Here is a 142,480-nt window from a genome sequence, read left to right on the forward strand (position 1 = left end):
CCCAGAGCAATCCCCTTTCATAAATGTATAGAGACTTGAAGGCATTTTAGGCTGTGTTAACAGAACCCTGAGGGTGTAGTCTTTCTTGATAGACCTGGGTGAATGTTCTCTGATGTCTTTTGTGTCAGCACAGAGATGGATCCTTAAACTTGTTCTTAGAGCTGTTGGAACACAGGTAAGTCAAAGGTGCTTAACACCGCCAGGAAAAGGAGGGGAGTTTCAGCACATACTGGTAAATGAAGAAGTAGATGAACCGAGAAAATCTGATTTCAGGTCACGAGCGTGTGTATGGCAGAGCCAGGAAAAGAAACTTGGTCCCCAGAGGCAGCCCTCCCCAGTCTAGCAGAACACCCTGTGATTTCTTACTCCTGCGTGTAGCTGAGTCCCCTGACTGTGTGCCCAGACTCCAGCAGGCACAGGTATGCAGCCAGGCAAGCCAGACCGAGACAGAGAATTTTGGCGTGATCAGTGGTGGTGCTTGTCTGGGAGACCTGAGCTGCACCCAGATAGCTGCAGACAGATGTTCTTCGGAGCAGAGGCCGAGCACTGGCGTGGCACTGCTCTTCCTGCCGCAGTTCTGCAGGGCTGGAAGCCCCGAGGCAGTGGCTCGCCCCAGGGACAGACCTAGCACTCAGCGACAGCACCCGCAAGTTCCAAGGGATTCATCACTGAAGCACTTTTACCAGGTGCAGAGTGTGTTGCTTGTCTCGTCTCACTGGCAGATATATAAACAGTTAATTCTTTAAAGTAATGGGAAGCCTGAGCGAGAAAGCTGGCAGCACAGAGCTGCTTTGGTCTCTTCTGCACCAGCGATCAGGGTGCATCCCCGAAAGCTGATAACAGGCTTCAAGTCTGAGAGGGGCATTTGGCTGTTGATGAGCAAAGGCTGCTAAGTTATCTCGCATGCAGAGAAGGGCACATTTGTGTGTGCTGGATTCATTCTCAACAGCACTATTGTCTGCAGCCCCTAAGCCCAGGCTGCCGTAGCTAATTAGCATATAGAAATCAGCATTCTTGCTCTACACCTAATGTTACCCTGGGAGGAGTGACACGCTGCCAGCAGCTTCCCAGTGCTGTGCCTACCCCCAACAGGGAACGAGGTCTTTTCTCTCTGAGTTTGTGCGGGGCTTCTTGGATTTAAATACCCGATATAACACAGGAGCTCTTTTTGCACGCTAGAAGCAGGTGGATTAGGGCAAGCTGTTGGTGCATCAGTGACAAGGGATCACAAAGTAGCAAGCAATACAAATGGGGGACCTCGAGCCCTTATTTTCCCTTCTTCGGTCCACTACTGTTGACACCCCAGCTGTTATCAGACATCAGAAGGACTGCTATAGCCTGCCCAAATATGTTTCTCATATCCTAACTGCATTCTGCTTATTTCGCTGCTGCTGGGGATGCAGAGATCCCAAGAGAGTTGATAAAGCATCCTGTATGGCTTCCTGCTGGATCTAGAAGCTGACAAGGTCACAAGAAAAGCACATCTATGTGTTTCCACAGGATTTCTACTTCCTAGAAAGACTGAAAACAGGGAATGCAGGAAGAAAAGGGCTTTTTTCTTCTAAAAAGAGAAGATCTTAAACCTCCACAAACCACTAAGAAACCTGCAGCTCCGTTTAAGCATTAGGCTGGTATTTTATCTAATTCTGACCCTCTCCATTAACAGAAGATTTCTGAAGTTCCCTTTACCAACAACCTCTTCCCACAAGGACCCCAAAAGATCCTGAAAGACAAGACAGGTCCCAGAGGTCCTATGCTGCAACCCCTCTACTTAAAAAGTCAGAGCAGCTGCAAGACATTTTAATTGCAAAATCAGGTGATACTGATTTTCTTAGAAACTCAAACAACAGGGTTCCTATGGGTTTACAAATGTTTTGATCATTATCATCTAAGTTCCAGACAACTCTAGGCTGAATCTTTAGTTTTCTGTCCAAAGCAGAATATTTTTTTGATATATTCTCAAAGCAGCCTATCTCTGCACTGAAAAGCGATGGAAATCAGCCACCTTATCTGTAGTTGTGCCTGTAAGGCTTCTGTGTCAACAGATGTAGCATATCCATAAGCCCTTTCCCAGGAGTACCTTCTTTGCTGTTCACAAGCTCTCAGAGCATCTTTCTTTTACCAGACTACCAATATGGTTCAAAGTAATACACGACTGCTTCTGTCCTACAGAAAAAAATAGCAAGATGTTATGAACAATCAACAAAGAGGTGTTTTGACCCATCTAGTTTGGACTAGCAAATAAAAGGTCATAGGACAATTAAGGGTATATTCCTGACACACAAAACCACCAAACTCCCTAATAGCATGTCAGCTGATATGGTAAGGAGAAACCTGTAGTTCTGGCTGACATCCACAGCCTGACTGCTTATTAGGAAGCCGTAAAGAAAAAATAATGGAAAGTGCCTTCAATGTTAAAGACCTCTGATACACATTGCACATCTAAATCTGCCTCTGAGTAATAACGAAAATAGAGCTTCCAAAGAGAAAGAGTTGAATCAGTGGATTAAAAACCAGAGATTTAATGAAACCTGACACAATGTGGAAATTGAAAACAATTGTTGGATTATAAAGACACAGTGCATGAGTTACTAGGAAAGATACTACCGGAAAATGGTAATAAATGGTAGGGACATAAATCCTTTGGTGAATTACTAAAGCATTTTGAAAGAAAATACTAAAAGAAACACTATTCCCTTGAAGTCCAGGAAAGGACTGTCTCAATTACTCTTTTGATTCCAGTTTTCCATTGCCAATGCCTTAGCAATAGTATAAAATACATAAGCAGTCCCACCCAGAGATGTGAACTAAGACAGGATGCCAGCCAAGATGGGGGTGTTACTGCTCCCTCCCACTGTGCTGGTGTGGGCCAGGGGCTGCGCTGGCACCGGCTGGAGCATCCCTGCCAGGCTGCGCGTCACTGCAGCTGCCTGGAGGTCCCCCCCAGGGGCTAGGCTTGGGGCAAGTGTGGCAATAACCGAACAGCTTTAGGGCCAGTTTGGCCCTTGCGGTTCTGAAGTAACAAAACCAACAAAACAAACTATTCAGAGCACAGGACATGTGAACTGTTTTCTATTTGCTTTCTTGTTCTGTTACCAAGCGGACATGCGCAGCTCCAACCAGTGCATCCATCCCCAGAGTGCTGCAGGTCTGCGTGCTGGCTGCCCAGCAGAGCCTGGGGTCATGCAGAGGGGCCAGCAGCAGCCCTGAGGCTGGGCAAAGGGGAGCGTCCCCCAGGCTGGCTGCGCCAACATCCTCCCCGTCCCCGCTGGACGAACAGCCTTCCGTGCAAAGGCTGCCCAAGACTGATGGCTCTGCAGTCCCTCACTCCAGCAGGTTTCAGTTACAACAGCCACCCTCCCTCTTTCCTCCCTTACCAGCGTTTCTGAGCACTCGCTGGTACAGAGCCAGGCAGTGACTGTGCGGAGCAGCCTGCTCCCCGGGTCCTGGCAGCGGAGCTCCGAAGGGTGCCTCTTCCTCCCTGGCAGCCCCCGCTTGCAGGTTGGCTGCTGCATGTGTGGGACCCCCAGACCAGCACCGCATGGGTGCTCAGAGGTGGATCACAGCTCGGGAGAAACTGCTCTGTTTCGTAAAAATCATTCCTCATCAGTGGCCTTCTAAAGCAATCAGCATGTCAGTGAGTGAAAAAACAAGAACCTTAATACAGCAGAGTGACAACACAATGTATAATGTGTTTCTGAGGCTCAAAACGTTCCTCTGTTTCTTGGTATAATGCAGGACAGTTCCAGACTCCAGGTGCCTAGTGCACAGGCCAAAATGGTATATTCGCTTTCAGGAATCAACCTGAGTTTTGCCATTAATTTCAGTCAGGCCTAAGTATGAACCCATGTGTCTAGGCTGTGATGTCGCCTACTGCAGCCAATTCTGCAGCAAAGAAATGGCAGAGGCTTGTCCAGGGATAAGCTGCCATCGTTCAAATGAGACTCTGCTTTAGAAGCCAAATATCATTGAGTTAATAGGTCAATATCTGCCATTATCTGACAAGAATGTGTAAAATACAGCTTTAAAAATTGTTTAGGACTGTAACACACTGGAAATATTTTTCTCCTGTGAGATTTCACTGTTTCCATAGGCTTTGGAAAAAGTGATATTGTAAAGATAATGATTCAACAATTGGGGCTTGTTAAAAGAAAATGCCTCTCCCGTTTTCCATAGGGTTACCTGTTTTTAACAGTTCAGGATGCTTGCTGAAAGAAATCATAAATGTAACAGGTTCTTGGACATCGAGGTTAAGTGCAGTTAATGAATAATCACATTCCATGCTAGTACTGGATTTTATCTGCAGGGCCTCAGTTGCTTGATTATTTCTTGTATGGTAACATTCTTCCGGCTCATGTTTAGGATGTGAGTTCAAATGTCAGAGCAGCTCTCGAGCTGCCACACACACTGGGATTCGTTCCCTGTCTGTGCACCCAGTGCAACAGCCAATTCATCGTACAGGATTTAAGGCTGGCCACAGAAGCAATGCAAGTGGTTTCTCTAGTGGGAAAGGCAGAGGAAAAAAAGGCAATTCTCGGTTAGCCTGGATGGGACGTTAAGGTTTGCTTCAATGAGCCCGAGTTACTCTGTTTGGAAGCTCTCCAAGATCTCTTCTAACTGAGAAGTCCATCATCAAGAGACTCAGAGCAAGCCCGCCATGATCTTCGTCAGGACTCCAAGCTTTCCTCAAGGGCAAGTTTACAGTCTCTGTAATGAGCTCAGATCTTTACTTCTGATGGAAAATGCTGACTTAAATGAAAGGAAAACAGTGTGAAGTAAAGGTTCCTTGAGCTGTCTAAACCCTGCCTTGGTGCTCTTGCTGCCTGGGTGGTGAGGTGCTCCTCAGGCTTGACTGCAGCCTGACTCTGCCACCCAGCCAGCCCAGCAAGAGGCAGCCTTTGTGTGCAAACGACAGGCAGCCACCGGAGCCCAGCGCTGCACGATGCTGCAGGGAGATGGGGCAGGGGTTAGAGGGGCTTCTGAGCCCTGCCACAAGGGCTGAGAAAATGTCTGTGTGCAGGCAGCACTTGGTCATCTGCTCTGCAACAGTCCTTCCAGCAACGTTGTTGATGAGTGATAATTAATCAGTATATAGGAGAACAGCAAGAACCGTAATGAAACTCAATTATGATTCCAAGCTGGGTTTAAAATGTTAATTAATGGGCACCTTCCAAGGCAGGATAATGTTACAATGACAATTTCCTGTCAGCAATCCCATATTTACTAATTAATCTGTTATTTAGTGTAATAGCATTGACCATAATGAACTTAAATTATTGAAAAGAAATATATAAAGCCTTTGTTAATCATTAATAGCATCTTCCTCATCTATTATTTTAATAAAGTCCCATGGCCTGTAAGATTAACAATCAGAGGATCCATGGGAAAAGGAAATAGAATGGATGATCAAATAGAAAGAAACCAAAAGCATCTGAAGAGTTCATTTCTTCTGTTTCAATTTGCTTTCAAGCTCATGAACTGCAGTAAAGGCGTAAAGTCTTCCCAGATTTGACCACCAAGTTAGGGTACTGTGGCATTAGAAGGAGAGGCTACAACAGGATTGCTGAGGTGCAGCACACCTCACAGCTATTTGAATGTAAAATGTCACTTTGCTTTCTGATAGTGACATGAAGCTCACACCAGAGACTCTTCAAATGGACTGTCTGAAATGGAAATCTGGCACAGCTCACTGCATGGGATGTCTGAAACGGACTGAGCGAAATGAAGGTTCTGTGTGGTCAAGCAGAGATTTTGAACCAGGCAGAGTCCAGTGCAACTGCTCACTTCAGGTTATGAGCTGTAATTCTAAGGTGAGCTTGCTAAGAAAGATGTCATTATTTGAAAGGGTTGCATGGCACTTCCTCCTAGTCTTGCTCAGCTATGCTGGAATAAGTTTTGGTATCTTATAAACAATGTATTGCCACTCAAAAACCTGTGGTGTTCCCAAAAGTCTGCTCCTTCCTACATGCCCAGGATGGTCCTAGAGGCTTGGGGCGGGGGGGGTGGCACCACCAGAGCTCTTACCAGTTGTTTTGACTGGCTCTGGGTAGACCAAGCAGCTTTCTAGTTTCCTGTACGGTGCTGGCTGTCAAATGCTGTTGCAACTGCAGCCACAGGGATCTAGAAACGAATGTCTGACAAAGGTACTGATAATTACAAATATAGCCAAATGTAAACCATCCCTCTGACATCATCCACATCGCTCTTTATTACAGATCTTATGTTTAGGCATGCCATTCCTTCAGTATGAGAACGCATTTGCCTTCAGTATATTTTGTAATGTTTATATCCACTTCCAGACTATTTAGACTTCCACCCTTCCAGCAATGAAGTGAGATTATTTGCTCCAAAACCATCAGCCTCACATCTTTTGGTCTGATTTGACCTATTAAGCTCCAAATTCTGATATTTAATGATGCATTTTTTAGTAGTGGCAGTATGAGCAGATGCTCGTACACCTCTGGATACATGCATCAATGTAAGTTTACTTTTATTAGTCCAATTATTACAATACCTGGACAAATCAGTCTTGTGATGTAGGGTATCAGTTTTTAAATTTTTGCATGGCAAAGTACATATATTTTATAAAAGCACATTATTGTTATTTCTTTGGAACTGTGTGGTCTCCAGACAAAAGTAACAGTGCCTTGATCCTTCCCATTTGGTGTGCCTAACATTTATGATTGTTGCTCTACCTCTGTTAGGCACTCTGCCCTTTTTTGGAGTGCTAGTGCACTTCTGAATGAAACTTTTTCAATTTTTAAATCTGCAAGTCTCCAGGTTCCCTCAAGCTAAGACATCTGCAAAACCATCATGTTTTCAACAGCCACTGGCCCCCTGCCTTCCAAAGTAGCATTTTGATTCCTCCATGCTTTGCCACTTTGCAAGGGTTTGTGTCAGGAAGCTTCACATTTCAGCTCTACCCTTTGCTGACTGGCTGAGTGATCTGATTTGCTTTGGATAGGGCATTGTTGTGTACAAATTGGCCACATACTGCTGTCTAACAGACAGACATACAGTGTTCTTACAAAGGGTAAATAGACTGGAAAAGTTGAATTCCCATAGTATTGAAAAGAATCAACACAGAGACAGGAAAACAAACAGTCTAGCACAGAACACAGACATGCTCCATGCTCAGCTGCTTGCTGGCTCACAAGTGAGAAATAGATAATTACCAACCATCTTTGCCTCTATAAAATACTGCTACGAGTAACAGGAGAAAATAATCTCTGACAATCCATTCCCCTGTTAGTGTGTCTTCTCCTTTAGGAGCGAACTTCTCTCCCGCTCATATCCTCTGACTTCAAGACCCATATGCATCTTCACCCACGACTTCTCCAGTACTGAAATCTATACAGATCTGAAGTGTCAATGTGGCAGCTCTGAGCAGAGACGCAGAAGAGGGAGTGAATTTTGCTGTTGGTGTGATTAGGATGGCAGGGTCCTGTCAGACAGTCTCATCCACTGAGCAAAGACCACCCAGGAATTAGTCAGCTATAGGTAGCTTTGCCAATCTAAAGTCTCCTCCTCCATCTCAAAATATTTCACACTGTTCTACCAAACTTATTTGCTGAACCCTTGCAGGCAAATTCCTTTGTCCCCAGCAATTCATCTCTGCTCTAGTAGCTGAACCACTTAATGGTGATCATCGCTTCTTCCCAGGTCCAGCTATGAGATGAGATGATATGAAATGAGATGAGATGAGATAGGATGAGACAGGATGAGACGGCTGACCACAGGCCAGCTCTGTGCAGAATATCACTGTGCTGGATGACATCCCCTGCAGCTCTTTTGCATGCTGTTGTTGTCTAGGAAGTTAGCTGCTTTTCACAGGGAAAGTTCACAGCTTGCTGTATGCAGCCAGATTTCTCTGAGCAGTGTCATAGTCTTGTGACATTTGCTGCTCAGCAATGATTGAAAGTGATGAAAACCGACCAGGTATACACAGAGGCAAGCATGTCTATAACTACATGCAGCTCAAAAGCTGTGTGTCAAATATGTCCAACTTCCATGCCTCAAGGTGTGCACAAGAGGCAGGAGACTTTCCTAACATCTCTCCTTCTACGTGGTAACTGATTAAGAGCTTTGACCATTAACGAAGGCAAAATAGCTAACTATGAAGACCAACACCCCTCCAGTGTGGCAGGAAGCAAGCACGAAGACCGAAGAACCCAGTCTCATGGAATGGCGTATCAGGGAGCTCGCAGTTTTGCTTTACTCTGACACAGCAAGACCATACTGCCAGGCAGTGTTCCCTGAGTTTCTGCACAGTTAAATCTGCTTCCCCTGTCACAAGATCTCCTGAGCAAATCTGACTGAGGTGGTACTCTTAATTTGAGTACCAAACTGTGAATATGCAAAGTTCCCTTTTTCCCTTACATATTAAGACATGCTAAATGAATCATAAATGCAAACCTTAACAGTTTACCAAACAATACAAGTGCAGCTATTAATTTTTAGTTATTCTTTCAGGTTTCTACCCCTTTTATGCTTTTGTTGTCATAAGAATTATATGAAGAAATCAGATAGTTGTGCTTGTAGTTTTTGGAAGGACTTCGACTGAGTGTCAATCTGACAATTTTGTGATGTGCCTGCACCAGAAATTAGCACATAAACATGCAATCTGTTGTATTTCAAAGAGGAAAAAAGAAAAGTATTAGATATTTGATACATATATGGAAAAATGTCAGTACATGTTCATAAGCTGCATTTGGAACTGAACCAAGCAATTAATACTGGGAAATTTCTGTCAGCTCTTAGATTTGCTGGCTGCTAGCAATGTTTATTTAATATCTATTGGAAAAATGTTGTCCTATTTTGAGGTGACTTTGCATGATCTATACTGTTTAGTAAATATTTGCCTTAAACACATATAACGAGTCTTTTCCAAGATGATCAATCTGTGTTTGGACTTGCTGATGGAGGCAAACTTGAAAGTGATCCCAGCACAGATCACAAGTATAAGAAGAACCTCAGAGCCCCCAACAGAAGAGACCCCAAGGAGACAAGAGCCAATCATACACCAATCTGGGCAGAGAAGACACCCACACTATAGCACTGCTGGGCTCTTTGGGCACGCTGTCCTGCTCTCGCCACACGCACACGCAAGCAGCGCCAGAGCCTAGGGCAGGCTGCGTGGAAAGAGCAGCTCCCTGTGGGGACACTTGGCAAGATTTAACTCTGCCTGAGGTCCTGATCTTCTTCTAACTTAATTCAAACCGTCAGGGCACCGAACAACTATCAAGCCATTCTCATATCCCTCCAAGAAAACATGTCTCCATTGTTCCATATTTACAGGCAGGAATGAAATGTCATTCCCAAACTGGAAATACTTTTTACTTTTGTCCAGACTTTTTGGATCACATCCAAGCAAAACATTAATGGCATGTGTACCCGTAGTGCACAAATAACCACATCCTCTCTCATGGAGTTTCCATCTCCATCCAAAGACAAACAGACCCAAGTCACACTCCAGAGAGTGGCACTGATGCAAACCCTTGTACTCAGCATGCATGCTCAGTCTTCCTCAGACAAGCAGAAAACATCCAAGGCATAACATTTCCTCCCTGTCAGTCTCCCAGCTTATATTTCATTGGCATTTCTCAACACACTCCAAGCAAATTATTCAACAAGCTGGATACCTGTGGAGAGAGGGTGTATGAAACACCTCTCTAGCCAGTGGACCATCAATAACATCCCATGTGGATCGATGAATATTTTCCATTAGTGTCAGTCAGCCTGTGATGAGGAATGGAAGGGCAGCAAGGACATTGAAATTATTTTCTCAAGCAGTATGTGACATAAAAAGTTGCTAAATGGCTGTCTCTTGTTCAGCTCACTCACCATGGCACAGGAATGCAAAGACAGTATCGCATGACAAGGGCTGGTCTCTGCCAACTTCAGCAGCAGCTATTGAGCTAATCCTATACCATCTCAGTCCATAGGTTGTTCATTCTTCAATAAATAGTTTATTCATGCTCACTGAGTTCAGCATCTTCTTTACAATAGTACTGGGAGTGAATCTCCTGACAGCCCTACTGTGACACAGCCTGCACTGAGCATCCCAAGGAGCCTGTTCCAGCCCTTTCCCACAATTTCCTGGAGATAAACTCAGTGCAGCTCCGTTATCAAAAGCTCAGGGACAGTTAAATTACTGGCAGTAATTTCAGATGGAGCATGAGAGTGTAGATGGGTACAAAGGTGGGCACAGCCCTTATGCTGTCTAGGAAAGGGTCTAATCACAGAATGAAACATTTGGGTGTCATCACTGAGCCTGTGAGCCTTGGAAAGCCAAATGTTCCTACTCCGTCTTTAACTGCAGGTGCTGCTATGTGTTATCAGTGATGAAAGGACTTTCTAGCAGCCCACAAATCCATTACCAGAATGTCAGAGTTTCAGCCTTCTCAGAGAGAAGCCTGTGGCAGACTTCTTAATAACTGAGACCTTGCAACTCTGACGTCTGCTGCTTCAGCTTTGATTTGGGTTACTGGAATGCTATCACATCCCAGAAAGTCAAGAAGTGAACAGACTAAAAAATGTTCACAGAACAATGAAATATTCTTAGGAAAAGAAATTTGTTAAATCATAGAATGGTTTGGGTTGGAAGAGACCTTAAAGACCATTTAGTACCAACCTCCCTGCCATGGGCAGGGACACCTTCCACTAGACCAGGTTGCTCAAAGCCCCATCCAGCCTGGCCTTGAACACTTCCAGGGAGGGGGCATCCACAGCTTCTCTGGGCAACCTGTGCCAGGGCCTCACCACCCTCGCAGGGAAGAATTTCCTCCTTATATGTAATCTAAATCTATCCTCTTTCAGTTTAAAGCCATTAACCCTTGTCCTATCCCTACATGCCCATGTAAAAAGTCCCTCTCCAGCTCTCTTGCAGGCCCTTTTAGGTACTGGCAGGCTGCTCTAAGGTCTCCCTGGAGCGTTCCCTTCTCCAGGCTCAACAGCCCCAGCTCTCCCAGCCTTTTGTCACAGGAGAGGTTGGAACCGGCCCTCTGATCATTGTTGTGGCCTCCCCTTGACTTGCTCCAACAGGTCCATGTCCTTCTTATGTTGGGGGCCTCAGAGCTGGATGCTGGACTCCGGGAGGAGGTCTCACTAGAGTGGAGCAGAGGGGCAAAATCCTTTCCCTCGACCTGCTGTCCATGCTGCTGGGATGCTGCCTGGGGTATGGTTGGCCTTCTGGGCTGTGAGCACCCATTGCTGGATCGTGTTGAGCTTCTTGTCAACCAGCACTCTCAAGTCCTTTCCTCAGGGCTGCTCTCAATCCATCCTCTGCCCAGTCTGAATTTGTGCTTGGGATTGCCCCTACCATGTGCAGGACCTTGCACTTGGCCTTGTTGAACTTCATGGGGTTCACACGGGCCCACCTCTCAGGATCTGGCATCATTAACCCAGTACGTATTCCTCTGCGTCACTAGTCAGTGTTAACTATAAGGGTAGTAGAAAGAGTAGCACTGGAGCAGTTGAGGGAGGAGCTGCTGGAACAAGGAGTGAGCGGAGGGCTGCAGAAATTGCATGAACTGGAAAACACCTAGAGCTTTCTGCTGTTAAATAGGCTGCTTCCTCCTGGATGTATCCAAATCACTGAATTTATCCACAGGTGTCAGTGGCCCCTGCTGCTGACCATTGCAAAACCATTAATTTATCCTTATAAACAACACTAAAGGTCAGGAAGTAGCATTTTCCATGCCTTAAAAGTGGGAATGGAAGTATGGAAGGATGCATTCAGGGACAGAAAAAGAATTGGTGAAAGAATTAGTAACAAAGCTCTGATCTTTTTTTTTTTTTACACAGTTGAAGAAAAGTGCTCCCTCCCCTGCAAGGGTAAAGTTGGTTTCAGCATGAAATAAATTCTCAGGAACTTGCCTGAGGCCTTTGCAAAGTACCCAGAGATAACAGTTGAAGAGTAGTATAACAACCTGAACAGCATCCCAGGGAATTATGCTGTTCACAGGACCAATCTCATTTTACTCACTGCTTGTATGACCCACCTGAGTACACCTGGTACATTCAGCAGTACCATGTAAGCCTTCAGTCTGCATGTAGCAGCATATTTGAAATCCTTAGAATCAGTAGGGCTAGTGCCTTTTCTTGTACCTGTTCTGCTCACCAGCAGCACAGATGTTTCGCAACTGTGTAGACACACCTGCATGTCTGCCCCCAGTAAGTAGAGATTGCACTCTCAGAGGGTTGCCTGTGATTCCTTAAACCAAGAGATCTTGTACTGGATATGGCCATCAGGAAGAACATACTGATTGTTTTCATACAGTAGCTTGGAAGTCAGCTAAATCAAAGAAAATTCTGACATAGATTAGCTGATCCCTGAAATAATTACTGAGTATACTGGATAGAGCAGTGTTTACCTACATATTAATGTATCTACCCACATAGTTGCCTGTGAGATTATCAGACACTCATGCTGCCCTCTGCTTCCTCTAGGTTTGTACCTGATAGTTAATGTTTGCTTATTATGCAGCCTCTCCAGCTGGCCTTTTACCTTTCCACCCAGCCTAATCTAGGACTTAATTCTGGGGTTACGGTCTCTAATTAGCCAGCAGTAATTTGACATTTACATTAAAAATGCCAAATTCTCTTACAGAAAGAAAACTTTTCTATTCCATTCTACTGGCAGGAAAGCTCTGCAGGAAAAGATGGGCAGTTTTCACTGCCTTTATCCCTGATAGCCAACACTTTCTACTTGTGAAAATGACAAGTATGGAGACACAAAGCCAGCTGCCATCCACGGGAATGGTGGGGCTGTTGCCTTAGCTTTACTGCAGTAAGATGATCCTGCAAACTTTGACAACAGTCATGGTTTCCAGCAGCTGTCATGATTTCAGTGGTCCTGCTGTGCTGCCTTTTTGCCCCTGAGTTATTCATCTCCCCTGAATATGTTGGCAGAATGAGACCCCTTCCCTTGGAAGCCTTTGTCACTTTAGTAATAAATAAGCAAAGCTTATCAATAAAGGACTTTCTACTGATTATTTTTTCCAAAATTAGCCGGACAATGATCAGTCAGTCCTCTTAAGATGGGAAAGATAGATTGTGTTGAATGGGCTTGTATCCTTCTATCCTAATGTGTGTGTGTGTGATTATTTTTCCCCCACTGCAGAGGTATTTTTGCTTTGGAGCTAGAACCGCAAGAGTCTATTATACCTGAGCAACAGGGGGAGCTGGAGAGAAGAATTTAGCTAGTCAATAGGTTAAACCAACTTGTGGAAACATAGGTGCCACTCTGGTTGGGCGAGTGTAGGGAACAAAGGGCAGTTTCATATTTAGTTTTGTTAGTTGCCCTGAAAAATCCCAACTGAGCATGTAAAAAACAAACTTCCTGTACATGTAGATTTCTGAATGGCTTGTGTTTTCCTCCTCCTACCTAACCAAAGTCCAATCCCTCTAAGAGAAAACACCAAACCTACTGGTCCCAGGGACTTCTTCCATTCAGAAGGCCACCTGACAACTTGGATCCAGTCAAATCTCACCTGCTGAGTGGGAACACACCACTGAGCAGAAGACTCTTTCTTTTAACTTCAGTTCACATTCCTCTCACATCACACATTTGCAGTACAGATGCTGCTTCTCTCCCACTTTGGGATCCCATCTATCAGGTGCTACTGCATGACAGATCCGCACGCTGCTGCCAGCCTCTGCTGGTGCCCAGCTTCCCACAGCAGCCCCCCACACCCTGCTTCAATCCCATCCCTCGGGCTCTGCACAGACCATTGCTTTTTTGACTGTTTTTTGAAACATACATCACTGAAAGGCTGGACTCTCAGACAACTCTACTAGTCTGCACCTACCCTTCAGATGACCTATCCCTACATTAGCAATGTTCTCCATTTATTACTGAAGCAGATATTAAGAAACAGGACTGGTTTCACCTATTTTGTGCTCAGAGGAAGATGAGGGTTAGAACACCAGGAGATGCCACGGGGAGAAAGGCAGCCTGTCAACAGTCATATACAGAGGCAGGCTGGTGTAACGCTGCGGCAAAGCAACTGGAAGTAAGACTGGAGCAGTGTCAGCACTGCAGGGTGGGGCTGCAAGTCGTGCATGTGTATGGATGGGAAGAGATGAATCTGAGACTCTAGCACTGTTCTCAGCTCTGAGCAGTACTATTAATCTTTTACAGTCATGGCAAATAGATATTGTGAGAAGGAAATGCCTATTTGAAAGCGTGGATCTGAGACCAGGAAAAGCACAGAGAAGATAGTGGGGTTCCTGGCAATAGTACTGCTTTGTTTTTCAGTGAACAGTGCCTGCCTCTGTCACCAAGTTCTTTCTTCTGTTTTATCAACGCACTACTCCAATAAACTGCTCAAAACCCCCACATCTAAGAAATGACAGAGAACCATTGATCTGAGGTGAAAAATCGAACTGCAAGTGAAGCACTTGTCTTCTCCATGTCTTTACTCTGACCTCAGCTGATTTCTAGAACTGTCACTTAATTAATCATCTTATTTCATTTAGTCAATCAACCCACTGTAATTAATTGAAATGTATGTATGCAAAATGGCAAATGCTTCTCTGAAGAAAGGCCTTAAGGGAATGTGCTGTCAGCAGCAGTGCTCTGGAAAGGTTGTTCCATTTATATAAATGAAGAAATACAAATGCTGATGACTTCATGTCCTGAATATTAATATAGGTAATTAAAAATGCTTATTCTGACAGGTAACAGCATGCCAGGCACTGACCTGGGGAGGATCCATAAACAGAACCTCCTCCTCCCCAAGTCTCCTGCTATTGCCTGTACTGCATGAATATATTCTTGGCCCTTGATTTATCTCCACAGAAATGTGGGAAGTAGAGGCACAAAGACAGTCCAATAGGAAAGATAATGATGTGCAAGACCGATGAAATTTCCTCCTTGTTTTTGAGCCAGCTCATTAATATCTAGATAGTGGAAGAAGCTTGGCATATTGCTTTGAAATTGTAACAGACTGAAGAGTGGCTCCTGCTCCCTCGTAGTCACGGTCTTGCATGGATGTGTTACGATGATTACCAGTAAACTACAGCTGTCTCCAGCCCTCTTTGCAATGCGCCTCTGGGACTCTTTCCAAGTGAAGTCTTGCCCAAGTGAAAGCAGCAGGACTGGGCTTGAAGCATGCTGCTCAGAACAGTCCCCCTGACCTCTGCCATGATGCTGCCGCAGCACCCTGCAGCAGTGCTGCCTGGAGGAGAGGGGGAACGGCACGGCCTCAGGGTAATTGCTAGTTTGGCACGGGGCTGTACGGACCCAGGGCTCTGTCTGTGCTGCAGGCTGTGGAACCAGGCTGTGTTGCTGCAGTTACCTTTTCCTTCATGCCCACTTGGGCACCTCCACACCATGCTGTGGTTTGCAAGAGATGTCCCCAGCACCTCATCAAGAACCTCTACCTCCACTCCAGCAATGCCTTTGTCCCAGTTGCTCCCAGCAGTCAACTCTTAGGTCCAACTACTCTGTACATTGTTATTTTAGAGTTACGAGCTTTTTGATGAGTTTTGGATGTTTCAGGGAAAGGAAAACCTTTGTAAACAGTTGGCAAGACTGTCCCTCAGGAAAACCATCTCTCATTTCACTCAGGAACACACTTCCCTCCTGTCACAAGCCTATTGAAGAGTTTCTGCTTGGAGTGAAGGCCAAGAAGTACGTCCAGGACATGCTGCTGCAAGAGAAAGCTCTAACTGGTGGCTATATTTTTCCAGCCTTCTACCTCCATTTACAGGATCAGCTAGAGACAGTTCATGTAGAGGTGTTGGCTTCCACAGATTTTACCTGATGGAGGTATGAGAAAATTACCCTCTGTATGGGTACTCACAGCACTGTGGCTTTCTTAGCCTTGGCTTTTTAAAGGTGTTTTTGTTAAATCTCCACAATTATGGAGGATTACAAAGAAACAGGCTGTAGGTTAGATATAAGTATGTCTTTACTTGTTTACCCGTGTACGCTTTCCCCACATCTAGCCAGATTCTCAGCTGCTTGGTTGTCATTTACAACAGCAGAAAGCATTGTACTTGTTACAGGACTGTGCAGGGGAAACTGCAACCACTGTAGTCTGGTTGCCAGAGTCAAATTAAGATTAAGAAGGGGTCAGTGGTTTTTAGAAAACTGCATGGTGATCAGCAAATTAATGAGCTGCTACCGTAGAACAGAGTTTGCTGGGCAGGGCTCTGCCAGTAGTTCTTTGATTAGTATTGCCAGCACATACTTGTACAGATGCATGTCTGGTTGCTTGGCAAAGGGTAGAGACAACTCAGCCTTCTTTCTCCCTCCTCTGCAACTCTCAAGAGGAGTATTAAGTGGAGGACACACCACATAAACCTCTCTACAATTCACCCACCATTCGAAAAATAAAATTAATAAATTAAAAAATAAAATTAGTATTTCTGTGCTCAGCAGTTCTCAAGGAATGGGTACAGAATTCTATACGACAGACTGAGCAGTCTAAAGTCTGCATCCTTTATAGAGACTTAGCACTGAGTTTTTTTCCTGGGACAAGGGAATATAGGTTTCCTTCACCTGCTGATCTAGAGGAAAAGCCTGGTGAGCAAAAAGGGCATCCTAATAGGCTATAGGATCGGATGCACTAGACATAAGAACTTAGTTCCCCAGACCAGCAGTAAGAAGGCAGGACAGACCTGAGGCTTTGAATATGGGGACAAGAACGCCATCAGCCTCTGGAGTTCCCTGTATGTCAAAGTCCTCCAACCCAAGTAAAGGCTCTAGTTCCCTGCCATGACAAATAATCAGTCTTCAGGTGAGAAATGGGTTATGGAAAATTCTTTGAAGATTTCCCTCACACACACTCAGTTCTAGCCACAGTGACAATCTATCAGCACTTGGTTGATGGTGAGGCTTTGGGCACCAACTCCTCTTCCTCTAAAGTATAAGCTTTTGATCTATGTTTGTCTAATCCTGAACATGTTTGAGGCATTTCTCTCACCAGTACTGATGATTTTCCCCAAGAAAAAGAAATAGAACCTCAGTGACTCAAAATGTCCTCCAAGCCAGGAATGAGAAATGTGCAAGAGTGCAATCAGAAGGGAAAGCCTCCACACACCTCCTAAGAAAGTTTCTGGAGAAGTTTGAATGAATAGGAGGAAATGAACAAAGGAATTAAGAGCTCGTGGGAAATGGCTGACCCAGGATCCCTGCAGGAGTAGTACAAATAGCTGCCCTGATTCACTGCGTTCACATCAGATGAGTCTGCACTTTAGTCAAATCTTGCCTAGTAAATGCTTGAAAAGTATCTCAGCAGCACCTGCGCCAGCTTTGGGAGGAGGCTCAATCTTAACTCCAGGGTTTCTTCCTGTTCTGCACCTCTCTACCAAATGGACTCCCACAGCCTGGCTTGGCTGGAAGAGCTAAGCCAGACCCTAATACAGCTAACGATGTTGGCAGCCCTGCACTACGCAAACGAGCTAGCTCCAAGTAGAAAGCGTACAGTACAGTGTTGTGCACTAACACCAGCTTGAGCTGAAATGGTGCTTTTATCCAGCTTACAAACTGCATTTCAGCAGGATTCATTCGCGCAACACAGCCACGTGCTGATAGCTTTTCTGTCTTTGGCTCAGCATTCAACTCACAAGGGTTTTCTGCTTAGTAAAACCTAGCACAGTGTGACACATCCAACCTTCCAGCCTAACACAGACCCACTACAGCATAGCCATGACTCAAAAACTTCATCCACTATAAGTTCAATACCACCCCTCCAGATCTTTGACTGGCTGCTAGAACAGAGCCCACAGATAAGCCAGCCACAGCCTCCATCCAAATCCAGCTAGGGCAATTCTCTGTCTTTACGACAGGGCACTGGTGTTGTGAACCTCTGTTTGTAGACGTGTCTTCATCAGCTGGCTTGGAAACACCGGGCACATACATGCAAACACAGGTGATTACATGCACACATCTGCAAGATGCAGGCATGGAAACTCTTTGGTAATGATGCAGTATTAGTATTTCTGGACATTTTGGTTCACAGGGAAGAGAATTTAGAGGTTGCTTGGGAGACACCCCAACAGACACAGTCTCAGATTTCATTAGCTGATAAAGCCATAGCATCCAAGAATCTGTTTGCTCCACCGATTGCGACTGGACAGAAACAGAAAGGACTGTAATGAGCATGATTGTACTGGCTACATGCCCATCCTTGTCTGATGGAAATACGAACCCTTGCACGGCAGGCACAAAGAGCCAGGGCAGCTAGTACTCCAGAGTGCCAGAAGAATCAGCTGTGCACCTGAACAATTATTTTGACAAACAGTAGCACTGTTCAGCAGATACAGGGAATCCAGATCTCATATTGTAGGGTATCATCCCCGCATGGAACTGGAAGAAAAGAACTGTTTCACTGTACAGCTTGGTCCAACAGAGCACTGGTTCTCTTTTGTGCTTTTCATCCAGGAATTGGGTACTGATGAAGGAAGGAGGAAAAAAAAAAAAAAAAACAACCACAAACCAAAAACCAAAAGTCAGACCAAAGGTTGCTTTTCACAGAAAGAACTTCTGAAATCTTTGTACAACTAAGTACTAAATTTCAAAGCCTGCAATAACCAGACTTTCAGCCCATAAAAAAAAAAATAAAAATAAGAAATCCCAGCAACAGCTTCTCCTGTGACCTATTGACTTCCACCAACAACTTCAGTACTGGAATTGCTCCTCTGCAGGCAGGCTGCATGTCACCTTAACATCAAAAGTCCTTGCCAAGCCATATGCTTATCTTGAGTTGCATTCAATCTCCTACCTCTCTGAGGGTTAAGTGCTACAGTTATTTAGCAGGCATGGCAGCAAACAACGTAGAAGGGAGAGCCTGGCTACTGATTTGACCAGGTACATGAAGGTACAATTGCTTTGTATCCTGCTTCAGGGGAAAAGACTGCGTTCTGCTAAAAATCTGAACTTTACAGTAGATGAGCCTGTGATTTTTTTTTTTTTATATTAGATGCTGCAGCAGCAGCAACACTCAACACATTAATAAGTCACAGCCTGCAGAATCTGCCCTCCCTCATGTGCCTGTGAAGATACGTATCTGTTGCCTGCCAAATTACTATCATTCCAGTATTTTCACCGTTAAAGGCTCAGAGTCTGATGAGCTGTGAATGTCTTTGCTCCACAGCAGATCAAGAAACTGCTTTGCAGAAGTGCTCTTCACATCAAAGAAACAAGCAAACAAGAACTGATGCTTTTAAAGATTAAGCTAAGGCTTATAAGCTGCTGGTAGGCACATAATAAACAGCACATCCTTTCAAATAGAGATGAATCTGCATAGATAAAAGAATTCAGAGTCTAACGTATGTATGACTTGAGAGCAACTGTACCACCTTCCTCTAACATCCTGGTAACATGCTGGTTTTAGGCTAAAACTACATGTCTCAGATCCTGGCCCCTTCACAGACTGCAAGGAATAAAAATTCATCGTCAGCCCTTGTCTCGCTGCTACCTGGCAGTTAGCTGCAACCGAAGATGGACTGTCTCCACGCCTTGGGCAAAAGGCAAAGCAAGAGACAGTCTGTTATTCCTACTCAGGACAGGATGAAGAGATTAGTTCACACACAAATGCTTGGAAGGACTGTCAGCACCAACTGACACTTTCCTTGAGTAACTCCTAAACTCAGACCATTGCTTCCGGGAGAGGTGGCTGAGTGTTGATCAGCCTTCTTTATGTGTTGGCTGTTCTACCTATTGCAGTGGGCCTAGAATCAGCTGGGCAGCACAAGCAACAATCCACACAGTTTCTCTCTGCTCCAGCAGCTTTACAGGATACAGTCACACTGTAATCAGATTTCTTGACCTTTAGAAAATGTACTGCTGTGCTTCACAGGTGAATGGCTCGTTAAAGCAAAGACCTGATGTGCAGGCATTCTTATATACACGGCACCTAATGAACCCACCTCTGAACTGCAGAACAGTCTCCAACTGCCTCCACCACCCCAGAAGAACAGAGCCTTTACCCCCGGCCTCCACACCTTCTGGTCTTACCCTGCAGGTAGCCCCTGCACAGATTCTGCCACTTTTCTGAAAGTGCTGCATTGATTCCATAAGCACAAGTCTTGAAATCCTTTCCAAAAAGCCCTTCTCACCTATTTTCCAGGAAGGTGTCTGTTCAAGAAAAGCTATTACCTCTACTCCAAACAATTAACATTATTCAAATTCATCTTCTTCAGCAGACTCCACTTTGATCCAAGATTAACGTAAATCTTCAGCAAAGAAAGGCATGTAGTGCAACTTGCAGGAAAGAATCCCTGCACAAAACCTGGAGAGTCTGAACAGTCCTTTTGCAGACTCAGGATCACAGTCAAGATTCTAAAGGAGAGCCAGCAAACACCCAGAACAACGTAGGGAGAGGAGGACAAAGCCCTTACCTTCACTGCTTAGCCTCAGCTTGCATCATCCATCCTGTGAATCAGGTGAATTCATGGGCAATTTTCTACCAAGAAGGATCATCATAGATTATGCACAAGGTTTTTACTCGTAATATCAGCAAAATAAAACTGACACCAGACCCAAGACAAAAACAATCCAGCAAATCATCAAGAATAATTATAGGAACATACTGAATATTTCTTTGATTTACCATTAACTCTAGTAATGAGTCAGACAAGTGTTCTAATTGCATCCATGAATAAGCTGCTCTTATAAATGGCTTCAGATCTGCAAGGAAATAACTCTTTGTGTATGGATCCAAATGCAGAGAGAGGATTTTAGAGAGTAAACTACTTCAGCAATAAGCTATACACGTAGTCATTGCTGCTCGTCAGCAATATTAGTAGGTCAGGTACCAAAATATGTACAACTTCACAGAAGTCAAAAGGAACACTATCTCAAATTCAAGGCATCCATAGAAAAGCCTATGTAAGGCAGCAGAATAAAGTTATTGCAAAAGACAGTTTTGTTGAACAAATCCCTACCCCCCCAAGCCACAATCAAGCCCTTGTCAGTCTCCTTTCACAGGGATGGAGCAGTTGGTCTGGCAAACAGGCACTGTCTAGGGCTGAGATGCCTCCAGCCTGTACACAGAAACGCTCCTGATCTAGTTAGGATCAGAAACAGCTCATGAAGCAGGGGCAGAAATTATCTAGCCTCAAGAAGAAGGGGAACAGGAGAGAAGAATCAACCATAGCTGTAAAGTGTTTTGAGATCCACCATTTAATGTGATTGCTGTATGACTGCCCCTTATAATCTAGGTAGTGCCAGCACAACATGCTTGCCAGAGCCCACGATCCTTTAGTCAGGTTCACCAGTCCCAGTGCAGAAAAGGCTCAGGCACTCTCTATAAATCAGTGAAGTCTCGTGAATCTTTGCTCTGCTGTGGGGCTGTGTAGAGAAAGACCTTAGCGAGACAACGTTGCAGCCCTACTGGAATCCAGCTTTCCCTTCCAGAAGCCCTGTGCCACACTAACATACTCCCCAAATTCTGCCATCAGTCCCATAAGTAGGGAGATACTGCTCCTCTGAGGGAAGGAGGTATGGAAGCTGGCATTCCAATAAATTAAAGATGCACTTTTGCAGTAAAGTCCCTTTCCAAACAATAGCGACAATGTGGCAAGGCAGGGACTGCAGGCAAAACAACTCATCTCTAAACCCCCAAGCAGGAAAGAACGATGGAGATCTCTGTACAGCTCAATCAGAACAGAGCCTGATGTGGGAATCCCAGCTGCTGTCTTCTCCTTCCTTTGCCTCCTACATATGTTAAATGGATTTGCTACTTTAATATTCCTCTAGAGCAAGCCTCAAAGCAGCTCATTTACAATGCATAATGACAAGGCTCTGCTGGTAGATGCATTTAAAATCTCTACATTATAGCACGGAAAGCAAGCCCCTCTTCACCTCCTTGTTGAGCAAAAGCTGCCATCCATACCCTATCAGGAATGCAAAGGGCATTCCCCAGCAAACAGCCACCACCAACACCAATTACCCTTTGTACTGATGAGTCTACACATCCGGATGCAGTCAGAGGTGGAAAAAGCAGTGTGCTGGCACCATCTTGCATGTTCAGGTTGTTGTAAAAAAATGACATAATTTGGCAGCTGTGTTAAAGGGGATTTTCAATTGTACCCCACCCCCTATTGCTTTAGCCTTCTCCAGGCTAAACAAACCCAGCTGGAATTTCTAGCATGCTAACTCTTCCAGCAAAGTCAGCCTGCAACGTGCATGCCATGCAGGTGTTTCCACTATCATCAGCAGCAGCTGTGATGGCCCTAGACTCTTCCATGTTCAAGAGTTCTGAGCAGGGAACATGCTTCAGTCTCACTCCCTTGTGGAGGAAGTGTCTGGTATAGCAAGGAGAAGAGCATCAGAGGCACTGCACAAACGTTTTAGATACAGATGTGCTGCACCATGTTCCAGGATAAGTCTGCTGTTTTGTTCTCTTAAGGACCAGAAACTCCCTTTAAGAAGCAGTAGAATCCTACATTGAAATTCAATATTGTCAAACACAAAGGGCTTTTAACTACAGAGTAATATTTTTACTTTGATGCTTAATTACCCCCTACAGTCCACAAACCTCTCCCCATTGCTTCAGTCTGCAGCCTCCACAATAGCTATGAAGCAAACAACAATTACACATTTATTCTAACCACATTAATGTAACCTGAGGGGGCTCTGGCAATGCATGACTCCATGCTGCCTAGCAGCAAAATGTAAAGGACAGCCTGAAATGGTAACAGGCTGCTACTCTCCGCTGGCCTCCACACCAGCATGGCTGATAAGGATGCAACACAAAGCTATAGCTCATTAACATACATGAATTTTAACCAGTAATCTGTTCCCATATATTAGAAAATAAGCCCTGAACAGCTTCTCTCCTCCCATGGCTCGTTAACAGTTTCTCTGGTAAGATAAGGCAGCCTCACAGAAATACTTCACCTCCTTTGTGCTGGTGAAAAGGCAAGAACAGAGCCCCAGAACAGCTCTGCAGTTCTGCCTGATCTCAGACACTATAGTAGACAAGATCCAGGCTAAATGTTTTTGATGAGCCTGCCTGTTGCTACAGCTAGGATTCCTATTCTATATAGCTGAAGGCTCAGTGAAGTAAAAAACAGAAGCCATGCATAGCATAGCCAGGCATCAGGGAAAATGTATTACCCAGAATCAGATGCGAAGGATTCTCAACATCTTCAGCAGAAAAAGCAATGGGCTGCAACAATGCTAGTGCAGTTGCTGCAAGAGCAAGCCAGCCTGCTACTGCCCCAGTGCGAGGTTAGCTTGCATTAGCACAGGATGTACTTCATTCCCCAAAAGTAGTAAATCCCTCTCCTTTGCATTAGGAATCAGGTAGCATTTAACAGCCTAGAGAAAAGGGGAAGTAGTAAATTGCTCCACACCCACACCCCCTCCCACCCCACCTGGTAGTTTCAAAAACTTCCATACAGTAAAGCATTACTCTGATGCACAGGCTCCTACTAATTCAGAGAAAGCATGGTCTGAACATAGGATCAAGAAAGTACTGACCAGAAAGACTGGGTCAAAGCTCTGTGTCCAATAGATGGCTCCAGCAGCTGGGACCACGGGACGGGGTACGTACACTGAACAACAGAGCTCAGGTTTCTTGGAAGTTGACTGACACAGCTGCATCGAGAAAAGCTCCTGTTCAGTTACAACAGTGACACAGATTTAATTACAAATACAGTACTTGCCTGATGGCAAAGCCTCAGGCAAACCTACAGCAAGCACCAGCTTTTTGTTTTCCACAGATCTAGTCTAGTCACCTCTAAGGAAGAAGGGCAATGTCACAGGTGTCATTCCTACAGACAATTATCTAGCTGGACCTAGTGCTAATGTCTTACCTGCTAGAAAGGACAACGTTTCTGTCCAGATCTGAGGGACAATTTCACAGTGGCAGATGCAAAACAGTCTTGCTTGGCCTTTTACTTGCATCTAACAGGCAACATTTAGCCACCCCCCCCTCAGCTATCTTTTGAAAGGTAGATTATAAACAAAACCCAAAACACACACCCCAGTGTGGACTCTAGAGGTAACAGGGGCACCAGTCTGGAGGTGAGGCTGTGCTGAACAGCCTCAATAGTTACGAAATATTGTCACATAGAATAAAACAGTAATGTATATCAACTGAGCAAAAGTTTCCAGTGCTTACGCTACCACTAGCAATGCCTAGTTAGACTACAGTTGCCTCCGCTTGGCAACTGCAAGACATTGGTAACACATCTGCTTCTCAGGTTGATGGAAATTACAGTTCTGAGTCCAGCTCTGAAATGCTAAGTTACATTTTTGACCTGCTCCACTAAGTCTCCACTCCTTTCCACCATTCCAGGAAGGCTGGACTTCAGATATTTTTTTCATATATGCCTCAAGGCAGAGATTGAGTGGCTGATTCACACAAGAGTTATACAATTAAGTAAAATACTTGCCAAAATAATTTTATTTCCTTTGAGCATTCCAGTATTTATAAACATACTCTGTATAACTTTCCAAGACACCTAGCAGCATTTGAGCACTACACAATTCTCTGAACTTTGCTACAATTTTTTTTAACAACTTTATGAAAACAGGTTCTTTCTGCTCTGAAGGTACAAAATTATTTATGAAGTTGAATTACTTGGCAACAGAAAGAAGTGACATATTTTCTCCCATAAAAAGCAATTTATTTTCTCTGCAGTCTTATTTTGCAGGCAGGGACTATTAGAAACAGATTCTTACAGGGCTTATTATAGGTCACTGGGATACTAAAGTGCATCTGTTTATTGTCTCTTCATACGTTTCTCAGAAATACACAACACTGGTACAGGCTTGCGGTTTTAAGGATTAGTTTACATTGAGAATCAAGTGTTGGCCTTTCAGGGGCTGTACTTCTGGATGATTTTCCTGGTTAGGACAAGTTGACACCTCTATACACAACAGGAAAGCTATTCGTATAGTTTTTAACACAACTGTAATCCATGGCCTAAGATTAACCAGGCTGATGCATTAGTAATCATGAAATAATATTCCATTGTACTGGCATATATCCTTATTCAGGGTATGTATTTATGCAAAATGAAAATATGGAGGTTATTTGGGAGTGCAAGTACATTTTAATTCAAGCCCCAAACCCAGTATTACTCTTGTGACTGTCTCCAAAATATCTTCAAGTATATAAACAGGAACCGGCTGAATGGCAAATAACACATCACCATTTCTCTGAGGAGGCAGTGTTCTAAATTTTCTAACTTTAAAAATTGGTTTTACGTTAATTTTAAAGGACTATTTTGAAATTAGAAACGTTAATCTTTAAAAAACAGTAGTTCCATCTTTATATGGCAATGTTGTTTAAGTAACTATTGTTATTAAAAATGTAGTTATTTTACTCTGAACAAGAACATTACATGCATGTCATCTCCATACAACTGACTTACAAATTCTCTGTCCTTAAAATAGTTACTAAAGCATCAGCACTGATGAGAATCTCTGAGCAATGGAAAATGAACTGCAGATCACCCTTAGGACACAAGGTAAGCACTGAACTCCTGGCATTCATAGCAAGCAACACTGTCTAATACCCATTCTCGAGTCACCATGGCAACATTGTTCTTTTGCTGGATTGCTGTAAGACAAAAACACAAATGATAAAACTATTATCAATGAGTCAAAGCAAGCTTAAGGTGAGCTTACTGATGTCTTTCAGATTAAGCTATTTGCTTTATCTTTGACATTTTAAAAGGCCTTGATAAAAACCAAGAGTCCAAAAACAGTGATGTGGTACTACCACTCCTTGTAACAACGCAGGTAATCTTGCTGCTCCAAAAAGAATAGCTGTTTGGCAAATGGTCAGGCAGGAAGTTTTGACCACCACAGAATAAACACTAAAAGCAAAGAGTGCAGTCCTTGTTATCTTTTAATTTAGTACCTCAGTGACAGAGCCTCAGATCCTGTCTGCTCGGGCATACTGAGTATGTGACAAGCAATGAGTCTCATTAAGAGAAAAGCAACAGAAAATCACCGAAGTGCTCCCAGACTGTTCTTCACTGTTTCAGGATCTCTTTCTTTATTTTCCCATTTTCCCAGTGCCATGGAAACAGCTGTTTTTACACCTCCCTCCTGCTCCACTTCTGTTCAACTCCACTGTAGCCTAACTAGCTCCCCTTGATCCTGTAACTCCCACTATCTCATTTAAAAGTAAGTTAGCCTGGAACACTTGCACTTTCAAAGTATCACAGTTTCTCTGGAGCATTTTGATAAAAAAAAAAGAAAAAAGTCAAAGCCACATCAGTTAATGCTTTGTAGCCAGATATTCTTTCCACACCAAGGGAATCTTGTCCCATCTGAGGTTTTCTCCTAGATCTTACTAGTCCAAGAGCATGGTTCACCTCCTTTTATAAACTATCTCCAATCAGAACAGTTCCTGTAAACTTGATGATGTGCAGGACAACTAAGCCAATAATAGGATTTTCCTGCCAGACTAACTTTTAAGATTCTATTGCTGATTCTTGTGACAATATACCTTGTCCTTTCAGATTTTTCTTCCAAGATATACCTCCATCTCCAGATTCAGTAAGATTTTACTTTGACTCCTCAAAAAAACTCTGATATTTAACTATTAAAAGGACTGAGGTGATAAAGACACTCAGTGTGTACCATAAAACTATCCATGACAGTGTGTCGTCTTACCTCTATAATCCATGTCTTCCATCCATGCATCTGGCTGCACAACCACAACAGCAGTAGAATTCTAGGATTTCAAGATAAGAAAATAAAAATGCTACTGTTCTCTGTCTGTCATTAAATCACTCTCACACCTGTCTGCAGAGAGCAGTAACTGGGCTGACTCTGCTTCAGTGCATCACTTCAGAGACGATTTTAAGAAATGGTAGTAGAGGGAGAAAGACATTAGTTCCTAAGATTTTTCTGTGATTTCTCTTCAGGAACATTGTGACTAAGTTAAGGTGCTAAAGGTTTTTTGCACTGGAAAGTGAGGCTCAGCGCTGATTTCAAGATTAGCTATCTGGCCTACATAGAGTACTCTGATCAGTTTTCCACTAGAAGTTAGCCTGTCTTTTAATACAGAGCAGCCAGAGCCTACAACACAAGAATTATTGCCATGCAATTTGGCATCGTTACTGCACAGATCATTCTCTCTAACACACCTGTATGCATCAGTCTTTGATAAGCCCATGAAGGCCATGTAATCTTTCAACACATTGTAACTATAGACTGTTCACTATGTTAAGTGTAACACTCATTAACACTTACTGTTTTGTGTGTGAACTGATCAAGTTGCTTCACTACAGAGGCACCACAAAGCTCCACCATCCATTCTAGATGTTCTGAAGAAATCAGATAAACAGTCTATTACCCCAATGTTTCATATGTTGAAACTGACACTATTCTCTGAGCCCTCACATGTTTGTTCCAAGATATAAACTATCATCATTTGAAAGAAATGTAAGCCTTAGTAGAGAATAAGTTCTTTCACTTTCTAGACTGCTGAGGAACATCAACTCACCCTCTAGTCAGGACTAAACAAAACAAAAAAAACCCCTGAAAAAGCAAAACACTACATGTCCAAAATTTAAAGATTAAGTCACTAACAATTTACTTCCTCTTATCATAAGAATGTAAGACATGAAATTAAAATTAAAGATCAGGAGTCAGAACTGTGATTATCTCTCATTAACAAACATAGCCAAAGTATTTAATTTGCACCAATTTGTTGAATTAATAGTGAAGAAGATGAACAAGTCTGTCAAGTATAAGAACCATAATTGATGATCACTGCAGCAGGTGAAAGCACTGCATCCTCTGTAGTAATTATTGTAAATGTCAAGAGATGCGGGGATATTTCACCCAGTGAAAAATAAAGTTATATTGGACAAATTAGAAAGTACCTGCTGAATAAGCCACAAAAATGGGAAGGTACAAATATTTTCAGCAGAAAAATTTTAGCTTATGTTTTCAAAACATCTACCAATACTTTATTCAATTTTAAACTAAAAAAAAAAGCTACCCTGCACAGCTTTTCCTTTGTATATAAACTCCTGGCTTTGTTGTGTGTTTCACTTTTAACATCTACTGCTCAAGAGAGAAGATTACACTGAGGATGTGTCAATGGTTAGAAAAAGAGTACTTAGGAACTGTTTACTAAGAAGAAAAAAAATGCTCAAATACAAGAGTTCAATACCATCTCAAGCAATTACCAGACAGCATGATATTAATGCTTTTCCTTCATTGCTAAAGAAGCAGAGACAAACTAGATAAAAGGCCTGTTTTGAAACACAGCAAAGTTGCCAGAGCAGTCCTCTGAGGACATCCAAATAGCAGAGAACACCATTTTCATTCTATCTGGAGACAAAACTGGATAAAGTTCTTCACACTATACCTCATATAGGTATTTTGAAAGTTTGAGTAGAAGAGGTACGGGAGTATCCAAGAAGAGGTCAAATGTAAAGCTCTGGTCAATGTACACAATCCCCCTCCAAATACTTTTTTATGCTAAGAGTTCATTTAATTCCACTAAAATGACACACCTGTAGTCATATCAGTGAAAGGTCCATAACAACAGATTTCAAAGTCTTTAAAGATCTGAAAAACAAGGAACATGTTAACAGAGTACATACAGTACCCTTAAAGGACAATACTTAATATGCAGATTTTATTGCACTTCTAGGACTGGTTATCAAGCTATTGCTGTTTCACAAAGTATATCTGAAGCTCTTTGTAATCTACAAAACAAAAGAACATCATCAAAAATCCCCAATCCTGTGCTATCCTATACTAATCTTATAAAAAGACATCATTCACTGTATGCATAGTGAGTCACTTCAGCATATCCACACTGCTGCTGACAGAGCTCACCTTTCATGTATAACAGTGCTTAATTTGTACAACTCTGTATGCATGGAACAGCAGAGAAATTGGAAGAAGTTCCAAATATTCAGCTAGCATAGCCACATGTCTGAAATGGTCACAGCAGGACAGGATTTTCCTCACTGATGTGCTCGTACCTTTTCAGTAAGAGACTTTCTAGCCCTCTTAGGACCTTGGTGGTTTCTCCCATTGATTACATCTCCTCTAACTTCAAAGTTCTCCTGGAACATAACGCAAACAAGCAGTCAGAAGTTAGTGACTGAGAACACTTTCCTGGTCAGAGTTCTGGATCAGAACAGGAAGAAGCTGTCAGATTTCAGAACTGGAAACCTTAGTTAACTGTGTGCAGAAAATTAATTAAAAGACTTTTCAAGAAAAATGATGGATAGCAGTAATGAAACTCCTGCAGCATCAGACAATTTTTAAAAAATTATAGTCAAACTGTACAGTAGTCTAGCAAACTGTATAAAAGGCGCACATTCCAACACTGTAACTAACTTATCAGTAAAGTCTCATTTGATACAAATGAATTATCAGCATATAGCCCCTAGATCTTCAACATCTATTTTATTTCAAGGCATTCACTTAGTATATAGATTAATAACCAATACAGTGCTGCATGTGGTAATTTCAGGCCTACATCTGAGTCAAACCCCCATTTCTCTAATACTTCCTTGAAACTTCTCCAAAACTCCCATGCAGTCTAACCTGCTACAAGAATATGAAGAACAGCTACATATTTTCAGTTTACTTGGAAAAAAAAAAAAAATTTGTTTTCATTATAACTGGAGCTTTTCTCCTTGCTTAAAGCAATGTGAGAGCATATTATGTTAACAGCTGTTCCACATTCTATCATTCCCAGTCAATACTGTAGCAACTTCCCCCTTTCACTCCAAGTACAGGAGGGCCTTTAATACCCCTTCCTAGGACCTTTTCGGGGCTATGATTTTTCTTCTTCACCCTTGGCTTAACAAAAGGGCCTATGGATTTCATACCAGAAAGTGGGCATTTCTGCTCATTAGATATACGAAATCCACACTATGTCACTAATATGACATTCTTCAAAAATCTGTACTAAAGAATGAAAATCCAAATACTACCCAGGAACACAAAAATCCTCCCAAATCAAGGTCATATCAAATAAGCCATTTTTACTAGGCAGGTAGAAGGCAGTAAATGCTGGAACAAGTATTCAGTAGTTTGCTATTCTAAACTTTAAAAACAAGACTACGTATATAGCTATGTTCCAACGTCCTTTCTTTAAGCAAACAATAGATCTTTTCCTCTATGCTGTAATCCATCAATATCAATATGAACAGTTGCAAAAATATGCCTATAACCCGTTCCAAAAAATAACAGGGTACCATTATGTCTTCAATAGCAATGAATACACATAGCTTAAGTGTGGCTTTTGGTCCTAGCATTTGGTAAAACTAGAATCTCAGTTTTCAGTGCCAAATTTCCATATATTAAATGTTTAGACAATATCTGAGGCTACTAATAGCATTTCTTACACATCTGACATTTCACTCTTAAGATAAAAGACCTACCTCATCCAGTATCCTTTCTTCTTTTAAAGACTGAATTACCCCTAAATAAGAAGATCAGAACAGGACAAGTCATTTTATCCAGCAAAATTGTTCTTCCACTGCCAATAATCTGAATTCATTGCTACGTTAAATTGAAGGTATTTGTACTAAGGGAAGCTGAATACAGTATGATACCTGAAAACTTAAAGACTTCTTTTTTACCTTTTATAAATAATATTTAAAAAGATCTAAATGAAGAGCGAGGAAAGGCTTTTGTCAGGGTGGGGAGCAACCCAATGTGGTTATTTGAAAGCAGGGAAAGTATTCAGGAGTGAAAGAAGCTTGATGTTGCTGTTTTGTTTCGAGTTTGGTTTTTTTTATTTTAAAGTATTTAGAAGAAACTCTTTAAAACATCAGATGCCAAGACATGAAGAGATTTTTTTTTTTTTACTGGAACAAGTGAAGAGTACATTTATTGTAGAAAGGCAGAGACCATTCAGCTGCAAAACAAGTTATACTTACACTGATAACTAACTACCCATTTTTTTCCTGCGATACCCAGAAAGTACTTCAGTGTCCGTTCACACACCAGCTCCTTATCTGCAGAGCAAACAATAAGGTCTCTTTCAGTTTTGCAATTAGTGAAAACACCAGTTCAGGTTATTTGTACTTAAATGTAAAAAGTTTTTTGCCAAGTGCAGCAGCAAAATATCAAGACTGCCTACCGAAAGGTTCAAAAATTCTTGTGTCCTGATTCTGCTAAACTGAAGGAAACAAGCAGAAACTAATCACATGTACAATTTCTGAACTCTTTTTCAGTTCTTCAGTAAAGATAAGAGGCAAGAAAAAGCATGAATACTAGTCAAGACAGAGGACACTAACAGTAGGATTCAGTGCCTAATGTTGGCATTAACTTCTAGATGACTCACCATTTAAGATCATCAGGTACAACTTCAGAAGGCAGCTTATCCTATCTGTGTTTGTATCAAGACAGAACAATCTACCTCTCTAAAACTATATGGTTATCGTGTCTATGATACACTTCCTGAAGAGACAGCCAAAAATTGAGTCCATAGATTTGGAGTTATACGATTTTCTGGCTCTGTTTCTATGTTAGTTTTCAAAAGCAAAAAAGGCTTATATGACAGATTGTATTCAAACACGAGCCAGCTAGAAGTGCTTCTACGAGGCAACATGCAGGCATAGTATATAGCACATCCACATCCAGATTTGGTTCAAACTGTTTTGCTTTTTAAGAAAATGTTGGTTAAAGTCAGGTGCTAGGTTCTGTAGAGAGCTTAAATATAAGCTCTGCCTACACACAGCAACATAGTAACTCAATTCTACTGATGAAAACTATGCTTTTCTGAAGTCAATATAATGCTATCTGTTTCAGAATACAATACATTTGTCAAATTTGGAACTGTAGTATAGTACTGTTTCTATAGAGTTCCTTCAAGCTTTTAATAATGGGATTCTTGAGCTCTACCAAAGAACAAAAACTAATTTAAGCACCTTAATTAAGCATGCAAATAGTTACGATGAAATGGTACTGCTGCTTTGTTCCTGTGGAAGTACACCTTCACTGTCAACTACCATCAGCTATATGCACAGTTAAGTCCCACTTCTAGTTTCCTATTAAAGATATGTTTATTTTAAAAATTTAGAATGAAACAGCATTTATATTCCCTGCAAGGAATTAGGAAACCAAGATAGCATCTTATTTCCAGAATGTTTGTCTCCCACTTCTTTAAGAACTATCTTGCTTTCTTTTTGGTTGGTTCTGAACTACTTCACGTTAATATGCTGTAAACACCTGAAAACTGTGACCAAACCACTGGAGAAAAAAAGTAATATTAACTTCAAATCACACAAGGAAACAAAACACACCCTCACTCTGATTCTGTGAAATAGAATAAGAAAGATTCCCAATTTAAACAAAAAAATTATGACAGAGAAGAAAACAATTCATACCTTCTCCTCAAAGTTACTTGTATTTATTGCTGACCTGTCTTGCTTGCTGGTTAGCCTAGAGTGAAAATTCTATATGGTGTGTAAATATAGGATTTGTTCATATAGCTTCTCAACAAACCTGTTTTCATTATGACATGGGTTGTTCCTTCAGTAATGTGATTAGATAAAGTGCTCTGAGTTTTTCTTGCAAACTTCTGGACCACCAGCTGAAAGGTAGTTAAGAAAATTAATAGCTAACACAGACTTAAAAAACCCCAACAACTCCAATTTATAGAGTATAATATAGTAAGATGGCTACTTTAAAGTAATGGTTTTATTTGTGTTGGCACATAGCATGTAAATTTCCCTAAAAGTCAGTAATTTTGGCATCATAGGCTAAAGTAAAGAGCAGCTCTCTGTCAGTAGTTTACAAACCAAAAACCATATCCTCCTGGAAACGGACCATGGAAACAGGTTTATTAGCAATTCAGAATTGATTCATTACAGAAGACTTCACTATGGATCAGAATTTGTGTAAAGAAGCAGCACCTGAGAATATTATGGGAACCAACCAACCAGCCCCCTTCCCTCCAAGCCCCAAGTCTTTCTAGAAGTAAAGTCTTCATGCTTTGCAAGAATAGGTTTTTCCCCTAGACAGCAGGCAGTCATTTAAAGAGTTCAAACTTCACTAAGCTTAATAGTGCCATTTACAGGCAGCATTTTTCATATTTTTGGGAGTGAAAGTTTGACTTGAGTTGCTATAGTGCTGATCTGCAATTCCTATAAGATTAGTTTACGTTATACTTGGATTCTATGTTGATAACAATAGTGGTAATCAGGAACGATTAATTAATAAGTGATCTCTAGAACTTCTGAAATATACTTACATGTTCACTTTGATTCAGACCTGATGCCACAATTGACAGTTCTTTCCTGTTAGTCACAACTGGACTTGTAGCATTTTCTTTCCCAGCTGCATTGTGCAGAACAGGTATTGGAAAACACAGACTTCTCTTCGATTTACATTCTCGAGCACAGCTTTTATTAGCATTCTGAGCTACAACAGAACTATTTGTTGCTTCTGCAGTGTGAGAGTTAAGAAGCCTTACAGAGGAGGAAGAGCTATTTGGACTTGTGGTCACATTTCCAGAGAGATTTGATAAGACAGATGCACTATTTAGCGTGGTCCCAGACTTCTGCTCATCTGCATTTTCTGAAGGAAAAGAGAAATTAATCATTGAAACAATTTCATCCTCCTTGTAGTCATGGTGGAAGGCTGTTGCTCTACCTTTTAAGCTTAAATGCTGCAGTCGCTTCCTCTCTTAACTTGCTTATTAATTTACCTTTGTCTCTATCATTACTTTTTCCTGATCAATAGCTGAGACATCTGAATACCTGTGAAACTTTTAGTAGCATATCTGTCAAGAAGTACCAATTTATATATGAGACAGATAATAACTCCCATTACTATCAAAACATTGTCCAACGCCATCTTTGACAGACAGCTATACAGATGGGCTACCAAACAAAAATCAACCAAACAAGTAGTAACATCTTTTAAAACTTACTAGGAATATATAAATTAAAATACTTGCTTTATAAGAAAGAGTTGTATCCTGCCAGTATGTAAAAACACAAAAAAAAAGCAGAAAGCAAGATGTGTTGGATCCCTCTTAAATGTTACCTGCTTCAAGCTGACGCTGACTACATTCTTGCACTGCTTCCTGCACAGGTTTTGTCTTTTCAGAAGGACCTTTGTTCTTCAGAACAGTGTCACACTGCAGGCCTTTCTCCAAATCTGTTCTCATTAACAAATGAGATTTAGAAGATGGAAGCAACAGTTCTGGAGACCTTGAGAAAGGGAAATTTGGTTTAAGTATCAGAACCATATAGTAACAGCTAAGCTACTGTAATTGCTCAAAAGCTGAGATGTATAAAAAAAAAATCTCAAAATAAATATAAGATCAGAAATAAAAGTAAAAAACCCAGAACAGAACAAACCAAAGCCATTTACCTTTCTATTTCTTTGATTTTACTGTTGAAAGAACCACTTGGCATAACATGCAAGTCATTGGCTGAAAATCTCTTTGAACTGCTGCATTTATGATTTTCAAAATTTCCTTCTGAGGCTGATTCTGCCCCTTTAAAAAAGAAATAATTCTTAAACAAGCAAAATAAAAGCAACCGTTCTTAATTGTTTCTTCAGGCAAGAAGTCAAGCATTCTCTCAAAATCTCAATCCAGATACACTTTAGAGAGGGAAGTGTCCTGAAACAGAAATCTACACTAAATACTAAGCACAGCTAACAACTACATTTTATTTCACATATTAAATCATCTACAAAACTAAGGTGTCAGCTATGCATCAGGTGGAAAAAGCAAGATATGAAATAGGCTGAAGGCAAATTTACATTATTTAGTGCAATCTGTTTATGAATTCCCTCAACATATTACCATATCTCTGTTCACAAGCAGTAGAGAGGCATTTATTTGATAGCTAAAGACACCTATAATTTTTACCAAACCACCAATAACTCTAATCCATTTAGGTTTTTGTGAATCAGAAATCCATATTCTGGCATAACAATGTAAACATGCACTGTATTAATGAAATTATTTTAAGTAGTTTTCACATCCAAAGCAAACTAACCATTGGTAGGCCGACTCAATCTTCAAGCAGTCTATGGATTTGGCCTACTGGGCTTAGAAATGTCAAATTTTGAGGTCTTCACTATGAAATAATATTCTCAAACCATAGTAAGGCTGAATGCCATGCCATTCAACGAGCTTTGTTAACTAAGCATGGATCATAACCAATCTCTTAATGTTAAATATACAGTCAATGTTTTAACGGCTCAAGATGTCCAAGAGATGAGATAGAGTGAAGGCTGAAAACACAGCACAGTTGTTAAATTGGTAACACAAAATCAGAAGAGGATTACAGCAAATTTCTTCCACAATAAATGACCCTACTTTCCTTTCAGGAGTCCAACTAACCAAGCAGCAGCCACAGTAGGCAGGATGCTGTTACCTCAGATTTTTGAATGAGCTGAACAAACCACTGTGTATCTTTAAAGGCTCAGCCTCTTCACTTTTTCTGTCTTGCTCCCTTTTCTCCTTGGAGGAGCTTCCTGATGCAGACTACACTCTGACAACAACTTACTAACACTCAAGCAGAAGATCCGTTGGTATAGCTGCACCATATTGGCTGACAATTTCATATTTTTTTTATTTTCAAGATAAAGCTTAATCTAAAGGTCTCACACCTCACACTACACAATGCCATCATATAGGAGATTAAAAGCAATCTACAAATTGTTTTATGGTATTTGACTAGCACCCACAGCAGTAATGAAAGCCTTTGAATTTAGATAGAAAAGGCCCCACAGTGAAAACCATACACAATAAAGGAATAATAAGACACGAAGTAACTTTGAATTCCAGGATGTTAAGTTATTCTAGCACTCAAGTATTTGTAGCACTCAAGTTATAACTAAAACATGTATGTCTCGATGAACAGCTGAATTTAGGTAAAATTCTGTTAACATTATCAATTTTAAATTAACACTATAATTTGCAGTAGAGGGAAAAACAAACTTGTAATAGTCACACAACTGCTTGAAAGAAAGCTGGGAAAGGTTTTCATTGCTATTTACCTCTTTCTTTTCTCATTTGTTCCATTCCAAGTGTTCCTTCACTTCTCGAATGTAGCAGTTCCCTTTGGATAGGTAAAAATTCACAGTCCTGACCTTCATGCTGCTTTAGCACTGCTTCAAGTACAGCCATTTCTTGCTGAAGTTTTTTTAGGTTATTTTGCATAGCATTCTTCTGCTGCAAAGGATACACAGTTCTGCCAACATTAGCAAACTCAGTTTTAAACCGTAAGATTAATTTCTTTAACAAACATTTGAAAATTAGAAACAGCAAAGTTATTCTGAATGTTTTTACCATGTATTCAAAAGGTGACTGTGGTGCATCTACTGTAATAAACATGCACACAAGCTACATCAATAGGAAAAAAAACCCACAGCCAAAAAACCCAAACAGCAGCACAGTCATTTCGCTGTTCAAATTACTTCAGTTTAGATGGCTCACCATCGTTTAACCAGTCAATGGAAAACAAAAACAAACAAAAAAACTTCTGCAGATTCCTTTCATAGTAATTTTGCCCCAACTGCATTAGTCTGCATTAGCCACTCAATTTAAAATTTAAGAATGAACATCAAGTATTGATCCTCTGCACTTTCCACCACTACTGAAAGCCCAAAAGACTGTTTAAAAGGAATAAAATATTTAATTCTACTCTTCCTTACTTTCTCTCTCAAAAATTACAATACCCTCTATTAAAAATATGCCATATACACCTCCTTATAAGAAGAGCTCAGGGCTTCAAAGGATCCTTTTAAAAACCTGAAATCTTCACCATACAGAATAAAACAATTTCCATGGGACTGGACACTACGTTTATAGCTCTAGCACTGGCACCATGTGGAACTTCCTTGTTACTGAATCAGTTAAAAAAACTCAACCAAACAGAAAACCCCCACCACACAACAAACTAAAAAACTCCCCAGCAATCCATACTGCCACTATTCCATTCAACCCAGGCATATCCTAGAATCTCTATCAACGAAGCTACATCAGGGAGCAATGTCCTGCCAGTTGACCACATTTTGCACTGATACAGAAACACACATAAATCACAAAAATGAAATTCAATCTTCTTTGATGTAGATTAAAACCCATAGGGTTGTCATGCTGAAGAGGGAGATACAGCATAAGACCCACGTTGAAGTTAGAGGGGAAAAAACCCCAAACAAACCCACCACACAAAAAACCCACCAAACAAAACAAATCAAACCCCAAAACCAACACACGCAACTAAAACTCCCAAACCTTCAGCCAACAACACTCCCCACCAGTCACCCAATACATAAAGCCAGATCATTAAGCAGCAGCCAGGAAATTAATAGTAGAGAAAACATACTGTGCTAGACACACTTTTCATTGGACACTGCCTGTTGGGTCTTCTATCTATAATATTCTAATATGGAATTATTTGATTTAATCTTTACCCTTAGAAGGCAAGTCTCCATGCTTCTAAGTATCATAATGTAGCAAATCCAGTCCTCATCAGCAATCATTATAAATTCCTGTCAAAAAAGCTTTTACATACAGAATCACAGAATGTTCAGGGTTGGAAGGGACCTCTGTGGGTCATCTAGTCCAACCCTCCTGCCGAAGCAGGGTCACCTACAGCAGGCTGTACAGGACCTTGTCCAGGCAGGTCTGGAATATCTCCAGAGAAGGAGACTCCACAACCTCCCTGGGCAGCCTGTTCCAGGGCTCTGTGACCCTCAGAGTGAACAAGTTCTTCCTCATGTTCAGACGGAACTTCCTCTGCTTCAATTTGTGCCCATTGCCCCTTGTCCTGTCACTGGGCACCACTGAAAAGAGTTTGGCCCCATCTTCCTGACACCCACCCTTAAGATACTTAGAAGCATTTATAAGATCCCCTCTTGGCCTCCTCTTCTTCAGGCTAAACAAGCCCAGCTCCCTCAGCCTCTCCTCACAGGAGAGATGCTCCAGCCCCCTCATCATCCTCGTAGCCCTCCGCTGGACTCTCTCCAGTAGCTCCTCATCTTTCTTGAACTGGGGAGCCCAGAACTGGACAGAGTACTCCAGATGGGGCCTCACTAGGGCAATGTAGAGGGGAAGGAGAACCTCCCTCGACCTACTGGTCACACTCCTCCTAATGCACCCCAGGATCCCACTGGCCTTCTTGGCAGCCAGGGCACACTGCTGGCTCATGGTCAATCCGTTGTCCACCAGCACTCCCAGGTCCCTCTCCACAGAGCTGCACTCCAGCAGGTCCACCCCAAGCCTGTACTGATGCATGGGGTTATTCCTGCCCAGGTGCAGGACCCTGCACTTGCCCTTGTTGAACCTCATCAGGTTCTTCTCTGCCCAAGTTTCCAGCCTATCCAGGTCACGCTGAATGGCAGCACAGCCTTCTGGTGTATCTACCACACCTCCCAGTTTTGTGTCATCAGCAAACTTGCTGAGGGTACATTCTAACTCTTCATCCAGGTCACTCATGAAGAAGTTAAACAAGACTGGGCCCAGTACTGACCCCTGGGGCACACCACTGGTTACCGGCCTCCAACTAGACTCTGCTGCTGATGACAACCCTCTGAGTTCTGCCATTCAGCCAGTTCTCAATCCATCTCACTGACCACTCATCCAGCCCACACTTCCTGAGCTTCCCTAGGAGGATGTTATTGGAGACAGTGTTGAAAGCCTTGCTGAAGTCTAGGTAGACAACAAATACAGAAAGCTGAGGTTTCCAGCACTGGTCAAGTGTGGAAATTCATTAGCATCTCCCACAATCAAGCACTGTAATCACAGAATGCTTTGGGTTGGAAGGGACCTTTAGAAGTCATCTAGCCCAATCCCCCTGCAGTGAGCAGGGACATCTTTAAATAGATCAGGCTGCTCAGAGCCCGTCCAACCTGGCCTTGAATGTTTCTAGGGATGGGGCCTCCACTGCCTCTCTGGGCAACCCGTTCCAGTGTTTCACCACCATCACTAACAAATTTCTTCCTTATATCCAGTTTAAATCTACCCTCCCTTAGTTTAAAACCATTACTCCTACTGTTAATCAATACCACATAACAAGTTATGGACATCAGAAGGCCATTAGAATGTAATGTTATCATGGAAGGCAAAATTGGACAAATAATGGCACAGAAGCCGTTCTACAATTCTTCATTAATTATGCTCTTGGAAGTAACTTCGTGACACAAAGAATGATGATGAAAGCAGTTTCCGACTACACTGACTTCACAGCTTTCACATACTTGCTTATACCCTAGAATGCAAACCACTTTTAGAATTTAGTGCATAAACTCACTTACCTGCGTAGTAAGGATTTCACCCTGAGAGAATGGTTCACACGAATCTTCTACATTACTTGTTTCGCTGTCATATCCAGATGCTTCACCTTGAAGAAGGTGGAAGAAAATCCAAGTTAGTTAAAGAAAAAAACCCAAACATTATCCATAATCTCTTACCACACAAACCTTTTAGCCAACTGTTAACTATAATGATAAAGTAACAAGTACTGAAGTTAGAAGCACAGATCTACTTTAAGTAAACATTTTGAAGAATACTGTGTCACACATGGCAAAATAAATAGAACTCAAAATGTTTCAATAGCGATGAAAGAGTTCTAAACATTTACGAAAGCCATAAAAAGGTCAAAATAAGCACAACAGAATTCTACGGCCAATTTAAACAAACATTTCATGTGGTGAAACAGCTTAGGTAGGCGTTATGAAATTTTGCTGATAGATCCAAGTATCACATTGCAGTAAGAAAACTAGCATTTCACCCAAAAATTAATTCCCATCAGACGAACTTAGTCTGGCATCTAGTGCCCAGTCTATTCATTTTTGCACTGAACAAGGAATACTGGAAGAACTTAATTTTCAGGAAATAAACCACTGAGGATTTTTTGTTTCATTGGGGCTGTCACGTTCCTTTAAAAGAGCAAGCACCACATAGAGAACAACGTTCTCATGCAGACACCAAAACCCTACATGCAATGACATTACAAACACAGCTGCAGAGATAAAAATCTTGGTTTGTACCTAGGTTTGCTTCCATGTTTGGGTCTTCTTGGCATTCACCTTTGAAGTCAGTTCTGCTTCTCTTCAGCCCTCCATCAAAACTTTGAAGAGTTTCTTTACTCTCATTCACATCGCTCACTTGTTTGGATGTATGAACTTGCATTAAAGGTTTCTTCAGCTCTTGTGGTCTATCAACTGATTCTTCAGACACATTGGACTGGGAAGAAAATAAGTTGATGGAGCATTCCGACTCCTGGCTTGGTGAACCACACCCATTACTCATGGCAGCTTCAGGGATTTGCTGTACATTACTGTCATCATGACTTCCACTGTGAGGCAATGTGATGGGACTTACTGAAGACTCTACCACAGCTGTCACTTGTTTATTGATCTGCAAAGGTGTGCTTACTGATTTGCCAAATATTAATGTCTGCAAACATGGCAAATCTTCATCCTCACTAGGTTCTTCATCTGAAGATTGCAGTTTCCGTGCTTTTCTTCGAGATCTTGGCTTAGAAATAACATTTCTGTTGTGCAATTCTTTTGCCAGGGCATTGTCACTTCTTTTTACAAACACAGCAGATCTCTCTTTCCTATCAGTTTCAGAAAAGCTGGTGTTCTCTTCAATATCAGAGCAGAGTAAGCCATCAGGAGTTTCAGACAAACCTGTAAAATCACGATTCCCTTTACAAGGTTCTTCAAGACCCTCTGTAACTAAACACTGGGGCACCCCTGTGCTAGCAGTTTGGGTTGCTTGTTCTTCATTCCCCTTTAATTGTTTTCTTTCTCTTTCGCTACATTTTTTTTCAGTGACTTCACAGCTGAATTCAGCAGGCCTTTGCTGACAAGTTGCAGGACAAATCATTGATCTGGACTGAAAATGTAGTATTGGTCCTTTGCCATCAACAACTTTGGCCTTTCCTCCTTGATTGCTTTCTGAACTGAAGCGTATTTCATCAACTGTGTTTAAATCGGTTCTTTGGAAGATGTGGTCTTCTGTATTACTCTGATCACTTTGGCTTCTATTACTTTTGATTGGATTCCGTCTCAACTCCCTTTCTATCTCTACGTCAGATGACACTGTCTTTTCATTTCCCTGCTCTCCTTTTTGCGATCTGTTCTTGTCTTCAGTCCCAGCAGTACCCATTCTTCTCAGTGTCAGATTCCCTTGATTTGCAACCTGTGAAACATCTTCTTGATGTTCCCCTGTGTGCATACATTCAGTGTTGCCAACAAAGCAAGTCACAGCACTAACACAAGCAGATTCACAGGTCTTAAGCTTCTCTTTCTCCCAAACCCTACTGGAGCTTTCAGCAGTTGTTTTCTCTTCTTGCAATGTTTCTGTTTTTAAGTATTTGCTATGCTTATTTTCTACCTGATCAGCACATAGCTTCTTTAAAGTTTCAGAAGCAGCATCTTCTGCACGTGCCTTCATGGGAGCAGAATAAAGGGTAAATGACAGTCGTTTTGAATGCCTAAATATATTTCGCAGATACTGTGTGTCTAACTCACTATCTTCAGATTCCTTGGTCAATTCCACAACACTTTTAGCCATTGGCAACTTTTCAGTTCTGAAGTCCCCTGGAACATTTAGTGTATCATATCCTCTATCATGGGAAAGAGTAGTACATGACTGAGTCATCTCTTTAGTCAGCTGGCAAGCAGTTTGCACAGCAGTCATTGAAGGAGAGTGTAGGAGGTAAGGGCTACCTAGTATTTCCTGAGAACCTGCATCAGGTACAGAGGAGCTACAATTTGAATGCTGATATGAAGATGGAGGATTGAAAAGACTTTTTTTGGTTTCTACAGTGTCAGATGAATTCTTCAGACTAATCTGTATTTCATTTGCGTCCAGATCACCACCCTTCAGATCAGTGAGTGGCTTGTGACTCAACATACCCCAGGGCTCACAAAGGTCTTTGCACTCAGAAGTTTGAACTAACACACTCCTTTGGACTCCAAAGAAAGACCCTCCACAATCACTGTCACCCTTTCTTGCTCCCTTTATTACTTTTCCTGTTTGTTTTGTCCTATCTTCAGAAAGTAACTGAAGTCTCCTGCTGCGCCTGACTTGTCTTTGCTCAGAATCAACTTTCCTTGGTTCTTCACTGCTTGGATAGCTATCAATCTGTGGCTCAGCTGGATCAGGGGAAACAGAGGTTCTATCCACTAACTGTAGAGAACACATGGTTCTAGTAGAACGCCTGCATCTTTTCGCTGCAAAACTTCTTTTTTTAGTGCTTTTCTGATCACAGTTACTCAGTTCTATCTCCCCATCACAGTCCTTGCCAGTCACCTTTTCAGCAGCTTTTTTACACGTGGATCCTCCTCCTTCCTCAAGTTCTACTAGTGTATTATCCTCTCTGTTCTCAGAGGGGTGACTCTTATTAACAACAGAACTTTCATCACATCTTTCCTTCTCAGCATCTCTAAAGCACCAATTAACACTTTGAGGGTACCCATCTGCATCTTCTGTATCTTTTTTCTTGATGAAATCCTCAGGTTGCAGGACATAGGCAGTCTTCCTTTTTCGTTTTAGTCTGTCCTTGTTGGAATTACTCAACAAATTCTCATTAGCAGACACATCTTCCTTTTTTGTAGCAGGTAAAATCTCTCTCAAGATAACAGGGGGATTTGACTTCCTCTCTCTTTTGTATGTTTTCCCAAATATTTTGTCTTTGATGGTATCTGCTGTTTGTTTTGACCATCTCTTGTTTCCTTGAACCAATGCAATTTCCATTGAATCTACCATAGGGTCAGTGTTTTCTGAAATACAGGAATCTTTGTCTGATAAATACTTATCTCCTTCACTCAAAACATCAGGTGCTCCAACAGAATCATCCTGGGAACAACTGGAAGACAGAATCTCATTGCTTTTTGAAAACCATTCATTGACTTTCTGAACACTTCGCTTCAGTCTCTTCCTAGAAACTTGATTCAGGGTATCACAGTTAAGTGTCTCTGGCTGAAGTATTTTCTCCAGAGGAAGTACTTTTTCTTGGAAAGAATCACTCTGAGATTCATACATTTCCATAGCTTCCACACTTTGTACAACAATATCTATATCCCTGCTTTTATCCAACCTGCTCTCTGAACCATCTTTTAAGTCAAATTTTTTGCTTTTACTATTGCACCAAGCTTGTTCTGCATTCATTTCTTCTGTGTTCTTAAAGAAAGATGTGTCCTCATTCCTTAAGGGGCTGGCATTACCTAGTCTGTCACACTGCTCTGTGAGTAGGTCTACAGTAAGAACATTTAAAGGAGAATTCTGGTATTCAGCCATATTCACTTGCCCAGGTTTGGCACATGAGGTGATGCTCCGAGTGCTTTTCTTGCTCAAGTCTTCCTTCGAGAAATCACTTTCACCTGAAGATTTATAGGTATTATAAATTATTAAGCGCTATTTTACATGCACAAGAACAATGCAAGCTTAATGGCTACTTTGCTTTAAAATTTCCCCCCCAAAACAGAGTATTACACTGCACAAATCTCCCTCTAGATAAAGGAAAAATATCAAATTACATGAGATATGTTCATCCAACTTCTTACATGAATTACCAGACAGTGCTCTCAACTTGTATTATAAGGGATAATACGGCTTGTGTAGAATAGAGTAAGTTTTGCACTTTTATCAAGTTACTTTTTTCTCTTCTGTTCCTGGGCACAGGATATCCACGTTTTAAGTATTTAGTCTACAGCTATAGGCTTGTGTGGTACTGTCACTATCTGTAGGCATCAACAAAACTACAACATACAAGACTGCAAATATATACATTTAATCACATGAAACCAAAATGTTAACTTGTAGTCTTTCTTTTAAACTTCCTCATTTTTGTCACCAAAAATAACAAACACACCTACAACACTTGGTAAAATTATTTCTTTAGCACCCAGCTTGTCAGGATGTGTATTGCAAGAATATTCATTCCCCTTCTCAGCACTCTTAAGTTCTTCTAGCTTTTCTTGAGATGAAATCTGAAGAACTTCTTTGTCTTCTAACCTGTTGGGAAGGGAAATCTACCCTTATTACAGAGAAAACCACAACAGACATAATAAAAGCTTATACTTAATTTTCCCTTTTTGCTCTGTGAAATAGTCTTTGGAGAAGTCAGGCTTCATGACTGACACCACAACTAGATCCCTTCAGTCTTTCAGGCTGTTTCTTTAAGAATATCCCCTCCCACATTCCTGAAAGCATAGTACCTGCTTTTCTCTTGAAGATCTAATGTCTGTGTAAGCAACAAAACATTTATAAAACAGCTTTGAAGTATATTAAATGACAAACTGATGGGAGTCAGCTACCCATTCTACCCTGATGCCCTCGAAGTTGAAAACTACGTGTTAGCTTGAAGAATTCTCAGTCCTAGGCTAAGAAACTAGAACATAGGTATCAGAATACTGAACTACTGTCTTTAAGGAGTTCTTATTTTCTAATCACCTTTACTTACCCAGTATTGCTTGCCTGTTTAAAAACCTCTTCAGATGAATCAGAGCCTAAAAACAAATCAGCTGTTACTCTAATTGAAATGATTCAGAGAAAGATGACTTGCCATATTCAGTGTTTATTATCACAGAAGCACACATGCTTAGTTCTTTCTAGAGGCAGATGCTTTCAACTGTTATCAGATGAAATCAAGTTCAATTGTGCAATATTTTACCTAATTATAATGATTTCTATGTATTAATATCTACATGGCTCCTGCATAAAACTCTGTTTAAATATAGTGACTGGTAGCAGAGCACTACTAAGAGTTACTTAGCTAAGAGTTTCCAGTTTCTAAGTTTATACGTGAAACAGCTGCTAGTATTTAGAATTTTGAATTGGAAGTCAAAGCAATATATTAGAATATCTGTCTTGGATCCTTTGATTGATCTTGGCAGAAGCAGTAAGGAAAAAAAGAGAGGCAGTGAACATTATCTGTTAAAAGGAGCAATTCTTTCCTTGAAGGAACCAGAAAGAAGTAAACTATGCACAGCATCTATCTTATTTCTCACAGCAGTCAGCACCAGATAAAAAGGAAATTCTCAAAAGCTAGGATACACAGAAATAAAATATTCTTTTCTCGGTTGGATTTCATTCTCATCTCTAGTGATTAACTAGAGCCACAAGCAACTGGTGACAAGGTTTAATATTCTCTAGAATACAGTAGTTATCATTAGTTGTACAACTATAACTTTTTTCAAACCTGAAAGCATCTTCTCTTCTTTGGATCTTGTACACCGAGCCTTAAAGGTTTACTACAGCAGTGTTATTTCCTACAGTATAAAAAATTATGTAAAAACCCCTTTGATTTCTAGTTGTCTCTCACTTGTTCCTTTATTCTCATTTTGGGTGTTAAGGAGAAATTAGTATTTATAAAGACTTTGAACTTCATAAATTTTCATTACTTCCCAAGCATCATACATAAGCTCAACTAGGGCGGATCTAAAACAAACCTTACCGAACTCTATATAAATCCCTTTTTCCAAGTCACACTTCTGGGTTTTGTTTCTTAGGGGACACCTTTTGACGCTGGTATCTGTAAGCTGTGTATCCACACTAGCTTCCTGCTGACAGGAGCACAGAAAAGAATATAGTTACTTATAACAGTAGGCTATTTCTAAAAAAATAAGTAGTAATTATTTATACTACAGCAGGTGATACATATGAACTAAGTATTTAAATTGGCAGCCTCTATACAAAAATCCAATACACGTAATTTGTTCTACTGCTATCAGTAATGGGATGTGTTAATAAAAACAATTATCATGCATCTAACAGCTCAAATCAGGAACAGTTTTATCTTTCTTAACATTCTATACAGAATTGAACAGATGAGACAAGAAACAACGCACCATGAACAAACTCATACACATAACAATCACCCTAAGTTGGGTAATGTCTTAAGAATTTAAGACATATTCGTGGTCTTACCACTGAAAAAAGCAAAAAGCCTACCAATAGTTAGACAGCCTCATTAAATAAGTAGTACAAAACAGCTTTCAACCCTAGTTTCAGTAAAGAAAATATTGCCTTAATATATTCTGTTAAGTTCAGGTCACGTTATGCAAACAACTTCTCAGAATAGATTCAGAAGACAAAAATATTTAGATGTCCTTGTCTGGAATAATATTCAAGTCAAACAGTGATCTGAAAGCAAACCAAAATCTCCTATTTCATTCATTTATATATATGCACATATACACATTCCAAATAAAACACTAAACAGTCCACAAAAATAAATGTGAAAAAAAATACCAAGGTGTAGTTTTCTTGTCCATTTTCTTTAGCACTTTTTCTCCTGTTTCTGAAACCCTTACTTTGGATGACAGAACTTTCTTTGCACAGGAACTCAGCAGCAGCAGCTTCTGCAGATGTTTTAGGAAAGCGATGACTGTTTAAAACTGAAAAATGTCAACAGGAAAAAAAAAGCAAAAATATTTTCTTACATTGAGCATGACAACAGGTATTATATATTAATAAAATAGCCTTGCATAGACCCTGTGCAACTAGCACATATACAGCTAAAATACAATTACCAAGGAAAGAAATCTGATTGAATTATTAGTCTGATTGTTCTTTATGAGTACTCTTCAAGTATTAAGTAAAATCTTAATCTTACCAACTAATTTTCACAACCAGTTTCATTTATATTGGATAATCTAACAAGAACAGGATCAAATACTAGTGATTTTGGAATGACTGAACAAGTTGAAAAGACTTTGAAAACAAAGCCTAGTTTTTACAGCACAATATACTAAGATTAAAAAAAACCAAACAACAAAACCCACAAACCACCATCTGTCCCCAACAACAATATTTTGTCTCCCGAAATATCAGCAAGCATGTGTCTGACTTGTCAATACCCTTTACAAGGCTAAGTGCTAGAAAGGATAAATTTGGATTCCAAAAGGATATATCTGAATGGGACAAGTTAACACACACTGTTATAGCACTTGCTAATTCAGGCTCTAAGACTGCCTAAGAAGCTAAAGCTGCAAGGCTGGGCATAATCAGGAGCAGGACTCTGCCACACAGTTATAGATTAAAGACTATTTGATATACCACAGCCACACTTCAGGATCTGAAAGTACGATTGGTTGGTGTTATCAAATGCACAGTAGAAACACTTAAGACTGTTCAAGAGGTTATTGTAGGAAAACCCTGGAAACGTAAGAGAACTTCTACTTCCACTTCCAAGAAAAAAAACTTTTGATAATTCTTGCCATAGAGAGTACTGCACAGTAAATGAGGTACCCTTCAGTTAATTGTAATACAAATGTCAAAATCTTACTAAAAGAAACAGAGGTTATACATTTGCAACACTTACATTTTAGTCCAGTGTCAAGCTCAAACGCATGGATAATTTCCAACAATCCTTCAACTAGTTGCTTAAATCTGGAATTTTCTTTCAGACTTCTGAAATAACATCACCACATGAGTTGTTTTAAGACAAACATATAGGTAAGCTATTAATAATTTCTGTAGAATTTAGGCTGAATAGAAAAAGGAGTAAAACTGCGAAGTGGAAGATGAGACAATAAGAAACTGTTGCCAAGGAATAACAACATAATGCCCCCAAGCAGCCATTACTACAGAAATTAAAGCTATCATAAAGTGAAAAGTTCACATTTTTCTTCACGTAGGTTTAACACAGAGAAACTAGTCATAATGACTGAACAATAATACAGTATATACTTGACAGCATAAACATTGGCTAAGAAAAGTGTCTTCACCTGCGATCACTTGAAAAAAAAAATCATACTGAAGCAAGGCACTAAAGAATTACTCCTTTAGAAATTGTCTGTTTACTTAATAACCAGGTTTTCTTGTTTATTTCAATCTTCTGCTAAGACATTTTTAAAGCAATTAACTTTTCCTTAGAGGTCAATCTTCTCATCCTCAAGCCCACTTGCAGAGATGCATTACCTCTTGGTAACTTCAGTCTTACACAGAGGACACTGTATCACACCTTTTTTCTTTTTGCTGAGGAGTTTGAACATGCAGAACCTAGGAAAAAAGAATAATCATGATGGTAACAAAAGTGAGGATTTTATTTTCTTTAAAATTGAGCTCAGATGTGTAACACTGTAGCAATCTTTCATTATCAAGTTGAATGCCTGTATTCTTGTTCTGGTGTTACAATGAATTAATGAATCCCCTTTGACACATCTGTGAAACTGCAGTTATTTCTTACTCAGAAGTTATTTTTCCCCTAAAATAGCTACACATTAAGTTATCAAAACACAGTATACACCTTTAGCACTAAGGAAAATACGTATACATGGAGAATAAAAACAAATTGACTAAGCATTGCAATTACAAGTTTTCAAACCTACCTGCAGAATACGTGATCACATTTTGTTGAAACTGGCTCTTCTACCACATCCAAGCTACAAAAATAAAAATGAAGGAAAACAACAACACAGAAGTTACATGTGAAATAGGATCAACACAATAGATTCAGAAATAGAGTCACTTTCCTGAACTTAAAAAAAAATATCTTGGTGGGGAAGAGAAGTAGGACACATTTGACAATTTTTCATTTGAGAACCTAGTACAGTAACAAATACTGTCATTATGTGATATATACATACCTAACAACTCTTCACAATCTTTGCCTCTGGAAAAAAAGACAGCATTTTCTGGAAATGCCAGTTCAGCAGGGTGGGCAACTGAGTGTTAGAACACCAATGTCTTCTGTTTCATTGCTGACCTCCCATGACAATAGTAAAGAACAGCGTAGTGCTGCTGGGTTCAGGAGCCCTCTGGACTCTCTCTGTGTTTGTATGAACCAAATGCACAGATGTGCCAACACAAATAAATATTTAAGTCATTCCTCCTCCCCCTGGTTTTTTATGCTAAACCTATTCTTGTCTAACACAGTGTAACAATTAACATTTAACTTGATAACAGGGCTTTCAGAAAAGCTCTAACGAATTCACTCGTTCAACTCACCTTAAAATATAATCTACCTCAAACACATAATAAAACCAAACAAACAATCATGTAAAAAAAATACTGCTCTAATTTAGGCATACACTGTGTTACAAACCCTGGTTACATAAGAAAGGGTTCATGAATGTCTTACACTGTATGTACATAAGGAAGCCGTTCTGCGATTGTGTTCTGTCTACAACCTAGTACTATGTAAAAAAGTTTATATAATGATACCAATCAAACTACCACAACAACGTAACTTGGACAAAAACAGCCAAAATAAATACAACACTATTATTGCAGAACAGTCTAACTTGTGCCTATAGCAAAATACACATTAAGAGCCAAAAGCAGCCTCAGCATTACCTCTACACACATTAATTTGCCATAATAGAAAAGAAAGATAATACCTTTACGCCTTAATGTCACATATGGAAATAAAGTGAGACAGCCCAACCTCACCATATTCACATCCTTCTGCCCAGTTAATAATTACTAATAAAAATGCTAGGTGCATTAAAATCCTGGTTTTGAACAGCCATTCACAATGTGTCTTGTTATTTAAGCTGAACAGTACATAGTTCCATGATCTTTGTTGCACATATACAAAAAAGTGATATTGGAAATCTCCATTCGATGTTGAAGTCAGCTTCCTCCCATCAATCAACAGTATCAGACTGTGTAAAATCACTTTGTGAGATATTTCATTATTCCGTCAAATTCCACATGCAATAAAGAACAGCAGATGTAGAAAATATTTTCTATTCTAGCTGTTGTAACACTGTTAAGTCAATGAATAACCAAGCTAACCATCCAATGGCAACACCTCAGCAAAAAGCATGCTGCCTCTTCAGCAATTTTTGGATGCAAGTCTTTTTCTGCATAGCGCTACAGACATTCTACGCTTTCTGCTCTGTGCCTTTGTAAGAGATGTTATTACAACACAGAAATTATTTTGGTTTTCCAATGGCAGTAAAGTAGAATATTTCCAAATGGATTTAAGATGTAAGAATTTAAAAAGACTTGCCACCATAGACAAAATAAACTTCAGCAGTTTGGTTTAATGGAAGCAAGAGTCTTTCAAAAGCTTATCAGACACTCTAGATATCCAGGCTTTAACTAGAATTTATGCTATTTCAACATTTGTTTGCATTAAAGAACTACAGACCTCACTTACCTTTTAGAGACAAAGGACAAAGATCCAGACTGCTTTACAAGCAATGCTCTAATCCAATCAGTTACATTTTTTTTTACTAACTGGATAGAGGACTGACACAGCTAGGTTGCAATAGAAAACCAAATTTTGCTAGAACAGAGGAGCAAAATACAGGTTCTGTCTTGCACTTTCTCACTTGAGCCTTACAAAAACATCAGTATACTTAGCCTTAAAATACAATTATTTTTGATTTCTCATACCCATAGAACTGACAAAGCATTTGAAAAGAAAGGAAAACAGAGAGAGGGGAAAAACAAAAGACTCATTAACTGTACTACGACAGAGTTCACATTATTCTCCTGGCATACCATATTGGGCACTCCAAGTTCTTCTGCATAGCTGAAAGCACATTTTGTACATCTCCAATAGCAATCACTGAGAAGTCCATCCTTCACATCCAAAAATACTCTACAAAAAAAACCCACAGTAATCAGCTTTGTTTCTGACGTGTTGCATCACGTGACAATGTTTTCTCCTGTATGGCTTTTCTATAACACGTTGAACAGTATCAAATACTTAGCTGCTATTTCTTGAGAGAGGCTTTACAGCATTTGTGGTATTATTACTCTAAATTTTTAAAGATAAAAACTGTCAAATCTCTCGTAGTCAAAGTGGGGAACTGAAAGGTTTTACAGAAGCAGCATTCAGCAGAAGCTCAGCAAGGGCACGCACAAGCATAACAGCCATAGAAAGGAGATTTCTGGGTGGAAAAGAACGTAAAGGAGACCACTGGCGTGCTTACGCACACCTAGGAACCGCCTACACCAACCAGACCCTACAACAAGCCTCATAAATCCTGAAAACAAAGAGAAACCACTTGGCCTTGGCGCGGCGGCAGCTCGGGCGCAGAGATGGGCCCTGCAGCGAGAAGCCCTATCAGCAGGCCGAGGCGAAGCGGCTCAGCACCCAACTCGTCGGGCTCCGGCTGTCCAGCCCCAACAGTCCCGCCGCCGCAGGGAGAGCCGGTCGCCGCCGGTGCGGCTCACCGGGACGCTGCCGAGGCCAAGGGAAGCACAAGTAGCGGCCGCCCTGCCCAGAGCCGCTCACCCGTCCTCAGGAGCCGCCCTGCAGCATCGCATTTCGCGCGCTTTCCACCACCCCGGAACTCAGCGCACCTGAGCAACCAATCCTACGCCGAAGCCACAGCACGTGGGCCGAGAGGCGTCCTCTTATTAGCTCCTTTCTGTTGCGTGGCTCTCCCGCTCCTGCCACAGCGGGGCAGTACAGGGAGGGGCGCCCCTGATTGGCTCTGGAGCTGTCGCGTAACCCCACGGCACGCATTTTATCGGAGTGCGCAGGTGCTGGCGTGGGGCATTGTGGGAGCTATGGCACTGCCTCGGAAGTGCTCGTCTGATGGCGCCCCGCCTCCCTTCCGCTTGAGCGCTCCCTGACTCTGTTTATTGTTGTGGTTCCACCGTGTCTGGCCCCGCCCTCGCCGGCCAACCAGGCCAGTGAGGAGAATGAATGGCAGCTAGGATCACCAATGGCACCGCGCGGACGGCGCGGGGCTGGCCGCGTTCTGTCCGCCATGTTAGGGTTGTCGGCCGCCTGACAGAGCTTGGCTTTACCCCCTCAGGAGCGCGGCATGGAGCCGCAGGTGAACTTGCGCGTCACTTGCCGTGGCGAGACTCAGAGTTTCCTGGTGTCAGACTCGGCGCACACGACGTGGGCGGATGTGGAGGCCATGGTGAGCGCTGCCCGTCCCGTCCCGCCTCGCCGTGGGAGGCAGAGCAGAGGGCCCGCCGCGGGGCAGCGCTGCCGCAGCCGCCCTGCCGCAGCCGTGGGGAGCCGGCTCGGTGAGGCGCTGGGAGTGTAAGCGCCTTTCCGAGGGCCCAGCATCTTCTCGCTTGGCTTCCTAAGCCGTGTCCCCCATTTCACAGGCAGTTAGAAGTCGTGTTTTATTCTGCTGCAGTCTCCATTTTATCTTTAACAGTAACTTTTACTCCTGTTACGTATGTAGAGTGGCGTGAAAAGCCCCTTTTGGATGAAGCCTCTTACGGGTCACTTGTTTTTCTGTGTGAACAGATGGCCTTAGCTGTGTGCTTTGCTCTTTTCCACAGTTATGGATACTTGGTTTTGGCACTGTACCCTTATAAAGAGCAGTCTGTGCCTCTTTATCTGCCATTCTTTTACTCATTCAAGTAGATACGGTCAAGTAACACTCTTCTGTTATTTACAGAACATTTCCCGAAAGATTTATCTTTGCTGTCTGGGACACTGATTCACAAACATGGCTTTTTTTATTTCTTGCTTCCTGCTGCCTTGTGTGTGCTAGTTTGAATATAACTGTTTTTGTTAGTGGGCCATGAATGCGTAGACAGTTGCTTATGAAGGTCTGTATATCATGAACTTAGTGTATTAAGTAGTTTTGCTTTGGATGTTTATTTCCAGTGCTATTTAGTGAAAATTCCTGTACTGGCTGAGATTGAAATTGTGTGGGAAGTATTCCCTTGGTTATGATGAAGCTGCAGTAATTTATCTTTTTTGTTGTTGTTCTTCTGTAGCAACTGTTCTTGTTTTTTAGCTTACTCTGAGTTGCATCTCAAAAGATCTTGCCAGTATTTTGTTTCTCTCTTTCAGTTCTTTTTTTAGTTAACATATTTCAGCGTACCTTGTAGGAGGTTCTTGCATTGTGAATGACTCAAATTTAGAGTTTGAACTGCATAACCTTCACTCACTGTATTTCAGTCTTCTAGAAGAGGCACTAGCTCATGCCTAAAATACTTGGTGTCAAGTAGAGCTTGCAGGAATGTCTGAACTAGGCAGAAACATGCTTGCATCAAAGCTGGAAGCAGATTGCTGTGTAAGCCTGGTGTTGCCCTTAATCTTAGGTATTCTGCGAGTGACGATGTGTTTGTTCAAGGTGTGGTGTTCTATTACAGTAATGTTTCCATAACGAAGGCAGTACCACTGGGTGTCTTTGCGCTGTGTTGTGTGAGTTACTGTTTCAAGGTAGTATCAGTTAAACTATGTCTGTCCTATGTTTTAATGTGTTATTAAACATCTGGTGTGTATAAGGAATAACGCGATCTCTGGTTCTAGCTTGAGTTTTAGGGGAACAATGTGTGGTACTAGACAATGTAGATACAGACCACAGTTTCTTCTTGACAAGCTGAGCTGATTCTCTTGCTGCACTCCCAAAATTAATTTGGGATATACCACTGGAAGAACCTGCCTATAGCACATTCATTGCAGAATGTATGTGGCTATGTCATTGTGCTCTTGTGGTGCTCTGTAATTCCCCACCATCTGCTGTCTTCTAAGGCTGCTGATATTCTTCTGTTAAGTACAGGCTAGCAAAATGTGTGCCAGATACAGCAGTTTTTCAGAGAGTTTCTGTCAAGAAAAATACAGCTTGTGTAGGTAAATGATATAAAAATGCACATGAGCCTCAAAGACAGTTATTCAACATAGGGGAACAACTGCCTTCATTTATGGTTCATTTGATACTGTTTGTTCTGACCTATTAGTGCAAAATACAAAATAGCTACTCCGCTTTATCCTCCTAATTCTGATTTTTAGAATGGATTTGTATGTTCAGATGTACAGTGCATCAGCCAGTGAGTAGTGAATGAGATACTTTGCTCTTTTTAGTACTTGAATTAATCCTGGTTTCTCAAAACACAAGTAGGTTTGTGAAAGAAAGGCTGCTCACCTGTGTGAGCAGTCTTCCTGGTGTTTTTCAATGTAAAAGTTAGCATAGTATTCAGTGATTGCTGGCTCTAGCCTCTGTATATTGTGGTGTTTACCATGACTGAGTTCGTTAACCCTGAGCCAATCCTCTTATAATGGAATGGTTGTTATTTACTTTGGGGTAAACATTAGCTAGACAAGGTGAAACATGAAAAGAAATTAATTTTTTCTTTTCATTATAGAAAGTCAGTAAAGGTTGAAGACAAGGCACTGGGGAGGGTTGTTCAACTCTAGAAGAATGGATTTGGCAAAACAGTGTTTATTTCAACTGAGAAACTGAAGGGAGGGGCAGAAGGACTAAAATATTTTTCACTATTAATAATTGTGATTAACTGAAAACATATCTAGTCCTTTCTTATTGCGATTTTGTGTTCTGTTTTCCTTTCAGGTTAACGTTTCATTTGACCTGGACAACATTCAGATCAAATACATTGATGAGGATAATGATGAGGTAAAATACTCACCACCCTCCCAAAAGGTCTGCCAGAATATGATTTGTGAACCTTTCTGCCTCTCGGTAATTTGTAGTGGTCCTTCAGGAGTGTCTGTTATGTGGATCTGAGGGGACATTGTTGCCCCTTTGATAAGAAAATAGCTATTATTCTTGTGGTTTCACTCTTAATGTAGCATACTTATTTTTAAATATTTTTTAGAAGCTGCTGCTTTTCATTTTCCTGCCCAATAGAAATAGCCAGTGGTTCCGTGTGCTCTGAGGGAGGGATGCTTCTGTTGAGGGGCTTTTTTATTTTTCATTTTATTAGAATAAGGTAGTTGTAACTATTTGTGTTTGCAGCCATGGTAAAGCCCTGTCTCTTCAATCTACATTCCTTCCTCTGAAAAATGTAGGTCCCCTGTTATTAGCATATGTTTACTTCAGTGATACAGTGTACTCAAATCCTCTGCTTGCTTTATGCAAATGCTATAATCTCCAAGCAGATTAGTGACTCAGAAAGCAAGTTGGTTACTTCTAGTTGTCCTGGTTGAGTAACTTTCTGCTTGGCATAACCTCACCCTCTCATATTCTTTCTGTTTATCTAGAGATTTAGAGTAGAATCTAGCTTTCAAACAGAACATAACTTGTGCAAGCTCTGTGTTCCACTACTTGTTTTGTAACTCTACTAAATTGCAGAGATGGGAATCTTTGGTGTTTTTTTTTTCTCCCACCCTAAATAGAAATGTCAAGATGCTTCTAGCAGTATTTCAGGGAAAGATTCTGCCCTTATTTGCCAGCCTGTATCTATATAAATATATAGATACATCTGTTAAAGAATTTTTTCAAATACTAATACAGTATTGTTCAAAATCATTCAGTGCTATAGTGATTAAATAGCTTCTTGTATTAGCATCTTCTATGTGCAAAATTGATAAATGAGCACCTGTGGAAGATAGGCTTGGCTTGTATCTAAGTCAAAAGAACAGTTAAGTGTTTCATGTTGGGCATTAAAAGCAACTGGGTCCAAACTTTGTGTACTTGTATAGCACACCCAGTGGTGCTGGCACCAGCTTAATTAGATGAGACCACACTTGTTCTGGATGCTAATAGGTGCCAGAGGTCTTGCTTGTTCTGCAAATCTAGTAAAGAACATGGTCTGCTCCAGAACACCATAACACTGATTAATGATTAAACATGGCAGCAATAACAAATATCTGAAGGAGGAGTGGTATTTTAGAAGCTCTGAATACAAGTACATTTAATCTGAAAGCATGTTAATTTTAAGAGAATCACAGAAATTGATCAGTGGCTATTACTCACTGTTATTTCTCTTTGCAGGTCTCTGTGAATAGCAAAGGTGAGCTGCTACTCTGCTGAAGTGAAATCAGTAAACAGACCCCAGTTCACGTTTTTGGGGAAGCAATTGAGAATGCTTGCTTTTTGAGTTTTGGATTTTATGTGTGGCATCAAATTCTTCCCAAAGGAAGGCATTTTTGATCTATAGAAATAAATCAAAAATGAGTAAATTAATAGAATGTTAAGTCCATTAACTTAATGGACTTAAGCTGTGAGAACATGTTTGTTGCCATATATACAACTTCTTCCTTCAGTAGTGCTATTTTAAAGGAATTTACAAGAGTTGTGGGAGACACTCCTTGATGTAATGGTCCCTAAATTCTATGTACCAAACTTACATCTGTTGTCTGAGACAGAGAAAATTCACATTTCTTTCCTTTTTTCTTTAGAGGAATATGAAGAAGCTCTGAAGGTAAATGCTCTCTTTGACTTTTTTTCAATATAGTCATCCTTCTCCAATAGTAATGGGTGTAGCTGAGAAAAAAAAAACAGCATTACCTGGCCCATAGAAATCAGAATAGCTCAGTTTTCCAGCTATGGTCACTGATTTAATTGGTATCAATGCTTATTTACTTTATAAGCTGTTAATTTAGGCAAAATAAGAATTGCATTCCTTTAAATTTCAGTTGTACAATACTAATGCTTTCAGAACTTTTTGTTCATGGCCTGAATTTCAGATCTGATAATAATTTGAAAATAATCATAAATGAAAATTTACTGTAAGTTCCTGGACAGAATCTCTATTGTTTTCTGGCTCATATGAACAGCTTTATTGTAGATCGAAAGATTCCTGCAGACCATCTGCATAATTAACCTTTTGCTTATAATAAACTTTTCAATAAGCATATTGGTAACCTTGAAGAAAACCAGAATAGACTATCAGCTGACTGTACCTTGGCATTTCACTCAGTTTTTCGTTTTGTGTGTGTTAGTCTTTCCTCAACCTCTCCATTGTAGTGTAGTGCTGTATTTTTATGGGATTTTGTATGTTGGTTGTAAGTGGAGTAAACATGATGTGTGTATGTACTGTCTGTTTAGATTGCAGTTAAACAAGGAAATCAACTTCAGATGAATGTGTATGAAGAAAACTCTTCTCTGAAAGAAACTTCATATTGTTCTTTGCAACTACATGAAAAAACTGTGACAGAAAAGTTGGCACCTCTTACAGATGAGAAGAAACCTCTTTCACACTATTCCGTGCTAGCTCAGGGGTTAGAGGAAGACTTAAAAAATGAAAAGGAGCTGACAGTTCAGGTAGGATGCACAGCTGGATTATATATTCGTAAAAACAAAGAATTCGTAAGTGTAATTCACTTTATAGACTGATCATCATCTTTACCCATACATAAAAACACTAAGTTCAGAAGTTGGTCTTCATTTTCTACTACCTGCACATTGAAGCTTGCAGATCTGTTTGAATGTCTTCAAGAGGGTATTTTGATGCTGCATTTAGAAATACAGATTCTTGCATGTTAACCATTGTTAAGTATTATGATGAACAAAGCAAGTGGTCTCCTGAAGCCCTGGTTGCCATCTAGTAACTTCTGGTTGGCTTGATTTCTTTGGCTTTGATGTGCAATTACACTCAAATGATAATAAGGCAGGAATCTTTCAGGAAAATGTTAATGGCTTCCTTGTATTGCTTTTCTGCTGTTTTCTGGAGAACTTAAAATTTATTTTTGTAAAGACATTTCATGAGATAGCTATTTGAAAGTGCTTAACTTGCTGTATTGAGGTTTTTTTTGCAGCTTTGCATACTTACGGTTTGTGACTTGTGGTGTAGTTTTTTTTGTTTGTTTTTCTTGCTTTTTGCCCCCCCCCAGCAAAAGTTAAATCACCCTGGAACAGGAGGAACAAATGAAAATCCGCCAGAATGGTTTACTAGCTATCTGGAAACAGTAAGTGTGTTTTCTTCTGAATTTTAGTATTCTTAAAGGAATACTCAAGAGGCTATTGGTGGAAAAGATACCTGTGGTGCCTAACTCTATGCATGTGATCACACTCTCAGAAGTTGCGACCAGGATCTTAAAGGGCATTTGGCATATAATCACTCTACTTTTGTGGTGATAAATGGAAACTAGATGTTTAAATATAACTGTACAGTGTAGGTGTTACCTTAAAGAAAGTTTGATACATGCCACTTCTTGTCAAAAGTAGATTGTTTGGTTTATGCAGTTGGTTGGTTTGAGTGTAGTTTTAATTAGCTCCCATGCTAGAATCCTTGTTGCACTCCAGGTAGTCATAGGAACTTCAGGGCACTATGATCAGACAGAGCATGAAACACAGTGTTGCTGTTGGCAAATCTTGTTTGACAAGTTCAGTAGTGCAGTAGGGTTTTCTGAGATTTGAAGTATAGAATTTAGTGACCTTGCTTTTCTTGATTGTTCAGTTGAAAATACTTTCAGAAGGCCATTGAGTATAACCTCTAGATTAATCAGGTGTAGGTGTTAACTTGTTTTGAAGAGCTGTTAAACTGCTGAGAAGCAGTTAAATATGAATGCTAAGAATTAATTAGCTAGTGAGTTCTTGAAACTAAAAGGTACAGTAGTATAATAGTATATGCATTTATCTTTAAGCCTTTTTTTTCCCCTAGCATCTCCCTTCCTTTGCCACCTCTTTATACAAACTAAGGATAGGGGAACATAGTGGTTATATTTAAAACGTCACTGGTGGACAAAATCAGGACTTAATGATAGAGACTCCAGAGGGATTTGTTAAGAATTGTGTTAATTGTCTCAGAGATTAGTTTCCTTCTCTTTGTGCAAGGTTATGGAAGAATCTTAATATTGTAAACACGAATATAGGATTTTTGATTTGCTCTGCTAAAACCTCTGGGCTGATATTTTCTAAAATACAAATCCTCTTTGAAGAATGTGGTACTTGTTTGAGTTCGTCTTGAATATGCTGGAGGGCTGGGAAGTGCATTCTGAGCTGCTTTATGATTTATGGATTGGGAGTCTTGGCACAATGTAATCCAACTTTTGAAGCTGCATGGGTGGGTCTCATCCATGACTACTTTAATTTTTTTTTTCCAGTTCAGGGAACAAGTAGTTAAGGAAACTGTTGAGAAACTGGAACAGAAGCTATACGAGAAGCTTGTTCATCACAATCAGCCTCCAGATTTTTCTGAGAGCTCTCTTGCAGCAGCACCTCCAACTTCAGAAGGCCAGTTAGGGAATGGCAACCAGTATGACTGGCTGATCTCCTGCTGCAACTGCCAGGCCCGAATTGTTGGAGTTCGCTACCAGTGCAGGTAGAATATGATGAGAGATGGGAATATGGGAAACCTAACATTTAAAGCATATGAATGAGTCTGAAAAACTGTCTTGATGTTGTAGACTTAGAGATTTCTAATCTGCAGCATGCTGTACACTTCAGAACCTCTAGTATGTGTCTCACAAACAGCTTATGTTCTCTGCTGTGGTGACTGGTGCTTATCTGCATAAGAGCAAGATTAATACTAATCTGAGGAAATGTGATTGTTAAAGTGAGAGAACTTTATAACACTTTGCTGTATTTTCAAACACTCTTTACCTTGTTTGCATATAGCATGCAGTAATTGTAAAGGAAAATGTTTCACTCAGTTCATTAAACGAAACAAAACCCCCAAACTTTTAACCACCAGTCTGTAATAGTCCTTTATTTAGTTCTCACAGTCAATGAGACTAAGGCAGGTCATGTTTTTTTTAGTGATCTCACTGTTGTCAGTTTAATAATATGAAATAGGTTTTGGTGAGTGTTAGAAGTGAAGTGTTTATTTGAATGAGGCAATTGCTGTAAAGGTAAGTATTTTAGGACTAGGCAGCAGCAGTGAATGGAATGCCAACAGGAGTTTTTCTTTGGCTGTTTGTTGCTGACAGGAGTTGACAGTTTGTTTTTTACCAGTCATGTTTGTGCATGAGCAGTCTGCTTTGTATCCCTGAATACTTCAGTTGACTCATCCTCTGTATTTCCATAACTATGATGCTGTTTCCGGCATTGGATTTCAGTATAATGTTTTATCCTTTATAGCAAGAATTGTTAGTCACTTGTGCTGAAGGAAGCATCAGGTTTTTTCAATGTGTGCTCAAGAAGGAAGTTAGAACTGTCTTGCAGTTTTGGCAAGAAGAGAGATACTGATCTAGATATTCCAGATGGCTCCAAATACTGATTTATAAGTAAGAGAACCAGTTTTTGTTTTACTCAAGCACTACTTGAATGGTAGGATGATACAGAGTTTGTTTTCCTGCAGAAATGTAAGGATTAATTGTCATTGTCTTTTTCTAGTGCGTTAATTCTTTGTCTGTCTCTTGGTAACCTGCCTTCTCTGCTTTGCAGCCTTTGTCCAGCCTACAATATCTGTGAACAGTGTGAAGCAGGAACATTTGCACATGACCCTAATCATGTCTTGTTAAAGCTGCGAAGACCTGTACTATGTATTGCTGAGAATTACAGCCTTGCAGAGTTTTCACCTCGCCTGCCTGCTACTCTAGAGCAAGTTAGGTAAATGGTGGCACCTGTCAATACCTGACAAGATTATCGTGATAGCAAAGTGGAAACGCCCATATTGGGGTTGATGTTTGGCTTTATTTTAGACTTAGAGACAGCAAGGAATGGAAATGGTACTCAAACTTCATTGCTAGTAGCTAACAATAGCTATGTACTTACAAATGGCCTAAGTCACAAATCTTAGAGCATTTTTAATGACAATGTAAAAAAGACAGAATTTTGTGTCATAGGTGGTTAGCAAACTTTGATAGCTTACTTTTTCTTTCAGCATATTCTGATCTGCCTTTAAGTTTGCTTTTTCACTGAGGCCATTTAAAGTATCTTCACAAGCAACCATGAAGATGTTCTTTTAAAATCATCTGGTATCCAGTCTAGAGTGTGAGAAATTTCCTGAAGTGTTCCCTTTTAGACTTAAGACTTGTGTTGGCTAAAGCTAAATTCTAGTCAATTTAATGTGTTGTAACAAGGTGACTTATTCTCTCTTCAGGCTCCAGAAACAGATGGACAAAAGATTTCTGAAAGCAGAAAAGCAAAGATTACGAGCAGAGAAGAAACAGCGAAAGGCAGAGGTCCGAGAGCTCAAAAAGCAGCTAAAATTACACAGGAAAATTCATCTGTGGAACTCTGTCCATGTATTGGAAACGAGTGGCTCAACTACTATGAAATCTGAGAGTCTCCAACCTAATACCTTCCTGTAAGAGATGTTGTTAGATGAGCATTTGTTAGTTTTGCTGTCTGTCCATTTGTGATGAAACCAAGTTAGAGTAACAGGAGGAAGGCTATGAAGTCGCTTATTTAAAGCATCATTTGTCATTGGACCCTGTGACAATTTTGTCTAAATGGAATTTGCAAGGTGGAGTGGTTTTTATTGTTTTTAGTTGGGAGGAGAGTAGGAGAAGAAAAAAAGCAACTAGTGGTTATTACTGAAAACTCACAGATTTATATAGATTTAGGAGGAAGGGGAATGCCTAGGATTACATATATACTCACGCCAGCACATACAGTGTAAAGTAACATTACTGCCAGTTTTCAAAATGCCTGTGTTTTCCTGCTAGATTAAGTGTCTGCATAAAGTCACGTGCATTCTGTGTGCTTATGGTCAGTGCTCTTTTTTTCTTTTTCCTTTTTTTATGTGATCTTAGGCTGAGGCTCACTATTCAGCAGCCTTTGCAGGCAACCACTTTGCATTTTCCATTCCCTTTAGTTTTACGAATGTACAGGTGTAAAACTTGTGTAGTTCTAGTTTCTTTAATTCATCCCTTCCAGTTAGGGCATTTATAAGTCAAATTAAGATTAACAAGTCACATTTGTGAGGAGCTTGAAATAGCTATCTTTGCTTGCTTTTTGATGAACAGGCACATAACAGGAACAAAACCAATGCTAACTTAGGTCCAGATTCTTTTTTTAGATCTTTTAAAGTTGACATGCGAGCTGCTTCACCAGTCGCCTCTCAGTGTGCCCAAATTAACAGTAAAGCTTTGGATTAAATCTATTCTTGAACCCCTTTCATGAAAAATATGATATTTTGCTGAAAAGTCTTGTTTGTGAGGCCAGGTAAAAGACACTAGTGCTTAGACTGTAGCACAATCTTTTTGATTCAACATCATAAAGATAATGACTTCGTTCTCGAAGAGAATAGCATAGCCTGAGGTGCTGTCAGACTAAATCAAATCAGGTGAAGTACTGTGAACTTTTCTCTGTTAAACCTCAGTTCTGTAATTATTATAGTATTCTTCCAAATAAGCAAATATTGGTGTGTTTCTTTTTTTCTTTAGCAAACTGCTATGTGGTGTTTAGACTTAAGATGAAAACAGTAACTAAAATGTTAGAATTTTGAAACATTTCTAGAGAAAAACTAAATGGCTCCTCCATTTTCAGCCAGTGGAATGGCTGCCGAATGACTTCCTCAGTTTTGGTGTTTTTCTGGTATATTTTTGTTTGTTTCTCCCCACCCCCCCTCCCACCCCCCCCCCCCAATCCTAGGAGTCCTAGTCAGCCCTTCCAAGCAGTTGTCCCAACACGAAGTGCAGTATTTGTGGATGAGAATTTGCCAGATGGGACTCACCTGCAACCAGGAACAAAGTTTGTCAAACACTGGCAAATGAAAAATACTGGCAATGTGGAATGGAGCTCAGACACAAAGGTATCTTGCTTTTGCTATTACTTTTGCACACTAAGATGATTCTGGAAGATTATATTCTCTGTCAGAACCTGTTTAAAGATTCATTTGGCCTGTTAATTCACAGGCTGGGAATTCTGGGGCGATAAGCTTTCTAGGGACTCTTTACAACTGCACACTATAGGAGGAAAGCCATCAAGATTAACATCACTGGACATGTCTTCCAGTGCTTTTATAATATTACAGTTAAACTTTGTTTAAAACGAGTGTGTTGCTTTTCTGACTTCAGAAAGCCTTTCTTCTGAGAGTGACTGAGTTCATGTTGAGAGATGAGATATCTTACTTTGTGGTCATAGCGACTAAATATGAGAATGTTTACTAACAGCCTCTCTTCTGCATGCCTGGTATCTACAAGGGCTTTCAGCAGAGTAACTTTTAATTCGTGTTCGTCACTGCCCACAGTTTGCAGAGAAGCTTGTGAAGTTAACTTTTGCTTTTTCTGTTGTATATTTCAGCTGAAACTGATGTGGGGAAACTTGACCTTGGCATCTTCTGAAAAGAAAGATGTGTTAGTGCCATCCCTTCCACCGGGACAAGTAGGAACTGTTTCAGTTGAGTTTGTAGCTCCTAATATAGAAGGAACTTATACCTCTCACTGGAGACTGTCACACAGAGGGGAACAGTTTGGGCCCAGGATCTGGTGCAGTATTGTTGTGGATCCCTCCGCAGCTACTGACTATCTAGAAAGCAGTTGGAAGGATGCTAAGAAGGATAAAGCTTCCAGCACCAAACAGGCAAGTAACTCATAAGGAATTTGGGGCAGTTCTGAATTGCCTAGTAGAAGGAGCGATGAGGATTGTGTGGTGCAATGGTGTAGTATCCCTAGCTATTGATTTCCAAGGGAGTCTTTGTTGTTTGCTTCTAACTTTTAATAGAAAAGAAACACAACTTTTACTGCATTTGTAAGTTCTGAAATGGTCGTTCTTTTCGACAGTCATGGGATTAGTTACTGTTCTGTTACAGCTGTTTGTCTAGTTCTTTGATTGAACTGAAACACTGCAGGATTTCTGTTTATGTTAGATCTTGTCCTTCTGGCTCTAAGATGAGTTGAATTAAAACTCTTTTCAAGTTACTTGCCATGGAATCATAGAACAGTTTGAGTTGGAAGGGACCTTATAGATAATCTAGTACCACCCCCCTGCCATGAGCATGAACACCTTCCACTAGACCAGGTTGCTCAAAGCCCTGTCTAACCTGGACTTGAACACTTCCAGGCAGGGAGCATCCACAACTTCTCTGGGTAACCTTTTCCAGTGCCTCACCACCTTCACAGTGAAGAATTTGTTATATCTCATCTAAATCTACCCTCTTTCAATCTAAAGTAATTACCCCTTGTCCTGTCATGGCATCCCCTTGTAAAAAGTCCCTCTCCAGCTTTCTTGCAGGCCTCCTTCAGGTACTGGAAGACAGTTAAAAGGTCTTCCTGGAGCCTTCTCTTCTCCAGGCTGAACAACCCCAGCTCTCTTAGCCTTTCCTCATAGGAGAGGCGTTCCATCCCTCTGATCATTTTTGTGGCCCTCGTTTGGACCTGCTCCAACAGGTCCATGCCTTTCCTGTGCTGAGGGCTCCAGGTGCAGTCTCGCCAGAGCAGCGTAAAGGGGCAGAATCACCTCCCTTGCTATGCTGGACAGGCTTCTTTTGACGCAGCCGAGGGTACAGTTGGCTTTCTGGGCTGCAAGTGCACACTGCCGGGTCATATTGAGCTTCTTATCAACCAGCACCCCCAAGTCCTTTCCTCAGAGCTGCTCTCAATTCCCTCTCCACCCAGCCTGTATTTGTGCTTGGGATTGACCTGACCCATGCGCAGGACTTTGCACTTGGCCTTGGTGAACTTCATGAGGTTTGCACAGGCCCACCTCTCAAGCCTGGCAAGGTCCCTCTGGGTGGCATCCCTCCAGAGTGTGGACTGCACCACACAGCCTGTGTCACTGGCAAACTGTCTGGAGTGTGCTCTCAGTCCCACTTTCCGTGTTGCCGGCGCTGGTCTGTGCTTGGACATCAAGCTGTTGACCACAACTCTTTGAGTGTGACCATCCAGCCAATTCCTTATCTACCGAGTGGTCCATCCATCAAATCCATCTCTCTCCAATTTAGAGACAAGGTGTCATGTGGGACAATGTGAAATGCTTTGCTTAAGTCTGGGTAGGTGACATCCGTTGCTCTTCCCTGATGCATCAATGCAGTAACCCCATTGTAGAAGGCCACCAATTTGTCAGGCATGATTTGCCCTTAGGGAAGCTGCTATGTTCTTATAAACAATACTCCAGCTTTACATTTCATGTAATTGTTTTATTTGCTGCCTGCCTACGGGGATTCTGGGACATTATTGTTTTGCTTTTCCAGGATGCTTCCTTAAAGACAGAAGCAGGTGCTCAGCTGATGAGTGAAATCATGGAGCAGGCTGAAATACCTCTCCCAAGTAATCCTTTAAAGATGAAAAATCTGCCAAGTGAGAGAGAATTTTATATCCCATCTGTTGATCTCCTCACTGCACAGGTAAAGTGCTAAAATTCGTGTAGAAATAAAACAAACCACCTTGGGTTTGATATGTAGGTACATAGACATCCATAGGAATAAAAAGCTTCTGAGTTCAAATATAGCCACTGTATTTTCAGAAAGAATATATTGCGTTTTATATTGCAGAACTATTTTCTTGAATTAGTATTGGGGACTGTCACTATACGAAAAAAGCGTGCAGGACAGACTAAGATTCTCAATAAAGAGTCACAGGGTTGGGCCTTTCTTTGGCCCCTAGCAAGGGAGCACTTAGCTTTGCCTCTTGCTGCCCTAATTTGTGTACCATATTCTGTGATGTGGATGTATGTTATGAGAAAACTGCCCTCTGTCTGAGATTGTGTCGAGTAGCTTAACGAAGTGGAGTAGACCTCCTTGTAAACTAATGGGATCTGGTGCTGGGAAGTACAGCATAAGATTCCATTTCAGGGTTTGAAAACTGTGGTGATTCTTTCTGTAGGATTTGCTGTCCTTTGAGCTGTTGGACATTAATATTGTGCGGGAATTGGAGCGAGTGCCACACAATACTCCTGTTGGTAAGATTCTTCTCATGTTCTGTCTCTAGCATTCTGGGTTAACTGTTTACCCAGTGAGAAGCTGAATTTGTGCAAAAGGCTTATTTGCTCTTCAGGCTAGAGTGTCTTCCAGACTCTCATGTCTTTTCATTTTAATTCTTGCTGCAGTCTTAGAGGAGATACTTGATGGTGCTTTGTATCCTTTGTATTTTTCAGTCTTGGCTTCTTTTCAGCTCCACATCCCCAAGACATAAGATTCCAGACACTGAAGAAAGCTGCCATTTTCTTTGCTCAACCTGTGCCCGTGTAATGCAAAGCTAGATGTTTATTTCACTAAATTATCTTGTACGATAACTGAGTTTCTTCAGTCTTGGAAGAATATCCCTTAAAAAAAGGGTAACTTAAAAGGTTGCCTCCTGGAGGAAGGAAGGTTCTTACTCCCTTAGTGCCAATTATATTTGCTACCTTTGTTTTTCAGTCATGACTCCATGCATATCCCCTTTGCCACATGATATCCCCTTCCTGGAGAAACCTGGCTTAGGTCAAATAGAGGAGGAGAATGAGGGGAGTGGATTTAAACCAGTGCCTGGTAAGCAGTAGTCGTGGGCAGCTTGGGGGTGAGTAGAGGAGGATGTTGTCACTGCTGTGCGGTCAGCAGTCTTGATGTCTTAAGAAGTATTCCAACTCCTGTCTTTCCCTTCTGTGGGAAAACAAAGTTGTTTGGCTCTCTGATGGTAGAGGATGGAGTGTAATACGTGTACAATTCAGAAGCAGAAATACTACTCTTGATTTGTCTGACTACCAGAATTGTTGGGAGAACTAGTAATTTGCCCTTTATAGTCTAGATTATGCTCAGACGCTCTAGGTGTGCCCCCATACTTCTCAGTCACTTGCACATTCATCTTGAACTGAATTCCAAAATATTTCAGTTTTTAAAAAGAATAAATACATAAAGTCAGTATTAGCCTTGACTAGCCTAAAAAATTCTTCTTATACTTGCATTTCCTTGTGGTGGTGTTAAAATAATCTGTTATGTTTCCCTTTCAAAGGAATGACGGAAGCCTGCTTTCCTGCAGACACTTGCATAGCGAAAGTGAAAGCTGAACATACATTGAACCAGGATGAAGGGGAAGAAGATATGAGTGGGACTCAGTTTGTCTGTGAAACTGTAATTCGCTCTCTAACCCTGGATGCTGCACCTGACCATAAGCCCCCACAAAAGAAGAAAATCCTCCAGAGTGAGTACTGTCTTTAGCTGGCTTCTGTGGCTTTCCTTTTTTGCAGTCAGACATTGGCCACAAATTGCCCTGCACTGCAGGGGTGATAACACTTGAATTGTTTTTCCTGATTGTTTTATTAGACTCCTTACAAACATTGCATGACACCTTCAGTTGCGATGTGATAAATGAAGAATCTCCTAGAATAAATACTAATTCCACTTCCAAAAAGGAAGCAAAGATTCATCAGTCAAAGGCAATGACAGAAAACGACTGTGGTAAGTAAAATAGGTTTGAATTTAAGATAAAGCTGTAATAAGGGCTACAAAAATAATCAGGTGTAAAAAGATCTGACATGTTCTAGGAAATTGATCCTCATAGATTAAGAGAATCATTATTACATCAGAAAATTTGTGTCAGTACTCTGAACAAGCAGCTAGTTTAACAGCTGCTTGGGAAGAAAAAAGGTGAAATTTAGACATAAAGGTTCTGAATGGGTATTCGGATAAGTGTTCATATGTTAAGTATGGCTGGTCCTTCCCTGTTTTGTATGCGTAGCTTGAAGTCAGTACTTTGAACTTTCTGATGCATGTAATTTCAGTGCTGAAAACTACTGTTTAATTTGGTGTAGCTCTTGTTTCTGGTTTTATTATAAGTGTTAATATTAGCAGCATATCTGCATAGATTTAACAGTAAGATCTATTACTCTTTCACACTCCACACCCTTCCCACAACAGACAAAGCAAATTATACCATTAATATCAGCAGCAAAGGTTTCCAGTTGTTTCTGAATACTTGCCTTGTATATCTGGGACAATTCTGTCTTTGCTGTTATTAACAATTGTCCATTTTGTATGGATACTTCCCTCTTTTTTTCATGTTAGGGGACCTTCCACTGTCTGATGAGAGGGCAAGCCCCTGTAGTGATGCCGGTAATTCTGATGAAGAGGAAGACGATGATAAAGATGATGTTCAAAGTCAAGGCTCCTCTGCTTCATCAGAGGATTATATCATTATTCTCCCTGAATGCTTTGACACCAGTCGTCCTTTAGGGGAGTCGATGTATAGTTCGGCTCTTTCTCAGCCCAGTTTGGAAAAGACAGGAGAACCTGAAACAGAAGCAGAGAATGCAGGAGGGGGAAGCCAGCCACAGATCCACAGCATCAGTGATATTTTGACTACTTCACAAACACTGGCTGTAGTACCACTAACCCCAGAGATTGCAGACACCTTACCCCAGACACAAAGGTATGCTTCTTGGACAAGAACAGAATGGTTATGTTAGTGTTGCTGTAGATTCTGCAGGGTATTGTGCCTAAGTTCAATGTCCAAACAGAAATTGTTGCAGCTAAAGTTCTGTCACATACTGGAGTGAATGTCCTAAATCCTGCAACTTTTTATAAAGCCTGTACTCACTGATTAGGTGAGTGCAAGAGAGGGAAAGAAAGGAACATGTGAAGCTTTTTCTTTTGTCTGTTGATCTTGGCTTACATACTTGTGTACATATAGAATGAAAGTAGTAAAAGTAATTTCTGTGCCTTACGTTCTCAGGGATCTTGCATCTCTTCAGAATCCTATCTCCCAAGAACCAAACGTACTGGCTTCAGAGAGTATCTCTGCCACTCCTCATAATCAAATAAGAGAAGGTATTGACAATACTTAATGAAGGGTGTGTCTGTTGTTGTTACTTCCTATTTCTTATGCCTAGCATTGGATTTGATGTCTTGTTGCTCTTGAGGAGAGCAGAATTCTACCAAGTAATGATTGCTTTTTCTCTTGGTGTTGAAATTTTACTATATAGAATATTTTATTAAAGAAATAACTGGCTTTGTGGATCAGCTAAGGGCATCTATTCATTAGAAATAGTAGGAGGGTACTCAGAAATATTTGTAGACGTCTGGAAAATTACCTAGCTCTGGAATTCACGAGCTATGTATTTAAGCTGTTGTTACGGTCATTGGGAGCTCACACCGCAGTTCATGTCGTGTTAAAGTAAACACCCACTGACTAATCAGCCAAATGACTCCTGAAATTCTTCTGATTGTTTTGACTGCAGTGAGAATCCTATATATGTAGCTTGTGTCTGGATAACTAAAGTGGAAGGTATGAGTTTTGGACTGAATCTCACTCCTTTTAATTTATGTATGTGTTGCATTTCTTCAGCTTCTCATTGACTGGGTATGTTGATATGATAATTTTTTCTTCCTGTTTCAGAAGCCAGAGGTGAAGATAGTCATGGACCAGGATCTTCTGGATTTCTAACTAGCAAACAAAAGTGCTCGGAATACCCAAGGTAATGAAGCTGTGACTTCACAAATACTGTTTTAAACTAGGAACTGCTAAATTAGGCACCTAGGAAAAAGGACTGGCTTATAGATATCATGTAGTCAGTATTCTGGTAGAAAGGCCTCCCTTCTGAAAGGAAACGTACACTGAACTGTATAATGCTCTGTTTTCATAAGATCTCAGTTTCTACTTAAACATGAATATGAAGGATGCAGAATTGGCAAGCAGAAGTGTTTGAAGAGCTCAAGCTGAATCCTTCTAAAATTCTGTGTTTTTTTCCTGGAAAATCTCAGGATTCTTGAAGTAAGGATTTTGTAAGTTAGCTACAGAGCTAAGCATCTTAAGATACTGAGGCTGGAGGAATAAGACAAAACATTGAGCGGAGTATTGAGTGACTTAAGAATTGATGGGAAACAAACGGAAGTTGCTCTGGCCTGAATGGATGTGTCACAGTGCACAGCTTTAATGTATAGATGTACTTTTCTGGGTGAAAATATGTAATTCTTTACAAATGGCCATGTTATAGAAAGCAAGCTACTCTAGCGTAAAACCACAATTTAATAGAAGGTATCAAGAGAGAAGAAATGAGCTTCCTGGATAGCTCAGTTCCCGAACAGCAATAATTCCTTTGCATCTTAGGTTGTTCTCTCCAACAAGAACTAGATCTCAGTTGGCACATCAACAGGGAGAAACTTGCATTTCGCTTGAAGCAAACATTTGGCTCTACTGACCCTAAAGTAATACCTGACTTCTCTGCAGATACCCTCAAGGAAGCAGCATTGCAGGAGAACTAGTTAAAGGGGCTTTGTCAGTTGCTGCTTCTGCCTACAAAGCATTATTTGCCGGACCACCCATTGTAGAACAGGTAAATGTCTTTCCTGTGTGCTATGTGAGTTTCATAGGATGCCAACCTTAAAATTATAGGTCTATGTTTTACAGTGTATCTGTACTCTATATAGGACTTCATGCAACAGTAAATGTTAAGCTTGATGGCATCCCTTAAAAGTATGCTGCTCTGCCAAGAGATAGGGAAATCCTTACCATGGGGATAGAAGCATGTCTCTTGTAGCATCATGTAAGAGTAGTAATTCACCTTTGTAAGTGAACAGTGAAAGTGAGCGTAAACAGCTTAATTGTGGACAAAAGGGCTTCTGTGCCTTAATTATATTCCACTATAGCGCAGGACCACTGCTTCAAATGGCAAAAATAAATTATCTTTTTATAGCTTATCTTACTACCTTTTGTTTTCAGCAGCCTGCAGCTACAGAAGAGCACACTGCCACTCTTCTATCCAGTCTGTGTGAGATGGGATTCTGTGACAGGCAGTTAAACCTGCGACTGCTGAAGAAACACAACAATAATATGGTTCAAGTGGTAACTGAATTGCTTCAGATCAGTAATAGCGACTGGTACAGCAGTAGTTGCTGAACCTTCCTGGTGGAGGGAAGGAGTTGTCTTCATTGAGTAAACTGTTATTAAACACTGCAACAGCAGCAGGCTGCTCCTCAGCTGCTTTCTGTTTGGAGGTATGGCTAAAACTTTGGCTTTTCTTTGAGTTTTGACTTTTTTTTTCTCATGGAAATGTCAAACAGTACTTGTCCCAGCATCTTATGAATTAGAAACGAGAATTTCAGCTGTTATTTGGACCTCATAGTTAAATGAGTAGTCTTGAAGTCTGTAATTTCATACTGAATCCTTTTATCAGGGAGTCCTGTGTAATTACTGTAAACTTCCACCCAAATGAGAACTTCCCCTTTTATTGTGTGCAAGATTTGTTTTTTAAGGCAGCTGGAAACTTGTTTTGTTGACTTTTAACAAGCTTTGTAATAGGAGTCAATGTCAAATGCTGCTGCAAAATGTAGTCTTGCCTAATTTACAGGATATGCCCACAACTAGCAAGTTGTTTCTTCTTGGTATGGTTTAGTAATTTATTTGTCCAATGCGTGGTAGGAATGTTACAGACTTAAACTTTACAAAGGATTCTTAGAAGGAAAAGGCTGCTCACACACGAAAGCTGTCTTGAACCATCAAACAGCTCCACAGAAGTGTAACCACTGTTAAACTGACGATTACCAGGAAAGTCATTGTTTCTTGAAGCAGAAGGAAGCAGGAGAGTGAGTTTACGAGCAGCAATCGAAGCATCTCTAGTAATGATAGTGCAAAACATACCTCAAACAGGAAGATATAGCCTACATAAAATATTTTGTTAAAAATGGAGTGTAAGGGTAGGAAAGGCCTTTCTAAAAATCTTTACAGGCTTTCTGTAAAAATGTTAGAAACTGGCCCACTGTCGGTTTTCAGTATAGTGCAAACCTCTTACTCTGTTAATACCACATAGAAGAATTGAAGACTGTGTAGAAGCCTAGACCTGAATTGGAGTACAAATTCTGGTAATATTTAGGAGTGCGAAGAGTGATTGAGGTAGGAATTGTGTGACTTACGCTACAGTTTGAAAAATGCATTAATTTAAGCAGTTGTAAGTGTACAGTCTTCTGTGATGGTTTAGCTGCTTCCGTGTTTCCATAGACGCATCTGTAGGATTCATTTTTTTTCTCACGAGATTTTTCTTTAGATGCCCATATTTAATTTGGAAGTCTAAGAATTCCCTTCTAAATGTGCTGAGAGAGATTTTTGATTCTGAAGAATCACAAGAAACAAGCAACATCCACTGCTATGCAGTGGTGTATCCATATATAGCTTTTCAGAGTCCAGTCCCGTGAAGGTGACAGCAGTGTTGGCTATGTTCTTACTTTCACGCAAACTTTTTTCCTTGCTGCAGCAAGAGACCATTAATCCTAAAATATTTTACTACTGCTGCTTCAAACTGAGGTGTTCCTGTTTTGTCACAATGTAGCTGAACCAGTATCAGTATTGTGATGATCAGTAGTAATTTTTCTAAAAGATAAAATATCCTTAGAGATAACATACCATTAAAATAATTGAAGAAAAAAATGTACCATACCATCTTTGTTTTAAACCTATTTTTATAGATTGTGGAAGGTACACTCTTAAATGTTTATTTTGAAATACAGTAGAAATATTTTGCAGTGTTTCCCATCTCTGTACACCAGTACAACTGTCTGCTGTGGACCAGATAAAGATCTTTCTGTAACTTGAAACTGCTTTTTTCCCCACCTTGACTGCGTTGAGTACCTTTTGGCTTATGCCTGCTCTAGAACGAGGAGGGGGAAAGGACATGGGTGAAGTGCAGTAGCTGGTGAAGTTTCTTAGAGTGGTGTGGTTGTCTGCTTTAATCTGGAACCCCCCAGCAGGACCCATGTTCTTTCTGTGTGTACCTGTTAACGTGTTCTGTAAATTAACAAAACACTACAATGTTTGAGGAGAGACACGTCCTTGCAGACTGAAAGGCAAAGTGTGAAATGCTGTCTTTCTTAGGTTACTGTTCACTAGGATTTAGATAATGTAGGCTCAGGCTTAAAATGTATTTCTGTTGGCTTTGTATATTTTGTTAACGGATGCATGGTATAATTTATAATATATTCCCTAGTGCAGATACAACCTCTGTATTTCATTTAGCGTGAGCACTTCAGCGTCAGCTGGGGCGAGGGGAAGGACCACCTTCTCCTCCTCCTCACAATAAAGCTCTTCATCCCTCCGCCTCTCCTCGGCCTCTTGACGGGCGGGGGCGGTTCTGCCCCCCGGCGCTTTCGGTTCCGCTTGGCGGGGCTCGGCCGCTGCCCGCGGGGGCGGCCGGGGGCGCGAGGGGCAGGGCCCGGCCGGAACACGCCGCGGGCGGCGGGGCCGAGCCGGCTGCGGGAGCCGGTGGTGTCCCTGGCGAGCGCGGCGCTTGCGGCAGCGGGGCCCCGGTCCTCGGAGCTGGCGCTGGCCGCTGCCTCTGCGCTGTGCTCCCCTCGGAGCTCTTCCAGAGCTCCTGCGGTGCTGCCCCTCACTGTGTCTCCCACTGAAACCGTAACTCGTCGGCTTCCTCTGAAGCAGGGATGGAGAAGCTCCGTGTCCCATTCTGAAATCCTCCCTGCTTTGGTCACACCTCTGCGGTGGCTCTTCTGTGTGCCGCGGTGTTCATTCTGCTATCCTGCTGCTGAGCTTCCAGCTGTGCTTCCGTGCTGCCGTTACTCACTTGCACCGTTACCGTCTGTTCCCCGACAAAGGGCCCTGCGCACCCAGAGACGGCCGGGCCCACTGACTCGCCCTTGCTGCAGCCCCTGGGCCGCCCCGGTAATGGCGCAGCTGGTTCGTCAGTGGGCATCAAGGGGGAGGGGAGGCTTTAAAGAAAGACGCGGAGCTGAGACCAGGGAGTAGCCGTTCCCTGACGGCACCCGGGGCCGAGTCGGACAGCGCCGGGCCGGGCCGGGCCATCCGGACGCGGGAACGCCTCCAGCGCTGCCGCGCGCGTCCCGTGGCGGACGGAGCCGAGCGGCGCGGGCCCGCGGGCCTCCTCGTCCGCCACAAATCACAGAGCTGGTGTCGCAGACTGGCGCCAGCGCTGAGTCCTTCTGGTACCCTCCGTCCTCTCTATGATCCGTTCCAGCGCGACCCGTGCGCGGCCACGTCACCGCGTCCGTCATCTCCCGGATACGGAAGTGGTGTCAGTTGTGCGCGTGCGTGGTTGGGGTGGAAATCATGGCGGACCTGGCGGCTCTGGAGGAGCTCGCGAAGCTCGAGTACTTGTCGCTGGTCTCCAAGGTCTGCACCGAGCTGGACAACCACCTGGGCATCAACGACAAAGACCTGGGTGAGTGTGGCGGGCCCCAGCCCGGGAGCTGGGCAGGCGCCCGCGGGCCGCGCGGCCTGTGGGGATCTCCGGGGCGCGGCAGCCGGGGTCCTTCGCGTTGCGGGCCTGGCGGCAGCTGTGGGAAAGACTGTTGGAGCTGTTCCTGTTGGCCAGGACCAGTTTTACGAAGGGGCTTTTCGAATTCAGAAAAGAAAAATCCTTTTTTTTTTTTCCAATTTTTTTTCTTCAAAAACCTTGTGAGCGTGAGAAAATGCTTCGATCTGGGCCCCTACAGAAGGACTGGGAGAGGGAGCCGCTGCTGTTGCGAGCAGCGTTGCAGCTTTTGCGTAGGTGGATAGACCTAGCAGGTCACTGCATTGCCGGGGCAACAGCTTTTATCCAAATAGGGAGTATTTATACTGCCTTTTTATTATGTGTTCTAATTTACTTTCTGCTTTTTCTTCGCAGCCGAATTTGTGATAAGTCTTGCTGAGAAAAATACTACATTTGACACGTTTAAAGCAGTTCTTCTAAAGAATGGTGCTGAGTTCACTGTAAGTCATATCTGAACGTTATTTACATGTTTGTCTTGTCCTGGTATATTTTACAGAGCTTTTTGTTTTAAAGAGAGAGATGCGATGAGTGACTATGTTTTTTCTTCAGTTGGAAAACTGTGCATTAATTAGCTTCTGAGTGTTCCTGTCTAATCAAGCTAAGCCTCCCTCTCGCTCCTGGTTTTTTTTTTTTTTTAAACTTTTGTAGCCTTTGCAAAGCATGCTTCCGAGGACTTGAACTGCTCGTTGTCTTGTTGAGCATATAAAATATGGAAGAAACAACTTTTCATGAAAGCAAATGTTGTAAGTCTTTTTACGATATTTAGATGCTGGGTTCATGAGTTCCTCAGAAATAACTGTGGTTGGATTAAATAGGTGACTAAAAATGACAAACAGAAAAGTCATTTAAATAGAATTATCATAATTATTTTCGTATTCAACTTATTCTATCTTTTAGAATGTACATGAAGTCCAGCGATAGTTTCTAAAAAGGAACCTGTATCTTCAGAATCGAGTGGTTTTAATAAACCCTCACTTGTGCCTTCTAATAATGAAAAACAGCATCGCAGTCATTTCTTAAAGTATTTTCTTAAACTTTTCAGGATTCCCTTATTAGTAATTTGCTACGTCTCATACAGACAATGCGGCCTCCACCAAAACCATCTACGAGCAAAGGTATGCATAATATTATCCCTTTTATTAGTTCAGTGTAATAAGAAACACAGAACTCTTAGTCTTTTGTAGTTTTAGGTCGCCTTCAGTGAGATTGATGTAGTTTTGTTTTAGTCTTGTAAGGCAAGACTTTGTATCTTACTGTTGCAGTGGGAGTCTCACTGTTGTTAGTGGTAGATTTGCAAAGCTGTTTAAACATTAATAACAGACTGAATACATTACATAGAGTATTTTTATATTTCACAGATTCACAAATAATCAGAATTTTATTTGTAGGAAGATAAGATTGTAATCTTTGAATTGAATCTGTAAAATCTGTATCAGCCTTTGCATTCAGATGAAATTTAAACTTCATATTCAATTACAGAAAAATCTAGAGTGACTCGGTCTAGCTCTTCTAAGCTTTGTGTGTGTTTTGTTTTGTGTTTTGTTTTAAATCTCAAAATCAGAGACAGTTGTCAAACCCAAATCGGAGAAGGAAAAGTTGAAGGAATTGTTTCCAGCCCTTTGCAGGCCAGACAATCCCAACATCAGGGTAAAGTCATAATTTCAGATTTTTTTTGTGAGTGTGTGAAAACATATTTTTTTTAAATTATGTGTGTGTGTGTGTTTTTCTCTTTAGTTTCATTTTTTTTGTGTGATGATATGAGTGTCTTCTGCTAATGCATGGATAAACGTGGATTATGAAAAATGAAATACAAAAGAGGCAGAAGGCTGGTATTATTACGTGTAGTTATCAGGAACAGTGGTTACAGCAATTGCCACGTTGATACTGTGGAAGATGAGGCTATTGTGACATGAAACTTGTAGCCTGGCCTTTCTTATGTAATGTTTAAAGTAGTGGTGGATTACAAACTAGATAAAAATTTCAAATGTTCAGGTGCTACGAGGGACATGTATTTTATATTTCTGTAGTAATTTGAGGTGTTGCGATGAAGCTGTCTTTTGTATAAAGCAAGATTTATCTCAGTGTTGTGGCAGAATAGGGGAATAGCTTTATTGCTTTTTTTTCTTATGTATTCTGTCTGATCTGTTTTTATTTTACATTACTTGTAAATAGATATGCATGTGGCTATCCTTTCTGTAGATTAATTCTCTGTGACAGACGTTTTATCAGCCTTGTTACAGAATGGTTCCCTGTTCCTGCAGAATATGCTGGATGAAGATGATGTGAAAGTGGCAGCTGATGCACTTAAAGAACTTGAAGCTCTCATGCCTAGTGCAGACAGACAAGGCAAGCAAAGGAACGGTGACCACCGGTAAGTTTCTAGTACGTCTTTGCAGGCTGGGTATTGACCGTTGGTATTGCCTGCTTGCTCTGTTCTGGTGTGGAATTTCACTGCAAGTATGTAATGTTTGTTTGTTTGTTAGGGCAAAGAGAAAGAGGAAGAGCCGAAGTCGTAGCAGGGACAGGAAACGAAGGCACCGATCTCGCTCTAGGTCTCGCTCTAGGACTCGCGATAAGAACAGGGGAAAATCCAGATACCGGTCACGGAGCAGAAGTCAGAGTCCCAGTAGGGACCGTAAAGATCGGGAGAAACATGTGGAGAGGAGCAGCGAGAAATGGAGAGACAAGCACGTAGACCGTCCACCATCTGAGGAGCCTTCCATTGGAGACATTTACAATGGCAAAGTCACAAGTATAATGCAGTTTGGGTGCTTTGTGCAGCTGGAAGGACTAAGGTACCTTCTGATGTTCACAGTCAATCTGGTACTATTCCATCTGAGTTCTCTTTTCTGCTAGTGTCCTAAAGAGGTTATGAGGTTACAGTAAGGTATGCTGGGTTTTGAAGCCAAAATGAAAGTCTGTTTCAGAAGTATAAATATGACAGGAGAGAATGTTCTCCTTATAAAAAACAGTTTATGAATGTACGTAAACAACCAGTTGGCAACAAAATCTGTTAATCCAGACTCTGAATGATGCGAAGGACTGTTGGAGTAATAATGTACAATATCTCATGCCCCTCTGTTTCATTGACAGGAAGCGTTGGGAGGGCTTGGTCCACATCTCAGAGCTTCGAAGAGAAGGACGGGTTGCCAATGTTGCCGATGTTGTGAGCAAAGGGCAAAGAGTAAAAGTCAAAGTGTTGTCATTTACTGGATCCAAAACAAGCCTGAGCATGAAGGTATCCAAGACATTCTATAATGCTTATAATGGAGTTTTGTTGCACAGAATTTTTAAAGATTATGTCTCTTTTTGCTTTTTCTTTTTTGCTCTTTTTGATGAAAACTAATATGTAATCCATCAAGAGGGTGTTAAAAAAGTTGAGTTACTGTTCTGTATTTAAGTGACCTATTACTTTTTACTCATTTTCTATAGGTTCTTGTTTTTGGTGTAATGTTCCTAACAATTTTTTTGACTTCACATATTAGCTAAGAGACAAGGCAAACCACAAGCTGTTGCTATGTTTGTCTTCCTTTTTCAGTGTGAGAGAAGCATTTAATTTTAAATGAAATCACTGTTATTACCAAGGCAGAGCAGAGTGTTCCAGGCCTTGCAGTGTAGTTACCTCACAATATCAGTTGGAAAAAAAAAAAGCATGCAAAATAGCATTTTCTGTGTATGGGCTGTTGTTGGCAGTAGTCTCTCTGAGAATTGTACTCTGCTTTTTCTCTTGTTTTCGAGGAAGCATGAGTGTTGATAGATAAGGAGGAGTACAATATAGCTAGAAATTAATCAATCTAATGTAGGATGTTGATCAAGACACTGGGGAAGACTTGAACCCAAACCGGAGGAGAAACCTGGTTGGAGAAACCAATGAAGAAACCTCCATGAGAAACCCTGACAGACCCAGTCACCTGTCCCTGGTGAATGCCCCGGAGGTGGAGGATGATAGCCTTGAACGGAAACGCCTCACCCGTATTTCAGACCCAGAGAAATGGGAAATAAAGCAGGTGTGTTTTGTGTTCAGAGAAATAGAGTGTCAGTCAGTAAAATTGCTAGGGAATTTCATGAACTAGAATACAGCACCAATGTTGGTTGGTTGTTTGTGTAACCTATTCCTTGCCTCTAAATTGCTGCTTTCTTGTGATTTTTGGGACTTCTAGCTTAGTTCTAACTAAGAAGTTAGCCCTGCTTTGGGCAGGAGGTTGGACCAGGTAACCTCCAGAGATCGCTCTGACTTGGGGGATCATGGTCTTTATCCAGTGACACTTAGGTGGTATTTGATTATCAGTGCAGTCCCGCCATGCGTAAGCCAGCTGTCTCACGTTGATGGTATTTAGAATAACGAAAGGACTGTTTGCTCAGAAACTGGATGACTTGGGAAGATGTGCCAGACTGTAGGACCGTTTGTTTGTTCTGAAATCATAACATTCCTTTGTTCCTGTTTTACAAGTCTGGCAGTAGCATTAGAACTGACATCTTGTAGGTGTGAGTGAGTTGTGTTTGTTCATGGGGACAAATGTATTTCTTCTGTTCCCAGATGATTGCAGCTAATGTGCTTTCCAAGGAAGAGTTTCCTGACTTTGATGAGGAGACTGGAATTCTTCCTAAAGTTGATGATGAAGAAGGTAATATTTCCATATAGTCTTGTTGTTGTTGTAAATTCCTTGTGTTTCTGGACGTGTTTTGATTCAGAAAGAGATGGTGATATAAGTGAATGTGAAGCATCTCACAATTTGCTGTCATCTTAAACATTTGGAACTAGGGTTGCTCTAGCCTGATTATTAGCAATATTTGGATATGTCCTGTCTGTGCATTCTTTTTATTTTGAAGTTTTCACTTTTCAAACTAATTACATCTTAATCAAGAGTACACGGGAAGCATCATTTGAAGAGGTATTCTTACGTAGCTGAAAGAAAAACTTTTCTGTAAAAATTGTCATTTGTGGATTTTAGATGAGGACCTGGAGATTGAGTTAGTTGAAGAAGAGCCACCGTTCCTTCGAGGTCATACTAAACAGAGCATGGATATGAGTCCCATCAAAATAGTAAAGGTAAGAGATTTCTAGGACTAAACCCAATATACTTGATTTAATTGAATAAATATTTGGGAATTTAACAACCAGTTTTCTACCTGGGCATTACTGAGAGCCCTGAAAAACATTACCACTGAACTGAAGATGCTTTCTTTACTTATAAAGCTAGATTCTTACTTCACTGTTGACAGTGAAGTGGAATAATAGAACAGAAATGCACATTAGCCTGAAGCAGCAACCACTTCATGTAAGTGTGTTAGAACATACCTTTTCTGTTCTGCTTTTTCTTACCTATTGACAGTAGAACATGGTAGAGAAATACTTATTTTTCATCGATTGTGCCCATAATCCGTCTGACTGGACAGTGTAGGGATGCTCTGTATTAGTCATGACATGGAGGTTCATGAGGCTGAACTAATGGAAATATTCTGGAAGTCAAATAGATAAAAAATTAACATCTTTTAAAGCATTTTCAAAAGAGGCTTCTAAAGGACAATGATGACAGAGAAATAATTGAAGGATTGGGAGTGCTTGAAATCCAGCTTTTTTCTTGCCTTCTAGAATCCAGATGGTTCCTTGTCCCAGGCTGCAATGATGCAGAGTGCTTTAGCGAAAGAAAGACGAGAACTTAAACAAGCCCAGAGAGAAGCAGAAATGGATTCTATCCCCATGGGACTCAACACGCACTGGGTGGATCCTCTCCCTGATGGTATGTCTGAACATATCTAAGTGTGAACTGTGCCTTTTTTGTGGTAGTTGCGCAACCTAGGAGAAATGTCTTGATACTGTGTTTGTCTGCCTTAGTTTAAAAGCGAGGCAAAGAAGTAATGCTTTTCCACTGAAGTGGAAGTAGAAATGTCAAGGGAAATGTAGAAGTATATCCTGCTGTCTGTCAAGGATGCATTACTAAAAGGTGTGATGAATGGTGAAGCAATTTTTTACATGGAAATTAATGTAATAGTGGGGGTATACATGTAGGACCTTAAAAGATACTTAAACCCACAAGTATAGAAGATGTAGATGATGGAACGGTAGGAGCAGGATCATCAAAGTATGTGCTGTGTGAACCTGAGTGTAATGGTAAAATTGTTTATTTTCTAGTGGATGGAAGACAAATAGCTGCAAACATGCGAGGTATTGGGATGATGCCCAATGATATCCCAGAGTGGAAGAAACATGCATTTGGTGGCAACAAAGCTTCTTATGGTAAGAAGACCCAGCTTTCCATCATTGAGCAGAGAGAGAGCCTCCCAATCTTCAGACTGAAGGAGCAGCTGATACAAGTAAGACTCTTGAAATGGCATTCTCAATTTAATTTAAAATAAATGTTCTTGGTTTAGGTTGTTGACAGGTGAATAGCCAGTTCATAGTTTTAGGTGCAGAGCTGTAGTTCAGAATAATTGTTTTAAAGGATTTTATATATCTGTATATATTAATAAAGCTCTAGATATTTATTGGTGTAAGTCGAAACTAGGATCATGTTGGCAAGGGACGAGTCAGCTGAACAGTTAAGCAGTTTGCTGACATGATCAGTAAGAACACTTGTATGACTTTTGGGCTGGGTCAGCTGGAGCAAGACCAGTAGGCGCTCAGTCTAGTCCTAGATATACTGTGTTGATTTTTTGTTTTGTTTGTGCTTTGTTTCTAAATTTTGACAGCTGTCTCTATTACGACCTTTTCTAGGCTGTGCATGACAACCAGATTCTAATTGTTATTGGAGAGACAGGATCTGGGAAAACAACACAGATTACCCAATACCTGGCTGAGGCGGGGTATACGTCAAGAGGAAAGATTGGATGTACTCAGCCTCGCAGAGTGGCTGCAATGTCTGTTGCGAAGAGGGTGTCAGAGGAATTTGGCTGCTGCTTGGGACAAGAGGTGAATTTCTATGCTGAAGAACATGCCAAAATAAGCATGAGGAAAAGTAGGAAATACCAAAATTGGAGCTAGTTAGCTTGTGTGTCAGTGTGTCTGTTCTCTTGCAGGCTGTAAAATGAGCTTGCAGAATAATCAAGCTGGTAATTAATGGTGGTGTTAACTTAATTGCGTAGCTTCAGTTTCTGTGCAACTCTTCTTTCTAGGTTGGCTACACCATTCGATTTGAAGACTGCACTAGCCCTGAAACTGTTATCAAATACATGACAGATGGGATGTTACTGAGGGAGTGCTTGATAGATCCTGATCTGACCCAGTATGCCATTATCATGCTGGATGAAGCCCATGAGAGGACCATACATACAGATGTGCTCTTTGGACTCCTGAAGAAGGTAATGTAGAATTTGATTTTCATTGCTTCAGTGTCCTCTGTATGCTATGGATGAGTAGGAGCGCACAGGGAAAGGAAAGGTCACGCAGATCAAGTTTATTCCTGTGCTCTGAGAGTCTTTTCTGAAGCAAAGCAAATGCTCCTAGGAGTTTGTAGTCCAAATTTTAATAAGACGAGCCTCTGTGTGAAGAAAAAGCGAGCAAAATTCAGCAGAAACCATGGGAATTGGCAGTCCGGGATGCTCATAATGGTGGATGAGCAGAGGAGTCTTCTTGCTTTGCTCTTTCTTCTCTGAAAGCACAAAGGCTTTCTGTGGTAGGTGCTGCTAAGAAAGGTTTGAAATGTGACCTTAGCAATTGTTTAAAATTTCGGATACTGGAATGAGCTGCCTCTCTAGTCGGACATCAAAACACGTGATGTTAATGGTCATACTTCTCTGACTTAAGTGTCATATGCTAATAGTCCCAAAGGCAATAAATGACTTGAACTTTCTGTCCTGCTACAGACAGTGCAGAAACGTCAGGATATGAAGTTGATAGTGACATCAGCAACGCTGGATGCCGTGAAATTCTCTCAGTATTTCTATGAAGCTCCAATCTTCACAATTCCTGGCAGAACATACCCAGTAGAAATTCTGTACACAAAAGAGCCAGAGACGGATTATTTGGATGCCAGTCTGATTACAGTAATGCAGATCCACTTAACAGAGCCACCAGGTGAGTGGAGAGTAGTCTAGGGTGATTCAAGGACTCTAATACCTATGGGCAAGATCTTTCTATAAGTCATGGATTGTGTATTAGTAATGAGCGGTCTCAGCACTACCTTGTGTTGTTCGCAAATACAGTAAATAAAATGCTGAAAAAGTTGGGTGAAAGACTGAAGTATGTTGCTGCTGGCTAAGAGTTTGTTGCCCAGGGGCTAGCAAAAGTTGGGGATTCTCTGCTTTAAATGGAAAAATTGGGGGACAGAAATGTGGTAATGTAGGAGTTGCACTTATCAGAATTGATTCTATGGATGTTTTAATTTAATTCCTGTGTAGGTGACATATTGGTGTTTCTGACTGGTCAGGAAGAGATTGACACAGCCTGTGAAATCCTCTATGAGAGGATGAAATCTCTAGGACCTGATGTTCCTGAGTTAATTATCCTACCAGTATATTCGGCTTTACCCAGTGAAATGCAAACCAGGATCTTTGACCCAGCTCCACCAGGAAGCAGAAAGGTAATTTCGGCTAAGTATGACTTCATCTTCTGTTGATACATGTTAATGATGAGGTGTATTACACTGCCAATCATATGTATTTTTGTTGTCTTGTTTTTTGTTTTTTTGTTTCTTTTTAGCACTTCCGATTCTGTTAGTTATAACTTCAGACAAAGTGATACAGTTTTGGAGAAAAGGTGGCTTGTATGTAGCTTAGAGCATGTTTTTGGTTAGGTACATGTATGTAAGTGTTATCTAAGACTTTCAAAATATATATCAAAATATCTGTGTGGATTGTTCTTGGTGTATTTTTTAATGCTGCCGTTAAAGGATATTAAAGGATATTAACTCTAGTGAAATTTAAATGCAGTTCCTGTTGGGTGGTTGCAAATTTTCTACCAAACAGCTAATGAATATCAGAGATATATTCTCTGGAAAATTCTTCTTGAAATACAGACTGTGTTTGAGTGATAGGCAAAAATTCTCCCTGAAGTCAGTGCAGTCTGCTTACAAACTTACAATGATCTTCTACTTGCTTATAATTATGGATTTTATCATGCTCTTTTCCCACATTGCCCAAATCTAAAACAAATGTAGGTACTTAAAACCTGTCCATCTTATATAATACTTCTTTCTGTTCCTCTGTGAACATGTTTCTCCTTTCGATGTTAAATAATAGTAGCTGCATTTAGAACAAGCTGCTTGCATCACGTAGAATGGATTGAGCACCATGGTTGACTTGGCAACCAGAGACAGAATTGGTACTGAATCAAACTGTTGTTCACAGGTTGTCATCGCCACTAACATAGCTGAGACATCTCTGACGATTGATGGAATATATTATGTAGTCGATCCTGGCTTTGTGAAGCAGAAAGTTTATAACTCCAAGACTGGAATTGACCAGCTGGTTGTTACACCGATTTCACAGGTAGGCATTCTGTGTTTGGCTAACCTCTTTCTCGCCCCCCGACCACCAACTTTCCCCCGTTAATATGTATCTTGATGATGTGGCATCTGAGCACATGGAAGCAAAGTGAGGCAATTAATAAATAATGAATAAAATAATCATTTTATCTTACCTGTTTGCACCTATTCATTGAGATACCTTGTTACCTTTAGGCTCAAGCAAAGCAGCGGGCGGGAAGGGCTGGGAGAACAGGACCTGGAAAATGCTATAGGTTATATACAGAGCGTGCTTATCGAGATGAAATGCTAACCACCAATGTACCTGAAATCCAGAGAACAAATTTGGCCAGTACAGTACTTTCCCTGAAGGTGAGTATTTCACCAACTTGTAGCAAGCTAACATGATCATAAGCATTTCAGTAAATGAGCCTTTATGAGCCTCGTGAAGTATTTCTGTAATTTCAGATCCTTCTAGTGAACAGAGGTATTTTGGAAGGGAAACTGTGTCAAATGCAATTCTCAGGCATTGAGCTTGCTTCTGCATTTTTCTGTTGAGGGTTATAATGTTGAATAGCCACTTAAATTACATCTCGGCTGCACAGAAAAGTTAGTTGCAGGAGGTTTGAGAAACAGGAGTCTTACGGGCAGTACACATTTTTGATGTAAGGTACATTTATGTTCTTAATAGATGAGACACGCTGTTTTAAAGTGGATTTTGATCTCCAAATATATGCATCTTCTAAGTGTTCACCATCCCTCTGGGAGTCCACAAGCTGGATCTAACCAAGTACATAGCAGCTGGGGAAGCTGCTGCCTTTCCCTGTTTCTGGGAACAGGGGGAAGGCTGGAGACATTGTTAATGTCCATTGGAGCTGTCAAGCCATACTGGTTTACGAGGCAAGAAGTTCTCAAAACCAGCATTTAGCCTATGTGTCTGCTCAGTTGAATCATCTTGGTTGAGAGATGTGTGGAACGGTACCAAAGAAACAGACCAGAAAAGTGATTGATGGGTGAAACCCATGGGCCAGTGCGGATTGTATCAAGTGTAGAAATATAGCCATGTGTTTGTGACTGTGGTTACAGTCAGGTTAAGGACATGAGGCTAGCGTTGCTTGAAGTTCTGCAGTGCCTCGTTTGATGGCTATAGATCTCTGGCTGGAGTTGGGTGTCTTCCTTCTCGGTGTTTTAACTTGGGTTTTCTCCACTCCCTCTGTTCAGGCTATGGGCATCAATGATTTGCTCTCCTTTGACTTTATGGATGCTCCCCCAATGGAAACTCTCATAACTGCCATGGAGCAGCTGTACACCCTGGGAGCTCTGGATGATGAGGGACTGCTTACTCGACTTGGGCGCAGGGTAGGTGAAATAAAATACTGCTTAGCACTGGCTGGGTTGGAGATATTTAGGGGGTGGCATCAGAATAGTTGTGTAAAGACTTGCCTAGCACTGTTTGTTTCCTTTTCCTATTACTCTTTTGTAAGTATTGGAATATTCTTGTGATAGTGAATATAGACAAATAATTTGTTTCGTGCTGAGTAAAGTTATTCTGGGTAAAGCACGCTGCTTTGGAAAGGAAGCACAGAAGAAAGGGCATTGCGCTCTCTTGCGCTGAGAGAACTCAAGATTTTTCCAAGATGTTGCAGGGTATCCTGAAACATATTTCTTGCAGATGGCAGAATTTCCCTTGGAGCCTATGTTGTGTAAGATGTTGATCATGTCTGTACATCTGGGATGCAGTGAGGAAATGCTGACGATAGTCTCCATGCTGTCTGTACAGAATGTGTTCTACAGGCCAAAGGTAAGGAATGCAACCAAGAAGCAGCAGTGTTACAGTTTGGGTGGTTTTTGTGTGCGTGCCTCAGGTGTTGGAAGTGAGCATACTTGCCAAAATAAACTTGTAGCTGGGTTAGACTCTGCTTGTACGTTACATTTCTGATGTACCTTTTGATTAAACACCCTGTAGCTGTGAATTTTGGTAGTTTCTTTGGAGATGGGAAGATGGAAGTTAGAAGTCTCACATTCTCTTTTGCGTTTCCCAGTCAATGCATAGAATCCTAAACCAAGTCAGTCCCAGCTCTGGAGTTCAGAATGGCTTTGGCATTTTCAAACTATCCTGCGCTGATTTCTTTTAAGTCAGCAAGTAGGAGACTGTACTGTGGTAAGATTCCTCAAGAGCAACAAACTCCTCTGGAGTCTGTTATTTCTTCATTATGATGGCCTGCTGCAGTTTAGTCTCTTAACTTCGATTTTGATCTATATAGCCACGGTGTTTGATTAATGTTTTATCTGCAGATTGGAGAAGTTAGGAGAGGTGGGTAGGTCAGCAGGGTCAAAGATACTGGTTCAGCACCTTTGTTGATGAGTAATTGAGGTTACTTCTGGAGCAGCAAAAAACTAGCTAGTTCAGTGCATGTGTATACTTCCTACAGTATAAATGAGCCATTTACTTTGAAGTGTCCTTTCAAAAATAGAGAATGAAATTGAATAAAAAGCATCAGTTAAGAAAAAGAGTTCTTAATCTTTTCTGGTCAGATCCTTGTCACCCATGGGAGAGTCTTTCAGAGTCTACATTAGGTCTCTCTTTGGTAAGAACAGTTCTTGGTATAATTTTGGCTTAGTGAGAGCAGTCCCAGTGACCTTTAGATTCTCATCACTTGGTCCTTAGTCACTCACTGCTCAAAATTCTGTACTCTTTTCTCAGGTATATCTTATCTGTTTTGTGGTAGGCTTAGAAAGTCATGGTATGAGTGACGAGGAGCCTGTGTCCTCCTTCATGTTGTACAAGGGCTGTCTCTACAATGTAGATACCTGATTGATACGTATTTTATGTGTTAGGATAAACAAGCACTTGCTGATCAAAAGAAGGCCAAGTTCCATCAGACAGAAGGTGACCACCTCACCCTGCTGGCTGTGTACAATTCCTGGAAGAATAATAAGTTTTCAAATCCGTGGTGCTACGAAAATTTTATCCAGGCCCGATCCTTACGCAGGGCACAGGACATCCGCAAGCAGATGTTGGGAATTATGGACAGGTGAGCGTATTGAGAAGGACAGGTAGTGACTTTGCTTTCTTAGTGTTCTCTGCTGTAGTAGCTGAACAAAATTTGCTAATCTGATGTTGATAGCTGCATCCTAATCTGGAGAACTCTAATTTTTTTTTTCTCTAACTTGTCTGGCAGGCATAAGCTGGATGTGGTATCCTGTGGGAAGGCAACAGTTCGTGTCCAGAAGGCCATCTGTAGTGGCTTCTTCCGAAATGCAGCAAAGAAGGATCCTCAGGAAGGTTATCGGACACTCATTGATCAACAAGTAGTCTACATCCACCCATCCAGTGCTCTCTTCAACAGGCAGCCAGAATGGTAAGGAAGGCAATATCATGTACTTTTCTATTTGAGTTCAGACTTCATTACCAAAAAAGTTGTGGTGTACACTATTTGTGGAGTACACATCAAAGTATAGGCTGCTGATTTCTCAGCAACGAGTAAAGTTTTAAGTCTGCTTTTTAGCTCTTTCTGCTGGTAAAATTAGTGCCTGTGCAGAGATGAGACTTATTTTTTTGAGCCAAGGCCAGGCCCGAAGCCTGCAGTTCTGTGTTTCTGTATTGTGGAAGCGAGTTTGAGACACTGAATGTTGCGTGGGGGGAGGGAGGAAGAGAAGGAGGGAGTGGGGAGAGCGAGAATTGTTTTAGATGGAATGGAGTAGTTCTGTGCTGAAGAGTAGTTGTGAAGTAGGAGAGGAAAAAGAAGATAGCTCTTCTGGATGGTTCTTTTGGAGCCTGCATTGGAGTTTATAAGGAGTCTTATGCTGAAGGAGGGTGAAAGGGAGATAAAGGGGCAAGTTTAGATACTGAAGCACAGGAAGTTCCGTCTGAACATGAGGAAGAATTTCTTCCCTCTGAGGGTGACGGAGCACTGGAACAGGCTGCCCAGGGAGGCTGTGGAGTCTCCTTCTCTGGAGATATTCAAGACCCGCCTGGACAAGGTCCTATACAGCCTACTGTAGGTGACCCTGCTTCGGCAGGAGGGTTGGACTAGATGACCCACAGAGGTCCCTTCCAACCCCAAATATTCTGTGATTCTGTTGATTCTGTGATTTACCCCTTGACTTCTCTCTTCTTGTTTGGAAAAACTGATTTCCAGAGTTGCTCTCCCTTTTCACAGGGTGGTGTATCACGAACTGGTGCTGACCACCAAGGAATATATGCGTGAAGTGACGACTATAGATCCTCGCTGGCTGGTGGAATTTGCACCAGCTTTCTTCAAGGTTTCTGATCCAACCAAGCTGAGCAAACAGAAAAAGCAGCAGCGGCTGGAACCCCTGTACAATCGCTATGAGGAGCCCAATGCTTGGAGGATATCACGTGCATTCAGGCGGCGATGAGTCTAGTTCCCTCATGGACTCTTACTGGTTTTATATTTTTCGGTCTCTGATTTTTGCACTGTTGCCAAGTGTCTTTAAAGAAAGGACATTCAGCTGAAGCTTACCTACAAAATGAACACACAAATGAGAGTTTTCAGAGCAAAAGCACAAGGGGGCGAGGTGTGCTCATGTCAGCTCCAGGTCAGATTCCACAGCTGCCGCACAAATGCCCCGGCTCTCCTCAGTGTGTTGCGTCATTTCAGAAATGGTTCTGGAAGCACTTCTTTAGTCATTCCCCCTTCAAGACAAAACCTAAGATGCGGAAAACTGGGCACTAAGCTGAACAACAGCAAATAGATAGTGATTAAAAAATAGCTGTCCACTGACAAGTAGAGGCTGGAATACTTTGTTTCTTTACCCTGTTGAAAGGGATTTCTTTCTACTTATGCTCCTGGACAGTGGCTGTTTTTTGGGAGCTGTCTGTTCTCCATTTTTCCTGTTTTATGCATCTTCCTGTTCAGTGTAGCTGTTTGTCTTTTATGCAAGCCATCTGTGGTGAGATATTCAGTATCTGTGGCTTTGGGATAAGGCAGGAAAGATCCCTTGAAACCCAACTAGAATGTAAGTTATACTTGGGCAATGGCACAGGTCAGACTGCAAGTCTTATCTTTCATCACCATCTCCTGTGTGCTGAAGGCTAGTATATCAAATGGTAATTAACCACATCCACTCTGCAGCACGGCTCTGTCTGTGAATGTAAGTGGTTACAGATGTTTAGACTTTCTATACAATGTGTGATGTGTTTTATTTCCACTTACAATGTTTGGTGACATCACAACTGTTGGCGTTTTTTAATAGAATAGGCTCTTACAGCTAAAATGTCTGTAAAACATTGTGTAATGGTTGCTTGTTTAAAAAGAAATTGACTATCCAGTGCGTGCTGTGTCATGCTGAAGCTATCTGTAAATTATTTTTCCGTTGCAAGCAGGTGAAATTTATTTGACTCTATAGCTGCAGATACCCAGTTTTTTGTTTGTTTGTTTCCAAAGCTGGGGCATTTTCTAAAATTGTTGTTGAAATGAGTGCGATGAAGTTGCTTGGTTGTTTCACACTCAGTGAATTTGAAGAATGTTCCATGCTGAAAAGTAGCTATATTGGAAATCTGTATCTATGTACAAAAGTGGGCAGGGGTGTTGTATATACCGTTTTATTATGCTGTATAAATGCCCTGAGCTTTCCTGTGGTGTCACATCTTCATAAAGTTAAATAGAATTAGGATGTTTTTAAGTTTGGAGGCTATTTTTATTATGGCGTTAGGCAAAGAAGGTTGTCCTGTTGAATACTCTTACAAGCATATTTTCCTTCCATGAATTCTGCAGCTGTTACTATTTTCTATGAAAATTTGCACTTGACTTTCAAAAGTCAAATGAAAGATGTAAAAGAGAAAATGTACACAGTGGAAGTCCCAGTTGTACAACGTACTTTGAGCTATTCATTTTGTATTTGCTTCTCCAGTGTAGCCTCTTTCTGACTTATGGTAGGGGAAAATGCATCAACAGAGAAGATTTTCTTTTTTATTTTAAAGTGAACAGTTGTCATCTGTTTTGTGTGTTCTTTCCCTGGTGTAATTTTTTTCAGTAATACCCTTTAATTAATTTGCAGGAACTTTTCCCTGTCAACCTCAGCTGCTTGTTTTGGGAATCCCTGCATCCAAAACTAGCCTGTGAAACGAGAATGCTGGCTTACAAACGTGAACCACTTACACATTATTTTAAAGCAAGTTTTATCAACCTGTTACTGCCCTCAGATTTCTGAGCATAACATCCTAATATCTTCTACTGTTTATGTGATTTTTTGTTGGTTTATCGTGTGTGAAAAAACTGAAAATAAGCTGCCTGATCCTAGGATAAAACCACAGACTTAGTGCTGTATTCTGGCAGTACTTACATAAGTGAAAAGGTATTTTAGCCCTTTGCTGGGGGAAGTGTCCCATCAGCTCTCCTGGGCGAGGTGCTTGTGTAAGCACTTGCCAACCTGCCTCTGTCTAGATGAACTGCATTATTTTAAATGGTATAAATTGTAGGTCTTCTGGTTCATTGTACTGGGTTTGCGTAGCAAGGTTTTGCTAGTGGAGGGTGCTACAGGGGTGGATTCTGTGAGAAGATGCCAGAAGCTTCCCCTGCATCCGCCAGATCCCGAGCCAGCCGGCTCCAAGATGGACCTGCTGCTGGCCAAGGCCGAGCCCGTCAGCAATAGTGGTAGCGCCTCTGTGATAACACAGTTAAGAAGGGGAAAAACCTGTGTAACAGCATTTGCAGCCAGAGAGAGGAGTGAGAACCCTGAAGACGATGAAGTCAGTGAAGAAGGAGGGAGAGGAGGTGCTCCCGACCATGGAGCAGACCAGGGTGAGGCAGGCTGTCCTTGCAGCAGTGGCGGTCCACGGTGGAGCAGATCTCCAGCTGCAGCACGGGGAGGACCCCAAGCCAGAGCAGAGGGGTGCCTAAAGGAGGCTGTGACCCTGTGGGGACCGGTGCTGGAGCGGGTCTGCTGGCAGGACTTGTGACCCCAAGGGGACCCACGCTGGAGCAATTTGTGGAGAACTGTCTCGTGGGTGGGACCCCACACTGGAGCAGAGGAAGAGTGTTGAGTCCTCCCCCTGCGGACAAAGGGCAGCAGAGACAACGTGATGAACTGACCTCAAGCCCATTCCCCTGTGCTGCTGGAGGGAAGGAGGTAAGACAAATTGGGAGTGAAATTAAGCCTAGGAAGGAGGGGGGTGGGGGGAGGTGTGTTTCTAAGATTTGGGTTTATTTCTCCTTAACCTGCTCTGATTTGACTGGTAATAAACTAATTTCCCCAAGTTAAGTCTGTTTTGCCCATGATGGCAATTGCTGAGTGATCTCCCTGTCCTTATCTAGAACCATGAGCATTTAATTTTAATTTATTTTTTTCCCCCGTCCAGCTGAGGAGGGGGAGTAACAGAGCGGCTTGGTGGGCACCTGGCAGCCAGCCAGGCTCAACCACGAAGTTGATTTTGACTGTACTTAGTGGTTGAGCCAGAACTGGTAGCACGTTTCTTACCTAAAGGCAAAAGTTCTGCCAGCAGAGGCCACATGTCTAGTCTGGAATGTCTTTGGAGATGTTATGTTTAGCATAACTGCTAAAAATTTACTGAGTGATGCAAGTATGTGTGTATGTGCCATCTTCGCGTGCATCCCCTGTCAGCAATCAATAGCCTCCTTGACTTTAGTAGGTCTTGTGCTGTGGACTGTGCTGGTGCGGTGTGGAAGGTTCTGTAAACGTGCCAGGAGGAGATGCACTCACTCTATCTCCAGTCTCCTTACTTCCACCAATAGCAGCGAATACAGCCTCTGAAAGACCCTCTGTCAGGCTTAGGTGGCTCTGTGCTTCCAGTAATATTTGGTTAAGGTGTTGAAAAGAGGCTTCAGCTGTAATGAAGGAGGAAAGCTTAGGCTGCCAAAGCACTGGGGTTATTCTTACACCTGTTGGCAGAGAACAAACTAACAGTAGTTAGCTATGAGTGATCAGAGAGGAAGAACAGGGATACAGACAGCGTGAGAATAACTAAGCAAGAACAGATTGAAGGACTGTAACGAGTGGCATTCCCACAAGCGTATGACAAAATGGCACCAGCCTTGGGAGGGGTGTAGGGGGGTGTAGGTGGAGGCTCAAGCTAAGGTTGCTCCCCGCCCCCAAAAGCCAAGGAGCGATGTGAAATGTTGAATGGTTCCTCTGAGGAACTCCAAGCCACCTGTGAACCTCTCTACTCAACAATGTTGAGGCTTGTGGAACATTTAATGCAAGTGGCACGGGCTAAGCACTGCTAGTTCCTGTCCCTCCTCTGGTTCCCGAGAGCTTGATGTGGTGTTCCTCGCCTAGCTGGGGACCTCGTTGCTCTTGTGGAGATGTGAATCTCTCTGAATGGGTAGAGCAAACAATCCTCTGTCTCAAATTCCAGCAGCATGTGCCATAGGCTGGTTTCCATGCTGATTGTTACAAGCAAAGGATTCGCAGCAAAAAAATAACTGGCACATCCATGTGTGCACACACGCACATCCAAAAATAACCTTTTGCCCTTAATGCAAGAAAGATAATTATGATTTTTACAGCCAGCCCCACACATGCTCCATCTGTTGTAGTAACTAACTTAACCTCATTAATGGGCTTGTTACCAGAGCCAGTGTGACAGCAGTGTGCTACTTACACAATGGGAGTTTTGTTTTTTAGTAATGCAGTTTTCATGAGATTTCCGTGACGATTGCAGAAGGCTGTGATACTGACCCATTAGCAGTTTGATGGAATTTTTCATTTATGAATGTATTGTTCTTTCAAGCCTGCTGGGAATACAGTGAGTGAGTATCTAATTTTAGCAAATGTGTTTTGTATGTGTATGTTCTGTAACCTACACGAATCCTCTGTCTGGTCTGTCCATACACTGGAGGTGAAGAAGTGTGGCTGCACTGATCTGGCTATGCTAGTTCATTTGCATCAAAATTGAGCTTGTAGTTCTTGTAGCTAGTAGGCTTGTGGATCTGTCCAGACACAGCTCTGCTCTCCTCTGCAAGGTACACTGGAAGTGGTGCTTTTCTGTTGAGCGTAGAGAAGTCTCTTATTTGAGTTCGAGCATTAGTTCACTTTTACTAAAAAAAAGGCAAGGAGGTGGAAGTGAACTGGAACATAGTCAGTGGCAGATCCCGGCTATTTTGGAAAATGTGATGTTAGTTTCTACCATTTAGGTCTGCCACAGTGAGAGTGTTTGAAAAGCCTGTTGATGGAAATCCAGTGTTAGATTTTAGTCACGTTTAGGAAACATAGAATCTATTAGAGGTGTGGCGAGAAGCCTTACAAATTTTTATGCCTTTCTTACCTTTGGTTAATTCTCTACCATGGCCATTTAGGATATAAACACACATGTAGAAGCTTCTGCCTTGCCCTATCCCCCTACACAGAAGCCTGACTCCTTGAACAGTTGAGATGGACTCATGGCCCTGAGGTGGATTTGTTTATTACTGAAGTAATTTGAATGCTGTGTTTCTCTGCCCCACTCTCTGGGCTGCACTCATCTTCAAGCTCTTCTCTACAGAGAAGCTCTTGGCCTCGTTCTGAAACAGGATCAGTGGGAATTCCCTTGCCACTTTTGCACCCAGGGTTTAGGGTGTTGCAAATATCACCAGCCACCACCAACCACAGGACTGCAGGTAGCCTGCCCTTGGAGAAAGCCATGTGCTGAGGACACATGCTGTGTTGCAAATGAAGTCTTGTGCAGCAGAGGTGAGGAGCACTCATTTGCACAGTTGAGTGGAGCAGAGCCAAAGAAGGGATGAGGACCTGCTGGGTGACAGGGGTGTTGATCAGTGCCCTAAGGACACACAGCTGCCAGTGTAGAAAGCTGAGCTTCCAGCCCCTGCTCTCTGAGAAGGGGAAGTGGCCAGAGCCTGTTCTCTGTCTTGGGGGTCGCTGGGTCTCTAGGGTCTTTTCTGCATTTAATTAGCCATAGGATTTGGGGGTAGTCAGGGTAGAACATGCCCTGTCCCTGGGTATCTTGAGTAGCACTGGAATAGTGCACAATGCCGATGCAGTGTTGCTGGGCTGTCTCCTGCTGTGGTGTGGGGAGCCTGTTCTGTTGCAGCACAAGCCTTGGGCCTGGGTGCTTCCCCCAGCCCCATCAGCTCCTGAACCCTTGCTACTCACAAAGATGTGCATAAGGTCTATGCACAGATGGACAGACAGTGGTTGGCAGAGTACAAGGCACTCAGGACTGTATTTGTTGTGTGTTAAGAATTAAGGAGGTGATGTTCAGCTAAAAGTGCTGATGTTGAGCCGGGGCAGCGAAGGGCACCTTGCTACCACTGTTCTGTGTTGCAGGGCCAGGCTGGAGTGGTGTGTGGTGCCAGGGCAAGCTGGGGTGAAGCAGTCTCTAGCTGGCATGGGCACCAACCTGGTAGCGGAGTGGACAGACCTCTTTCTCTAGGAACAAACCCCTGAGGAAACCTCTCCAGAATCAGAGACCTCCCAGGGACTCTGCATGCTGGTGAGGTCTCTTGGTCCCTACAGGCATAAATGATCACAATAGCCACTCTTCAGCCTGTGCTGAGATGTTAGTGCAGTTTGCTGTGTTGATTTCTTACTATGTTTCTCTTAACAAAAGTGGGCAGATTTTGTGATTTCTCTGTTATGCATTCTTGCAAGTGCTTTTAAAACACCATATCTGCTGGACTGTTTAAAAGCATTATTTCCTCCAATAACTCTTCCTCTTCTTGGTGTTTAGTTCATTTATATTGGGATTCTTTAAATATGTGGAAATCTTCAAGTAGGTAGAAATCAGTTTAGTACATGCAGTGTGAGCCAGTGGGACATGCCTAGGTAACCCCTGGCTGAGGGGGCATCCGTGCTTCTGTCTCACAGAATCAAAGCAAAAAGGACAGCTATGGCAGTGCCTCCAAAACATGCTTGAAGCTAATTCAGGGAAGTGGAAACAGTGCCACAAAGCAGCAGCTCAGCAAGCATGTCAGAGGCACTTCAGGTGCCATTAGCTATTTCCGCTAATAAGCTCCCCTGAGATACCTCCCTTTCTACTGCTTTGCTTTCTCACGTGATACCTGTCCGTAGCTCCATAATGGCCAAGAGAATGGTTATTAATCTCCTAAGCAGAGGCCCTGACTGAGCAGTGACTCTGCAGTGCAAAGGACTATGTTTGTTCAGCACACTTTCTTAAGAGATCAGACACAGGAAAGCCTTTAAGGAGTTTACAGCTACATAGGCTGGTATCTGTTGACCTGTTCTTCGGAAAGAGGAGTGGGCTGCGGAGGAGGGCTGTGCAGGGCTGCCCTGCTTGGCTGCAGGAAGCAGGGAGGGGAATGCGCTCTTTTTGCCAGCCTGAGGGGTGAATGCTGCTCTGGGGCAGTAAATGCTGCCCTCGTGGTTGACTGAATAATAGTCTTCTGCTGATGTCAAACAGGCTGAGGCCTCCATTGAGTTCAGCTTTGCTCTTCTCTGCCTCTGTGTTCAGCAAGCTGGTGGGCACTTCCCCCTCTGCCGTCTCATCAGCATGCCAGCCATCAAGTCATAAAGAGATCAATATTCATTGTGCAAAATGGTTTCCAACATTGTGGTAGATAACAACGTTGCTGTGATTCAAATGCAGAGGAGGATGGGGAGATGTGTATAGATGTCACGAGGGCTGAGTCACGTATTAGAATGAACCTCCTGAGCGAATCAACAAAACTAATGCCAGTATCCTGCTTGGGAGTGTTATACTTGTATAAAAAGTTACAAGGGGTCAAATGTCATGGTGTTATTGCCCTTGGAGTTACCTGTGCTCCCCTGGGGCTGGCTTAATGGTGTAAATGACACACTGCTCCTGTTGGGATTGCCTCCTCCTCAACCTGAATGCTGAGCTTGCTTTGCACAAGTTCTTCCTAAGACTGTCTTATGGAAATCTCCATGGGAGCATTTTACAGGGTTGTGTGGGAATTGCTTATCTCTCTCCTGGAAGCTCAACTGTGGCAAAGCCAAAGGTTTGTGGCTCACCACAGCATGGAGCTGATGAGTCCCACACACTGACCCCGCACTGTAACTGAGAGGCTTAGTGCTGAAAAGGATACGTCCCTCTTGGGCTCAGGTTAAAAGTACTGAGCAGAAGGGGCATGTCCAGCTCTGGTTTCCTTTGCTCTGCTCAGCCTCTTAAATAGGTGTGAATGAGAATACGCTGTACATAGGAGTGTCTGTCTGGTACAGAGAGGTCGATGCTCCCACCAGGCTCAGTGCGGTGGGACAGGAATGGCACCAAAGGAGCAAAAGGGTGCCGCAAAATCCATGAGTTCCACATTCTATGATTGCTGCTCAGGGACTGCCTATGCAATCGGTCATTGGGCAGCGAGAAAAATTGTATTGTGTATGGCTTGTTTTGCATAGTTTTATTTCCTTTGCAGTTTTATTAGACTGTCTTTATCTCAACCCATGAGTTTTACTTTTTGTCCATTCTCCTCCCCATCCAGCTGGGGGGGAGGAGCAAGTGAGTGGTTGCCTGGTCCTAGTTGCTGGCTACTGGGTTAAACCACAAGTGCTCAACCCATAAAGTGAGATTTGCTGCTATCCCTGTTCTTCATTGTCACTATTCATACTTATTTCAGGGTGTGGAATCTGGTAATAGAAATATTTCCTGGGTTAGCCTGAGGAAATTGCATCAGATAGTTCAGCTCTGCTTGGCAACCTATTAATACTAGGGGTTATCTTTTGCCCTAGACAGTACACTCTAAGGGTACATCTGGGATGTGCTGTAATGTTATGTGTTAAATATTTAGTATGACTAGAAAGGAACTTGGCATCGTGTTCTGGGTAATAGATTTATGGTGCTTTCTGCTGGGCTTTGTACTGTCAATATAGCAGGAGTAACAGCAAAGCCATTGCAACATTAGCAACGACACAGAAAAAAAAAAATTCTAGAAAAAATTACATTAGGAAGAAATGGCTGCTGAGAGTTTCTCTCTGGCTGGTCCCAAAGCATTATCACATCCTGAGGAATAAGGCACTAGAATAAATCTTTAATATAATGAGAAAACAATAGTAAAAAAATGTAAGAATGTTAGGTATATTTGCGTCCAGATGTCAGAGTGTTTATCACGAGCAGAACTCTGTCTTTAGAGAGTTTTCCATGAAGAGGAATGATGTCTTTCTTAACCTTTCTTACCTGCCTAATGTAGAGCAAAGCTCAGCTGTGAATTTTTATAGTGAAGGGATACTGACTTAAAGGTGTGTTGCACTGGCTGCATATGCTGTCACACAGTAACGGGCACTTCTCCCACCCAAGTGCCCAAAGCATTCAACTCAGGAAAAGACAGCTCTGCTGTATGAACAGGAGTGTGAGTGACTAGATAGAAACGCTGAAGCATCTTCTGTGTGGTGGGATGGGGCTGGCACTTTCAGGACCAGCATGAGAAATTTATTATACTTGTCTATTACCTCCAGCATCTTTCTCTAATCAGCTGCCTTTCTGTCTTGCTGAACTGGAAACACACGGTATATTTATCAGCTGCCAGCTCTCTGATCTAGTTGTTATAATTCTCTGCCCTTTGGAGGTCACTGCCCCTCAGTTACAAGAACCTCATCTTGTTGCTTGCCAGAACTGCTCTGCAGCCATTGCTCTGTCGCACCGACTTAACAAACCTGAGTGAAACATTGAGCTAAAATTTTGTTCAAAAGTGAACTAGCTACCTAAATTCCCTTTCTGGAAGGAAGATTGGCTGGGCAGAATGTAGCCCAAAGAATACAAGATTCAGAATTAAAGATGCATCCCTGGACTCTCTGGATCAGCTACCCAAAGCTGCAAGCTGGTGCCACGGAGATGGAGCGAAGCAAACTTAGACGATAAGGGAGGACTAGCCAGGGGCTGAATGAAGGTGCACTGGCCAAAGACATAGACCAATTTATTAATTATAGTATTTTTACACTCATAAATAGTAAAGGCAGCTTATACCAATGGAAGGGTTCCCCTTCACCCTCACTTCTGGGACACCAGAGGAAGTGTGCTTGCCAGGTAGGAGCAGAGCAAGACAGGAGGGCCAGGAGCTGCCAGAACACCAAGTCTCTGGACCACACAGGGCACGCAAAGGCATCAGCAGAGCAGGCTACTCTGAGTATCTGGGCTCTCCTCAGGCAGGGAGAGCTGCCTTTCCTGGCCCTCATGCCCAGGGACAAGGCTGGGAGGGTTGGCATTAGCCATGCAGGGGAGAGTCATTGGGGAAAAATCAGGCTTTCAATCAACATACAGCATTTCCTCTACAGGCTACCACATTGGCAGCATTGGTGATGAGCTGTTTTCAGCAGCTGGAATGTCAACCTGAAGCAGTAGGAAACAAGCTTTTACTGCACGGGTACACTGTACTGCTCCTTGTCTAACTGCGCACGTGATTGGAGCTGCTAATTAAAAAGGGAGGCACCTCTCAATGAGGGTGTGGTGCCCATTATGAACATTCACCATTGTGGAAAACCAGTTAAAGTCTGGTTAAGTTGCATGTACTGCACTGGGCTGCAGAGATAACTGCCTTGCCAACACAGCAGGATTTCCCTCAAATATGCAAACATCTGTGGAGCTTAAGTCTAAATTCAGACATTAAGAACTATGTATGGCTTCGGTTACTTGGTAAAGCATTTTCTTAGCATACCTCCACCAGGTTCTTTTCTTGCCTCAGATGATTTTCTAGCCAAGCCCAGGATGGACACACTCAGGAGCCTGACAGGTCTTCAAAGATCCCGAGGATGTTTGTTGAAGAAGTTGTTCAGTTTGGAAAAGCCACAACACGACAATGAATTGGTGGCTCAGGCCTTGCTACGTCCTGCAGTCCCTCTCCCTGAAGGTGACATTGGCTTTGACCTATGCCCCGGACCAATGCAGTCAGGCAGCTCTGTAGTTCCCCTAAATTGTACGTAGTGCCATGTACTCCACGACTGCTCTAATCCTGTCCAGTGCCTCCAGCTACCCTGCTCAGACAGAGGTCTAAATACCAGCTAGCCCTTGGCACGAAGCGCTATGAGCAAGGAAGTGATAAGGCAGGAGCATGCATGTAGACAACAACAAGTATTCCCCATTCCCACAAAGCAGTTCACAGGGAAGGCATGTGATCTGTGACCAGTGTATTGCAGCCATCCTGGGAAGAAAAGCAAGACTGGCCTTGTAGAGGTGGGTTCCTGTGGATCAGAGCCGACTCTTGCTGAGGGCAGGCTATACAGAGGTTCGGTACAGGTACTGGAGGAATGAAGTCAGCAGCAGCATTGTAGCATCCTCATGTCCAAAAAAAAGCCAGGTAGGATGACATCTCCTCCCTCATCAAAGAGAGGGACTGTGACAGGCTCGTTTGCTCCATCTGGAGGCAGCAATTACCTGATATGCTGCTGAAGCTGCAGCTCCATGGCTTGGAAGACGTCTGCATCTCTGAGAACGAGTCCCATCCTAACATATATGAGGGACAAGCATACAAGAGCCCAGTCAACTGTCAGCTGATTATCCACATGTGTACCTGAACACTTTTCCTGACCAAAGCAGGCATTCATAGTTTAGTGCCACCTTAGGCTGGCCTGGAAAAATGCTTATACTGATTAAATACTAATCAGACATCTCATATACACAAGCAAGGGTGGCACAGTGTGCTCTCAGCAATGCTAGTATGTGTAACCTTTGCTGTAAAGCTGTGGAGGGAGGCTCCCAAGGTCCGGCAGATAAGTGGCATTCTCATCCAGATGAGAAAGAGGCACTGTGTCCTCCTCACTGATCTGCCGGTCAAACTCTGCCTTCAGAGTTGGCCGCTGATTATCTGGGAAGGCCAGAGAGAACAAGGCTTCGGGCTCACAGACAAACTTGTACACGTAGCGCTCTCCAGCCACCTGCAGGGAAGATATGAGATCAATGCTGCAGGCACACTGGCAGCACTAGGCAATGCTCCTCAGCAGTGGAGAAAGCTTGCAAAAACATCTGGCTGCTCTAGCCCATTGCCCTGAGACACGTCAGAGTTGTAAACTTCTATTTGTGCTGTCCTCCTGCTTCTTTGCTGCTCTGGTGTCCCCTGGAACAGCTCCTGGGAAATGGGATGCTGCCAGCTGACTCTGACCAGGTAGCAACCTCATCAACAGTCCCTGAGCAGTCTGTACTGTGACATAATTACACTCAAAGTTATGCTCTCCAGTGCCCTGGATCCAGAAGAGACCATCCCTACCACACAGGACCAACCCCCAGGCAGCCTTTCTCTCACCAACAGCAAGTCTAGGCTGATTATATGTCTTTGCAGCTGCATAAATTCCAACTCTCCTGACTGCAGACATATACAGAAAAAGGAAGAAATCATGATTCCCCTTTGTTTTATTTCCCATGTGTTACCTAGATTCAGCTCCTTTACACCTTCCTCATTTAACTGCTGCAAAGAGAAGCTGGGGAAAGAAAGCTTGGGATGCTTGGCTAGCTCAAGTACATTCTGTACCTGTAGGACTTCCTGTCTCAAACAAGAGAAGCATCACTAAAGGCATAAAAACTCCATCTGCTCTGCAAACTGACCTTCTGCATGATGCCTTTCTCATAATAGTAACGGAGGGATCGGCTCAGCTTGTCATAGTTCATGGCTGGACGGTTCTTCTGAATACCCCACAGCCTGGCTACCTGTGGAATAAATCGTCAAAGTGCATGAAATGTCTGTGAACCCAACCCAAGGGCAAAAGAACATTATCCAGCTGATTCTCTTTTTGAGGAATGATACCACAACACATACAAACATTTACAACATTTAGATAATAGACTCAAACAATAACTATTTAGCAGCTTATCAACGAGAAGAGTAGAACTCAAACTGAAGTACCCTGTATCACAGAGAGGCATCCTCCTTGCCAATAAAGGGCTCATTTGCTGTCACTGCTTCTCCTCACGCTTCAGTACTCTGAAAGCCTGAGGATGCTAAAGGACTGCTCCATCCTATGCTACACTTTATCTGCAATGATCACATGTTTACCAGGAGCCCAAGTATGAGGGAACACCTCTATCGGAAAACCCATGTGCCTTTCTTCCTCCTACTGCACGATTTTCAGCTTTGTTCATGAGACTCAGAAATCTGTTGTAAGCATATATCAGCCCACCAAAACAACTTGTCTGCACTGAAAGTTTGATATGTATATGAAAAGGTTGGTAAGTAGCAAGAACAGTGCTAACTGCAGCCATAGTTGGAACAAGATATGAACAGATATTACAGACACATCTCCCAGATATTGTCAGATATCACTGGGTTTCTTGGAACATGACAGCGTTAGAAATTATACCTTAATAAATGTCATTTTGATATAAAAATATATTTAAACTAGGAGATAGTTTCTTCTAGATTTTTGTGAAAACTGAGATCAGTAGGGTTCAAAACTCCAAACTTCAATGTCAACCTCAAGTATGCAGTGTGGTAAGACAGCACAAGTCACTGTGAGCTTGAGAGTGAAGTGTCAGCAGTGGGTAATTTGACTCACTGCATTGCTGAGACTCTAAACATACAAACAGCCTTTCTTAAACCTGATATTTGTGTCACCAAAGTGTTTTGACCTCTGTTAAAAACCTTGACTTGTTGCAGGGCCTAGTGAGTACCCCTGGTAAGAAGGAGCCTTCACAGGGCAGAGAAAAAGCCACTTGGGAATCTGCAGCCTCGGAAACAGTAGCTGCTCTCCCTGAGCCTGTAGAGAAGCTAAAAGGTTTCACCTCTTCTGGCTCAATGAGCTTGAACTCCATCCCTCTACCAGTCCAGGCAATGAAGTGGGAATTGGTTGGATTGTCCAATAAAGTCACAAGAAATTGCCAGAGCTGGAGAGACCCCCTTCTCTGGTATGGAGGTCCATCCCGGTACCCTCCAGCTTCCTGCTTGATGTCTCCTGCTGAGAACAAACAAGGTGTTTCTAAGGGTAACAGTGCAAAAACACTTGCAAAAAAAAGCACATTTCACAGATGTTTACCTGGCATATTTCAGTTCGCATAAAACGGAGTGGCATATTCACCAGCAGCTCTTCCAAGAGGAGCTCTGATGAACCTCACAATTAAGCTACTTATGCTAGAAGGCCTGTTTGCTCCTAAAAATGCTCTAGAAATGGGATACCAATAAGCCAGGTATGAACCACAGCTAACACACCTGCAAGAACAGAGTGTAATGAACTATGTAGACAGTGATCAAGTGGCTAGCAAAGATGCTGGATAACCCTATCTTACACCCGAACTGCGAGTCATTCTTTCTCCAACCTTCAAACTTTTCTGGAACGACACAGACGTCATCAGTAAAGGACCTCATCTGCTTGTCGTAGCTGCATCCTGAAAGAGAAAGCAACACAGGCAGTCGTAAACAAAGACAGGATACTACTAGAGGGCAATGCAATGCAGGGAAAAGAATACAGTCACTGAGTTTCTTACCTAATGTATCTTCTGTATTTGAATGGCTTGGATAACTCTCAACATTTATGTACATGGAAGGGCAGCCAGGAACATCTACAGAACAATTAACAAACTCATTTGATTAAAAAGCACAGGAAACCGAGTGATCTTGCTCTCCCGAGGTGGATAGGGAAGTGCAGCTGTCTAACCAATGTCTTCTCAGGGCCCTCCTACAGGGTTAGTGGCAAAGCGATAACTTTTTGTGTCCCAGCCATCCCACCACAACTTCATCTTCATCATGCTTCCAATCATGAATTACACTAGTAAATTTTTGTGATACTATCACATGATGTCCTTCAGAGTAGCCAGGATAGCCAGTTGGTCACCTATACACCCCTCTTCATACAAAATCTCGGACAGTAGGCTAAACTCGTGTGACACCTCTCCCTTATCTTAGTTTAAGATAACTATGTACTCTGCTACTGTTTTCACAGGTGAGAAGCCATTACTTTTTCCAGAGATACTATGATGACGTTAATGGAGAGCAGCGGCATCTGAATGTTTACTACAGTGTCTTACAAATGTCATTTCAGATGTTTTAAGTCTCCCTGGCTTTTTCACATCATGATAGGGCATTCTCACAAACAGTTGAGAAAACATAAAGGAAAAAATAGGCTGAATTTGAAAACAAGCAGAAAGTCTTTTCAGGACCTCTGTGCAACTTATATTGCTTCCTGGGTATATATTGTTTTCTGAATCAAACCTATTTTCCATCCACAGCTGAAAAGGAAACTGTAACTAGGAGCTTTGGAAAGATTTACCTTACATTTCCCTCATACTCCTGTGTACAGCCATTGCTTTCAGCAGACATTTTGCTGATGCTAAGGGCAGAAGGGTATCCTGAGCTACACAGACTGTGTATTAATACAATAGTAAACTTCTCTCACAAAAAGTGTTCTTCTAGGTTTGCAGATTTTCTTCCACTTTCTGGACAGAACGACCCTAGCCACGGTGGTGGATTCTATATCCTTGTAGGAGCTTTTTATCTATGTGTTTATTTCTGCTAAGGAAACAATTCAAAAAATGCATTAAAATACCATGAAGCCAGAAGTAACATTCCCTCTAGACAAGAGTATTCTGATGTCAGGGTAGCAAGTCTTTGGACCTGTCTGCTGAAAAAAAAAATTATCCCTTGTGGAAAAATAAGAGGATTACCTGATTGATCTGGTATCTAGAGAGCTATTTTTTAAATTATAAACTTTTTTCTCTTGTGACCATCTGAAATCTCTGCTAGCTGCTCTGTGTGCCCTGTTTCTATGGGAAGTAGCAGGTGGAGTTTGACACTACAAGAGACACAGAGCAGCACACTTGCACTTAGCTGAGTCAGTCCAGACCCTGCTCTGTGCTTATGCCTGTCCTTGGAATGGGCCAGTTTATAGTTAGCCACCCAAGTCTCTTTAGACTGTTTTATTTTTAGAATTTTAGATCTGTTTGTCAGAACAAAACTGGTTTATCTGGCTTGGTAAGGTCCAAAATGGGGCATCAGCGGTCTCTGTGACCTGCTGCGGCGAGCTTCCAATGGGTGTCAGCTGCTGGTGAGAGACCTCAGCCTTCAAAACTGACACCCACCAGCTGGGTTGGGAAAGCTGCATCTTTGCCTCTGTTTTGTGAATTAAATTCTTCTGCCTCCAGTCAGGGAAAAGGCACAGGGCCAGACAGTGTTGTGAGCTGCGGCGCAGGGTTGTGCAGTGCAATCCCTGCAGCCAGAGCAGCTTTCCTCTGCCAGTGCTTGAAGGTCGCTTCCTGCTGCCATTTGCAGAATGTTTTCGGTATAATTTCTTCAAAGCTGACCTCACTTCTCTGCCTTTCTACAACCTACCAGCTCACACAGCCCCCTGAATACAAAAATGCCCTGTGAAACTTGGGAATGCCCTTTTCTCCATTTCTGGTTGTGTCAGTGGGCTCATTATGAATTTTGAGAGTCTCCCAAATGGATACTTCATCCCTTGGAAAAAAACGCCTGCCTTTAATCTAGTTTGAATGGGTTTAACATCACCTTCTAGCTCCTGTATCTTGTTAAAGCTTTCCACCGTCTATTAGAAAGTCCTTCTCAGAACACAGTCCAGAAAACGAACGTCCCAGCCTTCTCTTGGATGCAGTAAACAGACAGAACTGTTTGCGTTTCCTCCTACACAGCCAGTTTCCCAGACCACACACGCTCCTGAAGAAGAAGTAGTATTGTTTCGAAGCCCAAAGACCACCAGTGATGGATGTTCACCCAAGAGGCTGCTCACCCCCACTGATGCCTGGTTTACAGAGTCAGAAGGAGCGAGTTCTGCCTACCCGAGTCGTACACGTAGTCCACCTGCTCCTGTTTGATCACCACAGCTGCTGGGTATTGACGGCCGCTGCCCGCCTGGCTTGCTTGCTCATACTGTGGGTCCTGGTACTCCTGTTTGAAGCCCTGATGAGGGTACCGGAGGCAGGGCTCGGACATCTGGTGCTGGTAGGCAATGGGGTCTTCCAAGGCCACACCCTGGGAGGAGGGGAAGGAACGGCACATCTCCACAGGTGGGTGGTACACAGAGCTAGAAGAGAGGAGAGGACACGGGATGGCTGCTTTCTTGGCCCTCTGTCCTGGTTTAACCCGGCAGCTGGCAGCTAAGCATCAGACAGCCGCTCACTCACCCCTCCCCTCCCCCACCAGCGGGATGGGGAGGACAAATGGATGACATGGGAAACTCATGGGTTGAGATAAATACAGTTTGATAAGACAACATAGTAAATATTACTACTAGTAATAATAATAATGATTATAATAATGAATATGCAAAACAATTGTCTCACCACTTGACGGTCAATTCACAGCCAGTCCCTGAGCTGCAATTGCAGAACCCAGAACTCGTGGATTATGCAATTTTTGCGAAATTCCCAAAAAAGACCAAATTCCCAGAAAAGTTCAAACTTCCAGACCAGAGGGGATTTGAACTCACAGAAAAGAGAAAGCAAGTCCTGCCCCCTGGCCAGCCCTCATTCATAATCTGAATATGATGTCTATGGTATGGAATATTTCCATTGGTCAGCCTGGATTAGCTGCCTGGCTGTGCTGCCGCTCGGCTCCTGCACACCTGCTCATCAGCTGAATATGAGAAATTAATATGATTTCTTAGCAACAACTGAAAACATCAATGTTCTCCACATTCTTCTCATACTAAATCCAAAACACAGCAGCTACTGGGAGGAAAATTAACTCAATCCCTGCCAAAGCCAGGGCACCCTCTGATCTTGGCCCTGGTCCAGGGCTAGTTGAGGGACAGAAACTTCCTCCGCCTCAGCCTGTTACTAGGGCTTTAGGAGCTGCACGCATAGCTGGGGCAAGGATGGGACCCCAGTGAAAGATGTTTCCAAGGGCAGCTACACAGCCCATCATTCACAGAATCTAACGGGCTTAAGGTTATAGATCTCTTCTTCAATCCCTAGGCAGCAGTGGTGGGTCCAAGATACTTTGGATGGGGGGGACTGTGTGATTGCTGGAAACTGAGCACTTTAATCTGGATGCTGCAGCCCCTCCTCCCTGAATCACCAAGGAGGGCAATACTTCTTGCCAGTGGCTGCTTCCTCCTGGTAGCGACTCACCTGTTTTCGTTGAGGTATCCACAGCTGGATGTGGCATGGGGTGGCCCCGCAGGAGTCAGGAAGCTCCTGTCCTGTCTAGGGAACTGTTGGACCGGTGACTGTATCAGGGTTCCTGGGTTGGGGGACTTGATTCCAGCTTGTCTGGGTTGATCATAGGCACTGGGACAGTCAAACAGATATTGGAGCATTACAGTTCTCTGAGAAGGACTTGTGGTAGCACCTGGGGAGAACGTGTCGCAGGCAGACACGTTGTCCCTCTATGCAGCCACCAAGGCCAGGAAACTCCCAGCATAAACTCCTTCCTTTCTGATTACTGGTTGCCCACACACACAATAGCAATAATCCTTCAAGCAGAAAACCAGAGGTGTTTGTGCTGAAGAAGCCATACTATAAAGTAGCTGGGGCTGTGGGCAATAGCATCAGAGAGCTCCTTGCAGGACAGATTTTGGAAAGCAATGGGGAGACAGAGGCACAAGACAGATGTCAAGACTGCTCTTAGCATCAGGACAGCTGAGGAACAGCACTAGGGAGGAGAAAAAAAAAGAGGCAAGCCCAGATCTACTCAACACAGGTCTGAGCTATCCAGTGCAATAAATGGCAGTCTGAGCAGGCTGCCATGAGCTGACCCACTGATTTATATGTATTGCAGTCCATATGCACTGCCCTTACCCAGCAGACAGACCAGATTGTTGTCATAACACTTCATTATTGGATAATGCTGTAAGCACTTGATTTCATAACAGCTCCTGTCCCTCCCCTGTGTAAGCTGTGTTACCTGGCATAAAGGCACTGCTCGCCGTTGTGGTACTGGAATGGCTGCTTATGGTTGCAGGACAGTGTGGGGTCCAAGGAGGGACTCTGAGGCTCCTTTTTAATCTTAGCAGGAGGACTGTGAAAAGCTACTGTGGGAGAGAAATGAAAGATCAAGTTGACACTCTTCTTTTTAATGGAGAGATATTTTTACCAGCCAGTAAAAAGCCAGTTGAGATGCCACCACCTTGTCCTTGTTCAGCTGGCTCTGAGAGAAACAAAATACCAGTATGCACAACTACTCACTGGACTTTCCTGAGCTCTGCCCTGGATTCAGTAAGGTTTGTGTGACACATAAACCTGAAAGGAACAATTCTAAGGTAGTGTCAACACATTCTTTGATAATCCAGAGCACTTTGAAAAGGATTTAGAGTGGGTGTTTCCTAAACTGTTTGCGTCTGGGACACATTTTCTGTTATGTCATAAAGGGTAGCATGCACATACTCTGTTTTTTAACACATAAAAGCAAAGTTTTGATTTGCATCATGCAAAATGCTCTTTCATTGACATGCCTCATAAGCCTGTCTTGTGAGTAGTGTTACCATGTAACACTGCAACGTAATTACAGTGCAGTAATATGATGACACATTGTAGATTACCTGATAGTATAATTTGTCCTGGAGGACAATAAATGTAAGGTTTTTGTAGACACAGCTACAAAAGGTGAAGGTTTTCTGTGTGAAAATACTGTTACATGTATTGCATATTACTACACGCTGTCACCAGGCTAACTAGCTCAGACATCTTAGACAAGTAGTGTTTTCAGAAACACGTAACCAGTTTGGATAGCTAAAATCCCTTTTCCAGAGGAACTGCATCACTGTTAAAGCACAGTACAAAACAGAAGTCTGACTTCCAAGTCCTTGCTTTCACTACAATATAACTCAAAATTCAAAGAGCAGCTTGCAGTCCTCTCAATAGCCTCCCTTTGAAGCATCTGATTTCATTAATTGTATCAGGCTTATACTTCAGCACTCAGCAAAAAGGCCAGGCCCTTCTACAGAATACTGTGATTCCTTGGCGGGAGTCTGCCACACTGGCACTCAGCAGTGACCCATATAATTTCCAAATGCAGGTTTCCCTTTGATAAATCTCTTCTATGCTAACTGTCCAACATCCCTGAGTGTGGGATTGAGGGGATCTTGTAACTGCTCTGCTCATCCAAAACACCAATGACAGTCCAGGAAAAAAGTAAAAAGGTTCCTTTTCATTTTCAGCGCATTGGTCTGTGGTCATGGCCTGATGCAGACAAGGAGGGATATTTCTGGGCTGGTTAGAATTTCATGAATGACAAATGTGGGTTGCAGTTTACAGCACCAGGAAGTAGGATGTGGGTATTGTTACTTCTTATGCTTAATTAAATCCAGCAGGGAGCAATACTTCCTTCACTAATTCTTCAGAAAAGCTTATCCTGGCTGAAGGACATGGCAAGCATCTTCCACCTTTGCCTCTGGGCTCTGCTGCTGCTGTTAGGAGGTCACTGACACTTAAGAAGGGAAGAAAAATAATCCCAGAAAGGTACATAAGTCTAGGCTTGTTTTTCAAACAAGGGAAAGATCTGCCCCGCAAATCAAAACTGTAAGCTTTTAAGAAGACTAGCTCCAGTCCTTCTTTGCCAGCTTACTCCCACCTCTTCAAACTGACACAATGCTGCTTACAAAGCCTGGGATGTTCAGAGCTATGATTACAGCTTTAAGGCTGGAAAGTAACATCCTGATCTGTTACTACCTCATATTTTTTGCTGAGTTTATGTCAGGACTGACTTAAACTGTATGTGCACCAGCCAGCTGCCAGTTTTCCCTCACATAAAGGACTAACTGTCCTTTCAGAAGTGCTGCGGCAAGTAGCTATCAAAAGGGCTGGAGAAAGGCCTGCTGCTGTCTCTCTTAGCACAGGATATTAAGGGCACTTTCTATTGCAAACGTCCCTCCCCAAAATTAATTTTCTCAGCAAGAGGGGAAAAAACCCACAAACCTGACACCCAGCCTACACCAGAAAAGCCCATCTTTACTCTTTTTACATCATGCCAGTACCCAAGGGGATCAAAACAGGTTGACAGAATCAAGATAAATAAATAAATTCATAAGACATTGTGAGTGCAATGAGGTCATGGCCCTGCAACCGCACAAAGATCTCTAGTTCTTCCTGTTTATTCCCCATGCGGGGTGCATTGGTGTACAGACATTTCAGAGAAGTAATCAAGCATGCAGGTTTCCCTGGAGGGGTGCAAAAGGATTCACCATAGCCATATCCACCCTTCAGGTGGTTGGCCTTCTGGTTCTCAACTTGGGAGGCAGCTAAGGAACATTTGTCACTGGCTTATTCCCTAGTTGGATGCAATGGCTTGAGCATTGTGACTTTGGATCCTGCCACTTCAGGGTTGTAGTCTTAGCCCAGTATCATCTTCCAAATGAAACGGTGGCATGCTGCGAGGTCCAGCTGAAGCAAGCCCGGTGTGAGAAAAGCAGAAAGAGTTGCATGGCCATTGTGCCAAATGTTCCTGTATGTACGCTTGTACCTGTGCAACATTCAGCTCCTTTGTAATGTGAAGTGCTTTGACCGGTTCTCAGAGCAAACACTTGTGGTTCAGTCTGTACACTCCTGTGCAAACACATGCAATTTGTTCAGAGGACAGTTCCTAAGAACAGAGAACAAGCAGGCTAGTCCTTGTAACATATCTCTTCAGGGATCCTGTGCCCTCATGCTGTGGCAGGCAGCAGACAGGACCATCATCTCACAGAGGCCATGCTGGCAACAGATGCTGAGCCAGAGGCCGCACAGGTCAGTAGAGCCCCCACAAAATCACCTGCAGGAGCCACAGCAACCGTAATTCCATGTACAGTCCAATTTCTTTTCCTTTGGGAAGAGTAAGAGCACAAATTTTATCTTTGGTTGTCACAATACTGCATTTTCTCAGCTGTTCAGGGGTGCCCAATTATTCACACATACACGAACTAAAATACACATCTGTGGAAACCACTCTGCATAACAGGCTGTCTTTTTCTAGCACCACACAAAGATACTTTTGCGTTGTCCAGATGTGGACTGTTAGCCTGTTTGTTGTGTCATCATCACAACAATGCAGGAATAAAAGGAGTACTTTAGCCTCAATGTCTGTGTGTTACATTTACGTATTTGTTTGGTTTAAGTGTTTCCTGCCCTTCTCCCCTGAGATATGTTATCGCCCCCATGCTACTTACAGTTTTCTGCATGAAAGTCAGGCACAAATTGCTCATCGCTGTCTGGAACCTGAGCTGCCAGGGGACGGAGGGAGATGCCAAGACCGGGGAGGGGGGGAGGAGAGAAAGGAGAATTAGATTTGGCAGTTTATGTGGTATAATTAACAGTAAGTCAGAAATAAGTCTATGTAAGGAAGATTTGAGCTTTCTGTTGGGATGCGCTTTAGTGACGAAGGGTAGTTAGGAGAGATTCCCACAGCATCCAAAACAGTGGCACTAGAAAAGTCTTTCACTATGTACTTCACAGTACGTTTCATCCCTTCCTGGAGTAAATATTTTAATATTAAAACTTAAAATATCAGAATTCTTCTTCCTGTGATGCCTATGAAAGAGGTAACAGTGGTTGGAAGCTGGTATCTGGTAAAGACTGGCAGCTGTGCTGACCCTTATGGCATCGTTCATGCAAATTCCTCATCTGCCTATACATAGCTGCCAGCCTTTTCTGATCTCCAGCTTAGATCATTCTGTTCGTGTTATAAAGACCACAATGTGGCCTTAGCTCATGTCTGAATGGCATTGAAGCCATTGCAAAATGTATAATAAAACCATGAAGTGGTACAGTGGAAGAAAAAGGATTTTATTGTCCTTCACCTGCACGTTGACTCAGCAAGGTACACAGGTGTGTCCTTGAGAGATTGTTCCAACATACAAAATCAAATGTTGTAACAGTCCATAGTGCTATTATACACTGTTTCAACACATGAAGTTTAGTATATGTAATTAGTGCTTTTCTGATTTCACAGAGGAATCAGCTACATCTAGTCTCCTCTAGCTCCTGCTTCCCTTATTTGCTGAGGAAAGCTTTAATCGCCCATTCACAGAGCAAAGAATTAATTCATATTTTTCAACTGCAAATATAATTGTGCCTGCTTGCCCCATTCTACAAGATGGTTTGTGCCTATCTTTCCTTTGCAAGAGCTACATAAGCAAGACAGAACAGTACTCTTGGACATCCTGCACACAGCCTAGAACATACGGTTTTGTTGAAGCACATCTCACAATCACATCTTTAACCAATAGGACACCAGAAGGAGTGATCCAATCTGGCTTTCTCCCTGACAGCAGCATCTGTATTTATTTACAAATACCTTTGCATTCTTCCCTACCACAGAAAGAAAAAGTGTTAAGGAAGCAAGAGCGGCACACCATCCTGATGTCAGGAACACATTACTAATCAGAATTTGGACCATATTTTAATACTCGACAATTTTTTCTCCATTACTGAGAGCCTAGCTCAGCTATGGCCTCAGTCCACTTCCTGAGCAGCCGTCCATTACCTAGAGACAGCAAGTAATGCAGTAAATTCAAATCTGACAAGACAAAGAACTAAGCTTTTGGATGCGTCCTGGGAGAAACTGTGAAGAGAACCTTAACCATTGCACTTGTCGTGTTAGAATATTTTATTACTTCTAACAATTACTTTTATGTCCCTTTTACTGCAGGGAAGGGAGAGCTTGCAGCAGACCATTATTTCACAAACTCTCTCACAAACTATTGCTGAAAGAAATGCTGCTGCTAGTACAGAGAAACCTAGAGCTTTTGTTGGACAAAAGACTGTACTCAGCTCTAAAGCAAAGGTGATTTAGTCAAAGCAAAGGGACATGAGGAATGGAAGCCCACTGATCTCGGTCACTTGAGGCTAAGCTAAACAAGACATGCCAAAAAGAAACCTTAGGGAATAACATTGCATTAACAACAGGCAGTGGATTAGAATGGAACTAGCCAAGCTCTTCACCATTCCTTAAAATAACCTGTATGTCAACAAACTGGAAATATAAATTATAAAAGGTGGAGAACAGAAACAAAAAACCCCCTACAAAATTAATTTTATGAATTATCTTTAAAAAGCAGCATTGTAATAGAAGAAATAATGGGGATCACATTGTATGAGCCGAGTTTGGGTTTCACAGCCTACTGCCTTGAGGCGACTACTGCCTGTTGCATTGCTGACAATCTCACTAAGAGAATTACACATTAAAAGCAACAGACCACAGAAAAGATGCAAAATGAAGGGCATGGCTGGAGTGAGAGCATGGAGCCTCACTGCTCGACAGGGATGCTTGCAGACAGCTACAGTCCTGTACTAGAAAGCTAAAGTGCCAGTTGCCAGAAAATTTTTTTTTTATATTCATTTTTTACTTCATATAGTTGCAATACATATACACATTTTCTCGTTCTCCTCAAACCAGCATCTATACTTCAAATAACTGGGCTACCTAATCAGACATATGAAAGTCAACCCCAGGCTTGTTTTAGTCACTCAGACCACACGCATCAACACGTGCTGCACCGTCTCCCACACCACTTTCAAGATCTGGAGCACCGCATAGTTAAACCACAACAATATGGCTGATTGTTTGTTGTGAATTTATATTTCCAGTTTGCTTTCTTCCTAGGTGTGTTTCTCTTATTTCAAAAGTAACATCAAGAACTGAAAATAAAGTAATACAACAGCTAAACTTCTTAACTAAAAGTGGTAGAGACAAAGAATAAATAACTTATTTCACATTTTCACTTTCTTTTTTTCTTCTGCACTGTTTAGGAAGGTATTCAAGTTTTCAGTTGCCTTCATCTCATGAACAAATGCCAACATGCAGACATGTACAAGACATTAATAAAAAAAAATATATATTTTCACCCTTCAGGAAAATAATTTGATATACTGATGAATACAGAAAAATAAACCACAGTTTCCTTAGGAGGGCAACTTTTCTTGTTAAAAGTTTGGAAGTGGGAGTCACCATGGGAGAAAGTAGTTCCCCATATAAGTGGTCTAAAGTCATAAGCTAGAATTTTAAAACATGCATTGAATAGCCCAGAGATTTCACATAGACTATGACAAGATGCTATGAGCTGTAAAAAAATTGTATCTGCCTATATTCTAAAAACATGCAATAGGGTTTTCATTATCATTTATTAATCACACATAATAGCAGATTACCTCTTTCTATACAGTGCTATGAGACCCCAGGGTACTTATGAATTCGTTTTACAAACAATACATTTGTCAGTAGCAGAGTGCAAGAGATTCTATGTAAATTCTTCAGATTAGTGAGCTAAAAATACTATCAAACATTAGAAAACCTAAAATTGAAGATCTGCCAGAAATTAGTTCGGAGGCAGACTTATCTTATTGGCAGCTCAAGGTTTTTGAGGATTTAAGAGAAACCAGTCTCAATCATGTGTGCACATTCAGCACATCTGTTAGATGACCAGCAATTAATACCTATTTTTCTGCTCTCATGTAAATGAGGCGACTGTTTCAATCCTGGGACAGCTTCCAGGTAACTCCTCTTGCATTCTTACAATCCTCACACTCCAGAATACTGCTTGATCAATGAACATAAAGCATATGATTTTTTTTTTTTCCTTAATAGTCTTACTTAGTTGGCAAATAACTTTCTGGAGGCTTAAAAAAAGAAGTTTCACATGGTTGTCCTTCACTTGTGGTAAAATTAGGGGAAATAACCCTGCTCAAAATGCCATGCATATTTTTCTAGTATTATTGTTAAATATTTGTTAAGTACCTATATCACAGCAAGTACTTTATTTATCAAGAGTGTGTAATTGAAGATATGTTTTGAATTTTCTAGAAAAGTGATCATTTGTAGTACTGGAATTACAGCAAATTCACCATACTGTTTAAAACTAGTTTCACTTGGAATTAATTAACAGGACTCTCTGAGATTTGAAGTTTTCTCTTCCTTGAAGTCAAAACGCAAAACAATTTAGACACCAAACTGAACAGCGTGTAAATTCCAGGAAGGTCCCTTGACAGAATTATCGAAAAAAAGATGGGGGGCGGGGAAGTTGAGGAGCACTTTGTTCCCCGAATTAAAATAGTTTATTATTTCTTTAAGAAAGTATCAACGTCCTGGCAACCAACACTTATCTAAGTGATAAATTAGCATAAAATCGAACCAGTTACAAGTAGCCTGAAACGAAAATTGTAACCAGGAAAGTGGGCCAACTGCCACCTTCCATTCATAAGCAAATATCCAGCACAATAGTGTGATTCATGCGCCTTCGTTTACACAAGCCAGAGGTTAGCAAGCCTGGACAAAATACTCAATGTCTGGAGCTAGGCAAACAAAGCAAAGGAGCAGTACAAACATCAAAAGACAAACAACTGAAAGACGAACGAAACAAAACAGAGCAAGGGAAAGGAGCCTACCTTCTGTCAGCCAAGTCTCCTGGAACTGGCTCAAGTCCTGGAAGAGGTCTGCATGAAAAGTGAGAGGTTTCCTCAGTGGAGCGCTGGGGAGGGACAGCAGGATGCTCCAGCGGCGAAGAAGCCGGGCGGAACGAGGAGGTGGGGGCGGAGGCGTAGGGGGAGGACCTGGTCCCTGCCCAGAAGCCTTCACCATCCCCATCCATCCATCCCTCCACCCCCCAGCCCCTCTTACCTTCCGAATCCTGCGCCGGCGGCAAGCCCGGGTCCGCGGGTCTCTTCCTAGCGCCCATCAGAGCTTCGCCACCGGGAGCCGCCTGGCCCGGAGGCTGCTGCGGAAGGAGCAGGTCAGCGCGGGGTTCCTGACCGGAGCGGGCCCCGGCCCAGAGCTTCCCGCCCAGCGGAGCCGCGACTCACCCGCGGAAATGCGAACGGCACCTGCTGGTCCAGGTAGCCCTTCATCCCGCCGCCCGGGCGCTACCTCCGCGGGCGCGGGGCTGCCGCCTCTCGGCGGGCACCGGGGACAGGCACAGCGGGGGCTCGCGGCCGGCCGGGCCGGTACCGCGGAGCGCCGGCCACCCGCCGAGGTCAGCGGCCGCGGCGGGACAGTCCGCCCGCCGCCCCCGCCGTGCAGCGAGAGCCGCAGGACTGCACGGCACTCCCGCCGTCCGTGAGAGGCGGCGATCGCGCCGCAGCCGCCGAAACTTGGGATACGCGGCGGGACCGAGCCCGCCAGCTCCCGGCCGGGACGAGCCCCCGCCGCCCCGGGCCGGCGGCCCCCACGCGGAGCCCGGAGCAGCCCCGCCCCGCCCGGGCGGTCAGGCCGTTGTGCGCCCGGGGGTGTCCTCCCATTGGTGCATCGCCTCGTTCACAGGCTCGGCTCGCCTGCTCCTTTGTTCCATTGAATTTGTGAATGAAGCGCAGGATTGGGACACGCCCGCCAATCCCAGCTCTTTTTGGCCCTCATCAAGTAGAAAGTGGGAGTAGCTTTAGCCTTCAGAGCCAATCAGATCGCAGAACTCTGGTATTCATTCATGGACGGAGCTCCATTCATAAAAAAACCTCCCGAAGTTCATTCATGAAAGGCTGCAAAGGCGCTCCAACTATGCCTACTGTGAATGGCAGAAGTATGCACTTTCAAGCTCCCACCCAGCGTGGCACACGACAAGGCCTGCCCTTTCTCACGCACACTAGAGTAATTTAAACACAGTCTTCAGGTATGTTCAATTCTGTTCTGGGGAAGTCCTTTAAGTTTCAACAAGATTTGGAAAAAAATCTCACTCATGCATCTGGAGAGAAAGTAATTAAAGCCCTGGCTACCAAAATCAGTTTTACTTTTACAAATATAAAGGGACAAGAACATAAAGTGGGATTTGCATACCAAAAAAAAAAGGTTTTGTGTGCTTTTTTGCGTACTAGATGCTGACTCCTTTGTCATGTGCGTGCATCCTCTTATTTTTTTTCAAATTTCTCCTTCAAAGTTCCATGATCATATTTAAAATTTATTGATCCTATTTATCCTACAAAAAATGTCAGTAACAATTGGGACTTGGCGATAATAAGATAATCATTCATGGAATGTCATCTCCTGGTAAAGAGGTAGATAGTCAAGAGAAAAAGAAGGAAAGAGGAAAGGTATCCCTAAGGCTAAATGGAAACCGTACATTTTTGACATGTTTTCTTTATAGCTAACACCATCAGTGTGATGTACTGATATGCGTACTGTGAAAGGGGTATCTGTTATGCAGAATAACATGTTTAAGTATCTAGTCAATATATATTTTGATCTTTCTGCTAGCAGGCTACAGCTCCAGTGTTCCCAGGACCCCACTCTGTCAGAAAAACTGACCGAAACACAGTTCTGGCCTGTCTATGGGAGCAGAATGAAAACATGCTAACTCTCAGGAAGTTTACATCCAGCAACTGCTAATTGTCTAACACTGTAAACATGTGGTTAAATGAAGCACTGGAATTTAAACTTACTCTGGTTTCAGAAGATCACTGAAGAATATGAGTTAATTTTCTGAATTTCCAGTTTTACTGAATTTGTTTCCGCTCCATATATTTAGTAACAATCTATTCAGGCTATGAATTTTAATCTAGTTTTATTGAAGAACTGGAAGATAATATTTCTCTCAGTTAGATGTTGTTAGGCAATTTATACTTTAAATATCTTGCAAAGTCTAAGTGTCAACAGATACTCATACTTTGCACTTTTACCTATACCTATCAAAATAGCATCATAGCAGTTTGACTCTCAGTTATTAGTGCTATATTTCCTCATTAAGAGATGATGGAACCTTTGTTACTTTAGATCTGATTTCAATATATGGCTGTGCTCTGAACTCTAAACTGGATGGGATTTTCCACTATGATGTTTATTTACTTTATAATGTTCTGATTTCCCCTCTGACTGTCAGTAACAGAACTGCTGATGCAGGAGGAGACTTAGGTCTCAGCAGAGTTGTCTTTTTATTTCCCTGTGACTGTGAAGAGGGACTAGAGACTCTCTAGATAACAAGCCTTATGATGAGCGGCTGAGGGAACTGAGGTTGTTTAGTCTGGAGAAAAGGAGGCTCAGGGGAGACCTGAAAGGAGGTTGTAGTGAAGTGGGTGTCTTTCTCTTTTCCCAAGTAGCAAGTGATAGGATGAGAGGAAATGGCCTGAAGTTGTGTCAGGGAAGGTTTAGATTGGATATTAGGAAAACATTTGTCACCACAAGGGTCATTAAACACTGGAACAGGCTGCCCAGGGAAGTAGTTGAGTCACGACCCATGGAGTTATTTAAAAGATGTGTAGATGTGGCAATTAGAGACATGGTTTAGTGGTGGAGTTAGCAGTGTTAGGTTTACGATTGGATTCGATCTTAAAGTTTACGATTCTATGATTCCATGAGTGCTAGTCAGAGTGGTCACTACAGTTCATGAGTGCGTATATGTGAATGAAAAAGCAGAGGGGCACAGTGAAGGGACAAGCTACAGTGGCTGTGTGCACTGGACATAGCAAAGTCACCATTTGTACTAACCAGGCAGTAATGCTATTTTTTTTGCTGTGACTGAGACTTGTTGCCAGTACTATCAATGACTTTTCCTATTTATTTGAATTAAATTAAGATCAGCTCATCCCCATTTGTATTGGAACCCGTCTGTAATGTGAATGTATGTACATGTTTACATATGTATGTATATTTATATCTGTGTAGGATACCTGCAATTTTCCTGATGCCCGTACAAGTACTCCACAGAAGACAAACTACATGAAAGGTTTTTTGAGTGCTGCACAAAGGCAGGATTTGGGACAAACTTTGCAGTTTTTTTTATTGCTTTTGAGCTTATAAAAAATGCCATAGAGCCTAATAGGAAGGACAGTATTAATTAGGGCTAGACATACTGGTCACTGCAGGGAAAATCACTGAGAACTTGACGCTTCCAGATCAAGCCATGTGACTATAACTTTTATGTTAGTGTAGCTATTTTTCAGCTGCAAACCTAAACTCCTAGAGCAGATTCAGATTTTAACATCTTTTGTTCATCAAAGCAATTTACTAGCAGTAAAAAGCTGGAAAGCTTGAATCCCAGTGCTAAGAATGTTAGAAAGCAAACGGACTCATGGAACTAAATTGTCAAATTTATCATTTAAAGTACTTCATGATTTTGAGTCAATTCCAGGAGATTTGGGGGAAGGATGTTTTTGTTTCAATTAGCTGGGTTTGACATTACTATAAACTGATATATTTTTCCTTTTTTTCTCAAGGAAACATTCTGACTCCACTGAGCAGGACTCAGTAGGCTACTTCTGGGCGCTAGTATCCAGGCAGTAATTAGTGATAAAGAGAAAAAAAGCATAAAATTCACAAAAACAGAAAATTTTTTTCCTCCACTGGTCTGGGCAACTTAGTCCAATTATTTGACACATTTCACTTATATGACAAGCTCTTAGGCTGGAAATAAAAAGCACATAGTATATCACCTTAAAAGCAAAGAAACCATTAAGCAACAGTACCAGAGATGCAGTAGTAGAATGGAGCAGTTATTATCATAGCACAGCTGATCTTGATGGTGAGTTAAGTATCACCAGGTGAAACCGATGCTGCTGGTCATGAACAAGGCTGGTCTCTGATTTATGCCTTGATTACAGCAATAGCCTTGGGGGATGAATCGTGCTTTAAATCAGCTTGCCTGGCCACCTACCTCCTTTTGCGTCCTGTACTCTCATCAGTGATCTATACGAATCCTTTGTTCTGTTTTCATAAAACTGAAATAGTAAAAATATTGTTTGTTAGTAATTTAGAGGATGCAGAGTTTATAACAATACGGCACGAGAGAAGGCTTGGATTCCTGGGAAAGCTGCTGACTTCATGTCGGGAAATATTCAGGATGGGTAAAAGGTTAGTAGAAGTTACAAATAACAAATTACATGTCTTGCTTGATAGTTTCTCCTTCATTCTTCATGGACTTGTTGTACAAATATGTCACGTTTGTTTTCAAAGGCTAACTAATCAGATGTGGGAATATGATTCTGGAGTTTCTCCTTCTAGGTTCAGCAATTAACATTCAGGGTGATTAATTACCTTCTATTACTTTTATCTTAAAGCGTAGAGTGTGTGCAGAGTTCAGAAGTTATACACAAGCCAGAGGGGAACTGATTCTTGCTTATGAAGTACTAGCAATAGTTTTATTCCAACACTGTAATCCATGCTGCCTGAAATGTTTCTTCCTTGGGGTTATATCTTATTTTTCTCAGTTACCAATTGAGTTCTATGTCTAATCCCCCTCCCTTCCTGTGTCCACCCCCATGACTTAACTATTTCCATACATTGTACTGGTTTGAGAAAACCCAGCCCTGAGTTTTAGATGTATACCCTGCGGTCTACACCAGCTATGGTTAGTGCAACGTAAAGCTCCCAGTGATAGATTCTGACACAAACAGGAACAAATGGCAAATGTCTTAAAAAGTGGCAAACTGAAAGTTGAAAAAACCTATCTGTACTGTAGAACACAGCATGAATAGACCTGCAGTTTTATAAAAATAATAATAAAGAAACAGCTGGATGAAGAGCTCGGGTTTCTTAACATCAGGCATGAAACCAGTCCAGCCGCTTTTCAATACCCCATTGTTCCCTGGATGGGAGTAGCATGAATAAGGTGCTGAGTCTAGTCTTTGTCTATTGATTTCAGTGATCTTTGCCTAGTAAGGTGATGCAATACCTGAGAAAACACAGAAATCCTGACACTGGAAACACCTGCCAAGTAGTTGTATGCAGTTCCAACTCAACCTCACTAATGACAGTGTGCAAAGAAGAGGCTAGGGAGAAGGAGCATGTTCCATGAGCTGTGCTAATTTTCTTCTCTCAGTCACTGCTTCTCTGTCTCTTGCTGTCTGGCATGTGGCAGGAAACATCAAGCTGGTTTCCTACACTAGAGAAGCAAAATGCAAGAGACTGCTAGCTGAAGGAACCATCACTTAAAGAATGTTCCTAGAGGGAATGTCTCTGCTTATGTTTAAATTAACAGTCCAACAGAGGCATTACATGTGCAGATTTTCTTGTTCGTTGTTTCACCAGGGGAAAATACTTTGGCTGTGTTTCTAGTTACTTTTTTCCTGTAGCACACATGATAGTGGCCTGCATTTTGACATGAAAGGGCTGAGGGTCAAGCTCTTGCAACCTGTCCATCACAGCTTTGTTGCATTCTACTGTCACTGGAGTAGCCTCTTGTTAACGCTGTTCAGACTATGGAATTTTGAGCCTATGCAGCTGACAAGTCTGTGGGCAAAGACATTTGCCTCTGGAGTATGTGTGACCTTCCATCCAGTCTGATAAAGAGGGACTCAGGCCAGAATCCTAATGAGGATTTTCCAAATCAACATATTCAGCAAGAGACTGGTAAAAGTGTGTTGTGGAGCTTACTAGCTAGCCATCTGGCTACAGTGGGGTGGTGGACAGAAACAGAAAATGGGAGTTTTTACTCAGTGACATGCGGATTACTCTGCAATCTACTTCCTAATGTGTCCATCACTTGGCTTTTTTTGGTGTTATAACTGATATGGTTTAGTAATGTGAATGACTTTATATCCTTGAACTGTTGTTTATTTTTTTTTGGGGGGGGGGGTGGAGGGTGGCATATTAAGATGAAAAAGTGTTAATTCTCTTTAACTGTTGGTTAGTCTCCCTTCATCAACACAATTGAATTTTAACAGAGATATCACATAATTGCTTAGAAAGTTATGTCCAGAGATCAGGACTATTGTCAGTTGACTCAGCCACAAACTGCTCTTAGTCCTTTTATTTCGGAAAATGCAACACTAAAATTAGCTAGAATGAGTAAAAGAAACAATATGTCTTCCATCTTCCAAGAAGGATGTTTGGCAGTGTCCCCATCCTAACTCATTTTGAGACAAAAAGCGAAGCAATGAAAGGCTGTGCCAAATGAAGTCCAAAACCAGATCTGTCAGTCATTCCATATTCCTAGAAATGGGGTATATATAATTGGCAGAAGGCTAGAGAAGTCTAAATTGCAGACACAGGTTATTGATCAAAGTTTGAAATGCACAGTATGTCTTCTTGCTAGTTGTTCTCTTTCTCGAGCTTGAATAGGTAAATCGCAAAGATTACTTTTGTTCACTGACTTTCTGCAAGAGGATCTATGGTAGCATGAGTTATTTACTTATAATTTGAATTTCATGTTTTAATTTCAAGATGTTGTATAGGGGCCATATGACAGGAGATTTCCACTAACCCATAGAACTGTGTATAAGAGACTTGCCGTGCTTTTCAGGTCTATATGACTTTCTATAGTAAAGGTACTCCCAGTATGTAAGGAAGTGTCTGGGTAAGTTTCTTGTGCCTTTGTAGCTGAGACACAACATAGAGATGCTGGAGAAAGCAGTTTTCTACAAGGTCTTGTGCTTAAAATGTCCCTTTTACGTATTCATGCCAGCTACTTTTTATAATGTTCTGAATGAAAGAAGACAGCTCAGGCACTTTGCAGGAAGGAAGCAATTAAATTATTAGCACTCTGAGAAATTAAATGATGTAAGTTATGGCAGAATAACTTTAGCAAAATGTTATAATGTAAGAAAACAATTAAAAAGAATTATATAAGGTTGTGTGGCTTCTTTATTGTGATAGAGTGAGCAGTTAATTGATTGTCATATTCCTTTAATGTACCAGCGCAGTTCTGACAGCAAATAGAGAAATCTTTGCTCAGGATGTATGGAGATGAAGTGCAGAGAAAGGGACGTATCTTCTAGGGAAATCAAAGTGAGAAGCAGTCTGCTGCCCTCAGTTCCTTTTCCCTGCATCCTGTGAAAAGACATGAAATACAGATAAATTCCCTATCATTCTCTTCAGCTTCCAAGGCCTGATGCTGCAAAATTACATTTAGCTCTCCTCATGACTGTCGTGTGGGAAGCAGAAGTGCTTCAGAATTGCATCCCCAAAATGGGAGAAGTGTTGAAGTTCCTCTATCAGCACTGGCAATGGAGCCATCCAGCTTTGAGCTAGCCCTGCCAGTGGCATCCTGTTTCTTTCTGAGAGTGCTCATGAATCTGCAAACCCTCCTGGGCTGGCAGGAGCATTGTGGCAGGGGACCGGATGAAGAGTTAGAATGTACCCTCAGCAAGTTTGCTGATGACACAAAACTGGGAGGAGTGGTAGATACACCAGAAGGCTGTGCTGCCATTCAGCGAGACCTGGACAGGCTGGAAAGTTGGGCAGAGAGGAACCTGATGAGGTTCAACAAGGGCAAGTGCAGGGTCCTGCACCTGGGCAGGAACAACCCCAGGCACCAGTACAGGCTGGGGCGGAGCTGCTGGAGAGCAGCTCTGTGGAGAGGGACCTGGGTGTCCTGGTGGAAGACAGGTTGACCATGAGCCAGCAGTGTGCCCTGGCTGCCAAGAGGACCAATGGTATCCTGGGGTGCACTAAAAAGAGTGTGGCTAGCAGGTCGAGGGAGGTTCTCCTCCCCCTCTACTCTGCCCTAGTGAGGCCCCATCTGCAGTGCTGTGTCCAGTGCTGGGCTCCCCAGTTCAAGAAAGAAGAGGAGCTACTGGAGAGAGTCCAGCAGAGGGCTACAAGGATGATGAGGGGGCTGGAGTATCTCTCCTATGAGGAGAGGCTGAGGGAGCTGGTCTTGTTTAGTCTGAAAAAGAGAAGGCTGCGAGGGGACCTAATAAATGCTTCTAAGTATCTTAAGGGTGGGGGTCAGGAAGATAGGGCCAAGCTCTTTTCAGTGGTGCCCAGCGACAGGACAAGGGGCAATGGGCACAAATTGAAGCAGAGGAAGTTCCGTCTGAGTATGAGGAAGAACTTCTTCCCTCTGAGGGTGACGGAGCCCTGGAACAGGCTGCCCAGGGAGGTTGTGGAGTCTCCTTCTCTGGAGATATTCCAGACCCGCCTGGACAAGGTCCTGTGCAGCCTGCTGTAGGTGACCCTGCTTCGGCAGGGGGGTTGGACTAGATGACCCACAGAGGTCCCTTCCAACCCCTACCATTCTGTGTGAAAAACAAACAATATGTAAATGATAGTTGTTGAGTCTGATCCTTTGCAATAGGCCACGCTGTGCAGGACTTCACATTTCCCCTTCACAGCTCGTCTCACAACCTGGATTCTCTTTAAGTTATAAAACTGACTGACAGGGAGGAGTCCTGCTTGCAACTTCACCACTGTCTGGATCTGGGTGAGCTCTCAGCTTCTGTGCCTCAGTTCCTCAGCTGCAGAGGGATGAGGTATTTGTATACTTAATGGACACTGGAGATGAACCATTAAGTAGTGGTTGCAGAGTGCTGAAGTTGACCAAAAAGGGGAAAGGATTGGGTTAAATTCTGTTGCAATGAAGGTTATAATAATTATAACCATAGTAATCGCTTTCTTATAATACAGTTTGGAACCTTCATTGCTGTAACTGCAGAAATCATAGCAACTTCTCCCTAAATGTCTGCATGTTACCACTTAAAACAAAGGCACTGAAAGCATATGCAGGTCAAACATATGCATAGGCCATCACTCTGCAAAGTGTTGTGGTTTTGGGGAAAAGTCTGGAGAAAAGTCACACAGGCTGAACACCATGAAGAATGTGATGCTGAGAAAAGCTTGGAGGAGCTGAGAGTATGGAGACTACATTATTCAGGAGTCAAAGGGAGCTGTACCTTTTTTGTAAGGCATTTGAAGAAATACCTGCCTTGAATACAAATTTTTACTTCTAACAGACATGACCTTAAGACTCCCAACCTTTCTTTCGTATAGGATAAAGGCAACATAATGAAGCATTAAGTCATGAGTGCGAGGGGAGGGCCCCTCAGTGTAGTCAGGTCTGCAGGCTCTGCTCTCTTTCCCTTTCTTTGCTCTACTCCTCGGTTTTCACTTTCAGTTTTCAAAAAAAACCCCAACAACAACAAAACCCCTGCCTTAAAACACTTCACTCAGTTTTGCCTTGGAAGTGGTGCTCTCGTGGCTTCATCTGTTCTTGTGATGCTGGCTGGCATGTAGCTCTTCCGCTGGGGGATATTTGTGTGACTGCGGGGATGACCAGGGATAAACACAGACACTAGTCAAATAAGGTGCCACATGCAACAAGTAGGTGATTTTGTCAACAACACTTGGCCATGCAGCTGACTTTGTACTGAAATGAAAAAGGACAAAAGTGACTGAGGTAGTGAGGAAGTAAAGAAGGTGTTAGTAATTACTAAGCATTCAGTCGAGGCAGGAGAGAGGAACCCAGTCTTCACTTGTAGATGTACAGAGCCAGGGTACCAAAGCAAGACACACAGCTGTTAGCAGGTGCTAGCAACTTATCCCATTATGGTTGAAGTAACCACCAATAAAACCTAATCAATGAAAGCCCTTTTAAGTTGGTTGGATCAGTGACCCAGAAAATAGCTCCCCTGCAGAAAAGGAAATGATAGTCTATAAAGTGAGAAGTCAATGGGAAAAATCTATTAAAGCGAGTGAGCTAGGAGGAGACCTTTGGCGTTAACTGAAACCTTTTGGAAAGAAGCCACAAAGCTCACGGCAGACTTTTAACCCTCCAAACGCTGCCGCGCCAGCGAAGGGCCGTCCGTGCTGCCGCGGTCCGGCAGAGGGCGCTGCAGGCAGCCCCACGCCCACGCGCAAACCCGCGCCTCGGCGGTGCGGTGCGGTGCGGTGGTGGGGGGAGCAGCAGTAGTGCCAGGGCAAGCAGCCGGGTTTCCAGAGTCACCTGAGAGGCTCAAAACAGGGGACTGCAAAGCACCCAGCAGTGTGGGTGGTGACAGTGGCGGTCACTGGTGTAGTGGCAGGCTCATCTTACAGGACTTTGCACTAGGTTCTCCCCCTGCCAAACAGTCAATTCACAGTATACCTGGAATTCTCACTCAGCTTTTTTGTCCTAAAGAAGTCAGCCAGAAGCCTAGTATCAGCATGGCATCTTGAGCCTAGGACAGCACAGAAGATGAATCTGGTGGACCCAAGGGTGCATTATGAAGGAAAGGTGGTTCTGGCACCCGAATTCAACATAACTTACCCAACAAAAGAAGCTGAAAATCCTATTTCTCATAGGATTTTTCTTTTGATCCCAACAGCAGCTTTCCGTTGTCTAGCTTTAGACAGTGCTGATTGATTGTTAAGACTAGAAGAGAAAAAGCAGAGTCTCTGCCTTGCTACTGCCTCTTCTCAGGAAATTGCTCTGTTCTGTCAGAAACTAAACAGGGATCCAATGGACATGGGAACGTAATTAAGTCACAACAGAACTGGGAAAAGCATCTTGAAAAAAGTTATTAACACCATCCTCCTGAAAATGTAATCATTCAAATTATGCTATGCATTAAATTCCAGCTAAGCTTAATTTGGCTCAATTAACTTATAAAATATTTTCACAAAGTGCTAGATCATCTGCCATCCCCATTCATTACATAAAAATGAAGAGAAATTCGGTGATGCAAAGTAAGTCGAGTATCTAGGAGAATTAGTTATCCAGAGCTGGACCTTGATCAATCAATACAGACTTTGTTCTTGTACATGAATCATGGTAAAGAAGCTAAGAACATCCGTGTGGAAGCAGAAGTATGAGTCAAATCTGTTTCCACATTTTCAGTTTTAAAAGTATTGGAAGTAATACAGCAAATCTTCCCGTGGGACCCTTAGCCCCTTTTGCTTTTCTCTTCACTTGCTGCCTCTGACTTTTTTATTGCATGCAAGCAGAAAAGGGGCAGGAGGGAGAAAGCTTGTAAACACTAGGAAACAGGGTGAAAAACACATGTAACCTCTGCATAACCTTTTTAAAAGCAGTTAGAAAAATCCATAGAATTAGAATTTGAGAAAACTTGTTTTCTGAAGCTGCCTTGGGACTGGAAGGTCACAGAGCTGCAGGAGCTGAGATTTTTCTTTCTGTAGTACTCATTATGTTAAAACCCCAGGTTAGGAAATTCTGAAAAGAGGATCCTACTTTATCATATTTTTACCTTGCTTTCTTTATAAACTGTTTAGTCCTGGTGTTTGGCCAAGTAGGCTTGCCAGAGAGAACTTGGTGCTTAGTGAGGGGAAGAAGTGAGTCATACATTTATGGCACATGTTTTCTGAATGAAGCCCCTGGTGGGGAGGGATTCATGCTGCTTTGGCAGACAAGCTGGCATATGGCATACTGAAAACCTAAAGATACACAAATATAATATTTATTTTATATGAAATTATTTTAAAATTCACTATTTAAAAGCTACTTTAAGTCAATATTAATGTGCCTCACAGAACAGTCCACTCCTGGTCTTGAAGGGGTAAATAGTGTCGTCATTTTCTGACTGAATTTGTTAGGAATCTAGGAAAATTCCCTTCCTAACCCCACTGCGTAATGGTAGAAGGCACTAGGAGATACCACTGGCCTAAATGTGTTCCCTCCCTGGAGCTGGGGAAGGGGGCAGCTCTGCACGCTTTGGGGGTGTGCAGATGGTGATGTTCCTGAGCAGCAGATGTAGAGAAACAGCCTTGTCCCACTAGATCAAAGGCCACATCCTGCTGGAGCTGCTGGCACTCCTGCACCTCTGGCCTGTCTGGCCCAAATCTCATGCCTCCTGCTGTGCTTCCTTTTCTGTGTAAAGGGCAGCAACAGTGCAAGAAATCCTCAGTGCTGAACTGAAATTACTCTTTCTTAGTAGCCCAAAATTAAAAAAGATAATGCAAGCTTTTGAAATAGACTTATGTTTTTCCTTGTAATAATTTTCAGTATAAGAATGTTTAGGAGTTTCTCACAAGAAAAAAAAGCATAGATTTATCAACCAACTCTGACAATGTTTTAAAGCACCTGCTGATTAATTCTCTTTGTCAGAGTTTTCAGTGTAAATTCATGGTGATGTACTGGCCAGATACTTCTTGGGGAACTCTGCTGTCTGGTCAGGTTGTTGCAGCACCTTTCTCCTTTTCAGAGCACTTCTCTTTATAAGAGACTGTGATGGCCCCTCCTGAAAGCTGCTGAAGTTATGGAGCACAGGGCCTGGCAAAGCCGTGTGTCTAATATTAGTTACACAGCAGAGGACTGGGTTGCTTTGAACTTTCATTCCATATACACTTCGCCTTTATCCAAAGGTTTGCTTCTTACTTGGTGTTTAAACCTTCTGCAGACTTGGAGTAGGGAAAAATTCTTCATTAAGAGGCTTCCAACTAAAATGGGGTCAAGGATGGTTGTTCCCATGAAATGCGGAGTCAGCTTGTCTCATCTGCCTCTCTCAGAGCTGCAGTGGCCCTGACTAATCCAGTACTGACACATCTCAGTCATTCAACGCAGCAGGTGAGGCTCAAAGATGTCATGGTTCTCTCCTAACTTGTGGCATCTGCAGTGGTCTGAAAAATGAAGTTATGGTATGCCCAGGTCCTGAAAAGCAAGACTCCATACTGTCCTCACCGCAGTGTGTCAGAGGCCTTCATGGAACGGGGCACAGCTTTGTGCATTATGGAGGAAGATACACAGTTTAGAGCAGGAAATAAAAAAAATTCATGGCCAAACCCCTGGATCCCAGAAACTTTTGCAGCCTGGGAGTAACCCCTTGCTCTTCTGGCACAAATCAGACAGGCACAGGGAGTAGCTGATCCATGTTCTTTTCAATAAGAAAAAGGTAAGAAACACTTTCCACCTTCAGCACAGCACAGGGTATACCAGTCAAGATGCAATTTGATCTGTTGGGAAGGACAGAAAAGAGCTGTTTGGACTGTTGCTCAGTTCTGTTTTGCACTCCTCTTATCATCTGTAGTCACCCCAGCTCATCTTCCCCTCCTTCCAGTGAAGGAACTTTGCACTCTTTTAGTGAAGGTGTCTCTTTCAGCAAACCCTGTGCATTGCAGAACCTCCTTAGCAAAGACAACCCCCTGTGGCTCCTCCAGTTTACTCCAGCAAAGAATGAAGTGATTAATGAGGCCAGAACATGTCTTTTCTCCCCGGGATCCACAAGAGAGGCACAGCTGAATAAATACTCAATGTTATTGCAGCCTGCTTGGTTGGGAGTTAGACTGCAGGTAGCAAAGAGCACTGCCAAATGTAATTGTTGCCACGCTCTGCATCCACTGACAACCTCACAGATGAGAGCAAATCGGAAAGATTTATCAGGACAAAGTTACATTCCTAGCTTTCCCTGTGCTGGAACTGGAGTGCTCTGAGCTTCCACTGGGGGCAGGGGATGACTTAGTCTCATGCTGTTCTGCTCTTTCAACATGTGCCTTTAGATGAAGTCTCTGGGATATAACATAGCTGATTCAGTGTAGACTGTTTTTTGCATTGTCAGTCATCTCTGCCCTTATACAGCATTTTGCACCTTTCCATAGTGACAATTCATTTTCCTGAGAAGCTTTGTGTGTTTTGGGCTCGTATCCCTGTGGAATAGTATGTGAAGACCCTCTTAGGGCACAGGAAGATAAAGGGTTAATGCATTTTCCACTTAGCCAGCAGGTGAAGTTATGTGTATGGAAGATAGGGTTAAATAAGAAGCACAGGTTTCTACTAAGAATTTTCCTGTGAAAGGACTTCTGTGCTGATGAAATATTTCATAACTAGGGAAGTGGTAGCATAGAAAAAGGTGATCATACTCAAATGAGTTTACTTAATTTCCATTTTTTTCTCGAATAACATGAGTTCCAAACCAATGAGTTTGGCTGTGTTGCTTACTTTCAGGTAGACTAGCCTTCTGAGTGGCCTGTATTTTTCTGTGACTCTTGTCTTCTCTTCTTTTGGTACTATTCTTGTCCATTTCAAGATGCTCCTCTGCACTTTGTAGCTCTAGAATAATTGTGAATTTGTCTTCCTAAGTGGAATATCAAATTCTTTGAGCTAAGGCTAACATTACTTAACACAAAGCTATTAAACCTACGAAAGATGGTGTTCTGTATCTCAGTCAACACTGCTTACAGCGACATGATTGCTCAGTTCCATATTCTATAGGATTTTTAACTTTTTATTTTTTTAAACAAAACACCAAGAGAGCCCAAGATAATAGTACAAGACCTGCAGTATGACATCTTATTCCTGCTTTCTGGGAGGTATGTGAGTGCTGGAAGGAGTAGGAAAGTGTTGTCTATGAGATTTTTCAACTTTTGTTAGTGCCTTTGCTCTGCACAGGTAGTTTCATAGACATTTGTCTGAACGCCAACAAAAAATGGAGATGAAAAAAATAAATCAAAACCACGAAAAATGAACTAAACCAAGTCTTCAGGATGTATTCAGTGCTTCAGCCTCAGTAATGGCATGCTGTCAGAAGATGACTGCTTCCTTTCCAGTCTTTTCTAAAAACAGTACACAGAAGGCTGATTTCTAATAGTTGCAAACTCAATACACCACGTATTTCTAGACCTTCACAGAATGCGTTAAGGTTAAAAGGAAAAGGTCTGGAGGAATCTTGAGCAGCAGATGGAGTGATTTGAACAGCATCCCTGGCTGTTTAGACGTGATCATTGTCAGTCTTGCACATACATTTCTTCTGTCACATGACAAAGCATAGCCATTTGTAGTTGCTGTAGTGGCAATGCTCTGTATTTCCTGAAATAAGATGTTTTCATGATTGATTGTATGACTCGGGCTCCTTGCTAGGCTTTCCAGGCTTGTTGAAGTACCTCTTGGTATTGGAGGGCGAAAGGGTATGCGCAGAGTTTATGTTCAGTCACTTGTTTCACTGGGCTCATAAATGGCTGCATCTTCTTTAATTAAGAACAGGATGCAAAGTTAGCAAGAACAGAGAAGCAGAGTCATACTTAGGAAAGAAAACACCAGTGAAGTTTTTTCAAAGAAAATCAGGATTGAATGAATTTATTTTCATGTGGCATTTAATATCTGAAGTGTGTTGAAGTGCCTTGGACTTGAAAATAGAAAAACTCTTCTGTAATCCTTTCTAAAGCCCACAGAGAAAACAAAGATGTTGATTTAATATATTTAGCAAAAGACATGGGGGAACCTGCTGAATCTCCTGCTGTTTAGGGTCATGGGTTACACTGTACAGCCTGCTGATTTGGGATCAAGCTCAAGGTTCCTGAGTGATGGAAAAACATTTGATACTCTTTCAGTGAGCCTAACTTGCTAACACAAGCCGACTGAGTGAACACAGAGACACTGTAACTAGGACAAATCCCACCTTCCTCTATTTCCAAACTCTTTTTTTTTTTTCTTCTCCCCTGTCAGATTCCAGACAGATGAAATTTTCTTGGCATAGACCCATTCCTGGCAACATCTCTTCTCTGAATCATTAAATCAGGACTTGAAGGTTAACTGATTGACAGTGTGGGAAGAGAAGGTGCCTAGCTTTGTAGATCAAATACTGCCTCATCTGCCCACTACTCTGCCTTCTCTCTCAGGTCTTGCCTGTGCTATTTCTCATTTTCTGGAAAATGCCAATTTTAATTTTATTCCGAAGGTGACTGAGTCCAGTTTACACCGTTGTTCTATGATAGTGTCAAGAGTGAGTACATTCCTTGGATCATAAATCATCTCAACCTGACCCCAATTAACTACATACCCTGGATTTCATTTCTCTCAGTTCTTACCAGCCATAACAAATTAGGTAATTCTGTGTCAGTGAGACATTGGAGCAGACACCACTGGGAAAGTCACAGGGGACTCTGTGATCCAGTTATGTTGCAGAAAGAGCGAAGGAGATGGAATGGGTCATATCTTCCTTTTGCTTTCTAAATAGGAGTCATGGGATACTTGGCAGCATAGTTAAAGGATTCTCATAAGGATACAGGAAAACTTCATATCTTTAAATTTTATTTACATTTTGTTCATGTAGAGAATGAAGCAATCTTTGACACCTGTGGCTACATATCTTGCATGAAATGATGATTTTTATCTGTCCAAGCCCTTATGTAAAATTCCAGTCAAACACATCATGAGCTCAGATGTAAGTTACAGACATCTGAACTGTCTTTCCCTGTTGAAGAAGACTTTATTTTTATGCAACACGCTGCAAAGATTGCATGGAGCTTGAATAAGAAACTGTGCTACTGGCTTTCTTAGAAAATGCACCACTGGGGAGGCAGTGATTGGTAGATGTCTCAGCTTTGAGACATTCTTCTGAACTTGTACAGCACCATTGAGAAGGATTCATTGTTCTGTGGAATAGAACATTTTTAGCTCAATGCGACCCAGACATCAACAAGGTGTGGAAAGGGTGCTGAATCCCTCATTGCAGAGTCTGAGATTTATACCTTGGATTTGAACAGAAAAACCCGCATGATTCTTTCTTATGATTCCTTGTTTTCACTGTGATGTTTTAACAATAATGTTTGTCTTGGTCTTTTAATATTAAGTCATAGAAGTGCAGTAACAATACAATAATGGTGAATAATCAGAAGTTCTATCCCTGTGGAACGGCAATCAGATCAGTTCCCTAAGGACTACCAGCAGGAGACATTTCCTAGATACCCTAGATCCCTTCTCGTTTAAAAAGCCCATGTGATAAGATGAAAAGAAATGCAAAATTGAATCACAGCTGCACAAGCCCTTTTGAGGACAGATCTAGCTAAGGAAATGTACATACTGCCTGTGACTCTCTGAAATTCAACATTTCTAGTGCCTCTACCTCATGGACAGCTTGTACGCTAGGCTGGAGCAGACCACTGAAATCCTCTATTAGTATATTATTGGTTATGGCACAGATGTTACAAAGTGTGGAAAACAGGAAGCCTTTGCAGAATGGTCCTTTCCAAACTGGAAACAGAGTAGGAATATAGAGCTTACATTTTGGATTAGTAATTTATTTATAGGCAAGTCCTAAAACTAGAAAAACTTCAGGCTGAGTGTGAATAGATATTTGTGTTTTCTGACACAATTCTTGGCACGCAGCAGTGGTGCTGTATGCTACCATTTCCTCACCTGCTGCACAGGAAGTTCTTGCGAAGTTCGAGATATTCTAAGGAACACACTCGTGGTCTACATTCTGCAGTTCTGCACCTAAAAGTCCACTGGATACCCTAGAGCAAGAGAAAAGTATCTTGCAATGCTGCCAGTAGTGTGCAATGGATATGGAGGCTTCTCAAGCACTGCAGCATTTATACTCATGATCAGCCTTTAAATTCTAAGGCTTAATCAGTGTATAGAGTACACAGGTGTGTTCTAAAATATACACGTTGTCTTCTCATGTGCCCTTACAATTATATCTTCACTGACTTCTGCAGTGGCCTGATTTCAAGTTATATAGAACAGGAACAAATGTCATGAAAGCAAATCAGAGCTGCCAACACTTAGTGCGTTTAAACATCGCTCTCCTATACGCAGCTGTAGGACAGATAAATACGGCCATTAGTGAGTGGTGTGCCAGTCTGGCAAGTGGTGGGGTAGGCTATCTAGTATTTCAAAAAATGCGCTCTCAGCATTAGCAGCCAGTTTCACACCTGAAGAATACAGCATTTTCCTTTTGTTTCCAATAAAAATTACCTGCCTTTAACCTGTTGTATACCATTGCCTACTTCTCAATAATGCAAATCTTGCAAAAGCACAAGAAGAATTTAATTATTGCAGTAGAATGACTTTTTAAATGCTTATTTATCTAATGTTTGAATGGTTGGAAATGTCTTCTCAGTATGTGTGTGACTTCCCGCCTGGAGTGTGCAAAGGACTCTGAGCATTCACAGGATATTAAACAGATTCATAATGGAACCTAACAGTGTAAACATACCTTCAATGCAGACAGGAATTCCACAAACCCTTATGTTGTGTAATATAAAACATATCCTGGTTGTGTCTGTGTTCTCTTCTGCAAATAAACAAGGGAGATATGTGCCCAAAATGTTTCCCCGAGACAGACAATTTCTCATCATATTATTTCATTCTCTTTTTAATAGATTTATTTTTTAAGGTGATACTTTAAAGGACTTTTTAATAACTTTGCTATAACTCACTGCATCTAAATTAAGGCCACTTGAAGGCAACAAGTAACCTGAGACAAGTGCATGCTGCTAGTCCTTTTAAATAAGAAGCCTCATTTTACACTTTGTGTCACTTTCTGGGTAGAATGCATAGAATAGGGTATTGCATACATACGTATCTAACCTATGCCGGAAATGTTTAAACTAAAACAGTCCCGTGACTAAGAGTATATTTTGGAATTTTTTTTCTCCTTACTTTCTATTTGCAAAATCCTTCATGGAGATTCTTTTCCTCAGTCTCCTCTATGGTGTTTGACATCACTTTTTTCCTTTTTAAATTCCTCAGCCATTTCCTAGAGCTGTTCACAGCCTTTGCTCTGCTTTAGTCTTTCTGTCAGGGCTGATGAGCAGTTATTGTACACTCAGGAGAGAGGTACTGTCTTTGCACCCAGCAGCCAAACGCACACCATGCAAAAGAAAGAGGCACTGTTGCCTTTCTCTCCTTCTTGTGTTTTAAGATTGATCCTGTTACATATTCAAAAACTGATGTGAAGGATACAAAAATAATGTATTGATAATTGTTCATGAGAAATCTGACATAAAGGAGCATCTGAATTGGTGCTGTTGCAGAAAGATAGAAAAGGAGCTATGCTGGTACTGGATTGTAAGCTCTTAAAAATGAGGGTTGAATCTGTTTTTTTTTTAAAGTTTTTCTTACTGCCACGTAACACCAGAATTCTCTTAAAATTTTTGCCTTTCTCCTTCTCAACATGTGAGAATGCCCTGCCAGGTATGATCAGACTATTCTGTTTGCCTTATCTTTCTTTCTGATGTGTCTAGTACAGGCTCTACGCAGCCCCATTGGTTGTGCCTGGAAGCAAATCTTTAAAAGTCCACCAACCATGATGCACTGCACATAGTACCTGCATGGCTGAGCATGTCCAGTGAGCCCCTGAGGCAGCCTGTGTTGTGTTTCAAGTGCCCGTCGTGGCCATTGCAGCTCAGAGGAGCTGTGAGGCTTGCTAACCCCATGGTCTGACATGGAAAGGGTAGCATAAAACCAACCTGCCTTCCCGAGGACAGATGTAGTAGTAGATTCCTCTTACTTGCATTTGGGTTCTGTTTTGGACTCCACCTGTCACAAATAAGGGTAGCAACCATTAGAACATTTAAAGCAGAATAATCGGGGAATGCAACTTTCTTATTGGGAATGTAGCATTCTTTATTTTTACTTGTTTTGTTTGATGGCCTGCTTCCAGCTTTGTGTGAAAATCAGGAGTTTCTCTGGCACAAGTGTCATAGAAATGCTGTATTATTTCCTCTCTAAATGATCTGTAAAGCTGGAGACTGCAGTAAGGTCTGAGTACATTAAATTAGATTCCTTGAGCAAAAAATCAGCTAATGATGTACAAACATAGGCTGAAGTTAGCCTGAAGTAGTCACATTGAAGGAAAGCAGAGTAGGGCTGACCTGGGGGCCAAGCAGAACTTGATCTGAACAAGAAATCTCAAAATGCTTGAATGAAGCTCAGCTTCTTGAGCTACACTTTTTCCCAGAATCTCCTTTTCAATTAACTTCAAAGAATTGTGAATATCATGGAGAACGATACTTGTTTTCCTTGGTAAATAAATTCTTGGCCAGATTTGTTAGTGACTGACACTGGGACCAGAGGTCTGTCCTCCTCCCTCCCTGCGGCCAAGGAAAAGCGGATGGAGCAATGAAGTCAGATCTGGTACATTTTTCTTTTTCTAAATTGGAAACTGTGCACAGATCGTCATCAGTTACATCACTTTTCTTGATCAACTCCCATGAAAGAAATGTAGAATGGAAGGGGTTGAAATGTAGATGTATAGAAAAGAGTTGAAATATAGAATGAAACGTAGATGAAAGTATAGAACTGTAAGGATGTTTGTGCTGAGTTTTGAAAGGAGGGAACAATCCTTTTTCTGGTGTTTGTCCCATCATCGACTTCACTGTAGCATCGCTGGGCTAATGCTCACCTGGTGATAAATTCCCAAATGCAGGAAATACTCTGCTTGTGGGATTCTGGGTGACAGATTATCATGAGTGTGGGGCATTGGAATCATTCACTGAATTGAAAATTAAAGGCTGTAAGAAAGCAGAAGTGTCAATTCACATGTCTGTTTCCTGCCCCAAAGCCAGGGACCCATGGCATGACTGAGAGAGGTTTGAAAAATGTTTTTTTCTTTCAAAAGGAAAGAGAGAAACATGACTCAAACCTCCATGGTATGAAGTCACTATGGTCTCTGTTACTCACTCCCGTTATCTCTTTGCAATCTGTTCCCAAAGGAGCTTCCAGACAACCGGTTGCTTATCCTTGTGTAAAAGTTATTTAAAAAAAAAAATACAGTGTAGACGGAGGAAATAGTAGTGGAAAAGTCTGGTCCTGTATGAAAATCCTTCCTTCATGTAGAAATTAAAACAATGAGGCATTGCCTGGGGGGAGAGTGGGGAAAAGAAACTGTAGGGCTCTGCAGACACCTGCCCATATCCAATACTGCCGTGGAAACTGCCCCATCATAATTCACAAATACAGCTTGAAAAGCGATAGCCTGATGCTGAGATTATTTTACAGCCACACCGTGGAAGTTCCAGTCAGACAGAAGCCCTTCTACTGTAATCACTGGAAGAAAATGGATTTCCTGTCTATCTGCCTAGAAGTGCTGCGTGGATCCATTATTCAGAGTCCAGTCACTAATGCAGACATATAATATTTCTTGAAGGGGCTATACACTTTCCTCAAGAGAAGGGAATTACCCATAATATGAGATAGTGGCTGATGAAGTTTAATAGCAGCACTGCTAGAGGCGGGGGAATAAAGTGGGGTAATTGAAAATTTGTGTGTTTGTTCTGTACGCTGCCCTGATCCGTTGTGTGTGCTGGTCTCTGTGCATAGGAAATTCTACTGGAAGTAGAATTTGTTAGCTTTGCACTTGTAGAATATGACCCAGTCAAACTCTCTGGCTGTGAAGTGTTTCCTAAAAGGGCACTTGTTTTTCAGACAGTGTGGACTGAAGAGTTTGGTTTGTCAGTCACACCATGGCCCCCTAACCAGGAGGGCTGTACACACGGGGACTTTAAGGACTGTCCTCATTAGCTCATGGCAGGATGGGAGGCTGGAGGAGAACTGGAGGAGAAATGTACACTTTCAATAGCTATCAGGCACCCCACATGCCACCTGTGTGCTCTGGGTGCAGCCGTGTTTCCTGCAGCATCCTGTGTGCCAGCTGAGATGTACGCCAAGCAGGGAGCAGCATGACATCTCTGTGCCCCCAGACCTGTTGCACCTGTGAAGAAATGAGTCATTTCCCAGTGGCTGGGATATGAAAGGCTGTTGAAACGGGGGAGCATAGGAGTACTTGGCAAGGAGGTGAGGGAGTCTGTTTTGGGTGACAATAGAAGCATGAGATAAAGGTGACCAAGTTGAGCTCTGGCCACCCCCAAGTCCACTGCTTTCATATCAGTAATAATGGCTTACTCTCCCGAAGAAACTAGTCACCACTAAGCATGAGCACATAATTTCTACTACTCTTTTTGTAAAGCTTAAATGGCTGTGTGTCTTGTCTCCACAGTGTGTCATACACATGCAAATTCTCAAGCTGCCCATGGACCAATGTATTACGTAAAACATATGTGATGCTCCATGAGACATGCAACTCTAGAGACCTTTGAGAAGCAGTAGGACGTTCAATGGTTTGCATTCAGACCAGGTTTTTTTCTGCATAAAATGCTGAGAAACTTCTGATAGTTCTTCCCCAGATTTTCAGCCTGACATATTTTCAGCTGAACACTTCTCCAGCTTCCTAATAGAAAAAAGTTTCTCTGCCATCTGGTGTGCGTTAACCTTTGCACTCCCTAACAAAACATTGGGCCTTTCTAGCTGTGTGATAAGGTGTATCCAGTGAAAAGAGGAAAATGGCAGGCTAGATTTTTTTTTTGCACGTTACATTGACGGAGACTGTTGTTTCTACAGCAGAGCAGCATCTCAGTGGAGATTGACGTTTGGTGTCACTCCCCTAGACCCAGGAAGGCACGATCATACTTGGCCTTAGGAGGTGGAAAGGAAAGAACTTCTAATTCTGCAGGAAACTGCAGAACTTCTTTCATAATGGGTAAGAAGGAAACACCAACCAGGGGAGCTGCAGGGCAGCACTCACAGATGACATGGCCTGACATGTGTATACAGATTCAACCCATATGCCAAAGATTTTTCCCTTTTTGTCCACACTTGCACAGATCATCTATATGGAAAACACTCAGTAGCTATAAAGTATCTGTTGTTGGAATTGCTGCATCATTTGTTTATTAGTGTAAGATACCTGCTTCTCTCGGCTAGGTCTAGAAAAGATGTCTACTAGTCCTGGATATGGAAAAAGCAGTATTGCAATTGCTTTTATAAGGGACCACGGGATTTGACAATAAAATATAGTGTATTATACACTACATGGAATATCTAGACATGCTATCTAGGGCATCAATGTTATCTCCTAATATTGCACAGCTAATAAAAGAACAGTGGTACCTTCCTCTAGAAGGTGTAGGTGGCCTGTATCTTTTCAGTGCACACGCTTAGTTGGCTATAGCATGTTTGCCAATGTTTACCATTTAAGCTAAGAATTCAGACATAGCTCTTCTAGCAGTGTTTACAGTGTCAATCAATGGTTGTGTGGCACAACTATAATCTGTTTTGTTGAAGCTAGCCCCATTTTATTCAACACAAACCACCCAGCTTGATGAGAAAAGGACATACAGAAACCAAATATGCGACAGGTGAGACAGTGACTTTCTACAGCTAAAGATTTAGATTATGTCTTGGCCAAGGTATAGACTGAAATAAAGTTTGACAGAACACAGCCATATCCTGTGTGGGACTCCTCTCTGTCTCATTACTCAGTGAAATAAGATTGCCTTGTCAGACCTGACCCAGAGCATTTCCTGTTACTGGAGCTTAGGCTAGCATTTTCAGTGCATCTCTACCCACTTCACCGTAGCAATGAACAGTGCAGATGGGGGTTGCCAGCACAAAGAGTAACACTGAAAGAGGAGAGGCCAGGCTGTTGGAAAGTTCATGCAGGTAGCTACCCAAGATTTGTGCAACCCATCTTGAAAGGATCTCTTCATGCTCTGAACAGCTGAAAAAGGGTGCAGCGATGTTGTTTCTCTAGAAATTAAAGGTCACAAGAAAGAGTTGAATTGCCAACTTAATTGCTTTTATCTAAAGAATTCAAAATGACTTTTAATAACAAAGGTTTTTTTTGTGAAATACAGCTTTTGATTTTTTTGTCAGATTGCATAAGTCTTCATTCCAGAAGTCACCACATACCAAATGACTTTTGCGTGCCCTCTCTCCCTCTCTAGATATGTACACCTATGTAGAGGTATCTATTGAGCTTTTGCTGTGCATCTTTGCATTTTACTTTTTTTGATGAATTGGTTCTCCAGATTATTGAATATAGAAAAAGAAGCATCCAGATTTTTTCACAGGTTTTCTTCATAGTTGGCTTTCTTTTCATTGTATTTGTTTTGTGACTACTATCCGCTATCTGAGAGCTAGTATGGAGTTCTTGAGAAGGTGTCAAAGTAGCATGTTGGAAGAGGTGTGAGTTCCATTTGCTCATTTTGAAAACTCACCGTTTGGGGGATGACTTAGGCTCATCATGCAACAACGCTCACTCATACTGCTTATCTTTGTTTTTAATGTCAAAAGAGAAAGAACCTCTGAAAGTTCATATGCCTGCCACCCAAATGTGAACAGCTGGCTCAGTGAGGATGGTATTATTTCTCTCATTTCCTCTGCAAGACAAACTGCCTGAGGATTTATTAGAGACTTTATAGGTCAAACTAGAGAGCAAGCAGTCAAGCGTAACCTTATAGGAAACTTGAGAGATGCACCCAGAACACTAAGCTTGACCATTTTCTGTATACTCTTTTGGACTTTTTAAAAACTTCCTTTGGCAAATCTCTGTTAGCTTCTTTTTCAAGATGGAGACCTGTCTCAGGCTTCTGGAAAATGACACGTGCCATGAACTGCAGAGACTGGCTTAGAATTCTCTGAGATTTGCTAAGGTCTGGACTGTCCTGCTGTCTTTATCCTAAAACTGGCTTTTTTTTATGACTATGATATAATTATTATAGCTTCAAAAAGTAATGTATATTCTCTTCTGTCCATCCATACTAGCTGTATTAACCTCTACCACTTTTTTTAGGTTAGTCTGCTACAAGGAACTGCACCAATATATATTTTCTGGAATACTGCCCTAATAGTAGAATAAAGTATGATAGTCCTATCATTTACCCTTCCACTGATCAATCCCAAATATATAATGCCACATTTATCTGATTATCTTTGAAATGACTGCCGTTTCCCTAGATTAAGCTAACCAGAATGCAAGGTCCCTTCATGACCATTTAATTTTGTGTGACCGAATTTGGATGTCAATTCATACACTTCCATTGCTTACTCACAACTTCATACCAACTAAATCAGATTTGTCTCTAAGTTACAATTAATTAGCAGGAGAAATCTCATAGCTGGAGATGGCACATCATGGCTTGAAACTGAACTCCCACCCCAAATAGCTCCACTTCACTTGAAAACGATTCAAACAGAATAGTCTATTATCTTAAAATCTTAAACTAGACCCAGGATATGTGTGCCAAACTGTCTGGGATCCTATTATTGAGGCTGGCTTTAGAACAGGAGATGCTTAGAGGCTCTAGTGCCAAATTGTGGCCCGCAGTGTTTGTAGCCACTACAACACACGTGGATACAAAGGAACTCTGGATTGCCTGCTCAACCCCAGTTGTGTAGGTTTGAGGATGCGTTGCAAAAAACATTCTCCAGTTTCTTCCCCTCACCCAAACACCCATACTAGATAGCCTACATGACAGAGAGGCATTTGCCATCTTCCACAACTTTAGTGCCTACTACATAGGAGAAAACTGTCACAGGAAAAGCAGCTCAGGAAAGGCAGGTAATGAATGTTTAGTCGTGTGATTATACTGATTCAGACTTTTTGCGCATGGGAGAAAGGGAATAATTATCTTCCCCAGAAGGGTCACAGATGTATTTGGACAAAGAGCAGTTGTTCTACTTGAGTGGATACTACAGACAGACAGCCACTGGATGTGTCTTGCTTGTTCTCTCTTAGCACCTTGTGTTCTCAACCCTTGCAATAAGCCTCTTGGAGGAGATGTAGAAGGTATCACAGCTTTTCTCTGAGTCACAACCAGCCAACTCAGTGTCACCCTTGGGGTGCACAACTCTTCCCTCCACAATCCTTGCCTCTTATACTGTCAGGGAAGAGTACGAGCAGGTGGTTTAACAAAACATTAGCAAGGATATACCACAACTTTTAAAAAGTGCTTGAACAGAAACACAGCTGTTGCTTCTGATTTTTTGCTTTGTTGTCTAGATAATGAAATAGTCATATCCACTTCAGTAATACCTTATGAAAAAGGAAATGTTGTGTTTTTATTGAACAGCTTTTATTACCAGCCTAGGTGAAAAGTGCAGTTGTGAACAAGTATCATCCATTCCTTAGGCCTCTCCCCAGCTTGTAATCCTGACGGAGAATCACAGAAGGGCTCCTTCTCACAGAGACAGATTTGCAGGAGCAGGAGTTACTTTTTCCAGGGCCTATAATGATACGATAAGGGGCAACAGTTTTAAATTAAAAGAGGGTAGATTTAGATTAGATATAAGGAAGAAATGTTTTATGATGAGGGTGGTGAGGCACTGGAACAGGTTGCCCTGAGATGTTGTGGATGCCCCATCCCTGGAAGTGTTCAGGATCAGGTTGGATAGGGCTTTGAGCAACCTGGTCTAGTGAAACATGTCTCTGCTCGTGGCGGAAGGGTTGGACTAGATGGGCTTTAAAGGTCTCCTCTAACCCAAACCGTTCTATGATTCTACTGATATGACAAAGTTGCAGGAAATTCCCCAACAAGGTGCCAGTTCATGGATTATAACAATCACAATAGTCATGTCAGCAATTTCAAGATTATCTTGGAAAGTTCTGAAATAGGAAGTGCAATGTACCTCTTCTGCTTGGAGCTTCAAGGGTCTTGCCTAGTAATCTGTAGATGTTCTTGTCCCCTGTAAGGCTATTTGAGTATGTATGCTCACTGTTGGGAGAGTGGTGTTCAAAATGGCATGAGATGTTTGTGATCAGTCAGTCACAATTAGCAATATTTGGAAAAGAAACAAACAAGATAAAAATAACAAAACACATTGACTCTGTCACTGGCTGGTACTTTGCTGCTTCTAGTGTCATGTGGAGGGAGTTTAAACCCTGTAATGGCACAAAATAAATGGGAGAGTATTTACTCTGCAGTAAATGCCAAAGCACTATGAGGTGAAATTCTTCAAAGCACAAACCTCTTCCCTAGGCGAGCCACGGGCCTGCTGACATAAAACTGCCACATAGCTCCTCCAAAGCACTGTTCTATTCAGAAATTGATAAAAATGTTTCCAAAATAGCAGTCTGTCACTTCCTTAAGCTCTGGTGATACTACATTTGTTTCATGGACCAGGTAATTTTCCACAATCCCTTAGCAGTAGTGATTGCTGAGTATATTTTTACATGTGACAGGTTGCTCTCAGGAGCTGGAAGAGCTTTGGTAATGATATGTGTTATAGTAAAAAAAAAAAAACAACAAAAAACAAAAAACAAAAAAACCCAAACAAAAAAACCCCAAACAACCAAAAAAACCCCCACAAAATTATTACTGTGAATTTGCTGTCATCAAACCATTGAAAATATGTTCCAATAGGTCATCTACCCTGTTTTCCATTCCTGAAGAACACCTGTCCTTCATTATGGCTGTATTTCTCCTTGCTCCTGTACTAAAACAGACTATAAACAGAAGAATCTGGTTTACCCTGCAACATAGACAGGATTCTCTCATGAGAGGTCTGTGCTACAGGAAAGCAAAAGAGGGGAAGAATGTTTTGTTATTGCTGGAGTTCCTGGCATGACAGTAAGGCCTTGCAGACATCTGGTTTGGCAAGAGATGGATAGTGTATAGCCAAGCACAGCAGCACTTTGGCCCATTTAAAATCCAATTTTCATCTCTGGATCTAGGATGCAGTAGGTTTCTCTTACAAATCCTCTTTTTGCATTTAATTGATAATAGTCTGTAAGTCATACATGCAGAGGAAACGTACCAGAATATTGTTCCACTCTTTGGAGTTACTTTCTTCAAGACGTTTCTGTGCAGTGTTCATTATACTTGTATTTCTAAGGAAATAATTTTTTTTTTGAAACAGATATTCTGAATATAAGCTTGTCTCAGGTGTTTAAAGACAACCTTTATTGTTCAGCTCTGAAAAAAACACTTGGAGGGTTAACAGATGCGGCTAGCATGAAAACTTCTACCGAGCAATTGTAATGTAATAGTGTAGTGATTTCATAGCTGTGCACAAATTCAGCTATACTGACAGTTAATTGTTACTAGCTTCATGTCTATTTTACTAATACTAGTGATTACCATTGTAAAATTTCACTAAAGCACTTGACTAGATGGTGTATAGTGTCATCTCCATGGGACAACTATAATATGCCTGAAAACATTTTGACCTAAAAAATGACCAAAGTAAATAAATAAAAATAACCAGGACATTTGAAATCAATAGCTTTTCTATTTTGTTATATCTTTGGCAATCTTCTGTATGAATTCAGGTGTTCGAATTTCCAGAAACAGCTCCTAAGTACCATTTAACTCCAGGCCATAGCTAGAGACTTTCTCCCAGGTGTAGCCAGGCCAAAAAATGACTGACTTCAAGTCTTGTCCTTGCAATGTAGTATCATTAACAACACTAGCAAGCTTGGAGTACTTCCCTTCTGCCTTAACAAGGCATTGAATTAACTGCCATGGGCTAATCTGTCTGTACTGCACTTGGACTTTTTTTTTTTTTACTTTATTGTCTCAATTCCCTTTCTCAAGGGAATTTGTCAGGAGTGAATAATAGGTAATCATGTATTGTGCTGGAAGGCCCTTTATCTTTGTCCTTTGAATCATATAACATATAAGACATCATTAAAAAACCCCAAGTGAGTAAATACTTATTCATGTGTGAGTTGGAGACCTCATCACAGAATTCTAGATCTGCACTTTCCTCCATTAAAAACCCTGCACTGATATTCTTAGACAACAGCTAGAAAACTAGATCAGGAATTCATAGCAGCAGCATCTTCTAAAATCATACCATTGTTGCTAAGAATCCTGATCTCTACTAAGCTGATTTAGCTGGAAGTGTGGGGGGACTGTGGTGGTGATGGTGTAGTTGACATTGAAAATCAATGATTCTTTATAAAGTTATGGACCATTTAAAGTTTTTCTAGTGGTGTTGCGGACCTGCCTAAGGCTTCATCAAGTGTACAGGCACACGAGTACATGCTTTCTTAGTCACCCTTGTGTTATTTTTAAGTTGTCCAGGCAGCTTCATTGACTGGAAAAATCATGAGCTTAATGTTGTAGAAAGATGCAGGGAAACAGGGTGAACAACAGAGGAGTCATGGGATACAGAAACTGTGTAAGACAAATTAGGGCTTATGCTACACTGGCATCTGGCTAGGTAGCTAAAATGTCCATAAAACCTATGACTCGAAGGAAAGTGCTTCTCTTCCTGCATTTGGAAGAGGCAGCACAGATATAAAGGGCTACAGCACATATTTTTGTGTTTATACAGATATCCCAATTCCCTGTGGGCTATTTGCACTGGCCTTATATGGGAAGAAAGTCTTGCTTCTCTGCCTGCATGTGCTTCCTGTGGAAGACCTGCCAGACCTTTCCAATGTGATGTGGGTGATTGTGTGCTCAGATTATTTATTGAGGATCAGGCATGGGACGCATTGCCAAACATCCCCAGGTAGCTTACTTCCCTTCTGTGAGGAGAATAAAGCCTGATGTGTATTTCTGTGAAAAATAAATGCAGCTCAGAGATTTTGCTCCCAGACGACAGACGTTGCCTGAAAGATTCTTGGCACCAGAGGTTCAGGGGTCAAATGCTTTGATGTCAGGAGTGAAGTGTTCCTTCACAAAACACTAAAGTCTTAGAATAAGCAGATGGTTTCATGCGGAAACTGCCTAGGCATAAAATGATCTCA

At 42.0% G+C, this 142,480-nt stretch overlaps 4 protein-coding genes across 15 annotated transcripts; 2 read left to right on the top strand and 2 right to left on the bottom strand.

The window, feature by feature from the left end:
* Positions 1-24,398: 24,398 nt before the first annotated feature.
* BRCA1 (BRCA1 DNA repair associated) lies at positions 24,399-51,230 on the bottom strand. 4 transcript variants are annotated; one of them, XM_075443424.1, is made up of 23 exons: positions 51,153-51,230; positions 50,346-50,445; positions 48,221-48,274; positions 47,811-47,891; positions 47,212-47,300; positions 46,140-46,285; positions 45,343-45,451; positions 44,350-44,395; positions 43,759-43,901; positions 39,923-43,267; positions 39,188-39,273; positions 35,927-36,101; positions 34,286-34,412; positions 33,956-34,122; positions 33,159-33,484; positions 32,411-32,498; positions 30,841-30,918; positions 30,340-30,380; positions 28,927-29,010; positions 28,450-28,504; positions 27,176-27,249; positions 26,594-26,654; positions 24,399-25,529 (listed from the first exon to the last, which is right to left on the bottom strand). In XM_075443424.1, exons 2-23 carry the CDS (start codon positions 50,423-50,425, stop codon positions 25,426-25,428), a joined length of 5,559 nt encoding a protein of 1,852 aa, XP_075299539.1. In that variant the 5' UTR covers positions 50,426-50,445; positions 51,153-51,230; the 3' UTR covers positions 24,399-25,425. The 4 variants fall into 4 exon arrangements, with proteins under 4 accessions (XP_075299539.1, XP_075299540.1, XP_075299538.1 ...); XM_075443425.1 differs by lacking the exon at positions 51,153-51,230 and having other exon boundaries at positions 50,346-50,555; XM_075443423.1 differs by lacking the exon at positions 51,153-51,230 and having other exon boundaries at positions 45,343-45,448; positions 50,346-50,434.
* Positions 51,231-51,541: 311 nt separating this feature from the next.
* On the top strand, positions 51,542-72,334 carry NBR1 (NBR1 autophagy cargo receptor). 3 transcript variants are annotated; one of them, XM_075443365.1, is made up of 21 exons: positions 51,542-51,724; positions 54,119-54,181; positions 55,502-55,520; positions 55,909-55,931; positions 56,558-56,773; positions 57,343-57,417; positions 58,555-58,772; positions 59,837-60,001; positions 60,495-60,701; positions 61,991-62,150; positions 62,642-62,920; positions 64,530-64,682; positions 65,161-65,236; positions 65,694-65,804; positions 66,265-66,453; positions 66,576-66,710; positions 67,317-67,680; positions 67,984-68,078; positions 68,647-68,725; positions 69,478-69,583; positions 69,970-72,334. In XM_075443365.1, the coding sequence occupies exons 1-21, from the start codon at positions 51,623-51,625 to the stop codon at positions 70,144-70,146; spliced, it is 3,012 nt and encodes a 1,003-aa protein (XP_075299480.1). In that variant the 5' UTR covers positions 51,542-51,622; the 3' UTR covers positions 70,147-72,334. The 3 variants fall into 3 exon arrangements, with proteins under 3 accessions (XP_075299480.1, XP_075299479.1, XP_075299481.1); XM_075443364.1 differs by having other exon boundaries at positions 51,571-51,724; positions 69,973-72,334; XM_075443366.1 differs by lacking the exon at positions 65,694-65,804 and having other exon boundaries at positions 51,571-51,724.
* Positions 72,335-73,303: 969 nt separating this feature from the next.
* DHX8 (DEAH-box helicase 8) lies at positions 73,304-103,546 on the top strand. Of its 5 annotated transcripts, none has more exons than XR_012766225.1 (25): positions 73,304-73,432; positions 73,880-73,965; positions 74,568-74,640; positions 75,087-75,172; positions 75,766-75,896; positions 76,009-76,320; positions 76,619-76,763; positions 77,329-77,532; positions 78,063-78,150; positions 78,478-78,575; positions 79,119-79,266; positions 79,659-79,840; positions 80,241-80,435; positions 80,639-80,824; positions 81,329-81,539; positions 81,863-82,044; positions 82,811-82,951; positions 83,143-83,298; positions 84,148-84,285; positions 84,599-84,727; positions 85,765-85,961; positions 86,109-86,288; positions 87,090-88,044; positions 88,951-90,021; positions 103,382-103,546. XR_012766225.1 is itself a non-coding variant. In XM_075443312.1 (23 exons), the coding sequence occupies exons 1-23, from the start codon at positions 73,321-73,323 to the stop codon at positions 87,307-87,309; spliced, it is 3,600 nt and encodes a 1,199-aa protein (XP_075299427.1). In that variant the 5' UTR covers positions 73,304-73,320; the 3' UTR covers positions 87,310-88,563. The 5 variants fall into 5 exon arrangements, 2 of the variants coding, with proteins under 2 accessions (XP_075299427.1, XP_075299428.1); XR_012766226.1 differs by lacking the exon at positions 103,382-103,546 and adding an exon at positions 101,680-101,716; XR_012766224.1 differs by lacking the exon at positions 103,382-103,546 and having other exon boundaries at positions 88,951-90,195.
* On the bottom strand, positions 96,637-113,528 carry ETV4 (ETS variant transcription factor 4). 3 transcript variants are annotated; one of them, XM_075443316.1, is made up of 12 exons: positions 113,459-113,528; positions 113,277-113,370; positions 113,045-113,092; positions 108,832-108,885; positions 105,597-105,723; positions 104,822-104,980; positions 103,529-103,773; positions 101,225-101,299; positions 101,057-101,125; positions 100,526-100,695; positions 99,353-99,454; positions 96,637-98,688 (listed from the first exon to the last, which is right to left on the bottom strand). In XM_075443316.1, exons 1-12 carry the CDS (start codon positions 113,501-113,503, stop codon positions 98,467-98,469), a joined length of 1,410 nt encoding a protein of 469 aa, XP_075299431.1. In that variant the 5' UTR covers positions 113,504-113,528; the 3' UTR covers positions 96,637-98,466. The 3 variants fall into 3 exon arrangements, with proteins under 3 accessions (XP_075299431.1, XP_075299430.1, XP_075299432.1); XM_075443315.1 differs by having other exon boundaries at positions 100,526-100,698; XM_075443317.1 differs by lacking the exon at positions 104,822-104,980 and having other exon boundaries at positions 100,526-100,698.
* Between the last annotated feature and the right edge of the window lie 28,952 nt (positions 113,529-142,480).

The sequence above is a fragment of the Opisthocomus hoazin genome, chromosome 26, assembly GCF_030867145.1.
Source record: "Opisthocomus hoazin isolate bOpiHoa1 chromosome 26, bOpiHoa1.hap1, whole genome shotgun sequence".
Lineage (NCBI taxonomy): Eukaryota > Metazoa > Chordata > Aves > Opisthocomiformes > Opisthocomidae > Opisthocomus > Opisthocomus hoazin.

What these genes read in the sequence shown, in the direction of transcription:
- BRCA1 (XM_075443424.1), bottom strand. Translation starts at nt 50,425, where the DNA reads ATGGACTTCTCAGTGATTGCTATTGGAGATGTACAAAATGTGCTTTCA. An exon ending in AAGACTGAAGTTACCAAGAG is followed by an intron (nt 47,301 to 47,810) that starts GTAATGCATCTC and finishes ATGTTATTTCAG; the next exon opens with AAGTCTGAAAGAAAATTCCA. An exon ending in AAGAAAGGATACTGGATGAG is followed by an intron (nt 29,011 to 30,339) that starts GTAGGTCTTTTA and finishes GTTATGTTCCAG; the next exon opens with GAGAACTTTGAAGTTAGAGG.
- DHX8 (XM_075443312.1), top strand. Translation starts at nt 73,321, where the DNA reads ATGGCGGACCTGGCGGCTCTGGAGGAGCTCGCGAAGCTCGAGTACTTG. An exon ending in CAGACAATCCCAACATCAGG is followed by an intron (nt 75,173 to 75,765) that starts GTAAAGTCATAA and finishes GCCTTGTTACAG; the next exon opens with AATGGTTCCCTGTTCCTGCA. An exon ending in CCACTTAACAGAGCCACCAG is followed by an intron (nt 81,540 to 81,862) that starts GTGAGTGGAGAG and finishes ATTCCTGTGTAG; the next exon opens with GTGACATATTGGTGTTTCTG.
- NBR1 (XM_075443365.1), top strand. Translation starts at nt 51,623, where the DNA reads ATGGAGCCGCAGGTGAACTTGCGCGTCACTTGCCGTGGCGAGACTCAG. An exon ending in GCTACTCTAGAGCAAGTTAG is followed by an intron (nt 60,002 to 60,494) that starts GTAAATGGTGGC and finishes TTCTCTCTTCAG; the next exon opens with GCTCCAGAAACAGATGGACA. An exon ending in AAGTGCTCGGAATACCCAAG is followed by an intron (nt 68,726 to 69,477) that starts GTAATGAAGCTG and finishes ACTTCTCTGCAG; the next exon opens with ATACCCTCAAGGAAGCAGCA.
- ETV4 (XM_075443315.1), bottom strand. Translation starts at nt 113,503, where the DNA reads ATGAAGGGCTACCTGGACCAGCAGGTGCCGTTCGCATTTCCGCGG. An exon ending in GGATACCTCAACGAAAACAG is followed by an intron (nt 103,774 to 104,821) that starts GTGAGTCGCTAC and finishes CCTCTCTTCTAG; the next exon opens with CTCTGTGTACCACCCACCTG. An exon ending in AGAAAGGCATCATGCAGAAG is followed by an intron (nt 98,689 to 99,352) that starts GTCAGTTTGCAG and finishes TCTTCCCTGCAG; the next exon opens with GTGGCTGGAGAGCGCTACGT.